Genomic DNA, 144,179 nt, shown 5'->3' on the forward strand with positions numbered 1-144,179 from the left:
TGCAGTACCTGTAAGTACTGTACTGTGTAGTGATCCTGATGTTCAGTACATTGACTTAATTTAAACTTTTATTCCCGCAACCCCCAGATAATTATGTTAAATTTAGAGAAGACAGTTTGTAGTGAAGTGTTACAGAATGCTACAAGTGTGTGTAATCTGTCCAGTCAATCTATCTGGTAGAGAAAAAAATAAAAGGAAAAAAAAATAAAATCCACCATTTTATGGGGTTAAACACATTTAAATCTCTAATTATATGTCTGTTGATCTATCTTTATCTATCAGTCCTTTGCCTGGTACTCCCTTTCAAGAATTCATCCAGTGTGGCAGCAGCAAAACTCACCATTTAAGTGCTAGAATACCTCTCAGTTGAGAAAAGTAACCTGAGCATAACCTAAATGAAATAACTGTTGCAGTGAAAGGGTGAAGATAATTTTCAGTTCATTGATAGACAGACTTTCTTTAAATATCAAGACTGTATATCAGACTCTCTCTTGGTGCTACATTCCTTCTATATACACCCCCAAAACCAATCATGTTAACCCCTAACAGGTGGGTGACATTACGTAACGTCCGTGCGTGAGGAGGCAGGCGACGTTATGTAACGTCCAGCCATTTTCAGTCCTAAATTATTGGTGAAACTGGGTGATAAGGCATCCTTGTCACCTATTGTCCTGCCCTCTACTCTCCCAAGCCTTGAAACAAGTAAAATAGAATATACATGATATATAAGTTGTAGTGTTGTAAATGTTCAAGTAAATAATATATACGTACATAAGTTTTATTGGTATAAGTGTTCAAGTAAAATGGAAAGCACATACATAAGATTTTGAAGACAATGAACAGTGTAAAGAATGCATAAATGATAAATATGGTGTTCAGTGGTGAAGAAAAAAACGAGTGAATAGTTTGCTAGCCTCACCCCAGGTGTGCCTGGTGATAAGCTGCCTGCCCACCCTCCTCCCTCATTCCTCCCACAGCCAGCAGAGATGCATTATAACACATATAACACCTCTTGCCATCGTTTTTCATCCATTTTTCATCGATTTATCCATGTTTAGGCTTATTCCTTGATACTTTGTTTTTCTGAAAATATGCTGCCCCACACGGTCGTATAATTAATAAGTTGCCCGCCCATAAGGGGTTAACAGTTGCTTTGCTCTCTCCATTCCCATTCATCAGACTTTCAAAATATTCATTCCCTCTGATCTTTACTTCATCCCCATGGGTTAATAATCTACCACTTACATCCTTCACACTTTCACATTTCTATCAACTGTCACTTATACATTTCTGCACCTCTTTCCAGACTAAGTTCCTATTTTCAGAGTAATAATCACTTTTCTTCCTAGGTCATCATTTGCCTCCTCCATTTTCCTCTTCACTAGTCTCTTGACGCGCTTCTTGATCTTAGTATATTTATTTCTTGTTTCAACTGAACCCTGTCCTGTATCCACTCTAGCCACTTCTTCCTCTTTTCCTTCTCTGCTCTCTTACCCTCTTCATCCACCATGCCATACCTTTCTTCTTTGTTGTTACTCTTGCCACACCACACACCGCTTTAGCATTCCTGACTGAGCAATCCCTGTTTATCTGTCCATCTATCTATTGCCAGACGCCTCAATCCTGAATGGGGTGGCCACAAACAAATTGCCTCCATGTTGCCCTGTCCAATTTCACTCCACTGCCTTGCTCCCAGCTCACACACCCCTCTCTCATATACCTCTCCACTCCATCCCTCCATCTCATCCTCAGCCTCCCCCTCCCTTGCATACACTCTTCTTGCTCTCCATCCTCTCCATCCTCTCCACATGGCCAAACCACCTCACTGTATTTCTCCAAATGCACTCTGTCACAACCATATCCACACCACAATGCTCCTTCACTTCCTCATTTGTTAGTCTGTCTCCATGTAACTCCAAATGCTCCTCTCAGATAACTCATCCCTATATACAGTATATATATATATATATATATATATACAGTAATCACTCCAATATCCGGATCAATAGAGCCATCGGTAGGTTCGGATATTGGTTTTGTCCGGATATTGGGCCCCAGCTTATGGACTTGTACTTACGGACCCTAACACAGAGAAACACCTATACAACTCCCTCCGGACATGCATAGCACCTATTTAACACCCAAATCACACCAATAAGGCACATAAATGACTGAAATAAATGCAATAGACACATAAAATGTGGGTTTAGAAGTATGTTCATACATTAATAAACATTCTGGTACTTATGGACTCTAACCGAACCTAACCTAACCGAACTCTGAAAAACACATTCCTACTGCACATGCATGAGGTAAGTTTAGTATGGAAAGAAGTACAGTATGACACTTTCTGGTAAGTATAGTATGGGAAAAAATACAATATGAAACATTCTGGTAAATATAGTATGGAAAATAGTACAACATGAAACATTTTGGCTACTTACAGCAAGTCCCTGGCCACCTCGATGAATAACCGCCTCCTCTCGGACTCTGCAGTAAGAACGATTTCCTGAAGCACTTGCACTACACTCTTCCTGAAGTCTTGCACTGAACTTAGTCACTAACACACAGAAGTCCGTTCTTTTCACAGTGTTCACTTTAGTCCAAATAATGTTCCATTAAATTTAAGTGTTGCACATTAACTTTTCCCAAGCCATGGCGAAGAGCGTAGGTCTTGTCGCGGAGAGACAGGCGGGAAGTGGGGAGGATGCAGCGGCGCTCTATCGGACGTCGGAGGAATGACAAACCAAAACAATGCTCTCACGCGGCGCGCGCGGCAAGTTCAAATTACGGACGGCAAAAAATCGATTTTTTTCCCAATTTTTTTGGATTTTCGGACCATTTTGGGAATGTTTGATCCCAGGACAATAAGGTTCGGTTAGTGGGGATGTTCGGTTATTGGGCGTCCGGATATTAGAGGGATTACTGTATATATATATATATATATATATATATATATATATATATACCGGTATATGTATGTATGTATAGCATTTACTATAATCTCAATTATCCGATGTGATAGAGCCAAAGACATGTCCGGGTATGGACAAAATCCAAATATGGAGCAGTGTCCTCTACTGTACCTATACCCAACCTATCTGTACAGTACCCCTTCTAACTGCAGTGGTCTTCAGTCTTTTGGCTGTATTAAGACATCAAACACACATAAGATTATCCAATATACTGCTAGACAGGAAGAAACCGATGCATAAACAACAAAAGTCCACAAATCCCCTACTTATATATACAGTACCCCTCCTGACTGTGGCAGTGTTCTTCGGTCTTCAGCTATGTAGACATCAAAACACACGTGGGAATATCCAGTATAATGCTAGACACTATGAAAACAATGCATAAACAATAAAAATCCACAAATACCCTACCCATATGTACTGTACAATACCCCTCTTAATTGTGGCAGTCTTCTTTGGTCTTTCAGCTATGCAGGTGTCAAAACACGGATGGGAATATCCAATATAATGCTAGACACTAAGAAAACAATGGATAAACAACAGAAATCCATGAAAAAATTAATGATGACAGTGGGTAATTATTGCGCTCCAATCGGATTGAGCCGGTGAAGGTTTGTATCCAAGGGTTGGTTGGGGTTTATTGCTCACGTAATGCCACTCAGGAATGAGTGAGGCTGGTCACTCATCTTAAATGTCAGGACCAACAGCCTAGCCCCGGGCTCCTACGCTTCTCATGGGGCAATGTAGGATTGGATGATGGATGGATGGACAGTTGCAAAAATAATTTTAATGCTCGGAAACCGTACGTTTCTGGGACACCAACAGAACCAAGAACCCAGCTATGTCTGCTTCCGCGTGCACAAAGAAAAACATTTCCACAGCCAAATTTGCCTCCGGAAATTGGTTATATTAGTATAAACTGTATACCATCATCTTTGCTGGTGTTTATACTATAAGCTAATAAAAACACACAAAACCGATCAGTAAAAGTACATAAATACAATTTGAATAAACTTGTTCAAGAATAAAAATAGCTTCAAATCACTTCCCAACATCCTAGCGCATAATTTTGGCCGCACCATGCAAGAGAATAAGCATATGTCTAGATGCAGATTTTCATGAGCTTTCTCATGGTGTTTTCGGAATTTCGATATGACCAATAGCACAGGTGGTCCCCTACTTACAAATGGTCGACCTACAAATTTTCGACTGAATAAATTTAGAAACTGTACTTTGAAAATTGAATTTTGATCTTTTCCCGGGCTACTGATATGCAGTACAATGCAACAGCAGCGAGCTGAGTCACTCCCAGTCCGCCCAGGATATCGTTAATGTAGACAATCAATGCCCCAATGCTCTAGTGTTCTGTGCTGCCATTTCCCCCCCCCCTCCCCTGTATCTACGTTGTGTTTTGTGCATCCATCATGTCTACGAAATGCGCTTCTGCCTCTCCTGATACTGGTGAGAAGAAATGTATCGGAAACCAAATTTTAGAGCTCTGCAGAGGCGGAGCCTGATATCTAATTCTCATAAAATGCGGTTGTGGATAAAACTGTGGAGGTCATGATATTAAATTTTGCAGACATGGACACAACTGTGGATTATTTTTACCTCCATGTCCGCGGATGCGGATTTTTTTTTTTACATTATGAAATAGTATTGGCTTTAGTCCAGATATGCCAATATATTAACACAGCACGTGTAACTATTGCGACAGATAAATAGAGAGAGAGAAAAGGAACAATGAGAGACGGAGGGAGGAAGAGAACTAATAATGAAGACAACAGAAAGAGGTCTTAGGGAGTGGTAGGTGAGAGGAACGGAGAGGAGAGTTGTGGATGAAAAGGAGAGAGAAAAAGAATTATGAGAGAGAAAGGAGAAATATTGGATGGGCAGAGATCAGCAACCTTTGCGGTTCTTTGACGCAGAGGCAGATTATTATGCGGAGCTTTTTTTGTCTGAAGACGCGGACACGGATAGTAATGCAGACATTAATGTATTTTCACTGCGGAGGCTCGGCGGAGGCGGATATCCAATACATCACTAATATGGTTACCATCCAGTGTTGTAAGTTACAGGAAACTATTTGGCTTGCCACTCATTGTAGAGCCACCTGAAGTGGAAAGAGGAGTAATAAATAGTGATAGCAAGGATGGGAGAAGTAGGAAGAGAGGACGTACACATAAAAAGAATGGAAGAGATGAAGGAAGATTGTGGGCAGCACTACATTGATTGAGTGGATGATGGGTGCCCCCACCTCCCACCAGTAGTGGTATATACTAGTATATACTGTACATTATATTATCTTAAGACACTTGAAAGTAAACTAGCACATAAACCCATTTCTGACCACTCCCACCAACCTATATTCCCCCATGGACACTATTTTCCCCAAGGATCTTTTTATTTATTTATTTTTTTTTAATCCAATCAACCTGTTCCCACTAGGGCCAGTTCTCCCAATGGACATAATCCCACATGGACATATTCTCCATCCACCCACTAACCCACATACCTACCCAATCACCCAGTGTAGTAAGCCCATTTCCTGCCTTGATCTACAGGACGCCACCCATCCACCTATCCTACCCACTTAATCTGCTCATTCACTCTGAATACCCTGCTCTGCCATCCACCCTGCCCACCCTACTTGCCCTACCCACCCACCCTACCCTGCCCACTCCACCTGTCCACCCACCAATCCATCCCACCTATCCACCCATCAGACTCCACCAACAGGATGACTTGCATATTTACACCCACACCCACACACTTATAGACTAGACATTTATTGTCTTTATAATAATTGCATTCATATTCAGCGCACTTACTTTTACTTATCTTGAATCCAACAACTTAATTAGTGACAGACAGTCACTACTGATAAACTCAATCTCCTAACTCATACCATCCATCAGTCAATTGAGCAACATGGAGAACCTCATGCAGTAGCCCTTGATATTTCTAAAGCTTTTGAACCATTCCCAGCTATCCAAACTCCCTTGCTGTGGCCTATGGCCTAACGTCTTTTGTTCCGCTGATTTCCTCATATCTCAGCAACAGAAAGACAAGAGTTACAGTAGATGCTGTATATTCCAATTTCCACTTGATTAATGCCAGCGTGCCACAAGGAACAGTTCTGGCTCTAACTCTATCCTCATTCACATTAATGGTCTCTAATCTGTCACCCATAATCCCATTCATTCATATGCAGATGACTCAACACTTCACAGTTCATTCACACTTAAACTCCCATTCACAAAGTTCAGTATCTCTGAATCAAGACTTATCTAAGATCACTGAATGGGAACAAAATAACACTGTCTCATTTAATGCTAGTAAAACCACATACAGTACTGTATCAATTTACTATTAGACAAATATTGCCTGATTCCTAAGTTACCTTTAATGCTACTAATATTCCTATCTCTAAAAGTATTGAAATTCTCGATGTTTCACTTAGTTCCCTCAGCTGGACCTCTCGTGTTAGCTCATTTGCTAAAACCGCTTCAGAGAAACTTGGATTATTGTACAGAGTCCACAACTTCACTGATAACCAGCAAGCTATAAGTCATGTGAATTCTCAATTGGAATATTACTCACCCTTGTGGAATGGATGTGGAGAGGCAGCACTAAAACAACTAGAGTAGACAAAATTCAGAACAAGGCTGTTAGAATTATTAATAACCATACTACTGTATAACAATTGAACTACCTCCCGTTTAAGCAAGAAGGAATGTTGCCTCCTTTGCATTATTTTATGGATGGTTTCATTGCAAATGCCCAAACAAAGTTGTATCTATTGTCCCATCTCTCCATGTCTTTCCTCGGTTTACACCGGCATCTGGTAGCGCTCACGACTGGACTGACACTGCCATATTGCAGAACATCTGCCTGTCAAAATTCTTTTATTCCCCTACGTGCATCTCTTTGGAACTTGCTTCCCCAGAGTGGTTTCCCCCCAAACTTCAACCATTGGCTATTCAAGTCCAACTGTTACAGGTATTTTATGAATGGAGGATGCCTGTAATCCAATGTATGGAATACATATATTTTTTAATTCACTTGTTTTTCCTTCCTCTGTTCTGTTATTTAAAAAAAAATATATATACTATATTTTTAATAAATCATCACCCTGGATATGTCATCTTTCTCAGTGTTTGGGGCACACTAAAAATTTCAGTTTGGCTAATGTAAGATTGTTACATACAGTGGCAGGAAACTTTTTTAACTTGAATAATTGCAATTTAATGCTTTTTTTTTTTTTTTTTTTTTTTTTTTTTTTTTTTGCTGAATGTGAAGTTGCTTTGCAAGTTTCCTTCAATTTACAGTGGCAGTACTATGTGAGGAGTGATATTTTAGAACTGTTATACCAAGGACTGCCTCTACTGTGTTGTGGTTTTTCAGATCCCTAGCACAGGACTGACAGGTGATAGCTGTTGCAGTGTTTTGATTTTAGCCACACTTTGGTGGTACGATAGGCAGATGCTACCTATGTTGATAGTCTTAACTACTTAGGTACACAATAGGCTACATGTTCTAATGATAAGGGATGCTGTCACCTTGCTATACCAAAATTACTGAGTGGAAATGTTAAAGAGCATCTCCATAAGGTGCAGGTATCATTATTTTGTTCTGCCCTTGTGATGTTTTGGTGGATATCATCAGTAGTAAAGGGCTAATTTCTGAGTGTAAAACATAAGTGATTAATATTGCTCACTATGCTTCTCCTATGGGCAACTTATTGTTTCAACAAGAACAAGCTATGTCACTGCTTTTAAAAAATAAAGACAGGGTAACTATTATATGGAATATGTATGCTTTATACAGGTATCTATATCTGCACTTAAAAGGATGTTGTCAGACAGGTGTACAGCACTGTAGTATAATGTTGGCTGTCTACTGTTCCAGTATCTCATACTGTTAATTTATCATTCTCATTATCATCATCTAAACCCATTTTCTCACATCCACATGGAGTACCGGTAGCAAGATCTAGAACAAAGTGCTCGGATGTTTCTGGGGATAATACAGTTGTCACTAATTTAAGTGCTTATAAAACAGATGGTGGTAGCAAAAGTGCTGTTATATAATTTATGTTTGTGTTTTGTTTGCAAGATTATGCTGGAGAGGGACACCTTCATGTGGTGGCAGAAATATAACTAGGTGGCTCTGCAGCACAGTTACACAAACATCCCTCAACTCACTCCCTATCCCCCAAAAGGAGGATTTGGACTGCAGGAGAACCTTGGGACCCTCCCAGCCCCTAAACAAGATGGTGGACTGCAGGAGAAGGGCAGTTTCAGCCAGCAGGCCACCAAGTTTAAGTTCGGATCAGCCTGGGGCAACAACAGCAGCATATAGCAAGGGGTTCTGCAGACTCAAACAGAGGTGAAGCGAGCAATTACTGATGTCTTTCCTAGCATGTGTATAAAGTAACTGGTAGTGTAAAAATCAATGCCACTTTGTACATTTATATATTTCGCCTTTTGCAGTTTGATATTTTTTCCAATTTATGAAATAGAAACATATTACAGTACTGTACAGTAATAATGTGCATACTTCATGGGCTGAAGATTTTTTTTGTTTATAAATGAGGTGGTTTATTCCCTGTCAGGCTAGTAGGCCAGTGTAATGATGGAGCAGCTAGCATATTGAAAAATTATGAAGCCAAGACAGAATCTGCTTGCTACAGACAAATATTGTTGCCCTTTATTATTTTCCATTTTTTGACCATGTACAGTAATTTCAGGTTACAGTAATTCTTTACACGTTAAAAATAAATAAATAAATAACTAAATAAATAAAATATAATGCTAAAGTGGATAAAACACGTGAAACTGGAATGATGGAAAGCAAACACTGAATAAAGGAGTCATAGCTATGGCCTCCCAGTATACCTTATGTCATACTTGTCATTAATGTGCCTGGCTTCTGTGTAATTTCACAAGAAAAATTTGGTGTTTTACTAAAATGGATTAGGAACTGTCCTCTGTTGTTAGCCTGAGGAAAGTATCAAGATACACTCATATCACTGACAGGTCTAAGAGATATGCCCTAACATATAACTCTACTGTAGATTAGATTTCTCTCAGATGAATAAAATTATCTGATGATAGACTGAATACAGTACATATGAACATTCACAACTAATGTAGTTGTGTGTATGTAATATTAGTAAACTTTAAAATTATATTTTTAATATCAGTATAGTTGTAGTGTATGATGATGATGTACCATGTGCAGAAATAAATGAATATGGAGTGCAGCAAAGCCTCGTATGCCTATAAGACTGCAGTGAAATGCCAGTTCAGTTTAATAGTATTTTGCTTTGTCTTATAAAATTATTACGATATTCTGCCTGTTCCATTATTTCCTCACCACAGCAGCCCAGTTAGGGCCAGAGTTGAGAGATAACATTTTTAATCACACAGGCTGTAGGAATATTGCACAAACATTCAGTATTGCTGAAAAATGATGTTTATATTGCAGTATTTGAAGAGGGGTATTTTTGGTGTCGTCTGCTGAGGTATGATAGGAAATTTCCTTACCATTTTTGTAAGTTATTGTAATAAATCTTTATTATTTTAGTATGTTTTTGTTCTGTTTAATTGTTGTTCCTTGGAAGAATAGGAAAAAAAGGGATTATGGAAGAGTAAGAAGCATAAGTAAATGAGACATGGCAAGATCACGAGTGGAATTAATGGAATTGAGAGAGAGAGAGAGAGAGAGAGTAGCACATTCTGACCCACTCATGGAATATGATATAGTTGCCTATGGTGGTACCATTCTTAAGTGGCGGTTTAGGTGGGGCACGGACCTCTGTACAGTGATGCCACGTGTTCCATACCCGCTATGTGAACGGCCCTGATATATGTATTAGGCATCACAATAAGATAAACACATAAGAATACAAGGGTAATGTGTGTATTATAATATATGAAAGAACAGTAAACTGATTATGCGAAAAATATTGATACGGCAATACAGAAACGTGGCATAATTATTTTACAGTGTTGCTTTTAAAAAAGTAATCACTTTTATTGGCTGTTACCGTATTTCTGGGGTTGGTAATAATGTCACAATTATGATTATGAGATAATGTGCAGGAATATAAGCAAAAATATGCCAGTTTCTTGGTAAAAAAATATACATTAAACCCTCGTGAGCGGCAACACACACACACCCAGTCCCACCTGGTCATCTGTGAGGGATAGAGGAATAGGCCTGTTTGGGGACACCTCTTTAAAAGAACGCGCCAAGACTTTAACCTCCTGGGTGGTGTGGAAATAAAGTCAAATTTACAATATGTACATCATAACGTAAAAGAAAATAACCAAAATGTATCCTAAAATACCACAGACGAGAAAGAGAGAGGGGGGGGGGGAAGGCAGACCAGGGGCAGTGTTGAGCGCAACCTAGTGAGAGATGAAGGAAGGAGAGAGTGATTGAATGAAAACAAATCATGGCGCCACAACAACGAGGTCATCTGGCGCCATATGTAAAACAATAATATCTTTAAACATAATTTGATATAATAAAAACAAAATAAAGAAATGAAAGCACAGGTTTATAAGTCACTCATAAAAGAAACAAAATTCCCAAGGGTGACGCATATCTCCCCAAGGAGAGAGAGAGAGAGAGAGAGAGAGAAGGCAGGAAAGGGGCAGTGTTGAGTGCATTGTCAAGCTGAGGGAAAGGTGAAGGGAGGGAAGGAAGGAGGGTGAGTGAATGAAAAGGCGCCGTAACACCGAGGTCATCTGGCGTCATATGTAAAACAATAATATAATAAAAAACAAAATAAAGAAATGAAAGCATAAGTTTATAAGACATAAAAGAAACAAAATTCCCTAGGGTGATGCACATCCTCCCAAGGAGAGAGAGAGAGAGAGAGAGAGAGAGAGAGAGAGAGGCATCGCGAGTATGGAAAACGTGGCAACACTGTACAGAGGTTCGTGCCCCACCCAAACCGCCACTTTAGAATGGTACGACCATAGGTCACTTTCCATACTATGGAACTCTGCTCCAGCCACAGAAACTGATATGACTGCCTGGGTCACTTTTCCATACCTTGAAAGTCTGACCCACCCACAGAAACATACAGTATACAGGACTGGTTGCCTAGGTCACTTTTATCCATTCAGTGGAATTCTGACATACCCATAAAATTTGATATACACTCAACCCTCGGCTATCACTCCCAATTGGTCCCGCTATGGCTGCGCTATAGCCAAAACCGTGATAGCCGAATTGAAGAACTTATGGTAATAATTCTAATTGGTGCCATGACCTCAATATTTACCCCTAAGATACCTTTTTTGTACCACATATTAGTATATAATAGTCTAAAAATGAGCATGTTTTATGATGTGATCACGATTCTTATAAATACCCCTCACAGTTGATTCATTGATGTTATGTTTCTTCCCCACACTTCGCTTGGTCTCACCATTCTCCAAGTTTCACATTTCCAGTTTATCTGCATAACATAGGTTCTTCCTCTTCTTTATTTCCCTGCCAGGTGCCGCAGCATCATGTTGGGTGATGGTTGGGAGACGGGGAGGGGGTACGTTGGCCATGGTCATATCATAAAAAAGGTTATTGTTCTCGCTATCACTGTTCACGGTCTGAGGGCGCGCACTTGAATGGTTTGGCGGGCAGGAGACTCGGTCAGGTGGCCAATCAGTGCTCGGCTGGCACTGATGTCACACGACCAATCACGGAGTGAAGCTTTTGTTGGCTGGGTGGAGCACTGGAGCCTGGCCTTTTTTAAATTTTCGAACATTTGCGGTGCGTGATAGCAGGCATTTAGTGCGTGATAAAGGTATTTAGGTAGTTTTTTATATAGGCGTGATAGCGAGATATGCTATAGCGGAACCCGTGATAGCCGAGGGTTGAGTGTACATAGTAATCTAAGTGGCTTTTCCATATTATGGAATTCTAGGTGGGGGCACTCACCAATCACTCACTCGATGTAGTGCTGCTCTCAGGTTTCAGCCCTTTCCTCTCATCCACCCTTCTTTCCTTCCATCCTCTTCTGTCTTTCTTTTCTTCATTCTTTCCTGGTACTTCTGCCTACGGGTGACTTTATACTCCCTCTTCTGTCTTTCTTTCTCTCATTGTTTCCTCTTCTTTCTGCCTGTAGGTGACTCTACACTGACACACCAAATGGCTTCCTGTGCACCAGGAAACCATTTACTACTCTGGGTGGTAACCATATAACCAAATTTTGGCACCTGGTGGTTTAGTGGGTAATTAAGGCGCTCCATTTGGATTGAACCGGTAAAGGTTCATATCCAAGGGATGGTTGGGGTTTATTGCTCACGTAATGCCACTCGGACGACTGAGGCTTGTCACTCTCATCTTAAATGTCAGGACCAACTTGCCTAGCCCCGGGTTCCTATGCTCCTCATGGGACGACATGGGATTGGATGATGGATGGATGGATGGAATTCTGACTGACCCACAAAATCTGATACAGTAACCAATCACATATCCTTGGATATGACGCCGCTGCCACCACCACCATTGCCAATAGTACCACCCATGGTGGAGGGATGGCATGGAGACATGAAAGAGGTGTGTGACCTGGAGAGAGGGACATGAAAGGGATGTGTGATCGGAGAAAGGGACATGAAAGGGGTGTGTGAGCTGGAAAGAGGGCAGCTTATCATCAGAAGACTGTATAACATGGAGGCGATTCATTTATGGCTACCACTTCCGGGATTTAGCCATCTGACAATACAGATAAATTTTAACAGAAGAAAAGGAAAGAATCACACCCACACATGCATCATACCACCTTTTGCTTCAGGGGTAAGGGTGTAGAGATTGTCTACGTGGAAGGGAGTACGTGGGCTTTGGCAAGTAAAATGTAGCTGAAAGATATCAGTTGGTCGCCTGAGTGGATTTTTGCTAGGTGAACAAATGTGAACAAACACTAGTGAACATAGTAGTGGGCATGTGCCGCTGATCTGGCGAGCATAATCGTACCTGAAAGCTTGTGTGAATGTTCGAATGAGTGTCAGTACATGTTTTCCCTCAAGAGCCCATGGATGAGAATAATCCCAACACATGCAAACTACCTTTCTTCACTTAACATTATGATATGTCAGCATCTGTGGTGGGAATACTGAAACCTTCAAGTACATGAGGTCCCAGAACAAGCATGCTTACTTGAGCATATACAGTCATAAACGCTTGCTCAGCAGTGTCTGTTCATGTTCTTTCGCTAAGTGTAAATCCACTGTCAGAATGGATTTACAATAGGTGAACGAACGTGAACAAAAACTACTGAACATAATAGTGGGCAAGTGCAGCCGATGTGACGAGCATAATTGAGCCTGAACGAGCTTGCATGAATGTTCGAATGAGTGTCAGTACACCAAGTTTTCTTTCAAGAGCCAATGGATGGGAATAATTCCAGCTCATGCAACTACCAGATCAAGAACAAATGCTTACGGGAGCATATAATTTATGGTCATACACGCAAACACTAGTGACTGCTTGCTCAGCAGTGGGTCAGTTTTAGATACTGGTTTTTCACATCACTCAATCCATGGAATCTGACACAACCACATTGTAGACCACGTTATTTTGAATCTGCTCCACTATACACTTGTTTTTGGAAATGTGACTATATTTAATGTAAAAATCCTATACAGTAATCCCTCGATTATCTGATGAAACAAAGCCAAAGGCACGTCTGAGTAGTCGCTCCATCTGGATGGTGGGCTTCTCCCCTGGCCCCCATTCGTGCATAACTTAACTTTGAAAGCCAGTGTAAATGGCCACTACAGCACTTGTTCCTGCTGTTTAACACTACAGTACTCTGTCTTGTCAAGCTGACCTAAAAAAGCAGTGGGCACACAAAACATAATGATAAAATGGCAATAGTGGACGGGTTAATGAAAAACATTAGCTTCGTTAACCGTTAATCTGCTAGTTTTTTAAAACGTTAACTTGGCTAATCACTAATTTGATAGTCCACCAATCTGCTACTTGCTAATTTTTATTTTTTACACATGAAACTCGGTTTTCCTTTATAAAAGACACTCTTAAAGCAACAAAAGTTTTATTAATACCCCAAAATATTTAAAATATACAATTAGAATTCAAAATAGAAATACAAATGACACTCACCTAGGTTGTTGTTGCTACTCTTGTGGACCCTGACCTTATCCTGCTTGGGCAGGCAGACCTTACACTGAAAAATATAATTGTTGCCCTCTGTTTTCCTGTAGGACACAAACTTGTCAAGATGTGGCCAGGGGTTCTCAGGCAGCTCAGAGTCATCATCCACCTCGGCCTTGCCGACATCACCCTCATTAGCCACAACAGTTTCCTGACTGTCCAGTCTGTTCTGGCCAACTTTAGTCTCACTTACAAACAACTGAGACAAGGGGATAGACTCTTGCGATGTACTTGATAGAGACACCATCACTATGAGTCTATGATCACTCCACAGTCCAAAGTTCTGTTGGCTTAGAGTCACTATAACACTATCGATTTGACAATTTAAATGATTCAAAATGCTTCTGACCTAAAGTAACCTGTAACAGAAAGTAAATAACAGATTTACGGAAATCAACGGATATTTTAAGGTAAGTTAACAATAATCCGTTAACTAAAAAAAATTAAGACTAACGCGTTAACAAAAAAATTAGCTCCATTATTAACGGATTAATGATTAACGTGTTAATGCCCACCACTGTAAAATGGAATAAAATCATGGCAAAACAGAACAAAATCATGGTACAGTACAGTAAGCTAAAATAAAATCAATGTCAACACTCACGATTCAACCATCCTACAACAATCTTACCCAAAATCTCCGGTTTCTCCAGAGTCATCACTACCCTTTCCTTTTCCCTGGTGAAGGGGCCATCATCACACACCCTAGGAAGAGGCATGCAAGGAATAGCAAGGCCAGAAGCAGGTAGTGAGCAACCAAAAAAAACAACGTGTGCCACTAGAACAACTGTTTATATTGCCGCACAAGAACTGAGACCGAGTGAGGGAGGTCTCTGGCAGATGCTGGGTAAACTAACAAGCCACAAATGGCAATGCCACCGGTCTGTTCCCGCCCGTCTGGGCGGAAATTTTCTTCCGCAACCATAATTTCCGAACAGACGCAAGCATTATGTCCGGATAGTGGGAAGAAATGTACGAATAATGGTTTGGAGCAGCCAGATCACAAAGTCTGGGAAATGGATTGTCTGGGTAGTGGTCATCCAGATAATCGAGAGATCACTGTATTTAACTGCCTTGGATCTCCACCGACATCTGCCAGTAGCCAGCCATATTTAACGTTCGTAACGGCTATTTTTAAAATCTGAAAGCTGGCTATCAAACACAAATGAGGTTAAGTTAGGTTAGGTTTGGTTAAATCATTAAGTTTCCCATTGCTTTGACACAAGATACACTGACGTGTCCAGTCAGAGCAATGGCTGGTAAACAACGTGGCCAATTGGAGAGACTGTCAGTAAACACTGACGGGCAACCGGGCCACTTTATTACCCAAAAATAGGTGTATTTTGCCTTGGGTAGGCCTAATCTCTAAAACAAATTATTTCCAAAAAAATGAAGCTCAAATCCATTCAAATCACACTAAAATCGACAGGAAAAAATATTTTTTGTGTCGAAATCGAGTGACGTGATCTACCGAAAACTAACCCTATCAATTCCTGGGGCTTTCCCCATTCTGACTTTTTTCAATGCTTCCACTACTTCCATCCTACTGATCCCTTCCTCCATTCTCACCACCCTGTTTCTCCCATCCATTCCCCAGCCACTTAGTATATACTCGCATTACTTTCATTCTCTATGTTTAATTCCTGCTTAGCTTAAACAAATCACCAGTATTTACCATAGCTTATAATTATTACAAAGGAACCTTACAGACTAGAATCACTGAAGATACCCATAACACTTCACAAAATTAATGCATACCCATCCAACATGCTGAAAATCATGCTAAGAATCATAAACCCAATTGCTATGATAGTTCCACAGAAAAAGTAAGTGACTGTGATGGCTGTACGACGTGCTTGGCACTGCTCCTGCATTATGACGAAATTCTCCATTTTGGTACCCAGCACACTCCAGCTCTTCTCCAACCTGGTTTGGTGTTCCCGTGATTATTCTTTACAGTTATGGCTTGAGGGAGAAGCACTAGACGAGGACGGGGTGAGAGTATCTCAGACTTGTTGCCAATGTGGTCTGATACAAAAATGGCTGCCGCTCCCCAACCCCAGGTCGTAAACAAAGACTCAGCCTCTTTATCAGACACCTTCCGTCCTCTGTCTGGAACTACAGTTGATCATAAATTTGATTTATGTGGAACTTGCAATATTGTGACTAGGTTAGATACTATTGGCTGTGATCGCTGTGAAATCTGGTTTTATCCCACATCTATGTGTCCGAGATTCCCAGACCAGCTAGAAGAGAGTATTAGAGAGTATGATGGTCAGGGTACTGCTTTTATCTGCACAAAGTGCCATTCTGTTACCAGTAAGAGTGTCAGTGTGTCTGACTCTGCATTTAGGCAACTGTTCTGAACGGTCACAAAATTATATGAGGCAGTCCAAACTCTCTCTGCTAGGCCCGACCTCAGCAACATTGGCCAGGAAGGTCGGGACGTCCAACAGCCTGTGCCTAGGCCTGGCCTATCCATGGCCTCAGCCAATATGACAGACAGGGACAGCCTAATATCTCTTATTAGGGAGGAAACTAGAGAAATGGAAGTCATCAATAATAATTTGAGGTCCTAAGGTACAATCCGCTGACTCCTTAAGCGCTGCTTTTGATCCCGTACGCAGATTCATTCTGGGATCCCAGGTAATTTTATCAGATATCACATGCATTAACAGCGACAAAAAGGTGTACCGTGCTAAGGTCCTGGATGATGATATGAGGAAACACCTGTCAGATAATGTGAGGAAGTTACACAATACCCAATTTAGCCACATCTATGTCAACAGGGACCTGACATATAACCAAAGAATGGAACTGGGCACCAAGCGTGCACAACATAGCACTGCCAGTGGAGGAAGAGCCAGGGGACCCACTACCACCACAGGCTCTAAGACCCACCCAGCTAGGCCTCATACTGGTGGGGAAGCCATGGCTGTACTTGGGACTTTTCGAACCCAGCCTGGTTTTGTCGATCCTCCCCTCACTCCTTTGGACACTCAGGATGCTGCAGCCCATTCATGAGATGGTTCACCCACAAGAAATTTAAACCGATAATCTCGCAGTCCTCCCAGGCAACAATGATTTTTTACAATTTGAAATTTGGGTTCTGTAATGTAAATACAGTAATCACTCTAATATCCGGACGCCCAATAACCGAACATCCCCACTAACCGAACCTTATCGTCCTGGGATCAAACATTCCCAAAATGGTCCGAAAATCCAAAAAAATGGGAAAAAAAATCGATTTTTTGCCGTCCGTAATTTGAACTTGCCGCGCGCGCCGCGTGAGAGCATTGTTTTGGTTCGTCATTCCTCCGACGTCCGATAGAGCGCCGCTGCATCCTCCCCACTTCCCGCCTGTCTCTCACCGCGACAAGACCTGCGCTGTTCGCCATGACTTCTGTGTGTTAGTGACTAAGTTCAGTGCAAGACTTCAGGAAGAGTGTAGTGCAAGTGCTTCAGGAAATCGTTCTTACTGTCAGAGTCCGAGAGGAGGCGGTTATTCATCGAGGTGGCCAGGGACTTGCTGTAAGTAGCCAGAATGTTTCATGTTGTACTATTTTCCATACTATATTTACCAGAATGTTTCATATTGTATTTTTTCCCATACTATACTTACCAGAAAGTGTCATACTGTACTTCTTTCCATACTAAACTTACCTCATGCATGTGCAGTAGGAATGTATTTTTCAGAGTTCGGTTAGGTTCGGTTAGGTTAGGTTCGGTTAGAGTCCATAAGTACCAGAATGTTTATTAATGTATGAACATACTTCTAAATCCACATTTTATGTTTCTATTGCATTTATTTCAGTCATTTATGTGCCTTATTGGTGTGATTTGGGTGTTAAATAGGTGCTATGCATGTCCGGAGGGAGTTGTATAGGTGTTTCTCTGTGTTAGGGTCCGTAAGTACAAGTCCATAAGCTGGGGCCCAATATCCAGACGAAACCAATATCCGAACCTACCGATGGCTCTATTGATCCGGATATTGGAGGGGTTACTTATCATTAATAAAAAACAGTAGTTCCATTCTTATCCGGACGCTCAGTATCTGGACATGTTTGTTATCCAGATGCTGGACCTTGGCTGTATTAAACCATTATCCAAATTTACTTACTATAATCCGTACGTAAAAGTCACCGAGAACTTCAGCCAGCCAGCCGACACGTTCAAACATTCAGTATCATGGCCGCTGGCCTCGAGCCGCGAGCGGGAAGTAATCCGTAACCCACAACCAGAGCTAAAATGTCCGTCCGCCCCTGTATTGAATGGTCAAAGATGCGCACTTGTCTGATCACTGCCGATGAACTTCCAGCACCCGAGTATTATGACTGTAAGGTGTCAAAACATCCATACGCATCCCCACCGAATGTTCAACGTTGCGCGGCCGCAGGGCTAAGTCTTTCCCAACCGCCACCACCACTGAACATAGACCACAAGCCATGAGCACATGTTCGGTGACAGTGGCCGTCAGTCTCTCTACCGAACGTTGAAAGTCCCTGGGCATCGTAAGTTGTGTTTCTGCATGGCCACTTGGCATCTAACAGACTGCAAGCCACGAGTATTTGTAAGGTAAAAGCACCCGTCCTCCTGTTGACAGAAGGGGGAGAATCCTGCCCACAGTCTCGTTTCTCCCCCCCTCCCGTCCCTCCCCCATACCCTCCCAGCTCCTCTGTCACTCTGTCAGTCCACACCCTCCTCTGTGATGATAACACTGACTCGTGAGTTTTCAAAGTTTTCTGCGATTTATTCAAGTACTATTGGTCGTACAGAAATTCCAAAATGACCACAAGAAAGCTCATGAAACTGCATCTACACATATGCTTAACTTTTGGAAGGTGCTGGTAAAATTTTGCACTAGGATGGTGGGAAGTTATATGACGGTAAGTTATAGTCCCGAACACTTTATTCTAACTGCATTTCTGTACTTTTACTTACGAGTTTTATGTGTTTTTATTAGCTTATAGTATAAACACCAAGGAAGATGATGGTATACCATTTGTACCAATATAACCAAATTCAAGTGGCATATTTGGCTGTGGAATTTTTTTGAGTCCCGGGAGCAATCATTCGTCACAGATAAGTGATTTTCAAATTGTCTTCAGGTTTTTTGTTGAGTTTTGTTCTTTATGTATTGTTTTCTTGATGTTTAACATTAATATGGACAATCCTATATGTGTTTTGATGTCCCAGTATGGCAGAATGACCAGAAAACAATCCCAAAATTAGGAGGGGTGCTCTACATATAGTAGTGTATAGGTAAGGTGTTTTTTTGGTCTTTAATCTTTTTTTTTTTCAAGGTTTTCTTGGAATTTAGCATTACATTGGATATTCCTGTGTGTGTTTTGATGTCCAAATATGGCAGATTGAAACAGTGCCAAAATTAGGAGGGGTATTGTACATAAAGTAGTGTATAGGTCGGGTGTTTTTTGGGTTTCTTTTTTTTTTTTTTCCTTGATGTCTGGCATTACTTTATATATTCGTATGTGTTCTGATGTCTAAATATGGGAGACTGACCTCAAAACAGTGCCAAAATTAGGAGGGGTATTGTATATACTGTCATACAATAGTGTACAAGTGGGGTGTTTTTAAGTTTTCAATGGTTTTTTGTGCATGGTTTTCTTGGTGTTGAAAATTATTTTGGATAATCCTATGTATGTTCTGATGTCAAAATATGGCAGACTGACCAGAAAACACTGCCAAAATAAGGAAAGGTACTGTACATACAGCAGAGTAAAGGTAAGATGTTTTTTGGTTTTCAGCATTTTCTCTGCATTGTTTTCTTGGTGTTTAACATTACTGTACTTTGGATATTCCCTTGTGTGTTTTGATGTCTAAATATGCCTTAATGACCAGAAAACACTGCCATATTATTAATAATAGGTACTGTACAAATAGGTTAGGTATACGTTGAAGGTTGGGTATAGGTAGGGTCTGGGTATGGTAGTGGAATAGTTTTCATTATCCAGATGTTGCCACTACCCAAACATGACTTTGGCTCTATTATGTCCAGATAAATGTGGGATTACTGTACATATAATCTCTGATTTTCTGTCAGATACAGATATCGATATCTTTGGTGTCACTGAATCCTGGCTGCTGCCTCAAATCCCTGATTCCATTGTCCAAATTAATAATTTTAGCCTCTCACATACTGACACTAAGGGCAATGCCCGTAAGCACAGAGTAAGTACCGGTATCTATATAAGGAGTCATGTAAGCTATGTAGGTGTAAATATCAACTGTGATAATGTCTGTGCCATTCATCATCTAGCATTTAACCTGTAGGCAATTGTTATATACTGCCCTCCCTTCAACAGCAATGCAGATAACCCAGCACTACTAAATTTCCTACTAGACTTCTGTACATCCAAAATAAGAAAGTAGGTGCACCCTCAGTGGGCTCCATAAGGTTGGACAACACAGTGTTATCATCTGACTGTACTCAGATGACAGAAACTTTTGCTACATTTTTTTGTACAGTTTATTAACAAGTTCCTTATGCTCGCCTCCCTCACCAAACTTTTGAGAGTTCCCTCGACAGAGTGACGTTATCCTTGCATGAAGTGAGAAATAGGTTCACGGCATTAGACCCGAACACCAGTATGGGACCTGATGGTCTGCACCCAAGTCTTTTGAAATATTGCCCAACCTTATCTTTCCCCTTGTTTTTGATATTTCAGAAGTCTGTCACCACTGTTAAGTTGTCACAGGATTGGGAGAGATCCATTATCATTCCTATATTCAAGAAAGGCTCTCGACACACACCTCTTAGCTACAGGCCTATTAGCCTAACTTCTGTCTGCCATAAAACTCTGGAGAGAATTACTGCAGAAGCATTGTACAACAACTTCGATAGTAATGGAGCGTTGTCAAATGAGCAGTATGGATTCAGACGGGCAGAACAGCTGATGACCAACTGTTACATGTGTATAGGCTAATGATGCTACAGTGTGGTTGGACGTTGGGTACATTGTGGATACTGTCTTGTTTGACTTTAGCAAGGCCTTTGACAATGTCAAACATTCAATACTCACTGACAAGCTAAGGCTACTCAGGGTCAGTGGTTCCTTGCTGACCTGGATCTCTGACTTCTTGCCCAGCCGCACCATGCAAGTATCTGTGTCAGGCTGTACCTGTTCCTCAAGATATGTTCTCAGTGGTGTCCTCCAGGGATCTGTTCTAGGCCCCTTGCTCCTTCTGGTATATATAAACTTTCTACCCTCATATATACATTCCAAATGCAAATTCCTTGCTGATGACGTAAAGTTTTACTTCAAGTTACGTCAAAACACCTACTCTTCGTTAGCTGTAGATATAAGTACTTGCCAGAAGGACATACAGTAGATATGGGGTATAAGGTCATCGAGTCCTGTGGGGTTTACATTTCAGTCTTGGCAAGTGCACTGTACCACAATGTCAGAGAGGCCTAGTAGATTAGAACTCCATTGGCTCACTTCAGCATTAGCACATGAACAACATTAGTCTCTCTGTAGAAACTACACACAAAGACTTGGGTATCATGGTTTGACAGTTCTCTGAAATTTCGCTCACATAAGAACTACTGTAAAAAAGACAGCAGGTCTGGCAAATACAGTAGTTTACTGAAATCCACCCTCTGTTGTGACTGCAATTTTATGCTGACTGTTCAAATCCATCAGATCTCTCCTGGAGTTTGGCTTCACTGTATGGAACACAGGGCAGCCCCCCTACCCTCGCTTACCTAACACAGTGGTCGCTATTCGTCCGGCTTCTGGGCTTCCCTAGTCCTCTCCTGTGCGTGTCGAGCAGCAGAGTACCAAAAACCAACACCTGGAGCCTTCAAACCCCCATCCTGCATCTTCTCCCAACACCACGCTGGACCAGACTCCTAGGCAAAAATACCCGCATACGAGTCATATAATCACTGACAACATAACTCACAGCCCTCAGTGAATGTCAGAATGTCTCAATACTGTATACAGGTATTTGCAAGCTAGACTTCTCCCAAAATAAATCAACACTTCTGCTTAAAATTGGCGAGAATCCACAGGGCTACACACAATGTGTGCAACTTTTGGCGGGCAAGGGCGCGATGTTTAAAACTCAACCCATCTCCATTCCCCAAACACCATTACCACCACCAAAATCAACTACCACCATTACCTCCCCCACCACCACCAACTACCACCGTTACCTTCCCCACCACCACCAAACTGCTACCATTACCATCATCACCACCAACTACTCCCGTTACCTCCACCATCACCAACTACCATCATTACCATCACCACAACCTACCACCATCATCACCACCACTAGCTACCATCATTACCACCACCACCACCAACTACCACCATTACCATCACCACCAACTACCACCACCAACCACCATTACCACCACCACCACCAGCTACCACCATTACCATCACCACCACCAACTACCACCATTACCATCGCCACCACCAACTACCACCACCACCACCACCAAAATCAACTACCACCGTTACCTCCACCACCACCACCAACTACCACCATTACCATCACCACAAACTACCACCATCATCACCACTACCACCACCACCAGCTACCACCGTTACCACCACCACCACCACCAACAACCACCATTACCATCACCACCCTCAACTACCACCGTTACCTCCACCACCACCACCAACTACCACCATTACCATCACCACCCTCAACTACCACCGTTACTTCCACCACCACCACCACCAACTACCACCATTATCATCACCACAAACTACCACCATCATCACCACTACCACCACCACCAGCTACCACCATTATCATCACCACAAACTACCACCAGCTACCACCATTACCACCACCACAGCCAGTTACCGCCATTACCACCACCATCACCAACTACTACGGTTACCACCACCACCACCTACCCCCATAAACATCACCTACTACCACCATTATCTTCACCACCACCACCAACTACCATCATTACTATCACTACCACCACCAACTATCACCATTACCACCACTACCACCACCAACTATCAAAATTACCACCATTAACTCCACCACCACCACCAACTACCACCATTACCACTACCACCACCACCATCAACTACCACCATTACCACTACCACCACCACCAACTAGTACCATTACCGTCACCACCACCATTACCATTATCACCACCACCATCAACTACCACCATTACCACTACCACCACCAGCAACTAGTACCATTACCGTCACCACCACCAGCAACTACCATTACTACTACCACCATCACCATCACCACCACCAACAACAGCTACCATCATTGAGTTGAGCAAAAAAAAAAAAAAAAATACAGTAAAAAATAAAGCAACACCACCATCCAGTCCCATTTCTCCCCATATAACCAGGAGCATATACCAAAGAGTTTCAGGAGGATATGCAAAATACAGGTAGTTGAAAAAAATGTCCTTATAACCTAACAAAATGCACAAGGTCTATTTTAGGCTTTTGTTGTGCACCAAGGCTCATCTGGACTATAACCTGGTGAACTGTAGACTGAAGTTGTCTTTTTACAGTCTGTGATTCTTTTCAGGAATAAGGAAGGAGTTGAGGGGCATTTTTGGATGAGTGCCATTGCAGAAAGGCATGCCTCTCAAGCAGCATTTGCTTACTACACATAACTGATCTACCATATACAACTGGTATCTTGGCAATATTGAAACAAGATTGTACTGTGTAAATAACATCATCACAATACAGCATAAGAGAATTTCAGCTTAACAGCTATATAAAGTTAAAAAGTTGGTTTTCATTTAAGTTTTTTTTATTTCAGTATGGTCTTTGTTACCTGGCACTAGATTTTAATTATTCCTTTTGTTTAATTATCACTGGTATATTAAAGTTGTTTTTGTTCCATGATTACTGATAATTGGCACCACTTATTTGGACATTTTTAAATAGCACTAGATGGCACGACTACCACACCTATGCATCTTTATCTGTATCTCCCTCCTTACTTTACGAAATGAAGGGATTAGACATACCCTTCATTCACCTTTTTATTTCAGGAGGGCCTCCTTCAATCAAATTGTATAATGGTAACATTATTGTACTTTACAACATAGGACTGAGTATTCTTATCTGCATCCCTTTTTTATTTCTTTTGTCCAGCACTCAAAAAATGCAAAGGATGATGAAAAACAGTGTAAATACATAACTTCATGAGTGATTAAACACATGTATATCTTTAGACATGGTTTATCCCTTTACCACGGATTGACCCCACTTCACTGTTCTGTAGTTTTAAGAGATTTTCCCAGCTGAAAGGGTTGCAAGTATTTTCACTTACACCTTCAGAACAATTGTTCTTTCTTAAGCTGAACAGAATGGTATGGAGGTATCAGGAATACAATGAACTCTCAACTACCTGGTGTAAATCAGCCAACCCGTATGCCGAATAAAGCGAAACAACGGATACCCCCCCCATTGGCTCAACATTCGGCTTTGGGCCGGATGTTGCGTTACTATCCGTCTCAACCCTCTATCCTAAAAACTTCCCCATGAGTAAAAGATGAAAACTAAGCATAAAATACAATACAGTAATACAGTGCTGATTGGCTACCGCATACGACCTGGATGATACTCCTTGCAGACAGATATTGCACAGAACCACCGGTTACTTTCCATTTTGGTGCCAGATGTTGCATAATTTTCATTAAAAACACCGAGCCAACAGCACTGGATATTGCATTGGGCCAGATAATGCAATGATGGATAACTAAGTTTACTGGACATTGAAATAAAAAAAGTAGCAGTGAGGAAGTATGAAGTGCGTATTTGGGAGAATATTATGATAGAGAGGAGGACAATTAATGATGGTGAAGAGAAAGAGGGACACGGGGAGGAGGAAGTGGGATGTGAAAGGAAGATAAGGAGGATGGACAAAAGAAAGTAGCACATCAGAGGAAGATAAGAGGAGGTAGAGTGAAAGATGAAGAGGAGGAGGAAGAGTTATGAGAAAAAAACAGGAAAATGTGAGAAAATGAAGATAACAGGATGTGGAAGGAAAAAAAAGAAGGGGGGGTGGATAATGTGGAGGGGAAGGGAAGATAATGAGGAGGAAGTGCAGCTTGAAGATGAGGAGGAAATGTGGCTCAAAGATGAGGAGGCAGAGGGGAGGGTGGAGGAGGAGAGGGAGGATATATGGAGGATGAGAAGGGAAACTAATGAGAAGAAAAAATGGGAAGAAGAAAGAAGTAAAGAAAAGGAAGAAGAGATAAGGATTACACAGAAGAGAGGGATGAGGGAAAAAAAAAAAAAAGTGCAGAAGGAAGAAGGTAAATAACAAAATGATGTGGTTAAGACTACATGAAGGAGAGAAAGAAGTGACTTTTACTTCAACTGACTGCTCTATAAATCAAATGACTACATTCATTCTTGAGCCCTAAGCCCTCCACCAACTTTGGTCTAAATTGGATTATAATTGAGATGTGACCTTGATCTCTGACCTATTGTTCTGAAATTAATTTCCTTCATCCTTAGCTGACCTCAGTCCTTCTGCCAAGTTTGATATAAATCAGAAGAGCACTGTTTGGAATACAGAGCCTAATGTTTCACCAAATCCCGTGAGCTGCACCTTTTATGGATTGTTCTCAAAAAAAAAAAAAAAAAAAAAAAAAAAAAAAAAAAATCTTAACACTCAACCCTCCATCAAACTTTTAAAATCCAACTGAAACTGGTTAAGTTGATGTTGCCATGTGTCCTTGAACTTCGACTTTTTTGTTATACCTGGGCCACCATATGAAGGCATCCCTCTCCAGCAACAAAACTGCCCGTATTGGCACAGGGCATAAAAGAAGCGTAACACATTGCATGATGCTACAATTTTAATATTTACAAACCATACAAACCATACAGCAAAAATTGAAACACACAGAATAGCACACAGATTTGTATATATATTTATATATTTATATATTAATCTCAACTAAGAAAAAAAAAAGTATATATGTTTCTCTAATGCCCCAACACAATGCCACTATCACAATGGAAATTATGCTTAAATTATGCTGGATTTTTTTTTTTAATTGCTAAAATTTCATGGCTTATAAACTTAGAAAATAAATTATCCTTTGATTCTGACACAAGTAGTGATGAAATTGGCTCTCCTTAACCCCTTCACTCCACTAACATTTCACATTGTTACAGCTCCTCCAGACAATTTTATTCAGCTTTGGAAAGACTTGCAACTGGAGGAGTAAAATACATCTTTCCTTTATACCTTCACTGCTAAAGCTCTTTCCTAAGCTGAATACACTTGTCTGTGGCTGGCAAGAATAAACTAAAAATAATGTCACCGGCTTAATGGAGCATGAAATGAATGAAATACTGTACCTCAATCTACCCGCTGAACTACCTATGTCATCTTTACAACTACAGTTATTATATATATATATATATATATATATATATATATATATATATATATATATATATATGGAAGAGAGCAAGAGGCAGGAACCAAAGTTGATTGATCAAAACAGGAAACTTGGCAATTGTGCACAGCCTTTCACACACCTCACACAAAACTATGCATCAGTTGTCCGTTTCAGTATCGTAAAACAGTAACTCCTTCAATAGGGTGACAGCTTTTCCATTTTATTCTTCCTACCTTCAACAATTTTCTTCTGAGTAAGGTACATCTGCACTGAAGGGGTTAATGAAGGCTATATCTGACTGCTCCTGTTGGTGAATTAACTCCAATTCTCAATAACATTATCCTAAAATACTGTATCAAGAATAAAATATATATACATAATCAGACTGGAGCAAGGGTGTCTTTTCTGCTTCACTTGTGCTTTTTCCAGACAAAATTGCTGAGCTTAGGGAGGACTCTTAACTAGAGAGCCTGGGTTAGACACAACCTTCATAAATCCCTTCACCACTATAGGAAATTTCCAAGCTGAATAGGTGTACTGTATATCTGGTGGCAGCAAAGAATAAAACAGAAAAAATGTCCTCTGGCTGAAGGGGGTAAAACTACAGGTTTCTTTAGTTAATGGTTATGTCGTTAGATATGTAATGCATACACCTGTACACAAACTGCAATGATGTGACTACCAGGCAGCATTATACATGATCTTTGAGATGTACTAATTGAAGAAAAAAGGTTTAATATATTATGGCTCAATAAAATGCTAGTCTGAGATGCCTTGGGAATCTATACAAGATTATGATACGATAATTAAAAATTTGTGCAAGAGCCTTGTGCAAGAACCAAGAAAGAATATACAGAAATGGTCCATCTGCCAATTACCAGTCAGGTGCTTTACTGCCCCATCAGAAGCAGAGAGACTGAGGGCTTCTCCAGATACATTATATATAGCTGGTATATATATACTGTATAATGTAAGAATAGCCAGTTACATGCCCCTCGTGTTTACTGCTCACAAAATGGCGATCAAAGGTTTGTGACTGATCATTCTTACACTAAATGTCTGGACTGAGCAGCCAGACCCTAGGACCCGTTGATCCTGAAGGGACAATAAAAATGTAATGACATTCTAATGTTAAAAAATACATCAGTACTCCCTTGTGTAGCTAATGTATAGTCATTTACCAACTGGTTTCTTTTTCTTTTCCTCTGTTTTTCTTGGGAATATTTCTGCAGTGAACTTTTTATGCTTATAATAATGTACTGGATTCAGGACCTGTATTTCATCCTCCAGTAACAATATACTGTACTGTCAAAGAGGGACTACTTCTGCATATAAACTAATATGTAAATAATATACTTAATATTTCATATCTGTGGTAGAAAAATGATAAACAGTAACCCTCAAAACATCCACTAAAATTTATCAAAATCTTTGAAAAATAAAATACAGACCAAATACAGTAACTAGATGAAAATAATTCCAGCTGTGTTGCCACAAAAATCTTCATGCCAGTTACGAAAAAGTGAAATTAAAATCCTTAACACTCCGACTACTACTCACTCTTGAAATATCCTACTAAAATCTACCCTTAACCTTAGCACATGTATTAGTAAATGGGCTTACTGCTGTCAACTAGGCTTCGGCTGCCGCAGAAACTATTTTGCCAAACCAACCTAACACATCATCTTCGCAACGCTAGTCTTTGTATTATGGTATTATCGCCTAGACCTTGGGCTCTGCTTCATGCACCCTAAATCGTAATTCTTTATATATTTAACACCATAACCATATTCTAACCAAAAATATCAAAATCTATTATAGCTGAAGTGATAATAGACAAGAAAAATGGCTGCAATGGATAAAATAACAGATGATCATAAGTTTGTCTGTGAATGACAGTCCAGAGCATTGATAGGCTGGTGTGTGTGTGGGGGGGGGGGGAGGGGGGTGAAGAATGGCTTGGTGGGAAATGGTGGTGGGTTAGCAAATGGGTAAGCTGGAATGGACACTTTTGAGATATGGCATTGGTTTTCAAAATATACATGGATACATCTGACATAAGTCCCACAGGTAGCTTATTGGTATGTAACTGTTAGTGTATGTACTACTGATGTAAGGAAACTTAAACAGAATTCCTGAAAGATCTCTGCAGCCTTTATATATGTGAGGAAATGAGGTGGTGATTCTACTAAATACATGATCCCTTAAACCCACTTAAATCTTGTAATTGGTCATTTCAGTTATTATGAACAAAAATTTCACATTAATATCTATCAATAGTGATATTTTTCTTATACTTAACTCATCAATCCAAAGCAGATATCAACGATGCATACAGTGCTATATTCTACACTTAAGTAAACTGGTTACCATTTTACAGTACCGTTTCAAAGTCAGATATTCCCCAATCTGTTACATATTTGTATTACAATACCAGTATCATAATAAATAACTTTAAAATTGTTTCTACCATTTTCATAACACAGGCTATATTTCAAATTTTTAAAATTTTCCATAGTAAGTCCTGTGTAAACTCTCACTAGAAAAAAGAAACATAGGTTCTGAGCTATCATCTGTTTTTTAGCAACAGATCAAAACTCAAAACTCTAGTCTCCTTATCCTACGAAACATGCATGATACAAGCTACATATGCTAGTGATACTTTCCCAACATATTCCATGTAATAAAACACTATACAATATACCTGCATTGGCATCACCATCTGTACCCATGAACTGGTATGTATTCTATTATGGGACCTTTCTATAACTACTGGAAGTATACTATCCAACACTATCCAGTCAATGTGATTCTCTAGTGAAAAACCATACACACAAGATCTTGTGCTCTAACCTACTCCAGCTGCAACAATCCTACATTGATATTTTCACACAACTGCAATGAATGTGATACAGGATAATCCATCCTGCAATATTTGCACAACTTTACATAATGGTAAGACAGATAAACAATTTGTGCATATAATAAAAACTATAGTGAAACCTTTTGTAATGCTACACCATAATTATGCAGTTAATCTTGTTACCAATAATAATTTAACATTAATATTTCCTATAATAAACACACCTAACAATAAGTAAAACAATAAAAATACAGCATACATATATAAATTTCAAATCCCAACAAAAGCAACACCTTCCATTAAAAAAAAAAAAAAAAAGTTAAAAAACCCATAAAATATGATACATTCCACCCCATCTCTGCAAATACAGTACAACTAAAACTACAAACCATCAAAATTTACAAATGTTTCACAAAAAATGCCCAACTAAAAGAAAATTCAACCACTCCACTAAAACATGTGTAGTTCAAGGTAATATCTGATAGTGTGGGTGTTACCTTACAATATCAAGGAATAAAAGAGGAGGTTGATGCATTATGGACATCTAGCCTAACTGGATATACTAGCAGCTATTATATTTCTGGCAATGCATACTGTACTAGTAGAGAAAAGGATGTATACTAGTTTTAATAGGAGTAGAAAAATGTGAGGTAAAATTGAAATCCTAGGGGAAAGATGAGACAGGATTAAGCTGCTTAAAAGTGCAATCCCTTCAGGTTAGATTCAAGTTCCATATATACCGTACCGTAATACTGATGCCCCAAGAAACACAACCATCACCAAAAAACATCTGATACCCTTAACCCCTTGAATCAAGTGACATATATTCATTAGTTTATTCTTGCTACCTCTAGAAAATTTTTGTCCTCTTTGGGACACATTTCTTAGCAATAGTAGTTGTAGAGCAACCCCAGTCTGTCTGGCTGAACAAACCCATCAACCACATGCTAGAACTGCCCATGCAAGACTTTCTCATGCAGTGAACTGACATTCACTTGCAGTGGACAATGCCCTGCCATAGCAAGGTACAGGGAAGAGTGTGGAGGTTTGGTTCCCGGATGAATGCTGCACTTGCATCTCTCCACCCAGTTAACAGAAGCACCACAGTAAGCTCCACATCACCCCATTTTTGGTTATACAGTTACTGACCAGCACTGTAAATGGTTTCCTGGTTACAGGAAACCATAAGGCTTATCATCCAGTGTAGAACCACCTAAAGTGGAATGAGGAGTACATAAAAAGCCACAGGAAGGATGGGAGAAATAGAAGAGGAGTGCAGATAAAGAAAAAGAATGATAGGGATGAAGGAAGAAGTAGGCAGCACTACATCAAGTGAGCGAATGAGGGCTGCAACCACCAGCCACAAACCTTTCTTACTGAATGGGGTCAGTGAAAGCTATAACTAACCCAAACTTAAACTCTCTTACACTGACAAAAACTGTCTGGAAGTAGCAAGAATGAAATGAACAGATCATCAGATTGAAGAGGTTTAAATGTGATTTACCAGACATGCCCAGAGAGATGAAGTTACCCACAGTACATTACATTTGACTTCACTCATACAGAAACATACATAAATACAACACATGCATCCAACACTTTCCACTAATATAATATCACACAAAGAAAAAAACAAAACAAAAAACTATGGAACATCCTTAAAGATACTTTGACAACACTGGTAATATACAAGGTTGATGGTAATACATTTTTATACAGTTTATACAGACACATCTAAGAAAACTCCATGGTGGTAGAAAGAAAGAAATGCAATTAAAAAAAAAAAAAAACTGTATTGATACTGAACCATGAACATAAGCTCACTGACACTGCTGGCAGTGGAGATGGAAGGCATTACACGAAATATAGCTATTTATGTGACAGCAATAACAAACACAACAAAAAACTATGAGAATGAAATATACTCATGTCCAGGTAGAAATGAGAAATATGGAAGGCAGGATAAAATGCAGGCAAGAGACCGCTAGTGAAATTTTGCTTGCAATTGAATAGTGGCAGTTATGAGTATGCACAATATCTGATACAGCAGCTTCTTCAGCAGCCAGAGACAAGGAAACTGTGCGATTTCTATCATAATTTCAATGATAATTATGGTCTTGGGAAATGTGTGTGGTCTTTGGTTTTCAGGTGTGGTCATAAGGAATAAATGCAGTCCTAGATATATGGCAGGGATGTGCTCCAAAATATCATGACTGTTTCCATTCAACTAGTACTGTAAATTGGGAGGACCTGGCACATCAGTTTTACAAAAAAACAGTTGTACTCTAGCAGGCATTTTTTCTAGAATTTCTGTGGACTCAGTAGCAAAAATGAAAGGGGGGGGAGGGAGGGGGAATCTTTATACCAAGGACTCACTGTATAGGTAAATACATAGTGACACAGCTACTCTCATCTGAGAGAATGCATCACACTGCCTTACAATTACACATCAATCATTGCTTTGTGTATTAGATCCAAGTACAGTAAAACCTTGATAATCCAGACTACTATAAACTATTGTCCTGACATTATGTCTGGGTGAAGACTTATATTTTGTCAGACAATATGCAAGCTTTTCCTTCGGTAAGTCTTAAATTAGAAAATAAACAATGTATGGTATTTTTTTCTGTTGTCATAAAATTCATTTCCATCTACTTATTATGAATATAAATAATGTACAAGACTTTTACATCTAAGCATTCATGAAAGTCAACAAGTCAGTATAATCTAACTGCTTAAACATAGGCTTAGAACAAACTGTTAAAAAGAAAATCTTTATGCATTTTAATTTACAGGCTTACCGTATAATACTGTACAGTATGCTAAGCACCAATCTGTCTTGATACAAAATGAAAGACTAAGTGAAGATCCAATGCCTGTCAGTGTAATACCAATGGTCACTGCTGATAAAGAGAAAGTAGTCTGGTTAAACAGGGCTTTGCTATACAAACCTAACAAGTCACTTGGTCACTGATTTTAGTGCCCTAACATACAGTGCACATCTTTTGTATGTCAGTGCAACTGCTGTATCACTCAGTATTTAGCAAAATAATAAGGGAACTGAGTCCCCTTACTACAATTCTGACATGCTGGATTTTACTAACATACTGGCAAACTGAGGCTGGAGCCACTAACATTTTTATATATTTCTCATTACGACTGTAGTAGACTAAGGGGTTAACTGACCCACCAGTAATGTTGTACTGTACCATATGTTGTAACTTCCATCATAACACGAGTGTTTCACAACAATTTTAGTACAATTTACATCTTTTTCGTTGATTCATTTTGCTACCTCCAAATAATTTGATTCAGTTCATGGACATCCCTGAAGCTAAATTGCATAAAATGCCTAAAATACAAGATACAATCTTGGAGATGCCAGAGCTGGGCCAGGCTGGGAAAAAGGACACTCAAGCACTATGCATCCACACCACTGGTTGTTAGTGAAGTATTTTCTCACTTGGGCCAGGATTCACAAACTTATGACAAACTCCCAGTCAAAACTATTACCCCTATCTATTTTTGTAGGAACAAGGAAAGGAAAATTAAGAATCTTTACAGGTCTCTTGTCTTCCTCGTAATGCAAATCTTAGGTATAAGATGGAACTGATTATATGTATGTCTATGAATTCTGGTCCTGGTATGAGGGCTGATATCACAGTATGAGACAACAAATACCATAACAGCAAACTTAACAATGAAAACATGGGAACTATCACAACCTATCAAACAACAAAAACACATGATGATATGTTGGGGAAAAAGCTCACCATCTGCATGTTCCATCAAATAAGTTCCATGATGACATGGTTTAGATTTCATTCTTATTAAGAATACCTTCAGATAATTATATATCTAGCTTTGGAGAGAATTTTCAAACTGGAGCAGCTAGACACTGCCTTCATTAGAAGCCCCTTCAGCCCATGAGATGCGTCAACAGTTAAATAAGATTATCCGAGGGTTGCAAGTATTAAGTAAAAACACATCGAGTACAAAATTAAATACACATAAACCAATACCGTGTATCTCACACAAAGCCACTGTATGAACTGAGAGAACCTTGAAAACCCTTCATTCCAATGATATTTTTCTATTTCATGCTTAGTATTTCCAGATTATTCTGTTCAGATTAGGGAGAATACCACAGTACTGAAAGAGCTAATGAAGGCTGTATCTAATACCTCAAGTTCAAACAATCTCTACTGAGATGAATAAAATAGTATGGGAGTATCAAGAATGAAAAAGACATCCTGGGAACGAAAGCATTAAAGCGTATAAGATGACGATGTAAATCAGCTCAAGATGTTGTATATATATCCATGGATCATGCAAAATGTGTCTGAGGTGCATTCTTAAAACAGAGATCGCAATAATATAGGAAAGCCCTCAATTTCTGAATCAGTTTTGAATCTCATTAAGAGAGTAGTGTGGCTGGCTTCCTTATCTCTCTGCAAACTGTGCTCTATAATGTGATAAGCAAGCTAACCACAGACAGTCCTTGTTTTAAGTCATGAATAAGCTCCAAAATAAATGCCGGTAATCACTTTTTACTGAATTAATACTATTTATTAATACTGTGCTACACCGGTGTGGCCTTTCCATGAACCCTATTCAAACTTGTCTTTCACAGTTTACTTCTTAAGCATCATAGATTACCATAGATACTGAGCAGTTTTAAGAATTTACCTGTGACATAAGTAATGACTTGTTTACATCACACATACCGTCACCCCAAGAAAGTTACCACCAGGAGTAAAATTTGCTGCCAAACTCTCCAAACACACATCTTACTTTTGGCATAATTTCAAATTCTTTACTGATGTTACCGTTGTATATTTTCAGTTGATTAAGTTATGATAGGTTAGGCTACATAAGGATACGACAGGATAGGAGAGAATTGGTTTGGATAAATTGGATTAGGTTTAAGTTAGGATTCAGATTGGGTTTTGGCCCGATAGGTATGCAGGCGCTTTCTAGGTTAGGTTAAGTGGCAATCCGTGGTGATTAAAATCAGGGGGATCGGAGGGCAAAGCCCCCAGTTAGGCTAAGCTTGGTTATGTTAGGCTGGATCATTGGGCTTCCTATAGGTTTGATTATCTGATACACTGGCATGTCCTGACAGTGAGACTGTCGGTAATCAACATGTCCAGTAGGCTGGGTGAATTTGCTGTCACAGGCAAACCAACAACTTCTTTAAATACCCCTCAATTTGCAAATTTGATTTTTCCTATACACTTTTTGTAGCCTAAATAACCAGAAAACTATGTGTTGCATACCATACTAAAATTACTTTCATAAATGGCTGTAACACTGCAAGAAGGCAGGCAGACAGCTGCAACTGTTGCACCTATGTGGAAAAGTTTTACCTATTATTAAATGAAGGAAATGGCAAATTGGCTTTATAGGTAGCAAGTAAAAGTTAATCAACAATTTCCTGTGAACTTAATAACAGAGAAGAAAAAAGTGTAATGTTAGTGAGGCCTTACTGTATTTATAACCACTCCACACATGAAAGTCAGAGATTAGGGGCTTGCACATACCACTGCCCTCCCAGTTTTAAGAATATGGCTTAACCCCTTCACTTTACATGATGTATCTTTTATCTTAATTCTTGCTGCCACCACATGATTTTATTCCAGTTAGGCAAATTAGCTGTAATGATGGGGTTGATGAAGGCTGCATGTACCCTTCCTGTTAAAAAACTCATTCCTGAGCTGTTTAAATCATCTAGTGGAAGGAAGAATAAACTAAAAATACATTACCAGATTCAAGGGCTGAACAAAATCTTGCTAATGGAGGTGTTATGAGCTGCTATGGAAGAGGAAACCTCACCTCCAAAAATGCGGCCAAGCATATAACACAGGATCCAAACACTGATATTTACCATTTGGCTGGCAGCTGAACAAACACACAAAAGTCTCAAAACACTGTCACTGGTAATGCCATGAAACGATTACCTTCACCACAACTCCTAAATAACGTCAGTTTCCATGTCACTTGCAACTTTTTTTTTCTTTTCTTGTTTAGAGTTGGTTGAAAATTTGGTACCAGTAATGTTTAATTTTCCTAATCACAATGAAAAATAAAGGTTTTCAAACAGTCACATCACAGGCTCATCACCAAATTTAGCTGTTTTTCACGTGGGTCACACACACACAATGCACATCACAAGGTACTCTCTCCCAAAACACAGTCATCGCATTTCCAAACATCTCTTTAGCTTGGCGTATGGGAAAGACATATCACTGTCAAGCAATGTAAACACTATATATACAATAAGTCTTTGGTGTAATAATCCACATAAGTCTGGAATTCCAAAAGCAACAGAGGAGAGGAAGGATTTGCAGCGCAATATACCTTAATGCACAATATACCGATATTTCAAAGCTTGTGCCTCTAGTTCACTAATAAGGTACTTGCACCAACAGGAGATATCATACAGTTCTTATATAACCCACTCTCACGGTAAGCATTTTGTGTAGAGATATGGATTTTTAACAGGGCCTCTAACTGGGAGTTCCTTAGTTTTTAAGTAATTAATGTGGTCAGTCAAGAGATCACTGGACACTGGGTAATGCCACATGTATACAGCTGGAGAGATTCACTAACAAGCTTTGAATAAATTCCCTCTTGTAACTGATGTATGATTTGTTGAAAGAACAAGAAACAGGAATGTTCTACAATCTCCTTTCCTTGTTCTTTCACAACACACACACACACACATACACACACGATATGTTTTGAAGAAGAAGCAAGAGGCATGGAAGGATTTTACACTCATTTGATCCTCCTTCAAAGAACAAATCAAAATTACAAAAGGGAGCTGATAAAAAATCTGTTTGCGAATCAGTCCAGGCTGCCCTCCACATGAATAGCACACACATATTGTAATGAATGGCATGACTGAGGACTATTTACAGTCTTCCAACATACTTAAAACACAACAACAATTATTATCTTCTGGTACAGCAAGTGTGTCTGGAGTTATAAAGAAAACAGGGCCCAATTCTTTACATGGACTCAAATCTTCCATCATTTATGCAAAGATGTCAAAATTCAGTTTCAACAAGTAACGGTTCACAATATCTTGCCTACAATCATCTCTAAAAATATATGGTAATATACTGTATTATTGTAGCTAAGCTTACTGAAGACAGTCATGAATGATGATATTTTACTCAAATTTTCATGGTTCAAATATTACTTCAATGTGATTAAGTTCAATATAATCAATCATCCTGGGAATTATGAATGTACTGTATGTTTGACATTATCAATCCAAATGTTAACTTAAAATACATGATTAACGGACATAGATCTTTTATTTCAAATCGAGAAATAAACCATTTTTCTTCTATATGGTTTCATATGAACTGAACAGCTAGTTTTCTTTTTGACACCAGACTGTATTGTCAAAGGGCAATATCACAAAGCCCAAAATTTCAAGTACTGCAATACTGTATTATCATTTGCATCTTCCATTATATTCACGTCTCCTGATGTTTCTCTACACTCTTACAAAGTAGTATTAAATCAACTTAAAATATAAAGGATTATGACAACTTGAGCAGAGGAGTAAGCAAGGGAATGTATGCCCTTCAATTATGCCACAAATAATGCTTTTTTGCAGTGAAATAATTTATGGATTTAGTTTACATATAGTACTGTATATCAAATTTGTTTTCATTACAGCTGCCAAGGACAAAATAACTGGTGTACTGTGCCAATATTAATATTTTTTTCACACAATAGTTTTAAGTACTGTACACCAATCTTTGCCACTCCTGACAAGACAACCCTTATATATACTGCAATTTCAGCAGTAAAGGAACTCAACTTACCATATCAAAAAGCATTTATCAGAGTTAACTGTGCATGTAAATAAATTAGACCCGCATTGAATGTCCGTCAGTCCTGAGGAACCTTGTGTTTCCCTCCTCCTCGTTTTATCTATAGTTCTTGCAAGTAACTGCTACAATAACTTGATTAAAAATTTATGAATTCTTTCCTAAGGAAACTTATTTAGTTTAGCCTGTCCTTGAATTTTCTTTACTCAAACTCTTGTTGCATTTGTGCTCAACTTGATATAAAAGTTTAATGTGGCAGATATACAACCCACTGATGCAAGACAACAAACACTCTTCAGCACTGCGCATACTGAACTTGTAAGTGAGTGACTATATCAAACTTGGCTTTAATATTCATTACAATACAGTACTGTACATGACAAAAACAGAGTTCATGTTTCTCCTCTGCACATGTTCAGACTTCCCAAAACAGTCCACTGGAATTTACTTCTTTTCCTAGCACCTTGGTGATGAAATAGCAATAAACAACTGCCATATTTACACCACCAACCTCCTCAATTTCGAACTGCTCCTGGGAGCTCCTTTCAAACTTGCCACACTTAAATTTATCAAATTTAAAACCAAGACGACAAACACTGACCATCATAATCGGAAGTGGAATTTTAAAATCTGTAATTAACTACTTGAAGGAGCCTTTTTCTTATCTGGCTCTAGTTTAAATTTATCATATTTGCGCCATGATCCATTGATGCATGTGCCAGGCCCTCGCCACCATGCATTGACATCCTGGTAGTGTTGCTGATGTCCCTCATCATGCAGCAGGGCACACAGCCGGCACATGAAGTATGTGTTGATGAACTCTCCGGTACCCTTCCACCTGTAATGGTTGATAACATTAAACACATTACATAAAGGTTATATCATTTAAGCGATATTAGAAAGGGGGATATAAGTTAGGGGAAGGGCAACGAAATGGATGGGGACAGGGTAACATGGAAGCAATTTGCTTGTGGCCACCCCCTGCTTATGGGATTAAGGCATCTGGCTATTGACAGATAGATAGATACATAGATAGATGGATGGATAGATAGATAGACAGATAGTCTTTTTAAATCTTCTTTTGCAGTCAAATTCATGGTAAGTTTTAAATACAGTGCTTCTTAAACTTCCACTACTGCCTATACAACAAATATTCTAATTTCCTAATAATAGTACTGTATTAGCTGTCTCAAAATTAGTAAGTATTTAGAAAAAAACATAACCCAGACAAATAACAAGGACATATTGTACAGTATTACAGAAGGGGTTTGCAGACATATAACTAACATATTCCATAAAGAATACTGGCACTGCAAAATGGGTTCACAGCAGTAGAAGTATACCTATGTAATAAGGCAAAGGCACTTACAACATGAAACCACATTATGGGAAAACTGGCCATATCAACTATAAAAGTAGCAATGGGACTACAACAAGCAATACAATATGGGGGGGGGGGGGAGAACTTACCATATATTAATGTTCAAAACTAAACCACAGCCTTGTACTGTATCCCACTTTTAATACCTTTAATCTCTGGCCTTACTCAAATACCCCTGAACCAGATTTCCACGTCAAAATGACACCTTCACCCAATGCCTCACAATACATACACTATTCTCAGTGAAGCCTCAAATCTCAACCACTGCCTAAAATAATCCCACAGGCAGGGTGGATTGGTTTAAACCAATGGTTTAAATTTTTCTCTTTTTCCAACCCAATTTTTTTTTTTTACTGTGAACACAATTCAGGGAATTTCAGGAAAATGCTGTATAACATATTTATCGTTACATAATACAGTATTTATTGCATGAAATTCTGGAAGAACTGTTAGACAAAGGAAAGTTTTGTTAACACTGAGGCAAAGGGATGACAGATGTTCTTATAACTATACTGTATTTTATTACTGCAGACATTAAATTATCAAAATATTGCATTTTATCCAGCATCTATTTCTATTAAAGATGTAGAGCAATTAATTTCAGATTTATGGGTAGCTACTGATACTCACACCAGTATTTCATAATCTAATTATGGAAAAAAGGCATACCTCAAAATTGGAGAAAAGCAACAAACTTTAAAACAAGACTGTTTATGCCCATTATCTGCTCATAAATAATACAGTATAGCTACATATAGTTGTGGAACTGGTGCAGGTTCTTAACTTACAAACTTGACTGAAAATGCCAAAATTTCAATCTGTCTCCACTGAAAAATTTACACAAAATTAAGATAAAAAAAATTGTATTCCTTGCCAAAATGAATTAATCGCTTTACTTCAGTGTTCTCGATAATATATGTTAATCGCACTTTTATTATATACATATACAGGGAACACAAGGATGGATGGGCAGTTATCTCAGAAGTGGTGAGGGAGAAAGCCGAGAAGGTACTTGGGGTGACATTGGGACAGAGGAGGGAAGACAAAGAAACTTGGTGGTGGAATGAGGATGTTCAGGATAGCATAAATAGGAAGCAGGCAAAGAAGAATATGGATGGACACAGGGACGAAGAAAGCTTTCCGGAGTATAAGGAGACAAGGAACATAGCCAAGAAAGAGGTTGCGAAGGCAAAAGAAAAGGCATCCCAGAAGCTGTATGAGAAGTTGAATAGTAGAGAAGGGGAAAAAGACCTTTACCGATTAGCCAGGCAGAGAGACACAGCTGGGCGGGATGTGTAGCATGTCAGAATGATAAAGGATGCAGATGGCAATGTACTGACAAGTAAGGAGAGTGTACTAAGAAGGTGGAAGGAGTATTTCGAAGAGTTGATGAATAAAGAAAATATGAGAGAAGGAAGGTTGGAAGAGTTGCAGGTAGCAAGTCAGGAAGTGCAAGAGAGCAGCAGAGAGGAAGTGAGGAATGCCATGAAGAGGATGAAGGATGGCAAGGCAGTGTGCCCAGATGGTATACCAGTGGAAGCATGGAAGAGCTTAGGATAGATGGCTGTGATGTGGTTTACCAGATTATTTAACAATATCCTGGAGGGTGAGAGGATGCCGGAGGAGTGGAAAAAAAGTATTCTAGTTCCGATTTTCAAGAACAGGGTGATGTGCAGCGCTGCTGCAACTACAGAGCTATAAAGCTGATCAGCCATGCAATGGAGATATGGGAAAGAGTGGTGGAAGCTAGGCTGAGAAGAGAAGTGAGGATCTGCGAGGAGCAATTTGGTTTCATGCCAGGGAGAAGTACTATAGATGTCATATTTGCTTTGAGAATGGTGAGGGAGAAGTACAGAGAAGGACAGAAGGAGTTGCATTGTGTGTTTGTTGACTTGGAGAAGGCTTATGATAGGGTACTGAGAGAGGAGCTGTGGTACTGTATGAGAAAGTCAGGAGTGGCAGAGTAGTACGTGAGGGTAGTGAAGGACATGTATGATGATAGTGTAACAGCAGTGAGATGTGCAGTAGGAATGACTGAGGGTTTCAAGGTGGAGGTGGGATTGCATCAAGGACTGACTTTCAGCCCCTTCTTGTTTGCAATGGTGATGGACAGATTGACAGATGAGATTAGACAGGAGCCTCTGTGGACAATGATGTTTGTGGATGACATTGTGATATGTAGTGAGAGCCGGGAGGAAGCTGAGGCAGAGCCTGAGAGATGGAGATATGCGCTGGATAGAAGGGGAATGAAAGTAAGCAGAAGCAAGGCTCAGTACATGTGTGTAAATGAGAGAGATAGGGGAACCGTTAGGCTGCAAGATGTAGAGGTGGCAAAGGTATTTGAATTCAAATACTTGGGATCAACTGTACAAAGTAACGGAGAGTGTGGTAGAGAGGTAAAAAAGCGAGTGCAGGCGGGATGGGGTGGGTGGAGAAAGGTGACAGAAGAGATCTGTGACAGAAGGGTCTCTGTAGAAATGACTGTAGTGAGGCCAGCCATGTTGTACGGAATGGAGACAGTACCACTGACAAAAAGACAGGAGGCACAGTTGGAGGTAGCAAAATTGAAGATGTTGTGTTTTTCACTTGGAGTGATAAGGTTGGACAAAATTAGAAATGAACATATTAGAGGGACAGCACACGTAAGTCAGTTTGGGGACAAAGCTAGAGAGGCGAGACTGAGATGGTTTGGACATGAGCGGAGGAGGGATGAGGAGTATGTCAGTAGGAGGATGCTGGAAATGGAGTTACCAGACAGGAGAAAGAGAGGAAGGCCAAAGAGAAGGTTTATGGATGTAGTGAAGGAGGACATGCGGGGTGGTAGGTGTAAGAGATGAAGAAGCTGAAGACAGAGTAAGATGGAGACGAGTGATCCGCTGTGGCGACCCCTAAGGGGGGAGCCGAAAGGAGAAGATATACTGTATATATATATACATATATACTGTATAATTATATAAAATGCACAAACAATGCAATTAATAAAGTAAAAATATTAAAACCAAATAAATCATTAAAGAACTTTTTTTTAGTTTACTTAAAAAAACATGGTTTTTGGTTTTTGTGGGGGGGGGGGAATGTTCTTTTCCCCACCCTGCCCATGTGTCCCCTGAAGTTACTTAAAATCTCTGTTAAACTCTCTCCTCACCCAAGTTACCAATTAAATTCCATCCAATCTACTTAAAATACCCCAAAACTCATTATTTACCACCCTGACTCCTCACCATCCACAATACCACTGGAATCAGCTGGAATACCCAAATCATAACCTCCTGTACAATACAGTATATTACTACAATGATGGTTTTTTATCCCCTAAATTACCCTAAACTTTCATTGATCTTAAACAAAACTCTTGACCCCTAAATTATTCTAATAGTTACTCTGACCATTTTATAATAAACTAAAGCTCCATACATCAACCTAAGTGCTCAGTACAGAGGTATTCATTCTGGTACAGGAGAGAGGAGGTGGTTGACTAAGTGTTTTAGATTCTAAATATCAGTAAACCATAACACTTTCAAAAACACCCTACGCCCCCCGATAATCTCTAAGCTCCCATAACATATTCCTAGACCCACTTAAAATACTGAGGTCATAATTATAGTTGAGAGGGTGGATATGATCAGTGAATGTTTGGGACTCTCAAATCATCCATACTTGAAACTACCTCAACCACTACTCCAAAAGCTCTTAAAATTCCCTAGAGTCCAATTAGAAAACCATACTCATTTCAGAGGCAGCTAGTTGACAAGGCACAAGGGGATCGCAAAATTACCATTACCAAAAAAAAAAAAAAAAAAAAAAAAAAAAAAAAGTTATAGAAAGTTGCTTTGACAGAGTACAGTAGTTGGTCTGTTACTTGGGGTTCCCACTATACCTCACAGCTTCTCAGTGACAAACAACCCTGCCCTAAAATATACACAAAATAATCCAAACTACTTTAAGCAACACACAACTCCCCTGAAACACCTTTAAAATTCACCTACAATACTCATTATAGAGGTTGCCATTCTGATGCAGATGGGACTATGCTGCCTGGTGCCTGGGCCTTAAATAAACCCCCCAAGCTCCCCAAATATACCCCCAACTCACCTAAAATACCTCAACCCACCTAAAATACTCCCAACCCACCTAAAGTACCCCCTGAACCCACCTAAAATACCCCAACCCCCCTAAAATACTCCCCAACTCACCTAAAATGCCCCAATCCACCTGAAATACTCTCAACCCACCTAAAATACCCCCCAAACCCTCCTAAATACCCCCAAACCCACCTAAAATACAACCAAACCCTCCTAAATACCCCCAAACCCACCTAAAATACTCGTTATAGAGGTCGTCGTTCTGGTCAAGGAGGTGTAGGTAATCGGCCAGATGCTTGGGGCTCTCAAAGTCGTCCACATGTATGAAAGAGCGCTCAGGTGCTTGGCGGGTGTAGTCGTCTGGGTGTGCCCCCATCACGATTGGCAGGATGTTGTGGCTGCGGGGACGTAATGAAAGTAAGATGCTGGCCGGGTCGTTGTAGGATAGTAGCGTTGTCACATGAAGGTACAGTATTAAGTGTGTGTGTGTGTGTGTGTGTAATATGGTGGGAGAGTGGTTGCTACAGTGTATGCACGATGTGAGAATAATCATATGAGTGCGTAAGAGAGCGACAACAATGGGTATATAATAGTGTGTGGTAATGGGTATAGTTATATGATGATGTGTGGCAATGGGTATAGTTATATGATGATGTGTGGTAATGGGTATAGTTATATGATGATGTGTGGCAATGGATATAGTTATATGATGATGTGTGGTAAAGGGAATAGGTATATGATGATGTGTGGCAATGGGTATAGGTATATGATGGTGTGTGGTAATAATTGGTATAGGTATATGATGGTGTGTGGTAATGGGTATGTGATGGTGTGTGGTAATGGGTATATGTTGGTGTGTGGTAATAGGTACATGATGCTGTGTGGTAATAGGTATATGATGGTGTGTGGTAACAGGTACACGACGGTGTGTGGTAATGGGTATAGGTATATGGTGTGTGGTAATGGGTATATGATGGCATGTGGTAGTGGGTATATGATGGTGTGTGGTAATGGGTATATGATGTGTGTGGTAATGGATATATGACAGTGGGAACAGTGGGTATATGATGGTGTGACAGAGTGCATGATACCTCCTGAGTGTGAGGTCCTCCTTAATCTAAATGGGCCAAAATCGTCTTTAAGTAACTACAGTAATTTAGAAAAACAGATAATCAGATACAGTACCACAATGACAGGATTAACATTTGGTGCATGATAAGGATATGTAATTTATGGGATAGGTATGCTCTTCCAGTATTCCATGAGATGAAAAAAAAAAAAAAGTCAGAAAATCCTGCATCCAAGGGTGAGAGGGATTCACAGCATACACGTCTGGTTTTGGAGCTACTTAACCGTCGTCTGCTACCTAATTCGGACAACTTTGGTTTCTCTGTTGTAGGTATATAGCTGTCACAGAAGCTTGAGAGTTAATACAATCATAATTGACTCTGGTATTCCATTACACTTAGTACCGGACGATTCTGTTGAGGTGAGGGTAATTTATAAGAACCTGTGTTAACCAGAGATTTTCTGAGCGAAGTTCGATAAAAAAGAGAAGAAAAAAAAAAAAAGGCACGTGTTGGTAATCTAGTCCTTAATGCAGCATGAAAATATGGCGCAATAAAGTGTGTAAATGCCAGAGGGGATTAACGGGAAATACTGGTGATAGGAGGGCTAAGTAACCACCATTATCAGTCGGAAGTAGTGGGTGTTGGCACTGGTGTAGGTGTAGGTGATATGGCTGGATGGGGGCGTACAAGGAACCCCAGAAAGATATGTATTAACCTCTCAGAAATACAGAAAGACCCCAGAAAGGTATCAAAATCCACTGGAAGTAATACCTGACAACAGTAAACCACCAGACAGGATACCCTACAAGACCCCTCTTCAATTCAGCAATACGCGACACGGAAAAGGAATTCATATATAGAACAAAATGAAACTTTTTTTTTTTTTTTTTTTTTTGGTTTATAATACCTCAGAAACTCAATTCCTTCTTCTTTTAGTTCGACAAACCTTCCGCATGACTAATCCCTTATCTTCAACACAAAACTCGGTCGTTCATCGCCTCTCAATATCCTCGTTATCTCTATCTCTTGATCTGTCTCTGAAATACTACTGTACATTACTTCACTTACGAAATCTTCCCAGAGGTTAGTGGATGCTGATAGGGACTCCCTTCACTCTTTAACGACACTCGGCTACTGAATGCACAGAAACCATGTCTTATGACAGAAACACTCCAGTCCCAGCCACCACACGATTTTATTCAATAAAGAAAAACCTCCTGTGCTGAAGAGTTAATTAAGGCTCTATCTAAACTCTACCATCCGAAGTCTCTCCAAACGGTAATAAAATCGTCTGGAGATAACAAGGTCAGATACGTCATCGGATTGAAGGGGTTAATTTCCATCCTCTCGAAAAGTTTCCATCCACTCTCAATTCAGTGCAATGTTACATCTCTTTCGACTATTGGCTATTTCATTGGTTTTTATTTCTCTTCACTCCCTCTCTTCAGTGCAATGTTACGTATACCGGTAGGTCCTATTTCCATTATCGCGATTTCACTGGTCACAGCACTTGCAATCTCTGCCTGTAACCCACCCCCATTATGGAAGGAAGGCAGTATGTACCCAACTATACTTTCGCGCCCCTTTATGTCCAATTCTCTGCTGCGAAAGTTAACCGGTACTGTCATTCCTTCAAGCATAAAAAAAAATTGGTCTACTCGGGAACCGTCCTTATCACTTTGCATTTCCGTCTGCATATACTTATTCGCTTTCTTCTGAAGGGACTTCTGAAGACTAGCATGTGGGTATTAATTTGTTGCAACCCCTAATGAAAGTGAGAGAGAGAGAGAGAGTCCAAAATACCCTTAAGCTTGTGCCTCCCCGTTATCACCACTCCTACCAATATGACAGCATATAAACCTTATCTCTTATCGCCACACACACCTTCCTTCAACCACCCTGCACACACACAGTCGAGTGTTCATAAATTAAGTCTATGACGGTGTTCAAACAGGGCTCGCTCAGTTCAGCGAGGTCCAGTTCTGAGTAGTATTCTTAATTAGGTTCTGTTCTAGACAGCGCTCTTATCTTGGGTGAACTTTATGTGTACAGTTCTTGCCTCCTGTTCTTAGCTAGTGTTCAATTATAAAATGTTTGAAGTTGTTATTCGTCTGTTCACTTCAATACGGTTTAATAAGCAGTGTTCAGGTCATGTGTTCAATTTATAAAGCTCCACAATTCATTATTTTCCGCTATCGTGCATCTTTTCTTTTAAAGGTGACATTTGTCTGTTTTTTTCAGCTTACTGTATATATCTGCCACTCAGAACTGCCAGGTCAACACTTCCACGGGTACTGTTCACACACGTCCTTTATTCTGTCACGCCACAAAACTTTATTCAGTAACGGCAAATCGAAATAAGCTGGTTTAACCCACTCAATGCAATTATTATTTTTTTCTTACTCTTGACACAGCCAGGTGATTTTATTCAGCTTACCAGTGACTGAACTATGCAGCAAAGTCTACAGTGTCCCTTTCAGTACTTCAACAGTTTTTCGAAAGACCTGTTTGACTGACAAGGGTAACCGAACTTCTGATCTAACAACTATTTCTCAGTGAGGTACAAAATATGTATTGTATGTAACCCTTTGAGCTGGGTAGAGAACACTTTTAGTATCCATAAAAGCCTCACCACCTTAACAAGCCTCCTCGTAACTCCTCACGCCACTATCACCCTTGTCAACATTTTATATACCAGGTATGTGTGTGTGTGTGTGTGTATATATATATATATATATATATATATATATATATATATATATATATATATATATACCGGGTATATAATTATATTTCACTATTTTCAGTCCCTTCCTATCATTTCAGTGTCTTGGTGATTTTGGTGTTCTTTATATAAGCATCATCTTTACATCTCCTTATCACATTCTTCACATGTCTATCCCTTTGCTTTCAACGTAACTCTCTCCCTGTCGGACATCGAACCTCTCTGTCCTCCCCCCCCCCTCTCTCTCCGACACAGAACACCCCCGTCCCCCTCCCCTCTCTCTCTCTCTCGCTCCGACATAAACACCCTCGTCCCCCCCTCCTCTCTCTCTTTCTCTCTCACTCCAGCAACACGTCGGAGTCTTTCTGTGTCTCGTTATCTTTCTAAAAATACCACAAAACTTCTGGTGCAATCATCTTATAAAGGATGGGTGTTTGGAATCGACCCTGTGATTCCTTTACTCCCACATACTTGCTCACTCTGTATCAAGGTATTGGACACACACACACACACACACACACACACACACACACACACACACACACACACACACACACACGCACACACACCGTGCAAACAAAATCGTTGTTTCTCTCTCTCTCTCTGATGACTAAATGCATATTACTCCATTCATTTTTTGTCTTACTGCTTGACGTAAAAACTAAATCTCGTTTCCCTGCTGTTCGTGTGTTAGCGTAGAATGTCGTGCGTGTGCGTGTACGGGACTGGGTTGACGCATTGTGTACGCTTCTCACTCTAACCGTTAGCGTGTGTACAGGAACGGTGACTGCCCTGCTCCAAATGTGTGTGTGTGTGTGATTCACCAGGTTGGTCAGGGTAACGTGATGGTTGTGATTATCAGCATTTTACCCTCCCGGAAGAGAGCTAACAGCTCATATAGGCCGATCTAAGGGCGAAGCCTAGACCTTCACACACGCACACACCCATCCTCTTGCTTAAGGAGGGCAGTGACCACCTGCTTCGTCAGTGAAACTTTTCGCATCCCGAGCAAGGCGCGAACCCCCGTCTTAGCAGATGCTAAGCGAGAGCGTTACCACTGAGCCGACGAGCGGTGTGTAATTCACCGGGTCGGTCAGGATCACTTGATGGTCGTGATCGTCAGCTTTTACCCTCCCGGAAGGGAGCTGAAAGCTCATGCAGTCCGATCTAAGGGCAAGACTGTGACCTTCACACACGCACACACCCGTCCCCTTGCTCAAGGGGGACAGTAACCACCCACTTCGTCAGTGAAACTTTTCGCAACCTGAGCGAGGCGCGAACTCCCGTCCACCAGTTGGCAAGCGGGAACGTTACCACTGCACCAGCGAGCGGTGTGTGTGTGTGCGTGTGTGTGTGTGTGTGTATGTGTGTGTGTGTGTGTGTGTGTAACAAGTTCAATTTCAACATTATCTATCTATGGCCAGACGCCATAATCTGGTAAGGAGAGGCCGTTTGACTGAGTTAGTTGTGGAGAGGGGCACTAACCCTCCGCCAACCCACTTGCTGACATATAGGGAACACGTATGGCTGGCTATATGGTTACCACCCAGCGTTGTAAATGCTTTCCTGGCTTTAAAATCTCTGTCATTAGGCTTGTCACTCAATGTAAATCCACCTGAAAATGAAAGAAGAGTAATAAAGTGACAGGAAAGACGGAAGAAACAGGAATAGAGGAGGGCAGCATCATAAATCCTAGATATGCAATGTCTAGACAAAATGATGCACAAGACAAACTTTCACTACGCCAGACACTAACAGACACTGGTATTTCCTCAGTCCTCACCGAACGTCTTGTCTGGTGGATTCCCCTCTGGTCAGTGACACGATTCTACTCGCCACTGGGAAACCCCCGTCGTTAAAGGGGGTTAAATTTCCACTACGATTATTTGTCTTTTATTCCTGCTGCCGCCAAGCTATTTTTATTCTGGTAAGGCCTGGAGAGGTTGGTGTTTTTCTTGCTATCTCTAATCATTTTTTTTTTTTTTTAAATACAAAACGCGTTTCCCAGGTAGTTTATATTCATCATCTTGTACCATATTTACACTATACTGTATACACTTTGACTTGACCTAAAACAACCACCCATAAGTTGTAATAAGAGATCAACAACAGATTATGGTGCTAGTCACGATGAAGAGCTAGTGAATACCACTGAGCTACAAGGAATACACGGTAAAAGGACGAAAATCTTGAAACTGTGAAGTAACTTATAAATACGGGGGACATTTTCTAAAACAAAGAAACAGAAAAACAAGAGTGCAGGGAAAACCATCACCAAAATTGTCAACAATTTTCCCCTTCCACACAGTACTGTACGTCTTTCTTTTTGTATTCTCGATTCTTCCCGACGATTTTTTTCTGCATACGTGAGACTTTCCGAACTGGAGGAGTTACCTATAGTGTTAAACCCATCAACAAGGATTTTTTCCCCAGGATGAATAAAATCGCCAAGAAGCACCAGAACCGACCAAAAATACGTCAGACACACATGGTTAAGTCACTCTCCCATTCATGTACGATAAAGGCTTTACGAAGACTGCCGTGTAGACATGTTTATCAGGAAGTAATCAGGTAGTATTTCCGTGCTATCCAGACGGCTTTCGAACTGAAGTGCTTAGGTAGACTCCATTTTCCCCTTCGGTACAAGAGATCTACCAAAGGTTGAATAAAAGCGTCTCTCGGCAGGCTAACAAAAAACAAGTCACCGCAGTCTAGGGGTAAGAAAAAAATCGCATCTGGAAGTTATATCCACATACGAAAGCTATGCTGGGGTTCAAGCGGGGCCGAAACAGCTGTACCTAACAACTTTCATCCATGGGTACTTAGGGAGCTATGGTTATCACAACACAAAGACGCAACCCTCCCCATGGCCACCCACCTACATAATTAATTCACCCAGTTATTTACTTACTCTCTTTGCTCAACAGCTATACCTCTCTCTCTCACTCTCACCTTTCATGATAATATTTCCCGCTACGAGTTGTTTTTTCTACTGCCAAATTCAAGAGATCTTACATTTTAACTATTACACAATTTTTGTGCTGAAGGATTGTAACTTTTCACGCACGGAAAGGTATCTGATTTACTTAATTCTTGTTATTTTAAAACATGCTCTAAAGCCACACCAATTCATAATGGCGTTTAAATTCAACGCATGACGTACAAAGACTACTAAACTTCCTATCTGCATACACACACACACACAAAACTGTCAGTCATGCGACTCCTGGTATGACAATGAAACATTTACATAGAACCAAACATGTAAACAGGCTCCCGGAACTCCATACAAATACTCAAACAATGGTTATTCACACAAACAGAGAGAGAGAGAGAGAGAGAGAGAGAGAGAAATAGTAAAACACTCAAGCACAATATACCCAAATAAAAGTCGAGAAACTTGGCGCCAACCTAAATGAAGAACAGGCCCATTTCCTTGCTTTATAACTCTTACTTGTTTCTGTACACTTTTTTTTTTCTTCTTTTTCCTCGACAGAGCACCGGTTTAACGAAGTCAGGAAAAAAATCGAAAAGTCGTTGGTTTGTCGGTTACAGTCGTTACATTTTCTTTTTTTGGCCTATTTTACTCCATAATTTTTGCTTCCTTCCTTTTCCTTTCTCCTTTCTTCTCCTACCTGACTTTCTTTCTCATTTCTCTTCCTACTTTCCACACCTTTCTATCTTCTTTCCTCACCTTACTTTCATTGTCTTTTATTCTTTACTTCCTTTCCTTTTCCCTCCCCCCCAATTCCTTCTCTACCTTTATTCTTTCCCTCGTATCTCCTCCATCCTTTTCTTCCTTCGCCCTCTGCCCTCTCCTCCCCTCGCCTCTTACATCTTCCTCTTTCCTTCCCCGTTAGTGCAATACGACTTCCCGCCACGAAAATCACGTCCTGTTTAACACCTATAATATATGCATTTACGTGCTATCTAAGGTCAGCAGTCTACCCTTTATGGTGTATGTGTATAAAGCAGAATATGTAGAAAGCCACAAGTTGACGGTGATGGGTTATTGTGCAGCTGTTGTCGGGATTCAAAATAACTCGCTGAGAGGCCGCCCTCCGCTCGATGTCAAGTCACTTCGTATCTTCAGAAATGAGTCAAAACTCGGGAGCCGGTGGCCCGATTGACTGGAAATTGTTTTATTTTTCAAGTCAGAGCATTTTAACGGTACTGCACATCACTCGCCTGTCTTGTATCATGCTGATAATTTCAACGCCGGACCAAGGACAAATCCATGCCTAGCACTATAAGCAAATAATTTGAAAGAAAAGGCCGGTAATGAGTCATACCTCGGGAACCGGTGGCCCAGTTGGCCTGGAAATTGTTTTGGTTCTCAAGTTTGAGCATTTTAATGGTACCTTGCTCTAACAACTTTGCGCTACATAAGCCGTTTTTACTGTGTTATGGTAAAAACCAACAAACATAAAGAAATCGGATCAGTTTAATAAAGACTATAGTGTCATTATCAACCCCTACAATCCGGTGACGTGTTTTTTGACACGATTTTATTTAGTTTAGGAGTGCATTTTGGAAACGAATGGATTGATGTAGCATTTATTAACTCTTCAATACAGCTTTATGCTGAATAAAGTCGTATATCACCATCGGTATCGACACCGTAACCATCATCGCCTTGCACCACCATAACCATCATCGCCAGCACTTGCACCACCATAACCATCATCGCCAGCACTTGCACCACCATAAGCATCATCGCCAGCACTTGCACCACCATAAGCATCATCACTAGCACTTGCACCACCATAAGCATCATTTCCAGCACTATTGCACCACCATAACTATTTCTTCCACTATCTACTACCATCACCCTATCATTCACCATAACCATCGCCCACCGCCACCACCATAAGAGATGAGGTGCGACCCAATTCAAGAGACCGGTGACATTTCAAACAACTGTCGGCATCCTGAAACAAGCTAATCACAAACAACTTTCCTTATACGAAACCAATTACAGTACGCAGTTACTTCAGTTATGTATTTAACTACTTTATATTTTTCTCAACTCCTTTACTGCGAGGGGCAAAGTATCCCACTGCAGCCAGGCGGTGACAGTAAAAAGATAAAACGTTTCCCTAATGAGAAATTTAACCGTTTAATCAGGTGACAAGTTTTATTGGTTTATTTTGCGGCCTGCACATGACTTTCTTCAGCTGTGGGACGACTTCTTCAACGGTCAAAAGAGAGTCCTATCTAAACCGCTGCAGTTCGAAATGCCTGGTGTTTAAGTCAAACATCAAACGACACTTGTTAAGACGAGAGAAATTTTATCAGTCGTACTACTGATGGCAAGACTGTGGTCTACCCCGGCTGAGACAGTGAAGAACTCGATTTGTCTATATTTACCGCTCTGTTTCCCTGTCCATCAGAAGCGCATAAGCTCGGGACTGTGCAACGTAGTCCAGACATTTATGGCGAGAACGACCATTCGTTCATCCCTGAATGAAATTACGCGAACAATATGCCACTACACACCCCTCCAGTGTCACACTGTACGGGCCACATCCGGCTGGAGTACGAGTACATTACCTCACTAGACCACCTGTCTTTGCTCTGGTTTATGGTTACCACCCAATGTACTATAATTATGGTTTCCTGTGTTACAATAAAACGTTTAGCTTGTCACTCAGTGCTGTCACAAGATCCACCAACATTACAACACCCTCGCTAATACCATATCATCACATCGGTCCTCCGTACGACAGCCCTAGTATATCCCTGTATACACTGTTCTGTATTAGTACAAAAGTTGTGGTATGTGAATGTGTGTGGCATCTAATGCTGCTATTGGGCCCTTCACTCGGGGGGGGGGGGGAGTTCAATACCAGTCATTTTACGCCTTTCCCTACATATTTAACGTAAGTCAAATCCTCAACATTACCTGAACTGCTTTTCTCTAAGCAATCTTGTAACGTTCAGTCCAAATGAAAACTTTACGAAAATCCCTTCTCTGCATGCCTAACACTCGTACAGCACCCGCTGATTCTTTTTCATGTTCGTGCCTTGTTTAGTATTTTATTGCATACAACGCGCGATGAGTTGTATTCTCATAAAACTCATAAAAGCTCAGAGTTAACACCATCGCCTTTGACCCTCTCACGGTGGGGTAAACTTTAGTATTTTACAGCCATTGTCTAGTGATTTTATTTGACGGAGTGAATCACAGAACCAGAGTTACTGTAACAGAAGTGAAAGCTGGGGCTGTCTATAGCTCCTGTCTACTAAATTTTCAAAAACAATTACCGTACCAGAACAAACCTACACATTTAATTTCCACTCCGGCAACATATGTGTCGCCGGCCATAGTTTGTCTGGGGCGATATACGTGAGTCTGGCCGGCATTAATGGTGAGTGATAGCATGGACGCCACACTTCACTCCCTAATGTACTGACTGTTTCTCAGGCCTTTGTGTGTGTGTGTGTGTGTGTGTGTGTGTGTGTGTGTGTGTGTGTGTGTGTGTGTGTGTGTGTGTGTGTGTGTGTGTGTGTGTGTGTGTGTGTCCTTCAATCCACCCCATTAACTTTCTCATGGTCGGAACAACTCTAGTAAATTCCAAATGACGCAGAATGTCACAGGAACCTGAATACCGACCTCTACAGCCCAAACTTATTATTATTATTATTATTATTATTATTATTATTATTATTATCAGCTTTTACTCCTGCTGCTGCCACACTAGTGAACTTACCACTTGGTACTACACGACGTTCAGCATGACTATCCAACCAGTCCAAAACCTGACCAGTTAACCGTCGGAGAGAGAGAGAGAGAGAGAGAGGAAGGGCGGGGAGGAGGAAGAGTGAGAGGAAAGACACGATACACTAATTACAGTTCACTTGCTTTGGTAGTCTATAAAGAACTCCTAATAATACGCCAGGCCACTTAAAGAAACCTTCCTCCGTAGCGACATAGCTCTATACCTTTGTTTTACAGGTAATGGCCTATGACGACCTCCTTGTACAGACCGCTACTTGTTATAACGAAAACTACCCTAAACATGTTTATAAATTCAACTGGTGACCTACTCCTAAACCCGTTTTTTTTTTTTTTTTTTTTTTTTTTTTTTTTGGCCTTGTTTACTAATTCCTTATACAACGCGTTACTGCTTATAAAGAAACATTTCCTCCGTAACATCACATTTTACTTAATATCAATGTATTTGTTCCTACTTATAAGGGACTCAACAGAACATTTCCTAGAATAAGAGTTTTTCCTTCGTGATATAATATCTATCATCGATCCATTTGTTTCGGCCTCTTATAACGAACTACTTAGTACGACTGGTCATTTACAACGGAATGTGGAATATACGCCCACACTAAAGAAACCGTGCTTATTGTCAAGATATATAACGAACTCCTACCAAAATGTCGCTTCTCACAACGTAACCTTTCCGTAACGTTTTATAGCGGGTGAAGTGAAGAGGGAGCAGCAAGAAGCAAGCGTCATCCAGGTGCCGTTATGCCAGTGACAATAACACAGCGGCCGCTCAAGTCAACCCGCCCGCCGGCCATATTGGAACGCATTTGTCTCCGGCCGCGATCTTCCATCGGTCATTCTTTTGTTTTGGCTTCATTATTTTCTTGCCGCCATTGTCTCCCGGTTCGGTGGTCCCCTTTTTCCTGCTATATTCAGCTACGTTATATCGCTAACTCTGCTCAATATGCCAGACTTGTTCACAAGACAGCAGCCGGCAGCCATATTGGAGGTCATTTGTCTTTTTGGCCTGGTCAGGGCATCCCCCACCCCTACCATCCTCTCTCTCTCTCTCTCTCTCTCTCTCTCTCTCTGGAAGTGCATATTTGAGGCTATTTCCTTCATTCTATATTTATGAAGCCGGTTATTGCATTTCTTCCGATTCCAACTTATATTTACCGTACCCTCCTTCACACGGCCCTATCAGACTTGGGAGACGACACCCGGCGGCCATATTGGAACTCATTTATCTTCCACCAGCGTTCGGGAGTTCAAACTTCCTTAATTTCTTTTTTCCCCTGCGTTCATTTTTCCCCCCCAAAAAACTTTTATTTGCTGTTTGTGAATATCGGCTTTGGTGTTTCGTTAACGACTTTTATGTTTAAAATAGTCGGCAAATTGGGTAGTAATTTTCATATTATTATTATTATAATCATTACTATTATTACTTCTGCCGGGTATTCAGCAATTTCCTTGACGTGGATAGTCTTCCGATATACGCCCCGACATAACAATGGAATTACATAGAAAAGTAGCAGGTAGGAAGGCAAAAACGGACTGATGAATATGAACCCTCCTAGTCAACCCCCCAACCATCCAAGAGCAGTATTGGTAGTTTTATCACCTCGCAACCTAGTGTATTACCTACTACCATCGTTGTTATGTCCCCTACCAGCAATACCTACCACTATCTGTACCTCCACTGTCACCTACCATCACACCTACCACAGTCATCAATAGGCTGTCGCTACCTACCACAACCTCCACCATCGCTGTCAATACTGTTACGTATCACAGTAATCAATGCCGTCACCCACCACCATCAATGTTATTACTGTTAATTACCACCAACGTCTGCCTTTACCAAAAACCCATCACTAGAACTTCCACACACGTCAGTATTAGCGACTAATATTATCACTACCACAACTACAACTCACCACTCTAACTACCACCATCACCACCATAACTACCACAATTACCAGTACATGACCTACCACTACCGTCACCATGACAGCCAGTACTGTTACTGTAGCTACCAACACTGCTTACCACCATGTATACCATTATAGCCAGCACTACTACCAACAACCACAATCATTAGTTCAGTTACCTACCACCATTACACCTACTACTACCACCACTACTACTAATACGCTCCAAGTTACTACTACTACTACTACTGCTACTAAATCGCTGCAAAAACAACTACTACTATTACTACAACTCCTAAATCGTTACAGCAACAATTACTACCGTACTACAACTACTAACTACCACCCTCACTGGCATGACAGCAACAATATGTGGTTCAGTAGAGCACAAACTACCACTATACGCTCGGCTGGCTTGCTATTCAAACTTACTGCTATGTCTCCTCTCATGCCTTCACAAAAATGTAACCCTCTGAGCATGGCAAGCCACTCGCCTCGATGAACACCTACCTCCTCTTTATTTTCTTTTTTTCCATCCCACTGTACTGATGCTGTACTAGGGAGTTCGTGTCCTGAAGCCCAAAAATGTCCTGCGTGCAACTGATAGAGTCACAGCTGTACATGTCACCACTTGGGCGCTAGTAATAACCGTCCATACTGAATACATGCTACAAGAAACAGGGAGCACCCCATTACAGAGACTTTTCGAGGTAACCATGGTACTGTTACGGGTACTTTATCCGGGCTGCCTATGGTACTTGCGTTTCCTGTGATCTACTACAGGACCTTTCACATTGTCACCTGCTGTGAATCGGGGCTGCACAGATTTGCTGTGCTGGTTATGACATGTCGGTGGGTTTTCTGAATGAATAGATAATGTTATTCAATCATTTATTATACGAACCTCGCATCAAAGAGTTCCCTGCTCCAGCCACGGACCAATCTCGTGTCCTTTTGGTAAGAAGTCCACTGCTCGTGGCAGCAATAATACAACGCAGGAAATGTATCACTTGTTCAATGGGTAAATCCAATTATATAATTCTTGGCTCAACAAGAACATTCCCACAAACGTCCATTATGATCCTAGCAGTAGTTTGTTCAATAATCCGGTGAACAGACAAAAACAGGTGAAAATATGCCCTCAGTACAATAATCATCAGACTGTGTACTAAAACAATCACCACTACCATCTGCATCACCACTACTCTATGATCACCACAATCATCATCATAACAACCTTACCCTATAACCATCAACACACTACAACTACCACCATCATCTCCAATGCCTGTCACCCTCACCACTACCACACAACTACCATCGTCAAAATCACCCTATGACCACCACCATCACCACAACCACCACATCATCATAGCTTAATCTTTGACCGCTACCACCACCACAACCACCGCCATCATCACTGTACCTACACCCTCTCTGCACACTGCCACGAAACTTTATAGTGTGTATGTACAGGATTACATTTCCGTGTAACATTAGGGATGGGGGAGAAAAACTACCCACGTATTCCCAGCGTGAGGAAGGAGGAAGGGAAGATAGGAAGGGAAGAAAACAAGGAAAAAATGAAAATGGACAGCAGGAAAGAAGGTACAGAAAGAGATGAAAGGATGGTATACTGAAGGAAAAGGAGAGAGAGAGAGAGAGAGAGAGAGAGAGGGAGAGGGAGAGAGAGAGAGAGAGAGAGAGAGAGAGAGAGAGAGAGAGACTAATACACCATACCGTTAACAGTGACTTTCCGTTATGGCAGATGGACAACGGCAGGGGAGGGGGGGGAGAGGGGAACTGAAGAGAAAGAGAAGTGAAGGAAGAAAGGAGAGAGATGAATATGAGAGAGGAGGGGAAAGTGGAAGAAAGAGGGGATGGAGGGAAGGGAAGAAAAATGATTAAGACGGGGAGAAGGGAGAGGAAGAGAGAAGTGGAGGCTGTGTGGATGAGACAAGAGGGAGAGGAGGAAGAAATGGAATATTATATATACAAAAGGAGACCAAGAGAGGGAGGGAGAGAGAGAGAAAGAGAGAGAGAGAGAGAGAGAGAGAGAGAGAGAGAGAGAGAGTAGTGTTAAAGCAATCTCACTCACAGGAGGCGGAGTCCGTACACATATACACCTACGCCCACCATACTCAGGTAACAGCCACACCAGAACACAATCCCTTTATACCTCTCTTATATAACACTTCATTACCCCCACCCCCTCTCGTTCTCTCTCTCTCTCTCTCTCTCTCTCTTTCTCTCTCTCTCTCTCTCTGCACTTCTCGGTACGTGTACACCCTTTTCAGGCTTTGTTAAGGCAAAACTTAAAATATACGGATTTTATAATGTATACGCATACAGAAAATACTATATACATATAAAAAATGACAAATTTCTAAATCGCCAGGCAGCGATTCATGTTCCATCATTAGTCTCACGGGTGTTAAAAGGAATATTCTGGTAGAAGATACAACACACAGACTTAAATGTTGATTTAATAAACAAACAAATAAACCGAAGAAAATAGCAGTTTTATGATAAACTAGTATACAGTAGGGACCGTGTGGAATACGCGGCCATGTGTACATACGGTTACGCCATCTGGTCAGTATACGTTAAGGCAGGTATAATGTCCTGTACCCTATATACAGGTAAATCAACAAAACTATAAATAAACGAAAACCCAACATATGAATTAAACGGACCAATTCATCCAGAGTAAAATGGCAATGCGCACAAACCATTTGCAAAAACACCATTAAAATTTGCCTGAAGACTGTGTGTGGAGGGGGGTGGGAAGACTGACGGCTTCCATGGAAGGGAAGGTGCCTGTGGTCATAAATCAAATATTTAGGGTAATTAAACACAAGAAAAATATAGAATATGTGAAATTAGTAAAATAACCCTAACACTGATGGATGCAGAAACGGTTTCCTAAAATTTAAGTACTAAACTAACCAGCATAACAATGCGTCCCTTCAAAAAAAAAAAAAAAAAAAAAAAAAAAAAAAAAAATCAATTTCTTGCCTTTACCAGTCGTGCTTTAGTCCCACCCGTCTACAAGCATGCCAATACTTCACTTGTTGAGTCCTCCATCGCTTAAAGTTTCACAACGAAGAGGTCAACTTTTTAGTTTTTAGTGGCCAGCGTGCCTCAGACGGGACACAGTGGGGCATTTTCAAAGGTTAAAAAGTGGAAACCCCATAGCGCTGGACCTATGAACCTCGACACTACAACACGATGGTGGAAGGGAAGTACGCTAAGCACCTTTCCGGTAAAATCCCACATGCGGGAACCTTGAAGAAAGTGCCAGTATTTTTCTGAATACAAAATCTCGTGGTGTCTGGCTGAATAACATACCGAAAAGCAACCATACCAAACCAGCTGATGTGGAATACAGTCTGCCAAAAACGACTCAGGCGGCAACTACAATGAATTCCAAGTGACGGTTCAAAATTACTCCTCATTTATTTAAGTGGTAAATCATGATTCCTGTGATCTTGGTAATGAGTGATAACTGGCTTATTTGCCACTATACCACGTGTAAACAAAATTACTGGTTGTCTATTAAAATGCAGTCTAGATAATTTAAACTCAAGCATGACTGTTGATATTTCGCTGACGATTCTTACATTCCAGGTACTTAACACAGAATGAATCGGACACTAATAACTGATACGCCATATTTTACAGGCATAATCCTAACTTCCGGTACATCACTTTGATTTCTAACCCTCTGATAAATATACAGAAAAATATGCATTAAAAAATATATATATATATTAACAGAGCATCACTCACCTCTCACCGTCGTGGCTGGTCAGGCCTGAGTCTAAGCTCTTCCACACTAATCTTTCATTAACTCGCTGACCTCCACCATTCCGACTCCCTCTACGATCCACCTTTCATTACCTCTTTATTAATCTCTAATATTCTGATCTCTTCTTATATCTGCGACGGTTCAGGACAGTTCAGTTGCTGCCTACAATACTTCCTCTACTTCCACATCTCTCGTTTTGTTCTTACATATTTCACTTTCACTGCCTTTCAACATGTCATTCCCACTGTTTATATAAAACTTAATTACTGTTCCAGATACAACTCTCACATTTTTTTTTCTTACCATCTTTCTTCATGCGCAGCCCCATCTTCCCATTGTTTCTATTTCCGATCTGTGTATCTCTTTCTTATATATATCAAATTCATCTCGTGTCTCTACCAATTTAACTCATACAATGACTGGGCCTCTCCTTCACGCTGCGCCTACGTCCACTCCTCTTACCTGGCTCCACTCATCATCATAGCTCTCATGTACGGGGGTCCCTGCTGATTTCTTCCTCCTACTCGACCACCTGACACTTCAAGATATATGTGCAGTGAAGTCTTATAAATATTCTTCAACAACCTTTTTAGTACCACGACATTTTATATTTCCCTACCCCAGACGATTCAATATTGATCAGTCGGTCTCTTAAAGGTAAGGAGTTACACATTTCACTCTGATGAATTTTTGCTTCCTTACTGGTACCGCAAAACGATTTTATTTGACTCTGGAGGGACTTAAAACAGAAAGGGTCAGATACAGCCTATAATGACCTTTTCAATACCACAGGTTTCTCTAACAGCTTAATGAAATCCTCGGAGATAACAAGAATAACAGGGAAGTAACCTCCCAGCGCTGAAGGGGTTCAACACCTTAAGTATCTATAAATTAGAGAAGCAAGTGTGAATGTTAAACCGACTGTGCAGCTCCTCATATGATACGCCCTTTCGGTGTGTTTACTGCATTTGGCTAGTTTGTTTAGGCTGAATCAAAATTTTGTTAAATTTAATTGGGCTATCACCAGACGATTCTGTTGTCAAGGAAAATTCTGTATAAATGTTAATCGTCAACAGTCACTGGTTAGCGTTCCTTTGGTTCCAGCAGTCCATGACACACTGCTTCACACTGGGGGTTGCAGCAGGAGTGAAAATGGAGTGGATCATGTCCTGCAGTGTTCCATGACGTATGTGGAGTCAACCACACGACACACGTAACCTTCAGATGACAGCGGTGATATATATGCAGGCAGGGTAACACTACAACGAAATAAAATGACAGACATGTATTATGTGTTGAGATTTTTACATATGCAGAGAAACACTGTAAATACTTATATACATGCTGATAATGATAACAGTAAATGGGTATGTGCAATATAACTGCACTGTTTACTAAATATTTATGTAGTATATGTTCATAACACTGATGTAGCGAGTGCATACTGTATACAGTTCGTGTAAAATGCATGTACCACTGGTCATGTACAAAGTATAAAAATTTATTTTGCATATTCATATATAACTATACATCTGTGCATAATATACTAAAGCTATAACATGTGATTGACAAAACACTGTAATATACTGTACTTACCTTCAGCACACAATGTCAGCCACCATGCAATCATCAGTAACACCACATACTCCTCTACCAATTTTCTGCACATGCTGTATCTACCAACTCAACACATCCTAAAGTAAACAAACACAGGACCACTTTCGTCACTGTGATGGTTGTGTCACCCACCCAGCCACTGTAATCACTATCCATATTTGGGCTTTAACTGGCTGATCGTCAAGTAGTACAAGGATATATACTCATTTACTGTCAGTCGCCTTAATCCCGTATAAGGTGGCCACAAACAAATCGCCTAAAAGAAATAATCCCTGCGATTGACTGATTTTCTTTTTAGGTTACCATGCACTCCAATCTGTGTTGATATTAAGAGAAATCCTAGCAGTGACAGGGTTCAAGATCTATCTCAAGTAACCTCTTCTCAATCTCTGCTACTGATATTAGGGCAGGCACCAGACAACGTTCTCGTGTCCAGACAAACCCCTGCAGCCAAAGGAATAACCATCCTTATAAACCACAAGAGTTATGGTCGTACGCTTTAAGCCTTAAACTGAGTTGTAGTAAGGCCTGTAATTTCTGACTGTCAGTTATAGAACGCCTGTGGTTATCAGCTACTGTCAGCCGGCATCCCACATTACGGAATGCAGCCACCAACTGTACATGAAGACCAAACACGTCACGTATTTCACAAGTTACTGCATTAAAAAACAAACAAAAAAGCCTACATTCCGCTTTGAGATTTAAGGTTTAAGCAAAAGACCCTGGCGTCAAAATAGCTGGCAGGGTGACAAACATCACAGTGACCAAAGCTGCCCATCAGTGTTTACCATATGGTCTATAAACTGATGCATATTAATCTTATAGGCATACAACGTTATGTTAATTGATATATAAACTCTGGCCTGCTCCCAATATGCATGCGTCCTAAAATCACAATTCAGTGCTTTTATGTTAGTCCAAAAATCGCTATTCACCTTAATTCAGTGTTATTACCTCAGTGTAAAGCCTTTCATAAAAACTAATGACATTACTCGATACCCACCAATGAAAGGGCAGAAAAAAAAAAAAAAAAAAAAGACGTGACGTCAGTGACTGATATCCAATCAATCACCAGCTTTTCATGAACCCCGTGGCATCGCATATCGCTGACCAATAAGCAGTCCCACTGGTGACGTCACAAATCCCCAGCACCAATAAGCAGCTCCTCGTGACGTCACATCCCCAGCACCAATAAGCAGCTCCTCGTGACGTCACAAATCCCCAGCACCAATAAGCAGCTCCTCGCGACGTCACAAATCCCCAGCACCAATAAGCAGCTCCTCGTGACGTCACATCCCAAGCACCAATAAGCAGCTACTCGTGATGTCATCGATCCCCAGCACCAATAAGCACCTCCCACTTGTGACATCAGATTCCCTGCACCAATTAGCATCACCTACTCGTGACGTCAACTCTAGCACCAATAAGCAGCACCTACACGTGACGTCACAAGCCTAGCACCCGTAAGCATCTCATGGCGTCACAAAGTACCAGCACAAGTAAGCATCCTCCAATCGTGGCGTCACTGATCCCCAGCAGCAATAAGCAGCTCCAACTTATGACGTCACAGATCCCAAGCAGCAAAAAAAACCCTTACTCGTGACGTCACAGATCCCCACCACCAATAAGCTACCTCCCTCGTGACGTCAGATTCCCATTACCAATCAAGAATCCCCACTTGTGACATCACATGCCCTCGTCACCAATGAGCTACTATTCGTGACGTCAAAAATAGCTACCAATTAATCAGCCTATACTTGTGACGTCCATATTGCCAGCACCAATAAGCAGCCCCCAACCGTGACGTCACAGACCCCAGCACCAATAAACTGCCTCTCCTCGTGACGTCACAGGCCTCCAGCACCAATGCGAGCGCCTCTAGCAAACCGTTACATGCGCCACATCCAATCAGCATTCACCCAATTTCATGCCAGCCAATAGCAAGCTAGAACTAACAAAAACAAAGCTAGCAGAGCAACCCCGCTTGCTTGGGGCTGTCTAGTTTCATGCTAGGAAGAGGGGGGGGGGAGGTAAGGCAGCCCGTTTTTTGTGGCGACATATGGCGGACGGTGAGCATAGCAACAGGAAGGGAAAATGAACCAAAAGGGAAGAAAGAAGTAAGACGAGGAAGAAAAGGAATGGGAGGAAACTGATGAAAGAAGATGAAAAGGGAAAAAAAGGGGGTGGGGGAGTAATAGTCGATGATAGTAGAGTAAGAGGGAAGAAAGGGAAAGTGGGGTAAAACAAACGTGAGAGTGAAGGATGGAAAACGAAAGAAATTATAGGCTGAAGGAGAAACACAATGAATGGAAGTAGCGTTTTTTCTTTTTTTTAAATTCAGCTACGTCCGCCATCTTCTCTGCAATAATCTGCCACAGAAAACGGAAGCCCAGTCATGCCCATTCACCCCAGCATGCCCGACACTTAACCCCTTCAGCCCGAGGACGTAACTCAAGTTCTTATTTACTTCTTGCTACTTTCATACGGTTTTATGAAGCTTAGTGGATGCTTCGCCAAATCTGAAGCGTTAGAAATAGCCCTAACACCCTCATTAATAGCGATCCTTCAAGGCTAAACAAGACCGCGACACTGCAGCAAGAATACAAAATACGCCATTGGACTGAAGGGAACAAAATCTGCCCCACACTTTTCAAAATCTATCGCCCGGTCACTGCTAACTGGCCGATGTGCGAAAAGTTAGAGCATTTCTAAAGTTAAGATTATTAAGTGAGCGATGATTCAAGATTCTTTCGTCCGTTGAGCGAAAAGTTACGGCGATAGATTCTAAAAGATGACTAGTTGTGAGCGGTCTTTAAACTTTTGAACCATGAGAGAGAGAGAGAGAGAGAGAGAGAGAGAGAGAGAGAGAGAGAGAGAGAGAGAGAGAGAGAGATCGCTGGTTCAAACTTTTAAAAAATAACCGTCCATAACCGCCACCGGGGCCAAGATTCCCGCCAAAAACTGGGAGAGTCCGGTTCAGGCACGCTCGACTCAGGGAACTGACACTATTTCATATTTTTTTTCCCCAAATCATATTATTATTATTATTATTATTAGTTTGTTTAACAGTTTACCTTCCGTAAACAGTAATTTCATCAGTTTACTACATGACAAAATATCGATAATGTAACAGCCATTATTATTATTTTTATTATTATTATTACTGCACCATAACCTACAATCATGAGGCAAATATGTTAGCAATTGCTCAGCAAGCTTGATTACTGCTACATACACCAATTATGAATGCTGGCAACAAAATACCGCCAGTGCATTTTAAAAAAAAAAAAAAAAAAAAAAAAATCGCGTTTGAGAAAGCGCTAGTTGGAATGTGAAGAGCCGAAAAAAAAAAAAAATCACAACTTTTTAATCGTGCGCCATCATAACATATTAGTACAAAATATATAGCCAAATAAGTTAGTTGCATACAGAAAAAAGTGAAGCCGAAAAAATAGGCAAAACGGAGCCGAGCATCGAACTCTCCCAAGCCAAACCAAAACAAAGGGGAGTCCTGGAGTGCCTACCTTTTCTGTTTCGGGAGCCCCCTAGAAGGAAAAAAGAACAAAACGTATAACATGGACATCCAGGGAACCAGGAGAACAACAGTGGGGACAGAACACAATAACACACAATGGGGGAAAAGGGGTGGGCATGAAGACGTGATGTGTTGTTGATATTAGCTCAGGTTTGGTGGATTTATTTGAGTTAGTCCTTGATGATGGAAAATGGCGCGTAGAGACAAATAGATGCATACTGTGAGAGAGAGAGAGAGAGAGAGGGGCGGGTGTAGACAGCATTAAGGTAAAAACAGACCAATGGAAGTTGGAGAAAGGTAATAAATAAAAAAGTTATAAAAAAATTAATAGGATTTAAAATATAATTTTAAGAAAACTGCGCGTTGGGAGGTGAAAGGCAAGGAGGAGAAAGAGGGTGGGAGGAATGAAGAGGGTCAAGTATGGAGGAAGAAGATTTTAGTACTGATGAAGAACGACAACGAAGAAAAGACGGGGAGGAAAGGAGGGAGGGAAGAGATATGGAGAAGGGAAGATGGAGAGGGAGGGAAAAGGTATGGAGAAGTAGGATAAGCATGGAGAAGGGAGGAAGCAGATAAGGAGAAAGGAAGCGAGATAGGGAGGGAGGAAGAGATAAGAGGGAGGTACAGGCGGAGGGTATGAAAAAGGATAACAACCCAGAATGAAATGAAGAAACATGAAGATGAAGCCAAAGCAGAGAAAGAAAAGAGGAGAAAGACAAGAGGGTGGGGGGGGGGAAGAGAAAGAGAGCATGAGAGGTCAGCATGAAATTGAATGAGATGGATGAGAATGACAAAATGGAGAATGAAAACAAGGAAAATCAAGTGGAAGGGAATGAAAAAAGGTAACAGAAGACGGAAGGACTGAAATAAAAAGCGAAGAAAGGCTAACACAAAAGCATAAATGAAACGAGAAGAAAGGAATGAAAGGAAACAAGAAGAGAAATGTATTGGCAAATGTAATGGAAGCATGACACAATAAATTTGAAAGAAAGGAAGCTGACAAGAAGGTAAATATGGAAGAAAATGAAAGAAAAGGCAAAAGTGAAAGCAAAATGAAAAGAGAAAGAATAAGAGGGAGGTCACAGAGGCCAGAACCAAACAAAACAAAGCCAAACATAAAAGCATCAACAAACATTAAAGCCACAACAAACACACGCGCACACGGTCACACGCACGCACACAACCGTATTCTCATGAGCGTGGGAGACGTCGTAACACTTCTCAGGTAGCGATTCATTGTGCTTCACCTTAAAACCCCTTCAACGCGGCAACGTCTTGGGTTGCTTCTTCCCGCTAACCCCGGACGATTTTACAACCCAGGTGAGATTTCTCGAACTGAACAGGTTAATGAAGCTGAAGTTAACCCATTCACCTCGAAAAGTCTCTCCTGTGCTGAATGAAATCGTCTGGTAGCAGGAAAAGAGTTACGTCCTCTGGTTGAAGGATGTCGAGGTGTATGCAAAAATAAATCGCTAAGGAAAAGGGGTAACGAAATCTCCCAGGACCACGACAATACGGCTCAGATCCTTAAACAACACAAATTTAGCCAAACACATATTTATAAGTTTGAACACACAAGGCCTGATTATGGTACAAGCTCACTCATTTTTAAAACCAAATTCTTTAGCAAAAATTTCACATCAACATTTTTAAAAGCACATTTTAAAATCCACACAGATTAAGAATACATTTATATGAGCACAGTTACTGATTTATATAGCAATGACTCACACAAGCAACATACATAAATAAGCCTACCCTGGCAGATCTGTGCAATTAATCAGAAAACTGGATCAATAGCAGCACAGAAAATGGATGCCTATCCCCCTGCATTTATCAGGAAACAGTTAACTCAGCAACACTTCAGTTACTGGAGAACATTACACTTCTATACAAATTATTACTATATTAGGTTATAGTAGCTGCCATTAGCATCCATAATGACTATTTTTACTTCATCTCCGTTCACAATGATGACGTCTTATGATTCATTCTTGCCATCACCAGACCAACTCATTCTGCTATGCTTGGGTGACTTCTAACAAGAGTGGTCAGTGATGGCGCTAAAAGGATTATCCTGAGGCTTCCCCTGAGGGAAAAAAAAAAAAAAAATGGCGCTGATGAAATAATTACTATGGTACTTTAGCAGTTTGGTCTGTTTCAAAACCTTGCAAAATATAGCTGATCATTGCACTGCACGGTACTTAACCATTACGGTAGGACGATTTTATATATTTAATTTATTTACATACTTAGTTTACTTCCTGCTCGAGACCTGGGGATTGTGTTCAGTGCAGAAGAGGGCTTTATTACTGGGGGTTAATGAGGGCCATATGGAACCCCACCAGTGCAGCGAGTGGCTCTCAACCTGAACCCAACCGCCTGGAGACACCAAGAATATCATAAAGACGTCATCACTCAGCAAGGGTTATATTACGTCATGAGCAGAATTTATAACTGTAAATTAACACTACACTGTTTACCATGAGTACTATTAACAAAATTATCAACCAAAACAATATTTCAAAATCTCAAATCATCATCATCATCATCATCATCACCTTGACCCAATATGCCATTAATATAAGGGGTGCGTCAGTAAATTTTGTCTTAAAAAATATTGAAGCTAAGAACTATCACTACAATTTTCAAACTAAAAAAATTAAATACTATAATTTTATACTTAGAAAATAAGCGAGTAAAATATTATAGAAAATGTGGGAAATTCAGATAGGGACAGGAGGAAGGGGGGGAGGTGGGGAGAGGGAGTGGGTGGTGGAGTGAGGGAGTGGGAGGTGGGGAGAGGGAGTGGGAGGTGGAGTGAGGGAGTGGGAGGTGGAGAGTGAGGGAGTGGGAGGTGGATAGTGAAGGAGTGGGAGGTGGGGAGAGGGAGTGGGAGGTGGAGAGTGAGGGAGTGGGTGGTGGAGAGTGAAGGAGTGGGAGGTGGAGAGTGAAGGAGTGGGAGGTGGAGAGTGAGGGAGTGGGAGGTGGAGAGTGAGGGAGTGGGAGGTGGAGAGTGAGGGAGTGGGTGGTGGAGTGAGGGAGTGGGTGGTGGAGAGTGAGGGAGTGGGAGGTGGAGAGTGAGGGAGTGGGAGGTGGAGAGTGAGGGAGTGGGAGGTGGAGAGTGAGGGAGTGGGTGGTGGAGAGTGAGGGAGTGGGTGGTGGAGAGTGAGGGAGTGGGTGGTGGAGAGTGAGGGAGTGGGTGGTGGAGAGTGAGGGAGTGGGAGGTGGAGTGAGGGAGTGGGAGGTGGAGAGTGAGGGAGTGGGAGGTGGATAGTGAAGGAGTGGGAGGTGGAGAGTGAGGGAGTGGGTGGTGGAGAGTGAGGGAGTGGGTGGTGGAGAGTGAGGGAGTGGGAGGTGGAGAGTGAGGGAGTGGGAGGTGGAGAGTGAGGGAGTGGGTGGTGGAGAGTGAGGGAGTGGGAGGTGGAGAGTGAGGGAGTGGGAGGTGGAGAGTGAGGGAGTGGGTGGTGGAGAGTGAGGGAGTGGGTGGTGGAGAGTGAGGGAGTGGGAGGTGGAGAGTGAGAGAGTGGGAGGTGGAGAGTGAGGGAGTGGGAGGTGGAGAGTGAGGGAGTGGGAGGTAGAGTGAGGGAGTGGGAGGTAGAGTGAGGGAGTGGGAGGTAGAGTGAGGGAGTGGGAGGTGGAGAGTGAGGGAGTGGGAGGTAGAGTGAGGGAGTGGGAGGTGGAGAGTGAGGGAGTGGGAGGTAGAGTGAGGGAGTGGGAGGTGGATAGTGAAGGAGTGGGAGGTAGGGGGTGAGGGAGAAGGAGGTGGAGAGTGAGGGAGTAGGAGGTGAAGAGTGAGGGAGTGGAGGAGTAGGTGGTGAAGAGTGAGGGAGTGGAGGAGTAGATGGTGAAGAGTGAGGGAGTGGAGGAGTAGATGGCGAAGAGTGAGGGAGTGGAGGAGTAGATGGTGAAGAGTGAGGGAGTGGAGGAGTAGATGGTGAAGAGTGAGGGAGTGGAGGAGTAGATGGTGAAGAGTGAGGGAGTGGAGGAGTAGATGGTGAAGAGTGAGGGAGTGGAGGAGTAGATGATGGAGAGTGAGGGAGTGGAGGAGTAGATGGTGAAGAGTGAGGGAGTGGAGGAGTAGATGGTGAAGAGTGAGGGAGTGGAGGAGTAGATGGTGAAGAGTGAGGGAGTGGAGAAGATGGTGAAGAGTGAGGGAGTGGAGGAGTAGGAGGTGGAGAGTGAGGGAGTGGAGGAGTAGGAGGTGGAGAGTGAAGGAGTGGAGGAGTAGGTGGAGTGAGGGAGTGAAGGACTAGGAGGTGGAGAGTGAGGGAGTGGGTGGTACGGAGTGGGGGAAAGAGAGAGTTGTGAGGGAGTGTGAGGTGGGGTGAGGGAGAGATGGAGAGTGAGGGAGTGAGAGGTGGGGTGTAAGGAAGCGAGAGGTGGGGAATGAGGAAGTGGGAGGTGGGGAGTCAAGGAGTGGGAGGCGGGGAGTAAGGGTGTGAGGGGTGTGGAGTGAGTGTGGGAGATGGGGAGTATGTGAGGAAGTAAAGAAAGGGAGTAAGCGAGGGAGTGAGAGAAAGGGAGTAAGCGAGGGTGTGAGAGAAGGGGAGTAAGCGAGGGAGTGAAAGAAGGGGAGTAAGCAAGGAAGTGAGGGAGACGGGGAGTGAGGGAGTGGAGTCAGTGAGTAAGGTCAATTATTTAAGTAACTGCTTTCACGAGGGCCTATTAAGAGCTTCCTCCTCCTCCTCATTCCTTCCCCCTCTTCTTCCCTCCCTCTCTCCCTCCCCTGACTCTCTCATTCTTCCCTCTTCCTCTTCCTCTCTTTTCCGTCTTCCTCCATCCGTTACTAATCCACGTTATTTCCTGCTCCTTTCATTCATTCTCCCATTGATTTTTTTGTGTGTGCTTCTGGTCCCACTTAACTTCTTCATTCTCAAGACGTTTTCATTTCACTCTTAAGACGATTTTCTTCAGCCCAGGAAACTTGACAAAAAACCGTCTGGAGGTAGTAAGAAAAACACCAAGTAGATCGTCGGACTAAAGGGGGGTTATTTATTTATTTATTTTTTTATCCAGACCATCTGATTCCGGTCCATGAAGCCACACACACCGAGAAAGACACTATCGATTCCTTAGGCAATCAGTGTCGAGGCCAAAGTTACCTATTCTGACAAAGACAACATGATTTTACTCTATTTTATGTTTTCTCTCTTTTTCACTTGCATTTCTTCCTTCCTCTCTGCCATTATCATCCACTGCTCTCTCGCCCTCCCCCTCCCCTTTCTCTCTCTCTCTCTCTCTCTCTCTCTCTCTCTCTCTCTCTCTCTAACTTCCCTCACTCTTTTCTCTCCCTACTCCCCTCAGCCTCTCTTTCCTTCCTTCTTTTCTCCCTTCCTCCTCCATTTTCTCTATCTCATTTCTCTTTCTTCATTCTCTCGTCCCTTCTTTTTCTTTCCTCCCCCTCCCTTTCTTCCCGCCTTTTTTCCTCTCATTTTCTCCTCTCTTCACTTTTCCTCCTCCTCTTTACTTTCTTTCCTCCAGCCTTTTCTTCTTCCCCCTCCTCCTCCTTCCTCCCTTCCCCCCCCCTCCTATTAACTTCCTCCTTCCAAATGAGTCAGAGTACTGGAAATCAATATAGCGTGTGTGTGTGTGTGTGTGTGTGTGTGTGTGTGTAATGAAGGAGTAGGCAGGGTGGTGGCGTGGGTGGAGTGCTTAGTCACCAATCAGGGAAGTTTCCGGGTTAGGGTTCCAGCCGGTCGAGAGGAGCTTAGGGTTTAGGTCCAGTCCCAGGTGGATTTCTCCCTGTTTCGTGCACACAATTCTGCGGTATTCTCTCTCTCTCTCTCTCTCTCTCTCTCTCTCTCTCTCTCACACACACACACACACACACACACACACACACACACACACGTAATTGAACTTTCTCTCTAATGTCACTGTATTTGGCATTTTACGCTTTGTTTATAAATTTGGTATAAAAGTGTCTTGTTTCTAAGCGTTTCAGTGACACTTTCCTCTCTTCCTCCTAAGTATTTTTGCCTCGAATTGTTTGCTTATGTATTTCTGTTTGGAATTTAATCAAGCTTTGTCTATTATTTTGTACTCGTTCCTAATTACGTGTATTTTCTGTCCTGTATTTTCTCATTATGTTATTAAATAGCCGTCCATTTGTTATTTTCTGTATATTCGTGTATCTGATGCTTTCCCTTCACCCTATTTTTTACTCATGTTTACTTCTCTTTAGTGTGCAACTGTATGCCTTTCTATATACAACTTATTTACCGATTACGTATATTCGGTTCTAGTTGCACATTGTATTATTTTCGCTACTGTATCCCTGTTATGTTTGTACTATTTATCATTTATGTAACTGTTAGGAATTTTCTTTTGTCCACCTGTTTGTATTGCTGTCTGCGCTTTCAATAATACCTAAAAGCCAACAGTTAAAAGCAGTTCCATTACTACAAATTCAGCATTCAGTTATCTTTGAAACTCTGACCAGTACAGATTCACTTGCTAACGATAGGCAATATGAAGGTGAACATTAACATACGAAACCCAGTGATGTGAACTTCAAGGCGCAGCAAACCTTTCAGAACTGTATGTAGATCTTCATAACTGTTCGACCAAAAGTGGATCGATATTACCGTCCGTCACCGCAGAACATTATTTACGTACACTCCGCCGTTACCTCACATCTAATCATCATTTTGAATTCACAGTCACGATTATGAATCATTTACCTACATTTTCATTTATCTATCTATATACTTACATTTTCATTTATTTATCTATTTCTATACTTACTATTTAATAATCTTATCAATGCATTTACTCTAGTGTGGTCGAGTCGGCAGAGGGGTTGTTTACTCTCACAACAAACGCTCTTTCGAATCCCGGCTGGGTCAAAGAACACTTGAAATGATTTCCTCTCAAGTTCACATTTACTCTGGCATTATATCAGGGTTAAAAACAGTCCATTTTGTTCAGCTGAGCGTGAGTCATTCAAGCCTGAGTGTGTTCATTTCTTTGCACAAAAATCGAATTACACAGCACCATTCTCTTTAGGAACAATGCTGATTTGTGGATTGCTTTACATGACTGACTGAGTTATCTCCGTAAATCACCAATAAACTGTTGTCTTAAATCATCATGCACAGGATTATTACATGTAACTATGTCCGTAAATTGTATCATAATTATTATTATTATTATTTGATAGAGCCAGGATTCCGGGGCGTGAATGATGAGTGAATGGAAACATGGCCCATTGGACTGGGTAAACCTGGGCTGTCTGGACGCTGCTACTCCTCATCCTGCCCTATGGTGGGGAAGGAGGTCTGGATGATGATGCTGATGATGCTGATGATTACTGCTATTATTACTTATGGCCAATGAATTGTTCTTGGTCCAATCGCGAATACGTACATAATTGTTGTTGTTATCGTTCCCCTTGTCTCCTTGTACTCCATCCTGTCACCCGTCCCCTCCCTACTCATGCTCACTTCCCCTCCCTCCCCATCCTCACTTCCCCTCCCTCCCCATCTTCATTTCCTCTCCCTCCCTCATCTTCACTCCCCTACACCTTCCCCCCCACTCCCTCCCCTACCTCTCGTCTTCATTCCTCCCTCTCCCTGTACTCCTTCCTGTCACCCTCGCCCCCTTCTTCCAAGAACTATGAGTGTCCTGACTATTCATTTTCTAGGGTAGGAGAAGAGAGGGGAGGGGAGGGAAGGGGAGGAGTGAGACAGGAGGAGGAGGAGGAATGAGATAGGAGGAGAGGAGAGAAGAAAAGGTAAGCGCAGTTGAGAAAGGAGTGTAAGGGGAAAAGAGGGGAAAAGATATAAAGGGAAGGGAGGGGAATGGAATGAAATGAATTGTGAAGAAAGTAAATGGAGGGAACAGTAAGCTGGGAGGGAAGGGAGGGAATGGGAAGGGAGTTAGGGAGGCAAGGTGAAGAAGGGAAGCAAAGAAGGAGGAGGAGGAGGAGGAAAGTAAGATGAAGAGACGATGAGGAAGGGAGGAAAGGATGAGGAAAGAAGTCAAAAGCTGAGCATTATAGAATGGGGAGAGGAAGGGAGGAAAGGTAAATGAAAGGGAAGAGCGAAGAGAGAGAGAGAGAAATAAGGAAGGCCAATATACTTATCTATTTATTTATTTACCGGTTATCTCTCATCCTCTGTCTCGTCTCTCCCTTCCTGTATCTCCTTTCCTGTCTATCTCAATGCCTCTCCCTGCCTACTAACTTATCCGCCTACCTGTTTGTCTGTCTCCTTTCCTGCCTGCCTCACCGACTGCCTGCTTCCCACTCTCTCTCTCCACGCACGTCTTCCTCACTTACTTGGCCTGACTGATGCCTGTCTTCCTTTACCTTCTTAACCCCCTTCCCTCGTTCCCCTCTTTTCCCCTCACCCTCCCTCCCTCTCCTTTCCTATTTCCCTCCCCTCTTCCCCCCTCCCTCTTTCCCTCTTTTCCCCTCACTCTCCCTCCCTCTCCTTCCCTATTTCCCTCTCCTTCTCCCCCACCCCCAAACTGCGGACCACCCTCAATAATTCAGCCAAATTTTGCAGGTCGCCTTCCCCACACCCTCGCTAAAAAAGGCCCATTGTATATACACATCACATTACGCGGGGAGGGAGGGAGGTGAAGGGAGAGGAAAACAGAGGGAGGGAGGGAGACAAAAAAGGGAACAGGGTGGGAGGGAGGTAAAGGGTAGAGAAGGGAGAGGAAAACAGAGGAAGGGAGGGAAACAAAAAGGGGAAACTATGAGGGCCAGGGAGAGCGGGAGGAAGGGGGGGGGAGACGTTAAGGGAAATGGGGAGAGGCAGAGTGGGAGGTAGGTTGAAAGGGAAGAAGGGGGGAGGGGAAATTCAGAGCGAGGAATACACGGAGAGGGAGGTGGGGAGCAAATGACAGGGGGAGGGGGAGATTTGTAGGGCAAACGGAAAATGACAGGGAGGTAATCGAGAGAGGGCAGGGAGACAGGCTGGGAGGGAGGAACAGTGAAGCCAGGATGGAAGGAAGAATGCAGGACTTAGTGAGTGAGCCTTCCTGCCTTACCATCCTTCCATCCTCGCCTCCTGGATTACGTAACCCACCGGCCACGCTTATCAACGCGCCTCAGAAGCATCAGTATGTATAGGTCTGTGGCTGTTTGCTTTCCATCAGGGAGGCGGGGAACGAGTGATGAAAGAATGCAGGGAAGGGAAGGAGGAAATGAAGAATGGAGGAAATGAAGAAAAGTAGGGAGGAAATGAAGAAAAGCAGGGAGGAGATAAGAAAACGTAGGGAGGAGATGAAGAAGGTAGGGAGGAAATGAAGAAAAGCAGGGAGGAAATGAAGAAAAGTAGGGAGGTGATAAGAAAACGTAGGGAGGAGATGAAGAAGGTAGGGAGGAAATGAAGAAAAGTAGGGAGGAAATGAAGAAAAGTAGGGAGGAAATGAAGAAAAGTAGGGAGGTGATAAGAAAACGTAGGGAGGAGATGAAGAAGGTAGGGAGGAAATGAAGAAGGTAGGAGGAAATGAAGAAGGTAGGAGGAAATGAAGAAGGTAGGAGGAAATGAAGAAGGTAGGAGGAAATGAAGAAGGTAGGAGGAAATGAAGCAGGTAGGAGGAAATGAAGAAGGTAGGAGGAAATGAAGAAGGTAGGAGGAAATGGAAGCAGAGGCACCTCGGAAGAAATGAAGAAAGCAGTGGGGAATAAAAAAAGGCAATGAAGTTGGGTAAAAGGAATGAATGAGGAAAGCATGAGGGGAAGGAGTGGCTGAGGCAGAGGGGATGACAGCATGACAGGGAGACATGGAGGAAAACAGAGAGGCAGGGGGAGTGAAGGGTGAAGAGGGGAGAAGGGGTTGAAGCAAGGAAGGAAAAGGGAGAGGAGGAATGAAGAAGGGGGAGAAAAGGAATGGAAAAGGGGGAGTGAAAGGGGGGAGAAAGGGGAACAGGGAGGAGAGATGGAAGGAAAGGTGAACTGAAGAAGACAGAGTGAAGGAGAGAGAGAAGGTGGGAGGGAGGGGGAGTTAAGCTGAAGGAAAACAGGCAGGCAGGCAGCTGGGGAGGGGCGACGGGGGGAGTGGGTAGAGAAAGGGAGGGGAGGGGAGGGGGGAGGGGGCAGGACAATCACAGGAACATGGGAAGGGCGGGGTGGCAAAAATGCACCTCTACTTTTGTCTCTGTCTACCCCTCTTCTCTCGCTCCCCTCCCCCACTTTCTCTCTCTCTCTCTCTCTCTCTCTCTCTCTCTCCCCCTTTCATCTACCAAGCTGCCTATTAATCTACCAATAAATCCACACCATCCACCTGTCAAATACCCAGTTAATAATCTACCACATCTTTCACAGCCTCTATCAAACTTAACTACCTCTACAATCCTATTAATCTCACCTACCGTACCTACTAGTCTACTATTTATCTACCTCCATACCTATAAATCTATCGCAACCTGCCTGACTATCTTTACAGTAATTTCTCGATCAAACTATTCCTATCAATGTAACTTCCGTCTTAACACATTATCTATCTATCTATCTATCAATCTATCTATCTATCTAGCTTCCAGGCCGTTAAGACTAAATAAATAAGTAAATAAAATAAATGAATAAATGATGACTTGTATTACGGCCACACTCAGTACGGAAATGTCTTAAGAGGATGTGTGTGTGTGTGTGTGTGTGTGTGTGTGTGTGTGTGTGTGTGTGTGTGTGTGTGTGTGTGTGTTAATTCCAAACACTTTAAAACTTATCTAGTGTGTGTGTGTGTGTGTGTGTGTGTGTGTGTGTGTGTGTGTGTTAATTCCAAACACTTTAAAACTTATCTAGTGTGTGTGTGTGTGTGTGTGTGTTAATTCCAAACACTTTAAAACTTATCTAGTGTGTGTGTGTGTGTGTGTGTGTGTGTGTGTGTGTGTGTGTGTGTGTGTGTGTGTGTGTGTGTGTGTGTGTGTGTGTGTGTGTGTTAATTCCAAACACTTTAAAACTTATCTAGTGTGTGTGTGTGTGTGTGTGTGTGTGTGTGTGTGTGTGTGTGTGTGTGTGTGTGTGTGTGTGTGTGTGTGTGTTAATTCCAAACACTTTAAAACTTATCTAGTGTGTGTGTGTGTGTGTGTGTGTGTGTGTGTGTGTGTGTGTGTGTGTGTGTGTGTGTTAATTCCAAACACTTTAAAACTTATCTAGTGTGTGTGTGTGTGTGTGTGTGTGTGTGTGTGTGTGTGTGTGTGTGTGTGTGTTAATTCCAAACACTTTAAAGCTTATTTCCAAACACTTTAAAGCTTATCTACTTCCTCCACTTATAGTACGTACAATGTATCTATCTACGTATATCAAATCGACCTATCTACCTGTAGCATCACAATTCCATCCTCTACCTACTGTATTTATCTATCTATTTATCAGAACATTTACTGTAATCTGAAATCAAAGTCATTTACCTTTTAATACCCCCCCTAAATCCGTACCGCTATCTATCAAAGAGTTTTGCTATCAATAACACTATCTATCCATACACCTAACCTATCTATCTACATATAATGTGTATATATATATAGCGTTATATCCTTCCATCTAGGTTAATCCAGTGTTAATCTATCTATCCATTTAAATATGTTAATCCGCTGTTATATGTATCTATCCCTCTATATATCTATTAATCCAGTGTTCTATCCATCTATGTGTTAATCCAGTGTTATATCCATCCATCCATCTACATCTGTTAATCCATTGTAATATCCATCTATCCATCTTTGTCTAGTAAACCAGTGTTACATCTATCTATTCATCAATGTGTTAATCCAGTGTTATATCTATCCGTGTTAATCCAGTGTTATATATATCTATCTACTTATGTATCTGTTAATCCAGTGTTAAATTTATCTATCCATGTGTTAATCCAGTGTTATATCTATCTATCTGCGTGTTAATCCAGTGTTATATCTATCTATCCATCTATGTGTTAATCCAGGGTTATATCTATCTATCCATCTGTATGTTAATCCAGGGTTATATCTATCCCTCCATCTATCTATCTGTTAATCCATCGTTTTATCTATCCCTCCATCTACACGTGCACTTGAAACAATTGGAATTTCTGAAACGTCTGTCACTTCCGGAACAGGGCCACCACCGCAGGATGTGTGTGTGTGTGTGTGTGTGTGTGTGTGTGTGTGTGTGTGTGTGTGTGTGTGTGTGTGTGTGTGTGTGTGTGTGTGTGTGTGTGTGTGTGTGTGTGTGTGTGTGTGTGTGTGTGTGTGTGTGTGTGTGTGTGTGTGTGTGTGTGTGTGTGTGTGTGTGTGTGTGTGTGTGTGTGTGTGTGTGTGTGTGTGTGTGTGTGTGTGTGTGTGTGTGTGTGTGTGTGTGTGTGTGTGTGTGTGTGTGTGTGTGTGTGTGTGTGTGTGTGTGTGTGTGTGTGTGTGTGTGTGTGTGTGTGTGTGTGTGTGTGTGTGTGTGTGTGTGTGTGTGTGTGTGTGTGTGTGTGTGTGTGTGTGTGTGTGTGTGTGTGTGTGTGTGTGTGTGTGTGTGTGTGTGTGTGTGTGTGTGTGTGTGTGTGTGTGTGTGTGTGTGTGTGTGTGTGTGTGTGTGTGTGTGTGTGTGTGTGTGTGTGTGTGTGTGTGTGTGTGTGTTTATAGACCTACAATGTCCTTAACTTCTTCAATACGATAACCGGCTCTTTATTTTCTTATTGCCACCTCCAGACGATTATATTCAAACAGGAGGCGGCCCATCATAAGGAAATGTTGGAAATGATCTGTCACCTTTTCACTCTGAACAGGTCTCCCCTACGCTGCATAAAATCCCTCTCCAGCACCAAGAATAAAACCTGAAGTACGTCCTGGTGGTGACAACAACTAGTCAGGTGTGTTTAATGAAGGAACAAGGAGACAGACTGAAGACTACTGATATAAAAAGTCTTGCTCTAGTTAAGGTACTGTACTCAGTTTACTTGTACATGGTGCCTTCATCATGACACAGAAGCATGACGGGTTTTCCCTTACAATGAAATACGATGCATTAAACTACGCTGAGCCACAACGACCGACAGATGATGATGTTACGCCTCTTGAGAACACGCGGGGTATTTTCTTTCCATGATACGAGTATATAGTTGCAGCTTATATCTCACACTAAGCTAACATAACTCTGAGTTCCAACCAAAGCAACAACACTGTGAATCGGTGAAACAATAAGGGTCATTTAGAGCGAGCAACACCAGTGGCCTATATGTCTGATCTGATATACTGTAATCGTCCATGAAGAAGAGCCTGTCCTTGCACTGTCACCTTGCCCGTTGACCTCTTTCGACCAAAATTTTAACACTCACTCCTCTGCCAATCTTGGTGCATCAGACAATTTTCCCATCATGTTCCTAGCAGAAAGACAGGCCAACAAACCGGGCAAAAAAAAAAAAAAACACGTTACAAATCTTGCTCGGTAACAATGCTATTCTGTATATTTACATCAAAATTATTATGTCGCCTCGCTTCAGACAATCTTAACGCACTCTAGCTCCAGCAAGAAAAACACCGGTACTACAGACTTGTCCCGACTATGAGAGGGTTATTAGACTCCCTACCTCCTATGCACTCTCAACTGAACAAAATCGTCTGTCATCAGTACGGATATAATTGCTTTCCCGGCCATGATAGGCTTCATTATTTACTAATTTGAAGCCTGAATACAAATACTTTGAAGGAAGCATTGTGGTCCCTTCAGTTTTGTTTTCTCTACATGAATAAGGCAGCAACCACAGCCTCCCCATAAACAGTGTGTGAGTGGATGGTGCCGAAATGTGCAGTGGGTAGATACGGGCCGAAGTATGTACTGGTGTATAATTGATTAATAATAACTACAATACTACCAGAACCACCGGTACTCCTACTATTACTGCTACTACTACGTTAATAATAATAATAATAATAATAATAAAAATTCAAGCGTATATTAAAGAGAAGTACTGAGTAGCCTGAACAAGACAGCTTCACTTTTGTAAGCAGATAATGTCAGAGGTAAACGTCAAAATGTTATCAACCACTAACAAACACAAACTAGTAAGCTATCCCAAAAGGTCAGGTTTTAAGAGTAGGTCATGTGTCAAGGTCAAGCTCACCCTGGGACTGGTAAATACCCTCTAATATTTGACCTAACAGGTTCTGTACGTCTAGCTGGTCACAAATCAAGGTCAAGGTTACCCTCATAAATGTCCAGTCATGAGCGGGGTTCGCCGACAATCCTCCGCCAGCATGGTGTCCAGTCTTTCATATTTCTCATTCCTCCTCAAATGATAGAGTATCCTTCCTTCTCATATTCTTACTGTGTGCTTCATAAAAGTCATTACTGACAGACAGACAGACAGGAAGATAGACAGGTATAGATATTTCCTTTTACCTTTCATTACCACAGCCGGCAGAGAAGTGTCGGTGAACTTTTCTTCACGGTTGTACTTCAAAATCTGACTGAAAGCAGTACATAATTACCTCCGCCAACGAAGTTGGAGGAGGTTATGTAGCCTATTCACCTATGTTTGTTTATCCACACGATATCACCAAAAGTTCTCAATGAATTTCAATAAAATTTTGTGGAAGGGTGGGCCATAGGTCAAGGAACAATTGATTAAATTTTGGAGCGGATCCGGATCCTATGTATTCCACACAATATCTCCACGGATCCAGATCTGGATCATTTTTAATGGCAACGGCATTGGCGAATGTATGCGCTCTCTGAGTGCTTTCTAGTTATTTATGCTTTCAAAGAGTTTTGTCGAATGTCAAGGCCAAACTAATCCTTACACTGACGTACTCCAATGGCCAACTGTGGTAAAGTTACGTAGATGAATTAGATCGTGCCAAAGTCCAGCTAATTCTTATACAGACGTTTTCCAATAACCTATCTGAGTGAAGAGGTTATGTATCTAGGGTAGGTCAACGGTCAAGGTGACACTAATCCTTTTATTGATATTCAACATCCGACGTTACGTAGCCTGAGTAGGTCACACGTAAAGGTCAAACTAATCCTCATACTGTTCCGCTCCAATACCTAAGAAAACAATAATATTTACCATATACTATATATAGAGTAGGTCAGAGGTCAAGGCCTGACTCTAAAATACTGACAAAAACACGAACATCAATGAGAAGGGGTTTGTATATTTTAAGTCAGTCTGGTTAAACTTTTTTCAATACTGGCGACGCACTCCCAAAGCCGAGTGTGAAAGGTTACATCAGTATAAGCACAAAACATCAGTGCCGCCAGGGAAAATGTTGAGGACAGAATGTGTGGGACGTTTGCTTAGTGTATACTACAATGTTTGTGCAGATTATTCCTTACTTTATATACTCGCGTTTTACGTTTTGTATTTTCATTATTTCCCCATAGCTTACTAGAGTATACTACGTGGTTAGGTCTAATACTCGTCTAGCTCCCTGTCTGCCTCTGCCCCTCGCTCCATCTCTTATATTTCCCATGGTTCCTAATTTACTGTGTCCATTTTTCACTTCAATCTGTCTACAGTATATTTATCTAGTTGTTCACCTTAAGTGTCTACTCTCCCTCTTTCTCTCACTCCATCTCTCTTTTACCCATCATATTCTTTACCTCCTCCAACCACTCCATCTCTTAATATCCCCAAACCCCATATTCTTCAGTCTCTGCCTCCTCCTTTCACTCTACAATCGAGCTTCTTTTCAGCCATGTGCAGCGGGAAGGGGTATATCAAGTCATTCAAGCAAATTTCACACACATCACAGCTGACATTTTCACTACACAAACTACGGGAAAGTGTGACAGGTATTTATGCTTGCTATAATTCATGACCCTGTGTTAGTACGTTGGGTTGTTAATCTCCTTCTGTCACTGTGTCTCTGCCTACGTCTGTGTTTGTCTGTTCTGTCTCTTTGTCTACATCTATCTGTCTGTCTGTTCTGTCTCACTGCTTACATCTGTCTGTCTGCCTCTCTGCCTACATATATCTGTCTGTCTGTCTGTCTGTTCTGTCTCTTTGCCCATCAGTCTGTCTGCCGGCCTGAATGTCTGTTTCTCAAAACTCTACTGATATTATTTATGGGGAAACTTTTGCTTCTTGGGGGGAAAAGGGTTGGACCTGGATTCTCCTCTCTCTCTCTCTCTCTCTCTCTCTCTCTCTCTCTCTCTCTCTCACCTTCAATTAACTCTAATCTTTGACATTATCTCTCTCTCTCTCTCTCTCTCCCTTATCTTCAATTAACTCCAGTCTTCTACATTTCCACCCCAACCTCTGTCACTCCCTCACCTTGCTTTTCCTTCACTGTTACCCTCCCTCGCTCTCACATGCTTCCAATTGTATCCTATCAGCTACACTTCCTCCTTAACCTCTCTCTCATTTCCTCTCTCTCTCTCTCTCTCTCCTCTCTCTCCATTGTTACAGTTACAGTACAAAAACTCAAATATCGTCACTGCCTCTCACTCTTCCACACCCTCTCATCATTAAACTCACTCCCTCACTCACATCCTTTCCTTACCCCTGAATTACTCATCATATACATTACGCAGCCAAAAGAAGACTGCACGCCTTAGTCCCTTCAGTACAATTATTCAATTACATTATATTCTATCATACCTTAAAAAAAAAAAAAAAAAAAAAAAGTCACCGGAGTGAAAGAGTTAACACTACACGGTACCTACGTTTTCATCCCAGAGGCATATAATCGTGTGGTGTCAAATGCAATACAGTACTAGAGCTGTGCGGGTCATGAGAGGGTTAATGGAACTGTACTAGATTTGATTCTCAGTAAATATAATCAACTAGAATGAAATTAAAGGGAAGAAGTGACCACGACAAGGTTAGGGATAATGGCTATACTAATAACTCAACAATTAACTAAAGCTGTGATGTGGTGTTGTGCGAGAGATAACACATGGCCGAGCACTGTCTCTCCTATATCAGCACTGTTATCTAAGGCTATTATCTCTACACTCAACTTGGCTATCACTATCAGCTGTCCTGCCTTTTATCTGCCATCATTACCTTTATTGGACAATAAACACAGCGATCCTACCAACAGTTTCCATGGCTATTGTCCTTCATGAAATAAGATCACAAACAAGAGGAAAAGTGTCACAGAAAAGGTGTTAGCAGTGTGGGTGTAGCGGGAACTAGAAGGTGTAGTTGTGTGTGGTGTGGTAATGAGTAGTGTGGGGTCTGACAGTGTGTGATGTGGTGCGGTCAGGTGTAGTGTGGCGTGTGGTCTGGCAGTAAAAGATGGAGGTGTGGCAATCTAAGTGTGGCTGTGGGATGATGCAGGGTGGCGTGGGGTGTTGCAGTGTGGTGCGGTAATGTGTTAGGTGTGGTGGTGTGGTGTGAGGTTTGGCTGTGTTTGGCGTGGTTATGTGTGGGATATGGTTTGGCAGTGTGTGGTGTGGTTTGGCGGTGAATGATACGGTAATATGTTGTTTGCTATATGCGTGGCTTGATTATGTATGCTCTAGTACTGGGTTTGGCTATGGTTTGGCATTGTGTAGTGTGGTGGTGTGAAATGTGGTGTGGTGCGGTGCGGTGCCAAAGCCTTATACCGCACAACAACCATAAGGGCACTTCTATACCCCTCCCCTCCCTCCACGTGCAGTGAGGAGGGCAGCCTGTCTCGCCACCACCTGTCACTTCCCCATCAGCTGATATGGTCACGTGTACCGTACTTATACACTGGACGGATTCTGGGGTTTACCACAAGTTTTCCAGGGCGGGTTTTTTTTTTCCCATATTATGGCTCATTTTAGCCATCTCTTATATGTCGTTTTAATATCGACAGTTTCTGCATCAATAATATACAGAAAGAAGTTGAGGAGTAATGAGCAGACTAAATCACTAAGGAGGAAGTGCTACGAAATTTCCCAAGCCACTAAGAACACAGGCCTTAGCCACCCTTACACAACAGCACAAAATGTTTAACGGAAAGGGGTTAGGTGTGCTTGTACAGGTATTGTGACCACCACATACCTGTATAAAATGACAGTGGAGTGATCTATGACCCTCATACTCCTTTCAAAAATAGTATCCCGTCCCTTCCTGCACAATTACTTTGACACACACAGTGATGCATTCTGATTTATGGGGCACTCTCTGATTAAGTGCACATATTGTCCTTGGCACGTACAGTATTCAAAGTGGCAAAAAATCGGCATGTTACACGATGTTTAAAAAATGCAGTCCGAAGTACCGACTCCACCTGTCTGAGGAATTTGTTAATTTGTTGTCCGCTGGACCCAAGAGGCGTTATCTATCTGTCTATCTATATTATATTATATTATATTATATTATATATATATATATGGCAAGGAGTACAGTCAAAGCCATAAGTTCCCCTAACAATCAGCGCTTTTACTTTGCATTTAAGATATTTTAATCACTTTTGCTCCCATACATACACGTATGTTACCAGAGTCATCTGTGGACAGAAAACATACTAAACCCTTCACAGCTTTGGAAAGTTATCCACCACAGACCGGTGTTAAGAAGTAGGTGACAATTAAGTGAACTCATGTCCGTGGCTGCACCAACACAGAACCACCACTAACAGAGCTGTCGTGTTATGAGCCAACCAATCAACTTCTATAACCACTCTTCTTATGTTGTTAGGTTAATCCCTCAGGTGTGTGGTGAGGTACGGGACGGCATAAGGTGTTGGCATGAATTATATACACGTTATGAGGGTGGTGGTGCTCAAGTGGCAGAGTGTTCGACTGACGGACCGAACAGTTTGAGGATTTTTAATTTGTTCTGCCAAAAGACATTTAGCAGGCAATGGACTGTGGTTATTTGTACCTAAATATTGATAGGCCTATGTGAAGGTGTGTGGCACCATCTACTGCTCGTGCTGAAGAAGACTGTTGGGCCTCCGATATGGACTGTCAAATTTGTGCCCACATTCAGACCGATAAAGCAAAAATTATACCGTACTGAAACTATGTCAACTGGAAAGGTACAACAATTCTGGCTCGACTTGGACCAGAGGACTGCATAATTATTTCGACCTTTAGCACTGATGATGGAGAGACAGAAGGCGCCAGATGCAAACCCACGATGAGACAGTTAAATATCTTGATGTACGCAGTGAATAATTATATAGCAATGTTAAGGGATATTTCACCACCACCATTAACCCTCTCATGCCGGGACAATTCAACCTTAACACCAAACTTTTACATATCTATCTATCTATATACAGTATAATTTAAGGGCGAGTTACAGGGTCTTGTGTTAAATTGTTAATAACGCAATGCTCGTATCTAATTAGGCTAAACATAATTCAGTTGCCATTTTTAATCAAAGGGAAAATCTCCATATCCATTAAGGCATTGTTATTAAAAGAAGGTAAGCTAGAAACACCTGTCTACCTCCAATTACGCTCAGGGTGATTATAAGAAACTGCCATCATCCAATTACGCTCAGAGTAATTATAAAGATCTTAGGGGATCCTGTGTACATCCAATTAGCCTTAGTCATTAGAAACATTCATTAGGGGATAGTCTACCTGTCCATCTACCTTAATTACACCAAGTCATTCGAAGCTTTGTTAACTCCTTTACTAACAACGCAATTTTGTTATTACTTTATTTGTGTTACCCCAGGATGGTTGGATTTAGCTCTGGAGAAATATTCCAAACTGCTGGGATTATTATTATTATTATTATTATTATTATTATTATTATTATCATTATTATTATCATTATTATTGTTATTATTATCATTTATCATCACCATAATCATCATCTAATCCTGAGTTGCCCCATGAGGAGCGCAGGAGCCCGGGGCTAGGCAAGTTAGGCCTTACATTTAAGACGAGAGTAACCTGCCTCACTCATCCCTTTGTGGCATTATGTGAGCAATACACCCCAACCACCCTTTGGATATAAGCCTGCACAGGCTCAATTCGATTGGAGCGCCTTAATTACCCAATAAACCACCAGGCGCCATAATTTGGTTATATGGTTACCACCCAGCGTAGCAACTGGTTTCCTGGTGTACAGGAAACCATTTGGCTTGTCACTCATTGTAGAGCCACCCGTAGACAGAAGGAAGAGAAAGGAATGAAGGAAAGACAGAAGAGGAAGATGGAAAGAAGAAACGAAGAGAGGAAAAGGCAGGTACCCAAGAGCAGCACTACATCAAGTGAGTGGATGGTGAGCGCCCCCACCAACCACAATTATTATTATTTGCTGGAGACTTGAAGCGGGAAGGGTTATATATTGCCTTCCCTAACCCCTTCACTACTAGGATGTTCTTCTAAGCCGAGTCAAATCGTCAGGTGCGACAGGAATCGTCTACCGTGACGTGCTGGTGGTGGAGGGGTTAAGATGAGCCGAGGTGATGATACGTACCTACATCTTCCCTCACTGGCCTCACCTCCCTTGGTTTTTGTCGCTCAATACCATTAAAGCTAGCAGAGGCAACGGGATAGCACAAAACTCCCTCCCTCTCTCACCCCTTTCATTCCCCTTCTCCCTCCCTTCCCTTCTTTCTCTTCCTTACCTTCCACCTCTTCCTCCTTTCCTCTCTTCTCACTCCCTTTCACCCGCCCTATCTTCCTCCTCGTCCTTCCTCCATCTCCCTCTCCCTCCTCCTCTTCCTCCCTCTCCTCCTCCCCCACCCCCCCTCCACGTCACACCCAGGAAAGTAACGTGCCAATAGCGTGTCATTAGGGATTATGATGACATTACTCGTGCAAATAGCGCATACTACTGCGGATTGACTCCCAGTGTGTGTGTGTGTGTGTGTGTGTGTGTGTGTGTGTGTGTGTGTGTGTGTGTGTGTGTGTGTGTGAGAGAGAGAATATGTTATGCTATGTGGATGTAAAAGATGAGTGGTAACTGTGTGTGTGTGTGTGTGTGTGTGTGTGTGTGTGTAAGCCTCTCAGTGTTTGCTTATGTGCTGTGCCGTGTTATCATGCCTGTGTGTGTGTGGGCGTGTGTATGTACGTTTGCTTGTATTTGCTTGTTCATGTGCGACTAGAACGTGACTGTATGTGTGCGTGTGATGTCTGTATGTGAGAATCTGTGTGCGTATGTATGTGAGAATCTGTGTGAGTATGTATGTGAGAATCTGTGTGCGTATGTATGTGAGAATCTGTGTGAGTATGTATGTGAGAATCTGTGTGAGTATGTATGTGAGAATCTGTGTGCGTATGTATGTGAGAATCTGTGTGAGTATGTACCGGTATGTGAGAATCTGTGTGCGTATGTATGTGAGAATCTGTGTGCGTATGTACGTGAGAATGTGTGCATATCTGTGTGTGTACGGTAAATGTCTAAAAAATGGTCTTGTTTCTAAATACAGACGTGTTGTTATGCTCCTGTGGTCTGATTTCAAGCGTTGTTTGTGTTTTTTTGTGTTTTATGTGTAAGTTTAACGATGTATGTGCATTATGCCTGTTTGAGATCATACAGCTGTGTGCGTGTATGTATGTATGTATTTGTGTGTGTGTGTATGTATGTATGTATGTGTGTGTGTGTGTGTGTGTGTGTGTGTATTCATGTGCCTGTGTGGGTGCGTGTGACTGTATGCGTGGTGTGTAATCTGCTTATAACCACAAATCAGCTTATATCATACCACCCCTCACCCTCAACAGCCAGGCAGGGTGACAGGCGTGCCAAGGGTTAGGCAGGGTTAGGTAGGGTGAAGGCAAAGTAGGTAGTAGGGTGAAAGTAAAGATGAGGCTGGGTGTGGGTAAGGGTGAGACAGATTGAGGGTAAGGGTGGGAGTAGGGGTGATATACAAGGGTGAGACTGGCTGAGGCAGGGTGAGGTTGAGTGTGAGGGTAAAGGTGAAGGATGATAATAAAGGTAATAAGGGGTGAGGGGGAAGAAAGGCATAATTGTAAGGAAAGATAAATGTTAAATAATATGAAAGAAGATGTATAAGGCGTAATAATCCTACAGTAAAGACAAGTTACCAGTATAAGTATTAAGGTATGAAAGAACTAAAGCACCTGTACAAAATACTTGCCAATAAAACACCTGAACAATATAAGAACAGTTACAACCGAACAAAAAACGTGGTAATGCTGTACAGTTCCCGTCAACAACTCCTCTGCACGGTCTCCTACCATGTGTCAAAATGTACCAAGATTTTCCTCAACTAATTAATATTTAACTATCTATGTTGGCTGATTTACTGAATGTTTGATTATGATACTGATTCTAGATTAAATGAGTTAGAATGCTATTGTTTTTTTCTCGAAATACATGTGTAAAAGATGCCAAAATCAAATATGAACTTGACAGACTAATCAACAGTAATCCAATGGTGTGGTAATTCTAATCATATATTTGAAACACACAGCAGCTGGGCAGAGGAATTTACTGACTGAAACTGTACGTGTAAACAGTCTAAGATAATATAATGGATGGAGCAGACACCCACCTGAGGCCATTGACAAAGAACTTCTCTGTGATGTAGTCGCGGCAGTTGGAGTTCTCGAAGGCCAGGTAGAACTTGTAGTCCCGGTTAAGCATCTCGAAGCACTTGGCCGCCGAGGAGCGTGGACACCGCCGGGACCCACACGCCCCAAATATGTCCACGCCGATGTACTTGCTAAGCTCCTTGGCGTACTGCAGCCGGTTGTTACGGGCGCCGCAGTTGGACACGAACCAGGCCACCTGTTTGGTTTTGTTGGCGGAGTAGTTGATATCCTGAGGCTTCTGGCGTATGGAGGGGTTGTAGTAGACCCACTTTTCGTAGGGCGCCACGATGTCTGAGTCATGGCGGTACGTGGCAGTCCAGTTGAAGACATCTTTGGCGGTGAAGTGCTGCGTGTGTAGCGGACACTCCAGCATGAACATGACCCACACCTGCCGGGGGTCACGTGCGTTGGGCGGTAAGCTAAAATGGTCCTTGAACATCACTGCATCCGCCGTGGGCAGTTCTGACCGTGAGCCAGTGAGGACGCAAGTATCCACTGGACACCGCAGTTTCAGAAACTGTCCACGCCCCGCCCGCAGGCCCCAAGAGTTCATGCCGTTGTACATGAGGATCTTCTTCAGCTGCGGCGGTGCTCTGTCCTCGGCAGGGTCTGGGTGGTCCTCCATGGGTGGCGGTGGAGGAGGGCCGAACATCAGCTGCTGAACGATGCGGTCGTCGGGGTCCTCATCCGGCCACAACCGCTGCCACCTCACCCACTGGTCTGCCTCAGAGGGTGTGTCTGGTCGCAGCTCCCCACCCTGCAGGTACCACGGCCGCTGCTTGGGTGGCAGGGTAGCCAGGCTCACGTTGGGCAGCGGACGCGGCCGGAGGACCGGCGCCAGAGAGCGGACAGGAACCTCCGGCGCGAGGTAGGCCTGTGGGTCCGGCGGGCGTGGGTCATGGGGCGGGGGCGGGGGCTGGTGGGGCGGGGGGGCAGGGCGGCGCAGCACGGGCTGGGCGGGGGGCACGGCCGGCAGCCACACGGCACCGGGCTGCTGCACTGACACCACCAGCAGACACATGGCGGTGGCCGCACTCACGTACACCACGCCACGCCGCAGTGACACCCGCACCATCCTCCCACACCACCACCCGCCACTGAAACAACAACAAAGACAACTACATTAATACACCATCAGCAAACCACAATACTAATATCATAAAGTCAACAACACTTTAACTTAACTTTATCGTATAAAAGAGCACACTAAAACACTCACATCCTATTTTATTGGCCGAGTCAACAGTCCTCTCTAACAAATAAAACGGTAAACCTTGGGCGACTAAGCTGTGCCCATTAAATCTTATTCAGCGGCCTCTCTACGATGGAGTCAAATACTGGATATATAATAATACTACAGCTTATTCGACCTCATCTGAGAAGAGACTAGTCTTAAGCTTTAGTTGGCTGACAACTGACTGGTTGTCCGTGTGCATTCATTAACACGAGCATTCTAAAATATTCTTATTATGTGCTACAATAACAGTTTGACGATAAGACTGCACAAATTAAATATCATATATATATATATTTTTTGCATAAAAAATGAAAAAGACGCCACCATAATGAAGGGTTTAGTAAGTCCGGGTCAATGCTAGGGGTTATCTTCTGATGGGCTTAGGTGGTGCTTTAGCTCCTCCTTAGTGATTCATTTCCGATACTCAGTTCTTGCATGGTATGGTGCCGTACCTAGATCTTGGTAATAATGACACAACTTCCATATACATCACATGAGATTAACCTGCTACAGGAAAGAAAAAGGTAAGGAACAGCTGCTACCAAGGTTTTCTCTTTAGTTCCCTCCTTCATTTATCTAACCCCTCCTCATCTTTCCTAATTCTCCCCTTTGTTTCCCTTCCCTCCCTGCGTCCCTCCCTCTCTTTCTCCCTCCTCCTCCCCTCTAACCCTTCCACTATACCCTCTAAGTCCCTCCTTTGTCTCCCCTCACTATCTGCCTTTCTCTCCTCTCCTCGCTTCTCTTTAATCCGTCCTTTCTCCTCCGTCCCCTCCCCCCCCCTCTCTCTTTTGTCTTTCATCTTTCCATATCCTTACTTCCTTTCTTCCCTTTCCCTCCAAACTTTCTCTTCTTGCCTCCTTCGTTTCTCCCTCTTCCCTGTAAGTCTCTCCTTTATTCCCTTCTCATCCATGTCTCTTCTCTCCCAGTTCCTTTTTCTCTTCTATCTCCTGTTCTTTCCTTTTACTCTCCTCCCTTGTCCTCAAATTTCTCTTCCTTTTCTCTTGCCCTCTTCCCTCCGTCTCCCTCTTCTCCCAACTTTCAATTCTCCCTTTCTTCTTCCCTTCTCATCCATTTCTCTTCACTCCCACTTCTTTTTTCTCTTCTTTCTCCTGTTCCTTTCCTTTTACTCTCCTCTCGCTCTCAAATTTCTCTTCCCTTTCTCTTGCCCTCTTCCCTTCTTCTCCCTCATCTCCCAACTTTCAATTCTCCCTTTCTTCTTCCCATTTCCTGCCTTCCATCCCCCCCCCCTCTCTCATTACCTCTTCTCTTCGCCCACTTGCCCAATTAATCATACTTCTCTTCTCCCCTTTCCTTTCTCTTCTTCTCCCTTCTCACCTCTCTCCTTCCTCTGCGTTCTCTCCCTGTTTACTACCCCCTCTCCCTGTTACCTTCCAAGTTTTCTCTTCAGTTTTCCTTCCCCTTCTCATTTTTTTCTCCCTTCCCCATCCTTTTCTTTCCTCTCTTCTCTCCTTCAATCGATTTCTTCCCTCTCCCTCTTCAGCTTCCTCTCCCTTCCTCTTTGCTTCCTCTTCGCTTACTTTCCCCCTTTACTTTTCTTTTACCCTCTTATATCCTGTCTCCCCCTCCACCTAATCTTCCTCCTCTCCTCTCCCTCCCTTCTGCTTTTCTATCCTTCCTCTCTCCCCTTCCTTTCTTTTTTTTTCTCCTCCTTTCTCTCATTCTCTTACCCCCTCTCTCCATCTTCCCTCTCCCGGTTTGTCTCCCCTCCTCCACCCCTTCTTCCCTCTTTAACTGCCTCCTCTCCCCTCTCTTGTCTGATTAATAACCCATCTTCTTCGTCCCTTCTCCTCCTCTCTCTTTCTTCTCATATTTCTTTCACCTTCCCCGTCTTCTCACTCTCTTTCCCTTCCTCTCTCCCTCTCCCCCTCTTCCTCCTCTCCTTTCATCCTCCTCGTTTTTCTTTTCTTCCTTTCTTTTTCCTCCTCTCCTCTGTCCCTACCTTTCTCCTTCATCATCTTCTCTTTCCCTCATCTTTGCTCTTCCTCCTCCTCCTTCATCCCTTCCTTCTTGTCAAATTAATCACGCTCTCTCTCTCTCTCTCTCTCTCTCCTCCCTTGTTATCTCACCTTCTTTCCTTACGTATTCCCTTTCTAACCTCTCACCTTCCTCTTACCTTTCTTCCTTGTCTAATTAAATACCTTTCCTCTCTTCCAGGTTCCCCTTCTCTCCCCGCTTCCGTTCTCCTTCACCCTTTCCTTCCCCCTTCCCTATCTTCTCCCTCTCCTTTCTCCCCCTTTCGCTTCCTTCTCCTCCTCCCCTTCGTACTCATTACCTCCCTTTCCCCCCGTCTCGTCCTCGCTATCCTCTCCAAACCCTCCTTCCTTTCCTCTCTTCCCCTTCTCTCTCGTTTTCTCCCTTTCTTCCCCTATTTTCCCTCTTCCTCGCACCCTCTCTTCCTTCAGCCTTCCAGTTCCCCCTCCCTCCTCTTGCCCTTTGAATCCCATCGTCTCCCTTTCATGTTTTTTTCTCTCTCTCTCGTTTCCTTTTCTCCTCCCTACCTCTCCCACCTCCTTCTCTCCCGTTTTTTTTTTTACTCCCTTTTTCTTCCACTTTTCCTTCCACCTGCCTCTCCCCACTTCATCTGCCTCTCCCCACTCCTTCACCCTCTTCTCCCCATCACCTATTTCTCCCCCCCCCCGTCCCCCTCAACCAAGCATTCCAGCGCCTGAGGAAAGAATCAATTTCTTGTCAAGGTGGGGTCATTCACTGCAGGGGGAGGGGGAGAGAGGAGGAGGGAGGGGGAGTGGGAAGAGGGAGGGGGAGTGGGAAGAGGGAGGGGGAGTGGGAAGAGGGAGGGGGAAGGGGGGATGAGGGAAGGGGAGGAGGCATGAGGGTGGGGGAGAAGGGGGAGAGAGAAAAAAAGAAGGGAGAGGGAAGGAAAGAGGGAGCAGGGAGGAAGACGTGATGGAATGAGAACAAGGAAGGAAAGGAAGGAAGGAGGGGAGAAGGAAGCAAGGAGAGAAGAGGAAGGAGGGTCGAGAGCAGGGGAGGGAAGAAGTCAGGGGATGAAAGAAGATAAGGGAGGATGACAGTGGAGAGGCGAGAGGAGACGGGAGTGAAAACAGAAGGGAAGGGGAGAGGAAGGGTGGAGGGAGAAAGCATGGAGAAAGGATGAGGAAAGCAGAGGGAAGGTGAGGGAAAACTGAGGGGAAGAGAAATAAGAGGGAGGGAAGAAATAAAAGGGAGGGGAGAATTAAAGGGAGGGGAGAGATAAAAGGGAGGGGAGAGATAAAAGAGAGGGAGAGTAGGAAGAGGAAAAGGGAGAAAGAAGGGAAAGGAAGGGAGAAGTGGGGGGGAAATGCAAGACGGGGAGGAAGAAAGTAAGGGAAAACGCTGAGAGAGAGAGAGAGAGAGAGAGAGAGAGAGAAACTGCCACCTCCCTCCCTCCACCCACCCACACCAACACCTGGGCATATGAATGGTAGTGTGCGTGCTAAGTGGCCGGATAAACACAGTGATATAGGAGTAATCACACATGTTCATCTCCCTTACTAATCTATTGCCTACCCTTCACTACCCAGCCCGTTACTAAGAACACCCTGATGTATAAGATGATGTATAGTGATGTTTATAGTGATGCAGGGTGATGGAGATATTGATGTATGAACTGCTGTATGTATTCATGAGTTGATCTATATATAACCTGACGCATAAGTCCAAGTATATTGTATAAAAAGGTGTATAAATGAACTAGAGTAAAAATCCTGTATAACCTCATGCATAAATAAGCAGGTATAAATGTAGCTAAATAAAGGGGATATAAATGTAGTACGATAATAAAGCCAAACACAAGCACTCAGAAAATCGCCACGCCACTGACATACTCTTAGTGTTTTGAATAACTAATATCACTGAGGCATAATGCGGGGTTTAGAAGGGTGAATACTGAGGCGCATATATACTGAGGGACACACACACACACACACACACACACACACACACACACACACACACACACACAATCACCTCCTCTCACCACCCTGCTCCTCTAACACAACAAACACCTTTCACTGCTAACGTTTGTAACTTAAACCTCAAACTCATCCCCTTCAATACGGCGGCGTCTTATCTGCTGCTGAGTCTTGCTGTCACCATTATCATGACTGTATAATTATTAAGCTTCGCCATATAGTGTTTGGTAAGTATTTTTATATTTTTCTTTGTACTTTTTTCTTCTTAGATCTTGATGATATTATAGGGGAAGGTGCCCTACGCTAACCCAAGTACTTGTGCCGAATATAAATGACCTTGACCGATTTTTGAAGGTCATATAGTCATTTCTGTTGCAAAATCTGCATACTTGAAATTGAAATTTCAGAAACTAATTGATATACAGCTATTTGGTTGAAAATCATATGATAAAAAAGTATGCTAAGAATCCTGGCTGAATAGTTTGCCATTTAGCCTAGCGAAAAGTACCGATTCACATCTGTTCAGTGTTATCTTAGTAACAATTTTAGAGAAAACCACAAACGCTGCAACTTTACAGAAATATATTTGTGGTCCCTCTTGTTACCTGAAAGGAATATGGTTGCAGGTAAGCATACAGTTAGCCAATTATTGAGACAAATGTAAAATGTACCCATGGCGAAGCTTCCTTATTGTGGCTAGACAATAATTATATAGATAACTAGTTATTATTATTATTATTACTATTATTATTATTATTATTATTATTATTACTTTTGTTGTTCTTGTAATTCTTGTTGTTGCAGATGTTACAAGCTCTGTCTGTTAGTGTAGGTAAGGGTGTTGGCGTGGGAGTAGGATATAAATACATGCTGGACGGTAGACACTGTTAATACCGACATAGCCGTCCCCATACCACACGACGAATGAGCCAAAGGTGTGTTGAGTGCTATATAAAAACCACCCAGTATTGTGTAACCGTAGCGACGTGACTGCAGGGTAAACATGGCGAGTGTTGTGTGCACTGTTCTGATCTCCGTATTCTTATCAACTCGCATAAACATTTACACTTCACATTCTTCTCACTCTTATTACTGGTTTCTTCGTCGTCTTCTCTTTCATCTTCTTCTTCTCCTCCTCCTCCTTCTTCTTTACTTATTTTTGTCTCATGTAACTGTGCACTTTTAATTCCCATCTACCTATCTATTTAATCAACTGTTCTACCTACTTCATGTATATATCTGAAGCCATCCATCAATCCATCCTATTGCACTTCTCAATGTTTACAGTTTTGATATTTGCTTCCGTCTTTCCATCCATCTACCTATCTGTCTGTCTGTCTGTCTACCTATCTACGTAATTATCTATCCTTATCTTGAACCTGCTATTTATATTCACAAGTGTTTTGAGTTAGCGCCTCACTTAACTTCTCTGGTGTGTGTGTGTGTGTGTGTGTGTGTGTGTGTGTGTGTGTGTGTGTGTGTGTGACTAATTTCTCTATGTAACTCCTTTATTCATTTATTTTCCTACCTGTCCATCACCCACCTATTTACCTACGGCTTTCCCCATTCCCTTTATCCACCCTTAACAACTACACTTTACTCTCTGTTCCCCTTTCGTTTTTAATTTTTACTGCCTGGCTATCTACTTATCTATACAACCAACCGTCTATCTATCTTCATCTAATCTCTCTCTCTCTCTCTCTCTCACTCTCTCTCTCTCTCTCTCTCTCTCTCTCTCTCTCTCTCTCTCCACAAGTGTTCTAAACCTTCATACTTAGCTCGCTTCTCACTCCTATCTATGCTTTGTTCATTTATCTATCTATCTATCTACTTGTCCGTCCAGTCAACCATCTACCTATCCATCTTCACCTACCTCTTTCCATCCTTCTACCTATTCATCCAGCCATTTATACATCTATCACTTGCCCATATATATCTATTTCCCTCAATCTATCCAACCAAGTAGCTATTTATACCTATCCACATCCATCCATCTATCTCTATTTACCTGTGTATCCTTCCATGCCTAATTCCATTCTTGTCTTCCTCCATCCACACATCGATCCATCCATCTTACTACCCACCTAACTCTGTCTATCCAATCTTCCACCCATTACCAGACCCTCAATCCCAGAGTTTACTCCCCCACACCAATCACGCCGTCTTCCCACCTACACTCCGCTCATTAATATACCTGTCTGTATACTTAAGCTATTCAAATGTACATACGCCAGGTAAATAAAGTCTACTGATTACATAAATATTACATATTAGTACCTCACTGATACAGTACAGTTCACGTTACCTTGACATTTATACAGTACAGTACATATTAACATACACAGGTAACAAGGTACACACACACAACCGTACATTCATGTTTACATACATATACACATACAGCCTGTACAACTGCTCCAAAAAGTATCTGTTTGCACTTCCCTCGAGACAGTCTGATTCTCTCTCTCTCTCTCTCTTTCTCTCTCTCTCTCTCTCTCTCTCTCTCTCTCTCTCTCTCGTCAGGCAGAATCTTAAAATATGCCCATTAACCCTCCCCCCTCCCCCCGCGTGGGTCACCTGGTCTCCTGATGGTGCATTGTATCGCGTGCTTGTGACATTTCCAGATCAGTATCGACCCTAAAGATAATGAAATGATAAAACAGTCATCATCTTAGCACGTCACGACCTCTATTGATCATTTTGGATGTCATCGCTGGCCTTCAACGCCACACTTTTTGAAACTAGTGTCCGTCGTCATGTACTGGTAGTTCGATATATACACAAATACATATACACATACATACATAAACATACACATACATACATACAAATACGGATGCATATAAACATACATGCATACATACATACGTTTCGCAATACAGGAACTGACACATATGCTAAATTACCTGCTCACTAATGTATACTCAAATACTGATACACGTTACATATACATACACAGAAACTATCATGTATTCATACTCATTAATATACGTAAATCGTACACTGATACTTGTACACTAACCTGGAATATTATCATCATCAACCCACCCTCTTATTCCTATATGTAGGTGAGATACGATAGGGTTCAGAAAGCAAGGAAAGGGAGAGAATAAGCCAGTGCGTGAACTAATCAACGGCACTCTTAGTGATATGGGCAACACACTTATGCATTCACCATCTAAGCCACTGGAATCCTGGCTCCATTTGACAGGTAGGCTGCACCTTTCCACACGCAGCTTCATAATTACCTATCAAAGAGACTCGATCCGGGGACAATAAATAAATAAACAAATAAATGAGATAATCCCATGTCATGCAATCCTCTGTACAAAATTTCTTACCAACTGTATCTCTTATCAGTTCCTTGCTTCGTCAGTGTGCACAGGCCAACTCTTCCCCACACTCATTTACCGTAACTATCCACCACCACCTTGCCCTACCATGCCTCATCCCACCTTCAAACTCACTTAATTTGAAGGTATATAAACACTGGTAATTAAAACACACATTAATTTCACACATGCATACATTCTAATGGTAAAACACACACACACACACACACACACTCATGGTAGACCACTTAACCTGAAACGTAATCTCCATATGTCAAGTGGATGTACTGACTCCTACTCAATATTTCATGCACTTATTTTTTACATCAAGTACAAATATGAATATACAGATACACACGCACTGACATACACCCACACTCACACCCCCCTCCCACGAACACCACATCCATGCCAATCCCCCCTCCCCTCACACACACACACACACACACACACACACACACACACACACACACACACACACACACTCACTACAGCCAGAGTTTAACATTGCATTAACGAGACCACACCAGTTCCGTAGTGAAGATATGACAAGCAATCCCCATTTCCTCCTGCACTACCGTCACTTGTATTTATTTCTTTATTCTGCTTATATTGGGACGTCGTAGTAAAGAGGTTAAATATATACCTACGAACATAATTTTCGTAAAGATACATTAATAAATACCTACACATCATACAAACAGATCAGTATCCACATTCAAACATACCCTACCTACGCCAAGCCAAGCACCAAGCAAACTACATACATAAACTGGTATAAACATCAGACAAAGGCGTCACCCAGTCTCCTCCACATACAGCTAGAGACTGTTACCTTCTTCTGTTTAACTTTGACAAATGAGTACATCTCCCCATCTGGTTCTCTGTCCACCTCTCCCTCTCACTCCATCTCTCTGCTGCTCCAGTTGGCCTTCTTCCCATTCTACCTCTCCATCTCACTCCACCTCTCTGCTACTCCAGTTGGCCTTCTTCCCATTCTACCTCTCCATCTCACTCCACCTCTTGGCTGCCGATGGTACTCTTGCTGCCTTAATTCGAAAACTCTGCCCATTTCTGATTTTTATCTCGTACAGTACGAGATTCACTCCTCAAAAAAATAAATAAATAAATACCCGGTAGTCTGCTGGCTGTACAAATAAATAAATAGTTGATAAACAAATGGGATAAAAAAAAAACCCACTTTGGAAATACCAGACACTACCTAACTGCAGTTATAAATTATATCAACAATAATCCTCAAACTCTAATTCAGCGAGCCACTAAGCCTGTTTCCGTGGTCCAGCAGTCCACTTCCGAAACACCAACACGTCATGTTCCTTGCATCCCTTACGCATCCCCCGCCACTCACACACCACACTGTTTTACGAAGTGACACAGATCCATAGGAGGTTTTGCAGCAGCTCCTTGTAACCTATTAAATTACCGACAGTGTATGCATCGATAATATACAAGACGATACTAAGGTACTATGTTCAGAATAAATCGCTCAAGAAGAAGTATCACGAACTATCCAAAACCACTCAGAATTCCGTTGCAAAACCCACTCCCTCTGTTACGACACGCCATGGCTACCACTGTCACGAGGGTAGAAATGGGCAGTATTATGGGGTGTCGTTGGGGTGACATGGAAAAAGCAGTGAACGCAGTGGTACTGACACTCACCCCTACACTGTACCGTACCTAAGCCGGGACCAAACCCATCACACGTTCCTATATCACACCACTACCCACACCAGTACCTTCCCCAAACAACGGCCTGTGCCATACATATGTACAAAAAAAAAAAGTACGCGAACATAGACAGACAGACATACACGCACGCACACGCACGCACACACACACACACACACACACACACACACACACACACACACACAACCTTTATTATACTCTATCTCCTTTAACTCTCTTGCCGGCTTCCTTCTTCCTCCTCCCCCCCTCCCCTCCTCTTCCCCGGCACTCTCAGGCCTAAACTCAAATCACGTTTCATTGTCAAAATACACAATTTTTCCTCAGCTGCCCACTTCACAATGGACAGAGAGAGAGAAAGAGAGAGAGAGAGAGAGGAGAGCAGTTTTCTCCAACCTCCCTTCGTATCTCTCTCTCTCTCTCTCTCTCTCTCTCTCTCTCTCTCTCTCTCTCTCTCTCTCTCTCTCTCTCCCTCTCTCTCTCTCACACCAGACGATTTTCCATTCAAGAGTCCCCTCGTACTGAAGGGCTTAGAATGTCTCCATCAACCCCTTCAGTCCGACTTTTTCATTCTTGCCACAGAAGGCTGATTATATTCTGATTAAGGAAAAATGATAAAATAGTGAGAGTGAAATTGTGATATATATACACATACACTGTATATATAAAGAGGAACAAAGTAAGGAATTTCTCTCTCTCTCTCTCTCTCTCTTTCCTAAGAGTATTGATTCTGGCAGGGCAGCGTAGGATCCCCCCTCCCTCTCTCTTTCTCCCCCTCCCCCCTTCCATTCCTTCCCCTTCCTCCCTCCCTCTCCTTCCCCTCCCTTCCTCCTTCCCTCTCCTCCACTTCTCCCAGTCCCTTCCCCCTCCCTGCACTCACCCCTGCTCCCTCTCACCTTCCCATCCCCCCTTCCCCTTCTCTCTTTTCCCCTCCCCCCCACTTTCATTCACTCCCTCCTTGCTCTCTTCATCTCTTTCCCTCCCCCTCTCCCTCCTCTCCCCCCCCCCCACCAGTCAGTTTTCCCTCCTTCCTTCACTCCTCCAATTTTTCCTCCCTCATCCCCTACCTTTCTTCCTTCTCTCCCTTTTCTCTTCCTTCCCTCCCTTTGCCCCTCCCCTCATTCTCTTCCTCCCACTCCCCCCTCTCACTCTCTCCCTTCCTTTCCTCCCCTGTTTTTCTCTTCCTTCTTTCCTTCCTTTTTCCCATTCCTCCTTTCTAGTCCTTACTTCTCCAATCCCTTTTTTACCTGACGCTTTCTTCTTCCATTTTCTGTCTTCTGTCCTCCCTCTCTCTCTCTCTCTCTCTCTCTCTCTCCTTTTTTCTTACCCTTCTTTCCATCATCATTCTCTCCCTCCCTCCTTCATCCCCTCGTCTCTCTCTCTCTCTCTCTCGTTTTTCCGCTTTTTTCTTTTTCTCCTCTTTAGGTTTTTCTTTCCACCTTCCCTCTCTCCACTCCATATTTCTCCCTCTTCTCTCACTTGCTTATCGCTCCTGGCCTTTTCCTCTTCCTCTTTATCAAACCTAACTAACCCATCCCTGACCCCCAGAGATGATGATGATGATAAATAATAATAATAATAATAAAATAATAATAATAATAATAAATCACCTTTAAACTTCGTGTTGGCATGGTTTTCAGGCTTCTGAGATATTTCGGTATTCTAGAAACAATGATTATATAGCAGTGGCGTAACACCTGCAACAAACAAAGGACATTCAGCAGCTAACATGTCGCAGGATACAGTGCCTCAGAGACCATACGTGCAAGTTGCTGGTGAATCCATAAGTGTGTCCTGCCAACAAGTATTACTGTAAATTTTCATGACGCACGTGAAAGTAATCTCTCACGGAAAGGAAACTTTTCATCATCTACCTGTCATTACTGACAGCAGCATAAAGTTAAACGCTTGCTATATAAAAATAAACCATATATATATAAATATATATATATATATATATATATATAAATATATATATATATATATATATATATATATATATACCGTCTGAGGCATTTTCGTTGGAGTGTGTGTGAGGGGATGTTCCGGTGTTTATTCACAATGATGACAGGCGTGTGGGAGACTGGAGGGAGGGCTGTTATGCGGTACATACTTCTAATTTCGTCCTCATCCATTCACAGGAATTCACAGGTATTTGTTCAAGTGTGACACTTAAGTCTGGCGGTAGTAACATGATACAAACGTCTATAATACGTCAACGCTGAGCGTCCAATTTACCACACTTCTCCGCTAGCCAAGTATTCCTCGACGATGCTCCATGTTGTTGATCTGTTAACGCCAGGCGTACAGGTCGTATCTACGCAGTCCTCGCTTCCTGCCTGGTGTCAGTAATCACTTGCCGGGCTGTAAGGAGGACGCGTCGAAATTGGGTATATCAAACTTAAGTGGTTGTTCAGCACTGACTGGCCGTCACCTTTACATCTACTTTCCAACCAAACATTTTCAAAGGTGTCATTCACAGTTTATAATCAGTAATCTATCACAATCAAAAGTGTCCTCATCTGCTAGTACTCAGTTCCTGCTTTGTGCCACTGATTTATTCTGATCCACATCTTCTAGGCATCATATAAAATTCACCGAGATTGATGTAATTTTCGTTCATGACAATAAATATGCCGCCTACAAAGGCTACTGGCGGTTATCCAATTCACGTGTTATGGTACTGCTTTGTATTGGGAGGTGCCGCTCTCAGCTCACCACCGTCATCTATATACAAACATACTACCGAAATTATCGAAGCTACCGATTCAGATACGAGTACACGTAGGTCACTATCATGAATAATGTTTTCATTGAAGTCATTTGACGTCACTAAATCGTCCATTCACGATGAAAGTAGCATAATAATAATAATAATAACAATAATAATAATAATAATAATAATAAATGTGATAAACAGACCTTCAAATTCATAACAAATAACTACCTACCACCCAGCTAATGTACCAACCAACCACCCATTCTACCTACCAGTCTGCGACACACCAAATTACTGTATACTGTCTGCCAATATCAGTACTAGTGCACGTAAAGAGAATTTAATTGTATACATCACTTTACATCAATATTCCATAAAAGTATACATACACGCACACTGATTACATATATATTACATACATACATACAGTACACATTACATACATACATACATACACATTCATCTGCAGTCACTACACGAAATATTGAAATAGTCTGGTGCATATGTGTGCGTGTATGTTTGCAAATCTTCTTATATACACATGTGCATATGCAGGATAAAACAATACTCGTGTACACGCACACAATTCTGAAACACTAAAACACGCACATGACCAGTTCACACGCACACATTTAGAACTGCATACAGCATGACTTAAACGCCCCCCAAACCTTTTAAATAACGCGCTCTCTCTCTCTCTCTCTCTCTCTCTCTCACACACACACACACACACACACACACAAAACGTGTAAAAAAAAGGGATTTTCATCGATTTCCCAAGTACGGGAGAGAGAGAGACAGAGAGAGAGAAAGACAAACAGACAGACAGAGGGGGGGAGGGGAAGCGGAGGTAAAAGGCATAGGTTTAGAAGCAAGGAAGGAGGGAAGAGCGAAGGGAAAGGAAGAGGGAGGTTGGGAGGGAGGTGAGCGAAACGAGGGAGGAAGAGTTCAAGGGAGAGGTAAGATCTCTTCCCAACTTTTCTCTCCATCTCTCCCTTTTGAGATCAAAGGGAGGGAAGGATGGAGGAAGGGAGGGAGGGACACATAAATAAAACTCTACAAAAGAAAGATACGGGAAAGGAAGGAAGGAAGGAAGGAAGGAAGAAGAAGAAGGAAGGAAGAAAGAAAGGAAGGAATGTACGATGGACGACTACAAGATGGGAAGGGATGAAGGAGGGATGAAGGAACGAAGGAAAAAATGAACAGAAGGGAGAAAGGATGACAGAGGGAGGGATGAAGAAAGGCAGGGAGAAGGGAAGGAAGAAGAATGGGGAAGATGAAGGAAGGAAGGAAAGATGGAAGGGAAGAATGAAGGGAAAAATGGGGGAGAGAAAGGATATGTGAAGAAAGGATGGGGATGAAGGAGGGGAAAGAAAGGGTAGGAAGGGAAGGAAAAAGAGACGAAGGAAGAAAGGAAGGAAATTGTAAGGAGGTGAGAGGGAGGGGGAAGATAAAAAAAAGAGAGGAAAAATGAGAGGACAGACAGATATAGATATTGTAGGCAGAGAGATAGACAGGTGTGTAGTGACAGATAGTCCCCCTCTCTCTCTCTCTCTCTCTCTCTCTCTCTCACACACACACACACACACACACACACACACACACACACACACACACACACACACACACACACGTGTAAAAAAGGTACCGGTGATTTTCATCGATTTCCCAAGTATGAGAGAGAGAGAGAGAGAGAGAGAGAGAGAGAGAGAGTAAATAAACACTTTTTCCTCCTATTCAATTAACGCAATTACAATCAATTTCTTCATCTCATTCTCTCCCTCCTTGCTCCTTCCCTCCCTCTCTCCACACTGCATCTCTCCTTTCCTTCCTCCCTCTTTCCTTGCTTCTCTCTCCCCTCTTTGCTTCCCTCTCTCCTTCGCAGCTTCCCTTCTCTTCTCTCCCTCCTGCTTTACTCCTCTTCCTACTTCCCTCCCTGCCTCCTTTCCTTTCTCCCTACTTACTTTCTTCCTTCCCCCTTCTTGCTTACATCTCTTCTCCTTTCTTTCCTTCCATCACCACTTGTTCCCTTCCCTCCCTCCTTGCCTTCCTTACCCTCCATCTCCTTCTCTCCCTGCCCTCCTCTCCTTATTTGTATCCTCCTTCCCTCTTCCCTCCCCTCACTGCTTTCTTTTTCTTATCTCGCACTCCTCCTCTCCGACCTCCGTCTATTCTTCCTTCTTCCTTCCCTAACCTTCCACCCATTCCTTCCTCCCTTTCTTCCTTCTTTACTTGCTATCATGACTCCTTCCATTTCTTCCTCCCTTCCTTCCATTCCTCTCCTCCCTTCCTATCCCCCTCCCCTCCATTCCTCTCCTCCCCCACGTCCTTCCTCCTTCCCCTCCTTTTCTCCTCCGTGCCTCCTCCCCTGCCTTCGTGCCTGGTCAGCAAGTATTTCCTTTTTACTGTGCTTGATCAGACACACAGCTGGTGACACGCACTGACCTTGCCACCACTACCCCACCATCACCACTATTACTACTGCCACTACTACTAACCCACCACCACCACCACTACCCCACCACCATCTCTACACTCACCCCACCACCACCACTACCAATACCAACACCACCACTACCACTACTGCCTCTACCACTACCCCACCACCACCTCTACCCTCACCCCACCACTACCACCTCCCCATTGCTACCCCCACCACTACTACCCCCACCACCTGTTTCCATTGCTACCACAACCACCACCACCTCCCTCCACTACTGCCACCACTGTACCAGCATTACCACTGTCACCACCACCGCACACTACCACTCTTACCTTCCCTAATACTACAACCACCGCCACAACAATCACCATTACTATCACCATCACCGCAGCGGGAAGTACACATCACTAAGAACATCACCACCACCACTACCACCACCACCACCACCACCAACACCATCACTACCACGCCTCACCAGCACCATCAATCCTGTGTTATATTTCCTACCATTTACCCCTAAAAAAACTGTAATTTGGTGGGTCAAGGGAATACAGACTGGATGGAGTGTAATCGTAGGCAGGAAGAAAAAATATAACGTACAAGGAAAAATATAGAGATGCAAGGAAAATATATATAGATACGAGGAAATTATATATATAGATACGAAAAAAAAAAAACTGACAAGAGGGAAAACAACAGAGATAATTATAACTTGGATGGAACTAAAATTATTCCCTCGGCGTCTCTGATAACCCGGTGTAACCATAAAAAATAACTACAACTACTACTGCCTCTACGACAACCACTACCATCACCCCTACCACAACCACTACCATCACCCCTACCACAACCACTACTACTACCCCTCCCACAACCACGACTACCAACATCATTACCATCACCACAGAAACAATTACCATAATTATTACTGCCACAACTACCACTCAGTTCTGTAATAATATTCCCGTATTGATTCTCTCTCTCTCTCTCTCTCTCTCTCTCTCTCTCTCTCTCTCTCACACACACACACACACACACACACACACACACACACACACACACACACACACAAAACCTCCCTTCAGACGCAGATTTCCACCAAGGTCAAACAAGCGAAATATATTAAACAAAATGACCCTCCAAAACCTCGCGTCCAATTACAGGTGTCTACATTACACACAATAATAATCCTGCCTTCATCATTATCAGCCTACAATTTTCACAGATTATCACCTTTAAATCACCTGTAAATTGTCACCACTTAGCACCAACTCTCACCGGCTGGCTATACAAACGTCTCTTAACTACCTCCCTAGTCCCCGATAGGAGGATGGTGGAATGCATGATCGTGGCACCTTAAGCCTGTAGTCCACTGGGTTTGACTCCAACAGCATCAGCATATTATCAAGACCTGGCAGTCTAAATAATCATCATCTTTTTTTCCTTTTTACGTTTGTGTCCGTCATTTAGTGGTACCTGGAACTGATTATGAACCGTATATACACGTATTTTAAGACTTGTAATCATTTCCCGGTGCTTATTAAATGTGCTGCTGAATCTGATTTCTTTTACAATGTTTCAGACTTGGTGTACACGCTGTAATAGACCCAAAGTGCATGCCATTAGGTAAGCCTTAGTTATGGGGCAGATTTGAGTCTCCTTGGTTACTAGTCAAACCAACCCCTACATCATAACTATCCCTGATCATCAACTGAGCTTAAAACGGTTAGGGATCTTCATAAGGGTTGTTCAAATGCGCTATTGTCGTGATGGAAGTGGTGACAGTAACTATGGTAGTAATGGTGGTAACTGTGGTAAGTGTGGTAGTTACAGTGGTAATTGTGGTAGTAACAGTAGTAAATGATAAAACTGTGAAGAATGAGTGTGGTATATAATGAGGAGGTGTCGATGGTGATTATGATGCAGATTACTAATGGCGACTGTGGTGGTGGTGGTAATAATGATGCCTGACTGTGCTATATACGGCCGTGTAATGGTGTTTTTATGGTATAAGTAACGAACACTGGCACAAGTAGTGGTGGTGGTGGTGGTGTTATCATGGTGGTGGTAGTTCCTGTGGTGGTAAATTTCAACAATAACATAAGGCTCTCTCCCTTTCTCCTTTCCTTCATTTCATTCTCTCCTACTATTCCTCTTTTTCCCTCCACTTCCTTTCCTCTAACCTCCATCTTTTTCGTTTCTTCCTACCCCCTTCCCTTTAATTTTTCCCTCTTTCTTTCGATCTTCAATCCTTCTCCCCATCACCTTTCCTTCCCCTGCTCTCCTAAATTGCTTACTCTTCCTTCCTCATTTTTCTTCAGTATGGTATATCAGATTTTTTTCCCCTCTCATTCCTACTTCTCTCCCTTGCTCCCCAGTTGGGCCTACCAAATTCTATTCCTTCCATCCCATTTAATCTCTCTCTCTCTCTCTCTTCCCTTTCCAGCTCCCACCCCCCACTCTTCCTTCTTTTCTTCCCATCTCTTCCCTACCTTTCCTTCCTCCTCTTTCCCTTCCCCTCCCATCCTCTCTCTTCTTTCTTTCCTTTGTCCCCTCCCTCTCTCCCTTCTCTCCTTTCCTTCCCCCAATTTCCTCTCTCTTTCCCTTCTCCCCACTCCCTCTCTCCTTCCCTTCACCCACTCCCTCTCTCCTTCCCTTCACCCACTCCCTCTCTCCTTCCCTTCCCCCACTCCCTCTCTCCTTCCATTCACCCACTCCCTCACTCCTTCCCTCCCTCCCATTTCCCTCTCCTCCCTCACTCCTTCCCTCCCTCCCATTTCCCTCCCCTCCCTCTCTCCTTCCCTCCCTTCCTTTTCCCTCTCCTCCTCTCTCCTTCCCTCCCTCCTCCTCCCTCACTCCTTCCCTCCCTCCCATTTCCCTCTCCTCCCTCTCTCCTTCCCTCCCTCCCTTTTCCCTCTCCTCCCTCTCTCCTTCCCTCCCTCCCTTTTCCCTCTCCTCCCTCTCTCCTTCCCTCCCTTCCTTTTCCCTCTCCTCCCTCTCTCCTCCACTCTAATCAATAAACTTTTTAATCATGTCTGAGTCTCAAAACATCAACATTTCAAACATATTCACTAGATTATTAAAAAAAAAAACTTGACATGAAGTTTTTCCAGGAATGTTTGATCAGCTTAAAACACACACACACACACACACACACACACACACACACACACACACACACACACACACACCTGCATCCACATATAGACACACGTGCATCACTATGGCTACATACATGAAATAAACATACATTCATTCTGCCGTCGTTATACACTTCTCTTTTTATTGCCATACGATTTTATTCAGCATAGAGGAGACTACACACACACACACACACACACACACACACACACACACACACACACACACACACACACTGCTAAAGGCCAAAGACAAAACACAAAATCCACAAAGACCAGTGTTAAGAACGTCTATGCATTTAATAATTTGTTCAGGCGCAGTGTTCACATAAAATAATGTTCAGAAATAAGTGTTCAGAATCAACGTATATTTCAGAAATGTTCAAATATATACTGGAGTTTGATATGAGTTCAGAAATAGAGTAACTGAGGCAGACCATTAAAAAAAAATGGTAATATACGATAGCAGTTGTGAAGGGCGGGGGACGGGGCGACATGGAGGCGATTTGTTTGTGGCCACCCCTTGCGGAACTGGGGCGTCTGGCAATAGATAGATAGACAGATATTGTGAAGGGTCGTTTTTCTAGGTATACTCCGACGCTGCATCCTGTGAGGGGCGGTCGTAACAAAGGGATCTCCAGGCAATCCGTCCCTACTCAGTGACGACCCCTGCATCCCTACTCTCTAACGACCCCTCTTTGCCCCCACTCACTAACGACCCCTCTTTATCCCCACTCACTAACGACCCCTCTTTATCCCCACTCACTAACGACCCCTCTTTATCCCCACTCACTAACGACCCCTCTTTATCCCCACTCACTAACGACCCCTCTTTATCCCCACTCACTAACGACCCCTCTTTATCCCCACTCACTAACGACCTCTCTTTATCCCCACTCACTCACTAACGACCCCTCTTTATCCCCACTCACTAACGACCCCTCTTTGTCCCCACTCACTAACGACCCCTCTTTATCCCCACTCACTAACGACCCCTCTTTGTCCCCACTCACTCACTAACGACCCCTCTTTATCCCCACTCACTAACGACCCCTCATTGTCCCCACTCACTAACGACCCCTCTTTGTCCCCACTCACTAACGACCCTTGTCTCGTATAACCACCCCTCACAATCTCTCCAGCCTTATCTCTTATCTTTATCTCGGTCTCCTTCAAATCATTCTTTGCCACTTCAGCCCGAGGACATTTACCCTACTTTACTCGTGCTCTTTCCATACGTTTTTTTTTTTTCTTTTTTTCTTTTTTTAACAGATTTTTGAAGTGTGTGGAGGGGTCTGATACAGTCTCCATTAACCCCTTCAGGACGAGAGGGTAAGTAATTTGACAGTAGCAGTTGTCAATAAATATATATATATATCACCGGAACTCTCTCTCTCTCTCTCTCTCTCTCTTTGTCCTTCCTGCAGATAAAGAAAAAAAAATAATAAGTCAGGCAGGAAAACACATGGATTCGATTCTCCTTTCCTTGCCTATCATACAAATAAAAATAAATTAAAAACGATACATAAACGGAGAAAGAAAATAAAGGTGCCTCTACAGCCTCCTTTCCTTGCCCCTCCTGAAAACAAAATATATAAATAGGTTATATCAGGAAAACATGTGGTGTTCTACTCTCTCTCTCCTTTCCTTACCCTTAATGCAATAAATAAATAAATAAATACGTAAATAAATAAATACGTAAAAACTATGTAAATAAAGATACGTAAAAATGTAAATACGTAAAAACATATAAATAAATAAATACGTAAAAACATGTAAATAAATAAATATGTAAAAAATATGTAAATAATAAATAAATCCGTAACAAATATGTAAATAAATAAATTCGTAAAAAATATGTAAATACATTCGTAAAAAATATGTAAATAATAAATAAATACAACATGCAAAGAAATAAATATGTAAATAAATACGTAAAAATGTAAATAAATATGAAAATAAATACCGTAATCAATAAGTTATGGGATGTAAAACTATCGTCAGTAAATTCAGGTGGTCTTGGTAGTGCACGTGTTTGTACGACAGGTGAAACGCAGCAAAGCCAACATTTACAAAGCATCTCACCCAACAAACCAGTTTCCATGCCAGTTCTTCATCATCACCATCATCGTTATCATCATCACCATCATCGTTATCATTATCATCACCATCGTCATCATCATCATCACCACCAACATCAACACCACCACCACCATCATCATCATCACCTCCATCATCACCATCCTTATCATTTGCACTACTTTTTTTAATATACTATTCAGTCTAGTTAAGTTGCTAATTGTTTGGTAGATTTACGAATGAAAAAACAAAATATAGAGACAATCTTAAACATAACTTAGGCCAACAAAATTATAAATACAGCTTAAGGATTTGGATTTTTGAATATACTCTTTTTACTTCCAGACGATTATATTAGACTCAGTGGGGAAAAACTCTCTTCTAAGCTGAATAAAACCGTCTAGCGATGGCAAAAATAAAATCGATAAGACGTCACTACATTGAAGGGGATAGGTTATTTTGGAAACGTGGAAGGTACTAGTGTGTGTGTGTGTGTGTGTGTGTGTGTGTGTGTGTGTGTGTGTGTGTGTGTGTGTGTGTGTGTGTGTGTGTGTGTGTGTGTGTGTGTGTGTACCAGTATCACAAGTGTTCTTTTCATGGGAATTAATTTTTTTTTCTACGGTCAAACATCTGAGTTTTCTTTCTTTTTTTCTTCCTCCTCCTCTCTCTCTCTCTCTCTCTCTCTCTCCATCCTGCTTAAATCTTTGTCGCTTTCCCTCCCTCCTTCCCCTGTTTCTTGTCTGCCTCCTTTCACTGCCTAAATTCTTACCATCTGCCATTTCCCCTTCCTTTCTTTCTCCTCCCCTATTTAGTATCCCTCCCTCCCATCAATTTTCTCTCCTGTTTCCCTCCCCTCCTCCCTTTCTCCCTTAATGCTCGTCTACCTCCCTTCTTCCCCTCCTTCCTGTCGCATGCTCTCTCTCTCTCTCTCTCTCTCTCTCTCTCTCTCTCTCTCTCTCCAAAGATTATATACAGCAAGACTTAATTTCCGACCCTCTCTCTGACTGGCTGGCATCACCAAGAGTCAATTAGGCAGTTGAGAGAGAGAGAGAGGACCACGCGTAAGGCATAAATTGAGTGTTGAACTGGTGTGTTCGCGTACGAATGCGAGATAAACTGATTAATGAGATGAAGTAAAAAATGTTGTGTATTAATGCACGAACACCTCGTAAACGGGCTTCGTATTCTCTTCTATACCTTTTACACCAATTCTCTGGTCTGCTCACACTCACACTCACACACACACACACACACACACACACACACACACACACACACGTAGCATCTCTGAGGTGACGTATGAGTTTTTTGTGATGATGCCTCCAAACTATTTTACCACACTTAGGAAATGCCTGTCATACTGATGGGGTTAATCAAGACTATAACTATCCCCTCTAGTTGACTGTCTCTCTCCTAAGCTGAACACAAATTTCCTGGGGATACTAAGAAAATAAGGTGTCTCTCTCCTAAGCTGAACACAAATTTCCTGGGGATACTAAGAAAATAAGGTGCCTATACCCAACCCCTCCCCAGAAAATCTCTCCTTAGCTCAATATCTTCATCTGTACATGATAAAAAACGTCCTCAGGTTGAATGGCTTAAGAACTGAAATTTGTTTAGTTGCACAGTTGACGTGACTGGTGGCTGTGTGACTGCAAGACTGGTAATCCCGTTGTCAATGCAGAGTGATGTGCTGACGTTGGGTTAAACCGGGTGAAGGAGTTACTGGCTCACTCTGACATAAAAATCACTAACTTGCAAGCACTGTCACTCTTTTCTTCCGCATACACACCTATAAGGGTTTGGGTTACTGTAGCAGCACCGTAGTATGAAGGTTTGTAGTGGTATATACAAGTGTTGCAGTATCATACGTAGGAATGATAACGGGAAACCACACACCTCGCTGTAACAAGTATATACTCTGCGTCAAGTTATTAAACCAATATTACTAAGTACTGTACCCGTACCGTAGGCAGGAAATAAGCAAGTACCCGCCGTCCCCATCACACGTTAATGATCATCGGACTACTGTAGTATCAAGTATTATTGCAACATAATAAGCAGAACACACATCGACACGGCAGCACTCTCACACTGCGAATATTTTAACATCAGCATCAATTATTGTAGGGATGACCACGGAACCTGTCTTACACTGACGAATATGGCAACAGTAATATCAACAGTGGCTGTGAGGAACATCTGCTGTACACACCCCACCACTGAACCTATCCACATGCTGTATACATACCTATATCACACAGACGGGTATTGCAGCCGCTGTTTCAAGTATCGCGGAAAGGAACACTAGGGTACAATAATAATCACTGAACCTCTCACATTAAAGGAATATTAAAAAAGTATGAAGATGTATAGTCAACTCACACTCTAGATAAAAATAAATCTAACGCTTTAGTATCGTAACTGTATCAAGTTTCGTAGTCTGCAGGCCACACAGCATCACACTACGGAGTTTCTATCGTATGCGCGGTATGAAGTATGGGAGCAGAGCGGTACACACGACGCGCACACAGACACACACCGTCACAGAACCACTCTCACACTGACGCCTTATCACTCACATACACAGAGACACACCGTGATAGCTTAACGGAGGGCAGGTGGAGAAAGATTAGGGAGAGCGGAGGAGGGAGGAATAAATGCTACGACGAGGGAGGAAGACAAAGTGAAGCCAGGAGGAGCAAAGAAAGGAAAAAGATAAACAGGAACGAATACGGTAAAGATAAGAAAGGAAGACAAGAAGGCAGGAAAGCACGTTTTATGAAGTAATGAAGCAGGATGGGAGAAAGTGGGAAGAATGGGTTTTAAAGATGAGAGAGAGAGAGAGAGAGAGAGAGGGGGGGGACAGCATTATCTAACAACCAATAGTGATAAGAGTTCCAGCATGTCTTGTCTCCCATCCTGTGTCTTCTCCTCTTGGATTTCTCTTTTTTCTCTTCCCTCTTCTTCTCTCTTCAGTTTCTCTCATCTCCTAGTTCTCTTCTCATTTCCCTCTTCTTTCTCTCCTCACCATTTCTACCACTTCTTTCCTTTATCTAACTGCTTTTCATTCCTCCACTTCTCTCTTCATTCTTCTCCATCTCCTTATACTTTTTCTCTCCTCTTTTTCTTCTCTTCCTCCCCTCTCCTCCTCCTCCTCTTTTCCTTTTCTTTTCTTTCTCCGTCTCCTCCTCTCATTTCCTCTTCTCCCTTTCATCTCTCCCCCCGTCTCCCCTCCCCTCCTCCCCTTATCAGTCGGCAATCTCGTCCTAATCACTAAATATACAACACTAATTACTAATGACTCAACCCTCCTTACCACACACACACACACACACACACACACACACACACACACACACACACACACACACATAACCTTTAAACAGCTCAGAGTTCAAGGCAAGAGGTCAAGGTTTAAAGGTTAACTCTCCCCCTCTGGGTGTTTAATTGGGTGTCCTTATTATTCAGAGGTGGTGGCCGAGTGGAGACAGCAGTAGGGTTGCGGGTTCGATCCTAGCTATTGCAGGGAACAGTTTAAGAACCTGAATTAGGGATCACGGTGTTCACTTCTCCATAAAAGCCAACTGACGTCATAAAAACCAACAAGTCTCTCTCAGAAACACTATATTCCACTTCGTTACAACCTTTACGCCGATCTGTTAACGTGAAGGAGATGATGGATTTTAAGTTTCAAAATTTCGAAAAGACGGGCATCAACCTCCTATATGGTCCTACAATCAAACAAAAATGAGAGTATTCCAAAAAATGGTTTCTTGGATACGGCGTGGAACGGACCAACGGACGTACGGACAAACGCACGGATAGACGGACGGACATGACCTGACCAATATTCCATTCCGTGAGAAACGAAGCGGAATAACAATGTGCATAAAACTTAAATCTGAAAGTGGTATCTCTAGCGTATAACAAATTTCAGAGAGAGAGAGAGAGACAGACAGACAGACAGACAGACAGACAGACTACTACCCCCACCACTTTGTTTTATCATCAAACAAACATAATGGTCCCTCTGTCAATACTTCTCACAATCTTCCTCAAGGCGTCAATAAGAAAACTGATTGGACAATTATTTACTCTGGAAATTAAATGAACATACTTAGGAGCAGTGTGTATTGCCCACCGCACCTGCCTTATCAGTGTGGGTGTGTGGGTGTGGGTGTGTGTGTGTGTGTGTGTGTGTGTGTGTGTGTGAAGTATAGTGAACTGGAGTATGAGGCGGGAGTTCATGTTGAAGGTTACACACACACACACACACACACACACACACACACACACACACACACACACACACACACACGAGAGAGAGAGAGAGAGAGAGAGAGAATAATCCCCACTAACACCCTACCACCAAGAGGGGCACACAGCTTGTACAAATATTTACCATAGGAATTAACTACTCCATTACGCCCTCCAGCCCACTACGCCGGTTTTATTTCCTTCATGCTATCTCCAGACGATTTTATTCAGCTAGGGAGAGTTTTTTTTTGAAGTCAGAGATTAGTTTAGATTTAGTGATATATATATATATATATATATATATATATATATATATATATATATATATATATATATATATATATATATATATATATATATATTTTTTACTGGAGGTGAAAAACGTTGAAATAAAATCGCATGATGGTGTTAAAAAAAAAAAAAGTTGTTTTGGTTAAGCTGACGTCTTTATTAGTTTCATCTTAAAGCCAGACGATTTTACTCAGCTTAGGGGAGCCACAGAGTAAAATACAGCTTAGTCAAGGCTGTTTCTAACCCTTCCAATTTGAAACGTGTCTCTCCTTACTTCCATAAAATGTGTGGATAGCAAAGGTAAACAATATCTATAAAACAATGCGATCGTAATATTTGGTGTTATTCTCTGAGCTGCAAGATGTCTACAAGTTTCTCTCTCTCTCTCTCTCTCATCAGTCCCCCCCCCTCCTCTTCCCACTCCCTCTGCCTTCCCCCACCTCCTCATTAACATATTCCAGCCATCCATCGTCCCACTATGCTATTTTACATCCCTAACTGCTCTTTGCACCCACCCCCTGCCCCCTCTCTCTTTGCTCTCTAATTCTTTCCTCTTCACCTTTTCCTCCTCAGACGGCAGTATTTCTCTCTCTCTCTCTCTCTCTCTCTCTCTCTCTCTCTCTCTCTCTCTCTCTCTCTCTCTCTCTCATGATTGTTATTATTCTCCCACACTTCTCCCTCAACTCTCAAATAATTCTTTCACTCTGCTTAATTTTTCCTTACCTCCTCCTCCTCCCTAATTACTCTTTATCCTGCCTCTTCCCCCTCCTCCCCCCTCCTCTCTGTGTGTGCTTTAATTATTCTCTCTTATCTCTCTTCCTAATCACTTTTTACCATTCTTCACTGATTAATCTTCATTCTGACCCTCCCCTACTTTTTTTTTCTTCATTCTTCTTCATCCTTTTTCTCCCTTTCTTTAATTTTCTTCACGTTCCCCTCTTCAACCGATATTTTCCTCTTCACAACAGCCCCTCTCTTTTTTCCTGTATTCTTCCTCCTTTCACTTTTTTTTTTCCTCCTCTAAATTCCGGGATCTCACGGGAGCCGGCCCAGAAACGCAGGTGCCACTGAATTACTAACTGCCCTACTGAGGAACCGATCTGAAATTAATCTTTTGACTTACTCTGGGACCGACTTGAAATTACACCTTCACAGCCCCTCCAGAACCTCCAAGACTGTTAAAAGGGCCTTTCTGGCGGCTTTTTAGACCTTACCTGTGCCAAGAGCTCAGTGCAACGTATGTAGATTTTTCCGCAGGTTTCTTTTATTTACTTCTTATTTGTATGCTTTTAGTCTTTTGGGTTCATACATATTTGGTTTCTTTCTCCGAGGGTTGGGGAGCAAATAGCGAGGTTGTTCTTGTTTGCCTATATTTAATCTTTCCTTTCTATAATTCTAACTACCCCAATCTCTTACATGCTCTCCAATGTACAGATACTCTTTAATCTCGTTCTCTGTCTGCCTGAGCTTCCAATCACACCCCCTTCCTGATGTGCACTCTGCAATCTTCAACCCTTCAATCCGATGTATTAGTAACCTTTCTACGACTTTTTTTTTTTTTTACTTCCGTTAATGGCGGCCCCGTAGTTTAAATGAAGGAAGGCTGTAACTAACCCCTTCACTTCGATCAGTATCTTAAGGCGAATAAAATCATCTCGAGACAGTAAGAATGAAACAAGGTACGTCATCGGAGTGAATGAGTTACTCCGCCTCATGGTTGGTATACAGTACTTAAATCTGCCTGATGATACTATACCCAAATTGCTTTCATCTGACGGAACTGGGTAAATATTAAGTCGATGCTGCGTTAAACTCGATAACCCATACTTAAGAGGTATGAGTCTCCTTGGTTCCTAATCAAATTTATCCTCCAATCTATCTACACCTGGCCATCAACTAAGGTGAGAAGAGGTTACAGATGTCAGGCGAAAAGTACTCGACTATGGCATAAAAAAAAAATAAAAAAAAACTAACCCCCTTCACCACCAGATGTCTCCCAAAATCGTCTGGAGGAAGGAAAAACAAATATGTAATAATACGTCATCACGCTAAAGGAACACCCCCTCCCCCTTCACCTCCTCCTCCACCTCCACCTCCCCCTCTACCTCCTCCTGCCACCCACCACACTAACACCCTCCCTGATGTACCCAGCCTCGTAACTCATCAACACAGCCATCTTTCTTCCAACTCAAACTCTCACTTTACTCTTTTCACTTTAACTTGGCCTAAAAAATTGTTATCTTTCTTCCAGCTCATACACTCACTAGATTGCTTTCGCTTTTAACTTTCCAGAAAAATACCATCCCTCTATCTTGAATACTGAGCTGTAGCAAAAGACTGGCCCTAGAATATGGTGCTAGTCACGAAAAAGTGTTACGGAAAGGATGCACAGCCGCTACATTACCTTTCTCTGCTACTGCGCTACGTGACTAAGCAGCAACAGGACGACCATTTTGCTCAAGTTAAGGTTACAGAACTAGTTTTCATTCGCCATATATGATCAAACCACTCAACTCGAAAAACAAATACTAATAAAACTTCGTAAAATTCTCTCTCTCTCCCCTGCGTATCATGTAGAAACAAGCATAAACCCAGACTCCTCACACCCCAGCACAATCAAAACATCCCGTTAACATTCCCACGCTGCCCGCCAGATGGTGCCCTGCTTACATTTTTGCTTAGCGTTTTATTCTGCACACAGCGCTTGCGTTTGTCTTTGTGTGTGTTTTTAGCACTTTTTATTCAACACATGACCCTTGCGTTTGTGTTTTTTAAGCATTTTCCTTCGCTAAATGCCGCCTGGGTCTGTTTTTCCACCGCTGCTGCTTTGGCAAATTGCACTCCGATGTCGATTAATTTTCCCGAACTTTATCCTCAACAAATGGTGCTCGTTAGATTTTCTCGAGATTTTTTCAAAAGATGGTGCTTGCGTTTGTTCAGAAATCCCCCCCCCCCCTTTTTTTTTATATTCAACAGATGGCGCTTGCGTATGCTGATTGCTTTTCCCGCGCTTTTTCTTCAACAGATGGCGCTTTTGTCTGCTGGCATTCCCCCATCCCCCTCCGTCGTGTTTTTTACTCAACAGATGGCACTGCGTTCATCCTGCTTTTATATTCATCTTTCTTTTACCAGTTCTCTTTTTTTTTTTTCTAAGGTGCATTTTTCGTGCTGCCGACTGCGTTTGCTGACATCTCTTCCCGCGCTCTTCATTCAACACACGGCGATGTGTTTATGCTACTTTATTAACAGGTCAATATTTTGTTCCATGGGTCCATGTTTCCCCACAAACTGCATTTGTTGTCAATTTTCCGCTCAGTTTTGTTCAACAGATCGCGCTCAGTTCGTGCTGTTATTCTCTCAAACTACTGTATATCTACCTATCCATCTATTGCCAGATGCCTCAGTCCCGTAAGGGGTGGCCACAAACAAAACGCCTCCATGTCACCCTGTCCAATGTCACTTCACTGCCTCCCTCCAAGCTCACACCTCCCCTCTCTCATATACCTCTCCACTCCATCCCTCCATCTCATCATCGGCCTCCCCCTCCCTCCCCCCCTCCACCTCACTCGCATACTCTCCCCGTTAGTCTCTCGCTCTCCATCCTCTCCACATGGCCAAACTGTGTATAGTGTAATTTAATATTTTGCCTTTTCAACTGCTATTTTCGAGGTACTTTACGGGATTAATTTCAGAAAAAATATATTTCTTTTCAAATACTCTGCCTTCCTAGTAATAATTCCTAAGTACGAGGAATATTTCGGGCCGTATATTCGCCAGGGAACCTTGGTACGCCGTGGCACTGCACAACACAGGGCCGGGGTGGGAGGTGTTTGTAGGTTTGGCGCAATTTTTGGCTCTATATAGCTGCAGGTTGTCGACATTTTTGCACCGCTCTTTTTAGTCCTTGATTTCCTGGTATTACTGAGGCCATGATTTCCCTGTTTCTTTTTACAGGGTGTTATTAATTATAATTACCTATCATCACACAGGTGGGTTCTGCATGCTCTCCCTCACTTCCTCCCTCCCTCCAAATCACCCTTCTCTCTCATGCCTCGTATCTTTCGTTCCTCCCCTCTCCCTACTTCTCTCCACCTTTCCTCTCCCCTGACCCAACCTTTCCCTCCAGCCTTCGTCCATATTCACCCTCCTCCCCCATCCAGTTCACTCCCACCTCCAGTCTACCACCCTCCATCCCTTCCTCTCCCCCTCCTCATTGTTGCCAACCTCCCTCCTCTTCATCCACTGCATCCACGTACTTCCCATTAGCTCCCTTTTCTCTCCGCCTCTGGATCCCTCTCTCCACCAATCCTCCCTCCCCCAGCGCAACCCTCCCTCTACCACTTCCTCTTCATCCCCTTCATTTCCCTTCCCCACTGCACTAATCCCCCTTCCCCATCTCTCATCCACTACACTCCTCCCCCTCCCTCACACCCTCTTTTATGTTCACCCTTCCCACTTCACCCTCTCTCCATTCCTCCCGTACATCTATCCTTCCTTCCCCCTCCCTCCCACACTGCACCCATCCCCTCCTCCTCCTCCCATCCCTTACCCACAAACTCCCCCCGCCCCTCTCTTACTCTTCCTTACAACATCCATCCAGTCTTTCCCTCCCTCTCTGCCCGTAATTCTTCTCCTCTCCTCTTCCTCCCTCTCCCTCTCCGTTCATTCTCCACTCTTCCCCTCCCTCTCCCTCACTGCACTATCCTCCTCCCTCTCCTCCACCCTTCCCGTTTAAACCCCCTCTGTACCCAGCCTCCCCTCCCCTCCCCTCCCCCCTCCGCTCCTCCCCCACCCTCCTCCCACCCGTATTCATTCGCACCGCCAAAGAAGTGAATAGTGACGTACCTATTTATGCAACGTGTGTGTGTGTGTGTGTGTGTGTGTGTGTGTGTGTGTGTGTGTGTGTGTGTGAGAGAGAGAGAGAGAAATTAGGGGAAGGGGAGGGACAATCCTCTCTGGTGCAGTTTTGTCAGGAACACCTCGCCCACCCCCCTCTTTCTCTCTCTCTCCCTCTCTCTACCCATACCATCCCCTTATCCCTCAATCCCTTCCTCCTCCCCTACCTCCCTTCCAAGTCATTCTTCCCTCCCCCCCTTTCTTTATCTATCTCCTTATCTACCCACTATATCTATCTATACTCATCCTCTATCTATTAAGCCATTTCCCTCACCACCTTCTCCATCCTCTCTTTATCTATCGAATTACCTACTCATCTACTTAACTCGTGTTTATCTATCGAGATCCTCACCTTCTTCCTTCTCTTTATCTATTTGTATCCTTACCTTTTGTATTTTTATGCCAAAACTCTCTCTCTCTCTCTCTCTCTCTCTCTCTCTCTCTCTCTCTCTCTCTCTCTCTCTCTCTCACCCGTTCCAGTCTGATCCAATAAGCCTTTATATTAATTCAAAGTCTTGCCCCCATTACTAATACTCTCTCTCTCTCCATAAAGTATCGCCAGACTGCTATAATCACTACCAAAATTACAATCATAACTACCATCACTACAACAATCTCAACCACCACCACTACATCTAGCTTACCTACGTTCACTGCTACCTCACCACTACCATACCACGTCAGCCTAACTACCATCACTACTACCACCATTCACAACCACTAAACCTGTAACTACCTCAATACCACCACCAAAACTACCACCATCACCACAATCACTACTACCACCATCACCACAACCACTACTACCACCATCACCACAACCACTGCTACCACAACTATCATAATAACTACCATCACACGTACAACTGCCACAACTTCTCTCTCATCATAACCACAACCACCACCATAACCACAACGACCAAATTTCCCTAATCACCACTACAATCACAACCACCACTACCACCAACACACCACAACCACCACCATTACACCTACCACGCATCACTTCCACAACTATTACCACCACAAGTACCATTATAATCACAACAACCACAACTACCTGCATCACCACAACAACCACAACTACCAGCATCACCACTACCACAACTACCAGCATCACCACTACCACAACTACCACCATCACAACAACCACAACTACCACCATCACAACCACAACTACCACCATCACAACAACCACAACTACCTGCATCACCACAACAACCACAACTACCAGCATCACCACTACCACAATTACCACCATCACAACAACCACAACTACCACCATCACAACAACCACAACTACCACCATCACAACAACCACAACTACCACCATCACAACAACCACAACTACCTGCATCACCACAACAACCACAACTACCTGCATCACCACAACAACCACAAATACCTGCATCACCACAACAACCACAACTACCTGCATCACCACAACAACCACAACTACCTGCATCACCACAACAACCACAACTACCTGCATCACCACAACAACCACAACTACCTGCATCACCACAACAACCACAACTACCTGCATCACCACAACAACCACAACTACCTGCATCACCACAACAACCACAACTACCTGCATCACCACAACAACCACAACTACCTGCATCACCACAACAACCACAACTACCTGCATCACCACAACAACCACAACTACCAGCATCACCACAACAACCACAACTACCAGCATCACCACAACAACCACAACTACCAGCATCACCACAACAACCACAACTACCAGCATCACCACAACAACCACAACTACCAGCATCACCACAACAACCACAACTACCAGCATCACCACAACAACCACAACTACCAGCATCACCACAACAACCACAACTACCACCATCACCACTACCACAACTACCAGCATCACCACTACCACAACTACCACCATCACAACAACCACAACTACCACCATCACCAAAATCACTACAACGAAGAAGCCTCAGCTCTGGTGGAACAGCTGTGATGCTACAAGTGTTTGGACACAGGATTACACACACACACACACACACACACACACACACACACTACAAGGCCATAGAAATGTAGTCAGACAGGAGGAAGAATTTGACTAGTAACCAAGGAGACTAATTCCAACCTTACAGTACTGGCTTATGGAAATTCACTGCATCATAACTCTATCTTCAAGCTATGTTAGTGACCCAGTTCCGTCAGGTGATGATACACAAGACTACATATTAATTCACGCAGACCGTCTCCATTCGTCTACACCCAACTACACTCCCTCCACACTTTCTGAGACCTCTGAATTCCGTGGTGTCGTGTGTAGTTTATTCCTGCTGCCAGACGATTTTACTCAGCTCAGGGGATAAGTCTCACACTGAAAGGATTTACGAAGGCTGTGTCCAATCCCTCCAGTTCTAAAAAAAAAAAAAAAAAAAAAAAAAAAAACGAAGCTAAATAAAACCTGAGACAGCAAGAGGAAATGAAGACCTCGTGGTGAAGAGGTTGAGTGGAGAGAGAGAGAGAGAGAGAGAGAGAGAGAGAAAACAAACCCGTCCTCACAGGAATACGGTGGGGATAATTCTATAACATAAACTCTAGGGAAGCCAGTCTCCAAGTTTCCAGGGAAGGCAAAGAGCTCGTCGTCTTGGTGTCGTAGGATATATCGTAGCACAATTTCCTAAGCGACTGTATTTTACTTATTACGCCTTAACATTCTCTTCTATGCTATTTACAACGCTTTAATACCGGTACAGTTCGCTAATAACATACAGAGGGATGCCGAGTTGTGCGGAATAAATAGCTAAGGGAAAGGTGATAAGATTCGTCATTAAAACACACTAGGCCTCCCTAATCCCTTCAATCCCATTATGTATAGTTATGTTTTATTCCTGTTATTTTATTTTTATATTTATTACTGGATAGTCTCTTAATTCCTCTACACCGTACCGACAGGGGTAAACATACTACCGCACTTCTTCATGACTAGCAACACATTTTCCTTCCTACTTCCTGTACCAACTCACCTTTCGCTAGGGAGAGGAAGTAGCTTTTCAGGTGCCAATCAGGTAACTTGTGCCCTTGAGTAATTACCTGTACTGAGTGGATAATCAAACTCATTTACCCCTCTGCCTGGCAAGAGGATTAGTTTATTTTATTTTAATTTTTCAGTTTTCTTTTCTTTTTTCTTTTTTTTTCTGCCGCCACACGATTTTTTTTCTTTTTTTGACTAGGATAGACCTGGCGCAGTGAAGGGGTTTAACTGACGTACCAGGAACAAGTCAGACTTTATTTATCAATTTATTTATTAGTTATTTATTGACTGGCTTTGTTTTCTCCTGCAGTAGATCACATCAGCCCTGGTCAGTGCCAATATTCTCACAAACTGCATCGCAACATGTAGAGAGGTGTATGGTATGTAGGAGGACTACTGGGCCTTGAGAGCAGGCTGTGAAGCCTATGCCCAGAGTCGGACACATAAAAAAAAAAAAAAAAAAAAAAAAAAAAAAAAAAAATCATGAGTCTCATTAGTTCTGCTGTAATCTCGTGGACAAACATGAGTCAAAGAATAAAACACACACACACACACACATACACACACACACACGCACACACACACACACACACACACACACACACACACACACACACACACACGAGGGGGGAAGACAATCAACAAAAAACAGGAAACACTACGGCTGTCCCTTCACATGACAAACTAAACATTATTATTATTATTATTATTATTATTATTAGCAGCAGCAGCACCAGCACCAGCAGCAGTAGTAGTAGTAGTAGTAGTAGAAAGAGACATGTACAGATTACAGGACAGTACTAATTACTACGGTAACTAATTCATTTAATACTACTGACACCCGGTACCAAAAAGTTTGTTCACCAATAAAAAATAAATAAATAAATAATAACAATAATAATACTATAATTTGCTTCTGTCAGGGGGTTGTGTATTGGCCTGTCTGTCTGTCTGTCTGTCTGTCTGTGTTTGTTTGTCTGTCTGTCTGTCAGCAAATTTATGAAAAACTCCTGGATGGAATGGCGGCATATTTAAACTGCCTAATCACAGGGGATCATCAAAGGAATGTGACAATTTGGGGCGGAAAGGTTAAAGGTGAAGGTCATTACAGACAGCAAAACCATAAAATAATGTCTGATAAATTACGCTTATCTCTCAACTGATATACGACAAGGACCAGTGACCAAAAGCATAATGATGATGATGATGATGATGATGATGATGATGATGATGATGATGATGATGATGGTGATGATGATGGTGGTGGTGGTGACGATGAAGATAGTGATGAAGATGGAAATGATGATGATGATGAAGATGGAAATGATGATGATGATGAAGATGAAGGTGATGATGATGATGATGATGGTGATGGTGATGAAGATAATGATGAAGATGGACATGATGATGATGATGAAGATGATGATGATGATGATGATGATGATGATGGTGGTGGTGGTGGTGGTGGTGGTGTAACAAAACACCTGTCCCATACCCAAGCGTCCACTATCATCATCGCCATACACAAAACCCATTTGCCTTTTTCTCAGAGCTAATCATCCCGACCCAACCCCACCCCGACACGGAAGGGCGGGACACACTGGATGAACGAGAGAGAGAGAGAGAGAGAGAGAGAGAGCGGGGTGGAGACAGACTATAATGTACCGTATATTTGGTGGTGTTTAACTTTCTCTTTTCCATAACTACCATCATTACAAACCACAACTACCGGTCGCTAACAGTAACCCAACCACATTCACCACAACCACAACTAGGCTACCACCAATAAAACCATGCCTACCACTAAAATATTCAACTTACAACCATTACTTCCACAACTACCAAACAACCATAGCAACCACTCATTCCGGTATTACAAAGAAAACTACCATCAGTACCACAACATTCACTACCACTGTCCCTTACGTACTACTACTACTACTACCAACACCTACATAAATACCTACCATTACTACCACAATTGCTACCATTCACCAACACGCTACCCACACACCTAAAACCATCACTACCAATACCACCTCAACATCCAACTACCAACATCAGCACAACCATCACTGCCAACGCCACAACAATCACCACCACCACCACATCCACGAACACCACCACAACACTCATCACTATCACAATAACTACTACTACCATCACCACCACCACCACCACTAAAACCATCACAACATTCATCACTATCACAATAACAACTACTACCACAACCACCACCACCACGATAACCACCACAACACTCATCACCATCACAATAACAGCTACTAACACCACCACCACAAAAACCACCACAACATTCATCAGCATCCAATAACAACTACTACCACCACCAACACGTCCACTAAACTCACCACAACACTCATCACCACCACAATAACAAGCAACAACACCACCCAAACGCCAAATCACCCCTGCTTCATCACCATAACCAATCATACCTTCTTCACATACCATACACACCTTACTTTCCAAACTTATACAATATTCCAGGCTCACCAACACTATCCAGAAAAACGAGGATGGGAAAAGGAGAGAGAGAGAGAGAGAGAGAGAGAGAGAGAGAGAGAGAGAGAGAGAGAGAGTCATACTTAAGATAAAAACAAGTAGGAAGAGAAGTCAACGAATCAGACTGAGGGGCAGCAGAAGAATCGAATGAGGAAGAGGAGGAGAAGGATAAGTACACGAAGGAGGAGGAAGAGAAGAAGAAGGGGGAAGAGAAAGAGAAGTCCACAAAGATGGAGGAGGAAGGGAGGAAGATGGAGGAGGAAGGGAGGAAGATGGAGGAGGAAGGGAGGAAGATGAAGGAGGAAGGGAGGAAGATGGAGGAGGAAGGGAGGAAGATGACAGAGGAAGGGAGGAACATGAAGGAGGAGAAAGAGGCACGTGTCCATTCCCAACAGGTAACTCTAGATGCAACAAGTGCACAGCTGGTAGATTAGGTGTGTCTTGTGCACAGGTGTTGCATTCGTTCCTCTCCCCCCCCCCACACACACACACACACCTCAGCCACAACTACCACACACACACACACACACACACACACACACACACACACACAAAGCCGGAACATACAGCACACACAAGCCCTCCCCCCATACACAAGCTAGACGAAACAATACAACGGTGGACACAATCTAACCCCCCCCCCATACACGTAACACAAAACAACTGGGGCCACAACAATCACCTCTCTCTCTCTCTCTCTCTCTCTCTCTCTCTCTCTCTCTCTCTCTCTCTCTCCAAGCAGCTACACCACACACTTCCCATCACACATACACCCTCTAAACAAGGCAAGCAATCCACAACCCCCCCCCTCACACACAAAACTGTCCAAGATAATATTGTATCCCACAAGTAAAAATCAGAAGTAACTATAAAATGCCATCTTGGAAGACTTGACTGATGAGTGTAGGCGTGGCACATTCTACCTGGCCACACTGACGGGATTGGCCTGGACATGGTAGATCATTCTCATGCAAGCCTACAAATTAATGGCTGCTAGTGCTCGTATTATCATGTTATTTCCATTTCTCCGTTTCTTAATCCTACCCTCTCCACTTAGGTTTATAACAAGCTGGTACGATTAATGATGATGATGATGATGATGATGATGATGATGATGATGCAGACTCTGGACATGACGGCGACGATGAACACTGCAACTTTATATGCTCACATTCTAGATTTCATCCCGACCACTTTCTACCAACTTTCCTTCACTAACAAAAAATACACAAATAAATGCATAAAACATAATCTGCAGTAACAAATAGGTAACACTAACAATACGTAAGGTGTAGACGCAAAGCAGGAGTGCATTTGGGAGGGTGTCGTGTGGAGGGCGGATGGGGTCGTTGCTGAGTAGGGACAGATATATGTGGGGAGGTATTTTCGTCACGGCCACCCCTAGTTCCATGCCGCGTCCAGGAATAGAGACTGATGAACAGAATGATAAGAGACACATTCTGTATAATTATAGATAGCCTACTTGACACAAACTATAAAACTACATAAACGAGTATATAGCCCTCTTTACTTATATATATATATATATATATATATATATATATATATATATATATATATATATATATATATGAGAGAGAGAGAGAGAGAGAGAGAGATGGTGGGGGAGGATGGGTTGGATTGGTGCAGGTGAGGTGGTTTTGTAATGAACCACTGACGACACACCCACACCTGAGATATACTTTACCGGTCGATATATGGTTAGGTATCGTGCACATAATTACATACAGACACACGGATTTACATAATTGGAGAGAGAGAGAGAGAGAGAGAGAGAGAGAGAGAGAGCACAAGTAGATTGGTGGCGTAATGAGGGTGAGAATTTAAAGACCCCATCCCCCCCCCCAACCAAGGTGAGTGGCGAACCAATCAGCGGTGGTTTTTAGCAGGTGGTGTGGCCAATATCTCACCTGCAGCCAATCCCACACGTGCGCTGATAGGATGGGGTAGGGGAGATAGAAAGAGGTAATGTAGTGGATGACACAGCTGCACTACACACTACGATAACTAACACGCACAACAGCACCTTACTCTTCACTGCATTCACACACACACATACACACACACACACACACACACACTAAATAAACAAGAAAATCAGTTCAGAGTTTAATAACCTGACGGCAGAAGCAAGCTACTGTCAAAGCAACAAGGATAAACAATCTATCTACTTGTCTATTAGCATATCTATCTATCTATCACCTGTCTGTCTGTCTCTCTTTTTACCTTCAATTTTTTTATCCGCTCGAATACCTTACCTCAAACTTCACACGAATCTCTCTCTCTCTCTCTCTCTCTCTCTCTCTCTCTCTCTCTCACCACACATCCCACGTTACTGAGTCATTCTAACCTCACTGCACAAACTGAGAGAGAGAGAGACTAACACTCTCCCCATCAACACGTACACATTTAATAGCCAATCCCAGCAATTTCATTAGTTTTTATATTTATGATTGTCCCTAGGAAAAGTTGGTTATCAGTTCCTCTCTCTCTCTCTCTCTCTCTCTCTCTCACACACACACACACACACACACACACACACACACACACACACACTTTGTATATACACGACCGGAATATACGAGCATGTATCTTTCCATACAAATACAATTATGTATGCGCCAAGACATCCGTAACAGATTACCCGTACACTGATGGTATTGGCAGCAGGACCAGGACACACGCCTTACATATATCATCAGCATCATTACCACCCGCGATGCAAGGCGAGCGGAGTGGTAATGTTTTCAGCTGTGAGGTTGGCTGGCTGGCTTTGTGTGTGTTTACATCCTGATTTTACGTCAAATCAGTAATGGAGGTGAAAATTATGTGCCGAGGAAAAAACATTACGGCTACGCGGGTGGCGAGATCCCACTGTGAGATGGCTTCTAGTTATCATCATCATCATCACCACCACGACCACAACTACATCATCACCATCATCATGAACACTTCCATCATCATCATCTGCCACTGGTAAAATATGGGCTACTTCTAAGCGTTAAGATAACCCACGGTACTGACGATCTCTCTCTCTCTCTCTCTAAGACCCACTCCAGTCACTTATTCTTCTGCTTCATCTGTTATCTTTTCTTTTAACTACCTGTCCCATCCATCTCCATCTCTGCCGGTTCCACAATACCCATCTCTCTCTCTCTCTCTCTCTCTCTCTCTCTCTCTCTCAAGACCCACTCGTCACTTAGTCTTCTCCTGCATGTTATCTTTCCTTTTAGCTGCCTGTCCCATTCATCTCCAACTCTGTCAATTCCATCATACCCATCACTTCTGTCTGTTCTCTTACCCACAAAAATGGCCTGGAGAGGGATGCCTTCACGCGGTGGCACTGATATAACCATGTGCCTCCTCTGCCCGGTTATACAAACGTTCCAGTCACTTCCCTATCCCCCGAAAGGAGAATAATGGTCTAAGAGTAAATGACAACTTCAGCCTGCAGTCCACCGAGATTGGGGCCAAAAGAACACAGTTAAGGAGTTACAATGTTCTTCTGTATTTTTCCTTATTATTTCTAAGTGTGGTATGTTAATTCGTGTGTGCTGCCATCATTTTTCTTTCACTCTACAGCGTGCACAACGAGAGGCACATGACACATTCTTTTTGCCAGGAGAACGGGGATGAGGTGGCGGTGGCGGTGGAAGACAAAGAATGATTGGAGAAAAAGTGTTGCCAAGCGATTGGGACCTCCCTGTTACAGAAGACTGTTTTATGGAAACTACGCTACTTTTTTTTCTTTTCTTTTTTTGGTGGAGTGGGTTTCCTATGATATTATTTAGGTCCGCTGTCAGGTTTTAGGTTTCAAAGAGTCGCCTGTTATGGAATGGGGTTGCAGTTTTCCTATGCTTGTTAATACTGGGGCAACTTGCATAATGACGTACAAGTGAATAACAACGCGCCACTTGCAGTAATATGCAGGTAAGAACTGCTGGAAAGTTTTATCTGGTCACAAGAATATGTGAAATATACTGAGAGTGACGACAATCCTGATAACATCACCATTTATACCAAAATACTACTACTACTACTACTAATACTGCTGCTGCTGCGACTACAACTACTACTACTACTACTAATAATAATAATAAATAATAATAATAATAATAATAATAACAACAACAACAACAATAATAAATGCGACAAAAGCACTCACGCGAAAAAGTCACAAGCTTTTGTAGTCTGACTTTTTCTCTGGTACTGTCTTGCATTCCACTCCAGCTTATTCATTATTCACAATACTACCAGGTGCCCGCCAGTCACTCCTAGTAAGCCACCGTAAACCCTTCACTCTGGTAACGTAATTTAAATTTATTCTTGCTATCTTTAGACGATTTTATAAGAGAATTAGGGATAGTTTTCGAACGTGATGGTTAGATACAGCCTTCACTAACCTCTTCCCCTTCAATAAAATCGGGTTGCCAAGTTGGTGTCTGTCGTGTCTGTCTTCCACTCATTCCCACTGTGGTCTATCGCTGTAGTTTTCCTTGTGGATTCGTTTCTACCTCATTCTCTCACGCCATCTGTGGGCTGGTTTGGTCAATTTTCCATGTGGTTCTGTATCCGTCTTCTCTTCCTCTCACTCCATCTCTGGTCTATTGCTTTATTTGCCCACCTGGTGACGTATCCACCAAGGCCTACTTCTCTCACTGCACGACACTAGTGTAGTACTAATTAACTGTCCATTCTCACACAGTCTTGGCTCCCACGCTGTTTTTATTTTGTGTACTTGTTTCTCTTTGCGTCTTATTCCCATCCGATCTCTGTGCTGATATTCACAAAGAAGCTTGTCACCAATTTCATCTCATAAATACGTTTTTCCAGGACAGGTAACAAGTGTAAAATCTTCACTGCTCTCGTTGTCAATTTCGTTCATTACCTACCCTTTCCTCGCACTCCATCTCATGCAAACTGCTTTCGTTGTCACACTTATCTCTTCTTGTTTACTGCTCTGGATATCCACTTGGTCCTGTGCCTGCCATTTTCTCTCAGTTATCTCTGAGTTACCCATATTATTCTATCTTCATCTCTTTTGTCTGTCACGGTCTTACCTCTTCACGTGCGTGCGTGTGTATCTCTTCCTCGAACTCCATCTCAAGATTCCTAGTATACTCTAAGTGTCCATTTTCTAACTCTGTATCTCAACCGCCGCCGCCGCCACTATCATTATTATTATTATTATTGTTATTATTATTATTATTATTATTATTATTATTATTATTATTAGACTGCCTCTTTTTTTTTATATCTGCTTTTGTCTGCCTCTTCTTACCACTCAACCTAATACATACTAACGTACTCTAGCCTCTCATTTAGCTGCGTGCCTCTCTTTCTCGCACTCCAAATCAGGATTCCTAGTATATGCTAAGTGTCAGTCTCTCACGTCATCTCTAGGCAGCCATTATTACTTGCTTTCCTGATTCCGTGTCTGCCTATTCCTCACATCGCATTACTTGCTTATTACTCTAGTTATCCATATGGGTCTGTGTCTGTCTCCCTCACACTCCATCTTTTGTTTACTACTATCATTGTCTACATGGTTTTGTGTCTTCTTCCACACACTCTATCTCTATTACCCCCGCTGTCTTCGGAATATCCCTGTGGTCAGCGTTACAAACAAGATGACGTCCTGTTTACTGTAGCTTCTGTATTCCGTTGTGTCGGTAGTGTAATCTAAGGCAGACATCCTGTGTGATAGTCATTTCAAAACCTGCTTCCTCTGTGGCACCGCTCAGCTCTACGCGTGTTCACCCCAATATGCAGTTTCTTCATTCATTTTAAGAACTTCAGTGCGATCACGTCTCTTCCAACTCAACTCTCATCAGGCTACGTCACTGGCTCCAGGCAGTGTCTTGCAACTTCTGACCGCAATAACACTGGCGTACTGCTCGTCATTCACAGACAAAGCTTATTATAAAACACACTGCCCGTGCATGTAACATTCATCACAGTCAGACCACTGGACTAGCTGCTACCCAGTCTGATACAGACCAAACTGTTATACTGAATAAGAATATGATTATAATTACTTGATACCTCCATTATGGACTAATTACCCTTAATTTCGGTAAAACGACCAAGTTTGCTTTTCTGGTACACAAGAACTTTATGCTGGCCTCTTGAACGCGCATCTGAGCACCTAGTCTGTAAACAAAGTCACGGTATTGGTACACAAGTCAGTAAGTTGACATTTAAACCATGGCCCTCCTGATCAACATTTTAGCCCATCTACTTCATTCTAGGTTTCTGTATGTGGATCAGGGCACCTTCATAATGATCTTTACTGTATCGTGTCAACTGCCAACAGTATAAAAAAAAAAATCAACCAAGTATCATGTTCGAATCAACATGGGATATTTGATATTGAATTCCAAGTGTGCATCACCGCGCTCGCAAAACTTTGCCTAATTCAACTTTGAACACTTGTATGTTGTAGTGATAAAACAGGTGTTTGTGGCAGCCATGGTGGTAGCAACGGTGATACCTGTGGTTACGGTGATGTGTATTAGAGGCGGTCATGGCAGAGACAGTGGTGATAAAAACTTAACAAATATTATAGGCTTATTTTTACGTCCGCCAGCACGTATATGCCTATGCTGGTTAATATCTATTAACCTATCATCCTTTTTTTCTTCTCCCTATTAGGAATGTCAGGGCCCAGGGATAGGCTACTCCGTCCTGATATTTAAAGCAAGAGAAACCAGTCTCGTTTGCCCCTGAGCGGCATCCTGTGAAAAATAAATCTTAATTCCTCCATGTAAAACCTCATAGGCGTCATCCGCCTGGTGCACGTTCGCTTACTAGACCATCAGGCGTCCATTTGGTTATATGGTTACCACCCAACGTTGTTAATAGATTCTTGGGTTACAGGAAACCGTTTGCCTTGCCAATCACTGCCAAATCACCTGCTCGTACTACTGATAACTGTTAGCACGTACATGTAGTATAAAAAGGCTAATATCCATTATTTTAATTCATCCATGTACCCTAGTAGGCAATACGACAATTACGAGGGTTGGGTAGGCGTGGCGATGGGTGAGGTAGCGCTAAGGTCTGGCGGGGTCACTGGGTTAGCACACCGTGAGTCACCTCCTGTATAATGACTCCATACTCACCCCCGACTCACACTGTTACCTACGGGCCTTACTCACCCACACTGCACAGTACTCACACTGAATGGACCAGGTATGTTGACATGATATATATTTACTTTTGTACCTGGGAAGTATGAATAACACCGATCGCCTGTGTATACATTGAGTGTTTTAAGTGGGACTAAAATGGAAAACGTGATGAGCACCTTGAGACCCACCCCCTCCCCCCACCCACACAGGTAGTTGAAGTGACACCACCGCCCAGCCCTTGTGGTAGGAAACGCTGCCGTGTAACTACTCTGCCAAATCTCAGCGAAAGTGAACCTGTTTTCCACAAAGCCTTTCAACTTTTATTCATAGCTGTACCAGAACATTAAACAGATCTTTACAGCAGTACGTTCTTAGTTATAGGCACACTTATTTATTACTATTGTTTGTAAGGTAGTGAATAATCATTAGCACTCACCCATGCGACATGAGTATTAACCAGAAAACATGATGAAGACCTCAAAGCAAGCCCACCCAAACCTGACGAAATATCCAGCCTTCTCCACACCGACGGAACCATTCACAGTGAAATGATTTACCTGACTAACTGACTCTCGCAACACCTGTGAGATATACCAGCACTCGCGTCGAATGAGAGAGAGAGAGAGAGAGAGAGAGAACGTTCAAACCTCGCTATGTGCACTGTCATACATAGCCTACTTAATCTCAAGGCTTTTTTTTTTTTTTTAATGTGTCCGACTCTGGGCATAGGCTTCACAGCCTGCTCTCAAAGCCCAGTAGTCCTCCTACGTACCGCACACCTCTACATGTCACCACTTCGGCGCTAACACCCACCGTCCATATGGAATACATGCATGCTAGGGCTGTCTCATACAGGACTGGTGTATTGATATTAGCGGGGGTATTTTTACGACTTGTCGGCGGGTCTTCTGGTAGATCAGTAAAGTCTGATTTTTACGAAATTCAAAACTTTAAACTGTTCCCTGCCCCAGCGGGATTTGAACCCGGGTCCGTTAGGACTACAGGCCACCTCTCTACCGACTGAGCCACCGCCCTCACATGGTGGCAGCAATATAACCAGGCGACTCTGCTGCCCGGTTATACAAACGTCCCAGAACTCCCTCCATATCCCCCAAAAGGGATGACTGACTGCACAAGGACAACTATCTGCAGAGTTCATTTTCTGATGAGTCGGACAACAACAGCAACACTGTCTCTTCCCTCGTCTGACAGCCCCCTTTGCTTTCTGTGTCCAAATTATCCCTCCCCACACACTCCTCCACTACACCAGGCCATCCCCCCCTTCCCCCTGGCTCCTTAAATCTACCTCCAACCTCACTCACTTCATTCACGCTAGCAAACCATTCTGCCACACACTCCAAAACACACTTTACAGCATAGGTCAGTGTTCCCTCCACACCATACTTTCACCAGCGTACGTACTACCTTCCATAACCCCTCCCTGTCCATCCTGACATAGGCTTACCCAGGCTCCACATACACCACAACTCCTTGCTGTCCTGATCCCCCTCCAAGCCCGCCCACCATCTGCCTCACACTACAAATATATAAATCATAAATTCTTTATCACAAATGTTTGCTCCACATATCCACCACACCGTAAAGCATCCTGTTCGTCATTCACCACACATTTTGATATCTGTCCTGCCTTGTAAATAACCAGTAAGCCTCTGCCATGGGCTACGTCTATCCCACAACTCTAAACGACTTTATTCTGCACCATGCTTTTGATCACCTTTACTTTTATTAAGATGTACACTGACAGCCCATCAGCACATCAATATAACCCACTCTTCTTGGTTCTCAGGCATAACACTCAAACACTGCAACCCACTATTTACTAAATTTTAACATTTTTGCATCTCTCTCTCGCTCTCTCTTTATATATATATATATATATATATATATATATATATATATATATATATATATATATATATATATATATATATATTTACACCGCGTATATCACTAGTTACTTGTTGACATCCCTAGTGCATTTTAATTTGATATGTAAATACATACATTACGTGCATAATGCCAACGGAGAGACCGCATGAACTATATAGGCTTCATTACTTGTTATTAGCAAATACTTGCTTAATGCCGATTTCCACAAAAAAGGTAAATGAAGAGAATAAACAAACAAGTATTAATTTTTACTTAGAGGTAATGATGGAACCGATTAGCTACTAAACAAACAGTCATGCATTGCTGTAACTATGATGTGGTGATACACCAATACATTCACTCGCAAAATAACCCCAACCCCCACATACACAGGCAGGCAGGCGTATACGCCCCCCCCCACGCGCGCACGCGCGCGCACACACACACACACACACACACACACACACACACACACACACACACACACACACGCACACACACGCACACACACACGCACACACACACGCACACACACACACACACGCACACACACACGCACACACACACGCACACATGCACACACACACACACACACACTGCAGTCCCCAGGTGTTGCAGTGCAGGAGGAGGGAATTAGAATCATCTCCCCCTCCCCTCTCTCCGTGTTTATTATTCTCCCTCCTTCCCTTTACTCCCTCCTCTACCCTCCCTTTCCCTCTCTGTCACTATCTATTTTTCTAACGTACCGGTATCTATCTTCCTCTCTTCTACTCCCTCTCCTTTATTTTCTCTCCTTTTTTCACCTTCCTTCTTCCCCCCCCCCCCGTTTATTTCCTTCTCTCCTTTCACACGCGCGCACACGCACACACACATTCTCTTTCTCTCCCCAACACACAGTAACACAAACTTAAAACTTAATCCATCTGTATCTAACCTAACACTAAACCACGCCCCTCTCTCTCTCTCTCTCTCTCTCTCTCTCTCTCTCTCTCTCAGCATGAAAAGACTCGTACAAACGGCCAGCAGTGAACCCTCCACAACGACCAGGCTCTCACATGCGGAATAAAATCGCCGAACAGTGACATGAATTAACTAAGAAAAAGACATAATCGTACTGAAGAGATTGATGCCCATCCTGTCCTAATTTGAGAGTAGCTGCAGTGAAGACGGTTGGTTATATTCTCCATCCTGAAATTTTTCTCTCTGACCGTAACAGTATCAAAGACTGTACGAATATTTTGAAGGATATTTCTAAATTAACGGTGGGCCAATTTACTAATAAAAATAAATATAATAAAGACATAAATAAAAGAGGAGAATCTATGACTTTGCCTAGTATTATGGAAAAAAAAAAAAGTTATGGCCAACGATATTACTATTTGCTACAAGTTCTTTAAAAACACCAAAAACATTTATTATAACGATGCTCTTTTTTATTACTGAAGCCACTTGTATGAAAACGACACCAGCGCTTCAAGTACTGTGCTTCTAACTACACAAACCTGTCAGCATATTAAAACTACCAAAAGCATCAATGAAAAGTTAAGAATTTTGGAAGCTTAGTCCACCGAGTTATATTTAAAAAACACACACACACACACACGTAAACAGAGGCTATTAGTGTAACAAGCAATAAGGCGTCATAAATATAAAACTGAAAAAAACAGCACCTGAGCACCGAAACACACACACACACACACACACACACACACACACACAACCTTTACATGGCCTTTTGCCCTATTTACCATCTGCTTCCCCATACTAATAGTTTTACTCCCAGAAATAAATGCTTTAAGGAATACAACGCTATACTTAACTAGTTCCGGACTTCAGGGTGCTTAATTACCTGTCTCCCTGGACACTATATTTCTTAACCTTTTCAGTTTGGCGACTTATTTGATTTTACTTTATTTTCTTCACCAAACTTCATACGATTTTATTTAACTTAGGAACTCTTACACAGTCTTCCCTGAGTTTACAAAATCAAGTCTTCTGTACTCAGCGGGAACACGACACCATACGTCACCGATGGGAAGTGCCTGGCCCATTTAATCCGTTTACGTATTTGATTCTTCCTCCCCTGGCGATTTTATTCAGCTAAACAGATTTATCGGGCTGTGAATTTCAATAAGGTCTCCGTTAACCCCTTCACTGCCAGAGATCACTCCAAAATTAAAGAAAATCGTCTGGAGGCAGCAACGAAAAAAACGAGACACGGTTAAGGCTGATTTCATTCATCTCGGGATAGATTTTTCGAGCGGGGGGGAGGGGGGTTCAATACAGCTTCACCCTACACCACTAGAGGTCCCTCCAAAATGAAAGAAAATCGTCTGAAGGTAGGAAGAAGTAATAATAACGACATTCCACAAGGGGGAAATCACACCAGCCGCGAGCCGATACACACCTCTCGCGACTCGGAATATCACTTTGACCTTGACCTACTTTCACCAGTTTCAAACTCGTAAATTTTCATCCCAACTACACACCTGTAATATTTTGTGATGATATCTTGTGCGGTTGCGAAGTTATCGTGGTAAGACCACAGACAGACAGACAAACTGAAAATGATACTCGTAGGAGATTTTCATCCCTACTACAAACCTGTAAAACTTTATGATGATATTTTGAGCGGTTGCGAAGTTATCGTGCTAACACACACACACAGACACACACAAAGACAAATTGAAAACAATAGCAGCTTCGCTATCGCTGCTGGTAATAAAAGAGTGGCTAGGTTGCTGAGGCTAGCACGGCAGCAGGTCTTTACTGGTGCCTACGCCGCCGCCACCACGCGATGCTCAGCTTAGGCCAGACCCTCGTGGTAGCAGGATTAGCAGCAATATCCTGACCTTGATCCTGACCACGCTTTTTGTATTATATATATAAATTTCTCTTCTTTTGACATTCTTCTTTTTTCTTGCGACGTAAGGAAATATAAGCTGGGACGTGGTCTTTTGCTCATTAACATACCGGTATGACATACTATTTTATTCAGCTGAGGGAACATCTCCGGGATGAAAGTTTTATACTAATAATATATAGATCTATAGATCTCTCTCTCTCTCTCTCTCTCTCTACATATAAACAAAATCATCCTGTTTCCCACCTGAACAAATATATACATTGTTTATATTCACAAAATAAAACAATCTAAATTACAGACCACTACCGTATACACTGTTCATTTTAACTAGGCGTAAAAGGCCACCTCCCCATCTAGAATACCGAGTTGTTAGATATTATCACGAGAATATGGTGCTAGTCACGAGGAAGTTCTAGGGAAAGGATGCTGAGGTGTAGTAGCGTCTTATTCTACCACTAAGCTACAGGAAACACCAATGACGATCTCTGCATATATATAGTTTTCAACTTAACTTGGCCCAGATTTCCGTCCTTTTCCAACATGTTTCACGCAACTCAAAGGCAAAAAAAGAATATGCAGCTCTACACCCTTTCCACAGCACTTCTTCCTGACTAGCACTAAATTCTAGTGTTATTCCATCGCTACAACTCGGCATTCAAGAAAAAAACAGATGAAAATTATAAGCCAAGTTAAAGAAAAGAGATAAAAGTTTAATGAATGAACTAGGAATCAATAAAATCACACATACATCAAAATCTCTCCTCACCACTGTCCCCACAGTCCATTTTCCCTCAATTACATTCACATCACACCCATGCGACGGGTTACATAACGAGTCACGCTACGTGGACGCCAAAATTGTCCAGGCTGTAACCGCTCTTGTAGTCTTTGTACCCCCTAGTAAATTACACCGGCCACCGCACTGCTCTGAATTACATCATCTAACCTAACATTCCATTCTGACGCTCCACTCTAAACGGAATCATCACTGTCCTACTGTATATATTAATTTATTTTGTTATTTTCTCGTCTGCCTGTTGCATATATGTCTGTACGTATCATTTGTGTCTGCCAATTACATCTACCTACCTATCAATATCTATCTACTTACCTATCTATCACGTCCAATCTATCTGCTACTTCTATATATCCTAGTCTTCATCAATCTAATGTTTCTATATTTTTACCTTTCCTAGCCTATGCATCTATCTACTGCAGCCACTATATCTACGAGTATTTACTATATCTGCCCACTCCAGTCTACCATTTGGACTAAATTACATAATCTAATCCATAATATTCCGTTCTCTGTTGACACCAAATGGTTCCTGTACAACTGTAGGCCAGTCAGGTTAGGCTATTCTGTTCATTCTGTTCCTGTACAAACTAATCATCTACGGTACGCCATCTATCAAACTATCCAATACTTCTATCTATTAAAACTACCTCTTTATCTACCGTACCTTAAAATTTTATCTATCTACTACCTTTCTACCCACATTACAAGGCATGACTATAAATTGTACCTGGTAAGAAAAAAGAAGCAGCTATTCTTTGTATTTTCACGATACAAACGACAGGTACATACATTTCTCATCCCTCCCTTACGTACACTAAACACCGTCACTGAATGGTCCGAGGTTACAGTGAAATACCGCTCGCTGTTTTTTCGTATTCACACGTTACAGACTGCACACACATTTCACACGTAACGGTATTTCCCTTCCTCCTTTTATCACTGCAAAGATCTGTCAAGGAAAAAAAAAAAAGAATTCTTACGTATTTCCCTTCCTCCTTTTATCACTGCAAGATGTGTCAAGGAAATAAAATTCTTACGCGTTTCCCTTCCTCCTTCTATCACTGCACGAGGTCAAGGGGGAAAAAATAGTCACCAATACCCTTTTTATTTCAGTAAAATCAAGACTGGCTACAATAATTTTCTATTCCCCTAACACATACCGTACTATAAAGCCATCAGGAAGGTGCATGTGCTAGGTTACAAGAAAGGAAATACTGAGGAAATATATACCTGTTCTTATCTGTACTGCCATGTTACAAACTACTTACAATACCATGAACAGACTACAAAACTTTCAATTTGGTATTTCCCTACTGTAAATATGTACAAATTAATATATCCCCTCCGCTTCGCACAATTTCAGCTTGTGTAAGGGGTGCGAGTTATATAAAAGCCTTAGTTAACCTATCCATCATTTCCTTGCTAAAAAGAAAAAAAAAACTCACGACAGGAAAATCACACACACACACACACACACACACACACACACACACACACACACAAAGAATTTCCACATAAAGCACACTTGCACCTAATTTCACCACACACACAACCCTGCTGCAAGAGATACCAAATTACAAAGGCAAAACTTACCGTCACTGAATTTCCGTTACAAAATACGCCTCTTTTTACCCCCCTCTCTCACCACCGCACATTGCCGAATCTAATCTTGCTGTACATCAACCCACAAAAGATAAACCCTTCCGCTCTTACAAATTGTGTGCGTCTGTCAATTGCCTGGCGTCACATTCTGTAAGGGGTGGCCTTGACAAAAAGATCTCCACGCACTTCCATCCCTACTCAGTAACGACCCCTCCTTCCCCGATCTTATCTCTCCATCATTTTCTTGCTCTCATTTGAACATCCCCGTTACAACATGCATGTTTCTACGATATTTTCTTTCTATTTAGCCAACCATATATGGTTACGTTTTTGTATGAAACGGTCGTTACGAAATGGACGCTAGTTATTCTTTGTGTGTACATATATATATATATATATATATATATATATATATATATATATATATATATATATATATATATATATATATACTGACAGATTAGACAGATACATAGGGATAGACAGGTAGGTGGTAGACAGGTGTAGATATTAATCCCCAAGTCTTATCACACCATGTAACGGTACCATGAGCAATGTCCAGTTACGCACCAAACTGTAGAGGCAACCCGAATTATCCTCTAAACTATCTACATACTCGTAAAATTTCTATCCCCATCCATTAGCAAAGAACACAGTTTTTATAAGAAGAAACAGTGCCAAGCACAGCAAACCCGTCACCGGCAGTCATTTCTGTACTGACGTAAAAACAACAGGATATCTAGGCAAAGATGTCACATCAAATTTGAAGTAAATCGGGTCAAAATTGACAATTTTATGCCCATTTGAAATTTTAGGCCCGACTCACCTGACACTGACCCCCATACCGCTAACTTGGGTGTTACCCCCTGATGTAATGAGGCATGTTATGGGGTGCAGATTTGAAAGGTGCACCTACAGATTTTGGGTTCATGTCAATATGACGAATTTGAAAGGAGTAATGTCGAAAAAACTTCTTTTTTTTTTTTTTTTACATTGTTTGGGCCTACAGCCTGGGCCTTGGCCCTATTTGTCCCAAATTTTAATCAGGTGATCAGGTCATCCTCCATCATCCCTGTAATTTTAGTCAAAATCGCACCAGTAGTTTTCACTTAAAGCTGCTACCAGACAGACAGACAGACAGACACTGACAAACAAACAAACAAACCGAGTGAAAATTCCCGTTCCCAAGCCCCTCTGGGAAGGGGACGGGTAACTATTAAACTTTACACGAGACCCATTCCAGGACCGAATCTTATCCTCGGAGTGACGTCAGTATTAACCCTCCCTTCCTATCGCTGGGGGAGTACCACTGAAGTGCATGAGAAAGTAAAATGCTGTACTGGCTCTGGTGTGTGTGTGTGTGTGTGTGTGTGTGTGTGTGTTATACGGTATAAACATACTCCATAGGTAAGTATACACAACCACAGCGCCCACTGTAAATGTCCGCTACACACAGCCTTCCATCACCGAGAGCCGGGTATAAACAGATCGCGAGAAAAACACACCAACACCGAACCACGAAGGCTACTATAAAAAATGCCCCAGTACAATAAATAAATAAATAAATAAATACTGTAAGAGAAACAAAACGACCACAATTATACAGTAAACAACATATTTTATTTTTTTCAGGAGTCTATGTTTACAGAAAGAAGCGCCGTATCCAATTACAAAGAAGCGTCAGGTTACAAAGGCGACCTACTTATCCCGTAAACTAGACTTGAATTTTGTATCTCTGTCTTTGAGCGTACATAAAGGTTACAGGACGCGGTGTCAGGGTACAAAGGGAGGTGTCAGGTTACAAACGCGACTCTGGGTATTTCTGTAAAGTAGCCGACGTGAATACTGTATCTCTCTGCTGAACATGGGTAAGATGGTGAGGTTACAAAAAGGACCAGCTGCCCCGCCACTGCACCGTTTTGTATCCTCCCTCCCTCCCCCCCTCTCTCTCTCTCTCTCTCTTATCGCGGCATTTAACTCATGGAATCCGGTGACTTCTGGTATATTCTTGCTTCCTCCAGACATTCTCTCTCTCTCTCTCTCTCTCTCTCTCCTGGTCTATTCTTGCTTCCTCCAGACGATTTTATTCAGCTTTTGGATCATGTCACGAGGGGGTTATGAAGTCTAAGGATGTAACCTCCCTAGTTCAGAAACTCTCCAAAGATGAATAATATTAGTCTCGAGATTGAAGGAATAATACGCTAAATACGTCACCCAGATACAAGGGGTTAAGTTAGGTTACACAGAGAGCCTTATGTATTCGCCACACTGTATAAACTTTGTATCACTTTCCATTACAGGTTACAGCAAGTAGTGGTTAAGTTAAAAAGGAGACCAGTTTGCCCACTACTGTAGCGCTCTGTATTTTTTTTATCTCCCCTTCTGGATACAAAGACGTTAAGTTACAAAGAGATGTTACGTTACAAAGACTTGTGTTACGGTACAGAGATTACAGGTGACAGATACAACCCTAAGTAGCTACGGTATCTTACAAACTACACGAATTTATATCAGCCATTCTTAACAGCATACGAAAGATACAGGAATGGGTGGTAGGTTACAATGGGGTGTGAACTGGTCAAGGTTACATCAGGAGGTGGTAGGTTACAAAGAGCAGCAGTTATCCCGTCCACTGCGGCGCTCTGTATCCTTTGTAGCTGCACAATACAGGTGAAGGAAGGCCATTGATCGCTGCACCAGGCCTCAATGCCCACACCACGGACACCAGCCGCCATTTTGGTGACAAGGACGATCTAAGTGGAAGTAGGCTGTATTGTGGCGCTACGAGGTTAATCTTCCAAAAATTGTTTTAATATACCGTTAACCTTACCGAGCACAATCTAATCTAAACTACACCTGCCTAACCCAATCTATTACCTTGCAAAACCAAACTTAATTTAAACCTTACCTGCGTTACCTAAATTAATCATACCTGTAATCACTTTAACCTGGATTAACTTTCCTTGACGTAAAGCAGATCAGCCCTATCAGCTCTTCTTAAATGAGCCACCTTCTCTATTTCTCCTACCCTATTTCTGTGTCCTTAGCATAAATTACCCTTGACTCTTAACCCTCTAATGCTCAGGACAACTCAGTACTTTATTCCAGCTAGCGCCAGACGATTATATTACGCTGAAAGTGAGTCATAGGAGTCAAAATGGTAACAGTCATCTTCGTCATGGATACCAAAGCGCTCAATGACGACAATTTTTACCTCCATCAACCTTACCTAACTTACCTGCTTCTCTCTCATCAAACCTCACCCACCTGAAGGTAAACTAATTAACCTTTAACTATTACCCAACTTCATCTCACTTACCCTAATCCACCCAAATCAAGCAACCTCATCTGCCTTCTCCACCTTAAACTACACATCCACCCAAATCAAGCAACCTCATCTACCTTTTCCACCTTAAACTAACCCACATCCACCCAAACCAAGCAATCTCATCTACGTATTCCACCTCAAACTACTCCACATCCACTAAACCAAGCAATCTCATCTACGTATTCCACCTCAAACTACTCCACATCCATCCAAACCAAGCAACCTCATCTACCTGTTCCACCTTAAATCACTGCACTTCATCTCACTCAGCCTGATCCACCTTACCCACACCACCTCACCTACTCATCCACCTGACTATGACCTCCTCCCACCTCACCTCAAGCCCACCCTCCCTCGCGCCCAGCAAAACACAACACCTGCAGGGAGTAGTGTTGCGTAGCGCCTTAATGAACGGAGATGACGCAAGAGTCCCCTATCTATCTTGCCGTTCAATACTACACCATATGAGTACACACCTAAGTTAAATCCCCTTCAAATGATTCTCTCTCTCTCTCTCTCTCTCTCTCTCTCTCTCTCTCTCTCTCTCTCTCTCTCTCTCTCTCTCACGGTTTTACTCATGACTAACCAGAATAAAACCGTCGAAGGTAAAGAGAAAAAGATGAAATTCACGTCCCATCCTTCAACCACTTCACTCTCAGGACGTATTTTCATATTTTCCTCCTGCTACCCTTGTACGATTTTTCTCAACTTTATAAAATATTGTAGAAGGCGTTACGAAATTAATATCTACACCTCCATTCTGTCAACTCTCCCACAAGGATGTACAAAATCGTCCTTAATCAGTATGAGTCTTGGGGAGAAGCGTCATCTGACTGAAGGGGTTACTGCGTTCAACCTATTACGTCACATTTTTTAGTCATTATCTTCTGACGACTTCACTGAATTTAAGTCTTCGAATACAACAACAACAATAATGATGATGATGATGGTAATAATAATAATAATAATACAATTAAAAAATAATAATAATAATGACAACGATGATGAAAATGACGATGTTGATGATGAAGACGATGGCAATGACAATGACGATAAGATAACGCATATTTTCCCCCGTACAAACAGGGCCAACACCCCGCTCCGTTCCCTTCCAAGCGCACATCAAAGGCAGGCAAAATCGGGCCTGTTGTATCATATTTTGTATCCACCCACCACGTCAATTACACCCCCAACCTCAGCCTCCCTTCCCTCACTTAACCCTTTCTCTACTAAGATTATTTTATTTATACTGACGCCAGACGATATGTGTAAAGTCGCTCGATAAAAAATAAAATATACCGGTAATAAAAAGGTCTCTCTATTAACAACCCTTTTAGATGTGGCAATATTTTGTTCAGAGTGAAACCCGACGCTTTTAATTCAGACGAAACCCTAGCATTAAAATGGTTACTATTCCGAGGCAATAATTTCAGGCGATGGATTAGGCTACAGGTTGACCCCTTCACTGTAACAACGTATTAGTTTAATCTTGACACCTACACATGATTTTCTTATTTCAGGTTGAGACTTCTTGAATTAAGGGGGATATGAAAGGCCACATCTCCCTCCTTCAGTTAGGAAAGCGTCTCGTGAACTGAAGGAATGCGTCTGCATGACGCAAGAATGGCAGCAGTGGCAACCCCAGGCTCGTCCGAACGTGAACCTATGGAGTGGAATGCAAGACGAAGCTACCCCTTTTTCCTGAGTTTACCATCTTCACCACCTTCCTTTCGGGGGATAGGGAGAGGAATGAGGGATGTTCGTCTAACTGGGGCAGCTACACCGCCTAGTCATACCAGTGCCACCCCATGAAGGCGTCCCTCTCCAGCATCAAGCAAGATTAAAACAAGAACAAGGTCATCGGGGTGAAGTGTCTGCGTGCGTGTAACAAAGAGGTGGCCAGTGTTATATGTGACTCATTTCCCGTGTCAGTCTAACCCCTTTAATCTGATGACCTGTTTTCGGTTTAGTCTTGCTGCACCACACGAGGCTGGGAGGCTTGGCATTGACTCTTCCAACTGGAGGGGTCAGTTAAAGCCCCCTTCACTACCGGGGGGGCTCACGTCTGGTGGTAGTGTGTGTGTGTGTGTGTGTGTGTGTGTGTGTGTGTGTGTGTGTGTGTGTGTGTGTGTGTGTGTGTGTGTGTGTGTGTGTGTGTGTGTGTGTTTAATGCGAGGAGGAAGGAACCAAATACTGAGCCCGCAAACAGTTCCTTCCAAGAAAAAAAAAAAATACAAAAGAGAGCCAAATTCAAGATCCGTACATTTCGAGATGCCTGGACACACTGCGTTTGACAGACTGGAGATTATAGGAAGTAGGAAATACAGACAGAGGGAGACAGTTCAAGAGCTGACCTGTTGCATAAATGAAAGACTGGGAGTAACGGTTAACTCTTGCATTAGAGAGTTGGACAGAAAAGGGATGAGAGTTTGTTGCTAGACGGGTGCTACGCATTCGTCGTAGAGGTGGAGGGATGCAAGCAGACAGGTCAGAGGAGCAGTGACCATTGAAGTAGCAATAGAAAAAAGATAGAGGCAACAGTGCGGCGAAGAAACAGAGGTTGAAGGGAGCCAGTACGAGGAGGAGAGTTGATGAGACGAACAGCCTTTGACTCCACCCTGTTGAGAAGAGCTGTATGTGGGGAGCCTCCCCACACATGAGAGTTGTACTCTAAACAGGGGCGAATAAAACCCGTGTATAAAGTCAACAACTGTACAGGGGTAAAGAAGGCAGGGAGTCGGCTTACCACACCTAATCTCTTGGAAGCAGAATTTACAAGGGATGCAATGTGTGTGTGTGTGTGTGTGTGTGTGTGTGTGTGTGTGTGTGTGTGTGTGTGTGTGTGTGTGTGTGTGTGTGTGTGTGTGTGTGTGTGTGTGTGTGTGTGTGTGTGTGTGTGTGTGTGTGTGTGTGTGTGTGTTTCACCCCTGACTCAGGAAGTAGTAGCGTAGATAGAACGAAGGCCAGCGTAGCGATAATGTGGCCTGGCGGGATGAAGATGAGGTAAGGACGGAAAGGGGTCGAGTCAGTCCTTGAACTCCTGACATTTAATCCGGGTTACCAAAACAAATCCGCTTAACCATTTCAGCCTGAGCACGTTTTTATCCCTACCAGACGATTTTACACAGCTTAGGACTCGAGAACACCCTAAGACAGATGGACGTGATATCAAAAACCTTCAGTTCCAAGAAGTCCATCTTAAGGTAAATAACAATGTCGAATACGCAATAATAATAATAAAAAAATAAATAAATCGTCAGTACTGGAAGATTTATGTGGCTGATGTAAACTTAAGAACTTTTTGACAAACTTATTAGTTTTATTTTTTGGTCAACTCCTCCTGATAAACCTTGAGACTTCCACTGCAATCGTCCAACGGGTTACTTTATTGTAATTAACGCCACACCACTTTATTGCAACTAACATTACACCACCACTGTTGCAACTAACCACACCACTTTATTGCAACTAACCACACCACTTTATTGCAACTAACATTACACCACCACTGTTGCAACTAACCACATCACTTTATTGCAACTAACACAACACCACCACTGTTGCAACTAACCACACCACTTTATTGCAACTAACACCACACCACTTTATTTTAACACCATATCACTAACACCACACCACTTTATTTTAAAACCACAACACTTTACTCAGCTGAAGGAAATCACAAGCTGCCAGAGCCGAAAACAGCCTACTTCGATTAATCCTCTTCCGTGATGGTGGGATATGGGAATTATATTCTATTAAGGAAGCTCCCTAACACCTCTTCCTTTGCTACTTATTTTTGGATAGGGGTGGTTAATATCCCACTGTACCGGTACGTTATTTATGAAGAGTATGGCGATGTTTGAAGGATTCATGTAACACAGACGGGGAGAGAAAGATGTAATAGAGAAAACAAACCGCTTATGAAAAGGTGTTACGGAGCTTCTTTAACCAGCAGGAGTATGGGCTTATGACACACACAGGACAAAGAATTACCAAACATCTAAACTCAGAGAAGCACTTCGGACTATGTTAGTGGGAGACAGAGGTACAGGGCCGGTCCTAGATATGTTCCCCCATCGAAAAATACGCCACAGTACCAAATGGGTTAACTATATCATGGATCTAGCGCTTCTTTTTTGTTAATACTTTTGCCTGGGATTTTACGTTATTTGTGGGTGGGAAAAAAATAACGGTTTACTTATAATGAGGAAGGAGAACTGATCTGTGCTGCTATCAAAAATATCTGAGGACAATGGCGCGTGTACAAAGGCAGTGGCTATATCAGTAATAAATAAATAAAGGCAATAGTTGAGTTCATACGTCTACTATATCAGAAGCTACGGTATAAAAAAAAAATGGCTACCTATAGCTGTTCAAGTATGTTACAGATATTTTATGAACAGATTACACCAGTTATCTGGTGTATGG

General features: G+C 42.3%; 1 protein-coding gene across 1 annotated transcript; it reads right to left on the minus strand.

The window, feature by feature from the left end:
- Positions 1-37,917: 37,917 nt before the first annotated feature.
- FucTA (glycoprotein 3-alpha-L-fucosyltransferase A) lies at positions 37,918-87,594 on the minus strand. Its single transcript, XM_080274448.1, has 4 exons — positions 86,480-87,594; positions 64,147-64,167; positions 42,978-43,142; positions 37,918-38,119 (listed from the first exon to the last, which is right to left on the minus strand). Exons 1-4 carry the CDS (start codon positions 87,592-87,594, stop codon positions 37,918-37,920), a joined length of 1,503 nt encoding a protein of 500 aa, XP_080130574.1.
- Positions 87,595-144,179: the final 56,585 nt, after the last annotated feature.

This window comes from Coenobita brevimanus, chromosome 57, assembly GCF_032717465.1.
Source record: "Coenobita brevimanus isolate Jiangsu-jjx chromosome 57, ASM3271746v2, whole genome shotgun sequence".
NCBI classification, from domain to species: Eukaryota; Metazoa; Arthropoda; class Malacostraca; order Decapoda; family Coenobitidae; genus Coenobita; species Coenobita brevimanus.

Coding starts and splice junctions, on each gene's coding strand:
- FucTA (XM_080274448.1), bottom strand. CDS start 87,594: ATGGTGCGGGTGTCACTGCGGCGTGGCGTGGTGTACGTGAGTGCGGCC. Junction 43,143..64,146: donor GGGCTCCCGAAACAGAAAAG/GTAGGCACTCCA, acceptor ACGTCCCCGCAG/CCACAACATCCTGCCAATCG. Junction 38,120..42,977: donor CTCTATAACGAGTATTTTAG/GTGGGTTTGGGG, acceptor CAACCATTACAG/GTGGAAGGGTACCGGAGAGT.